General features: G+C 38.6%; 2 protein-coding genes across 2 annotated transcripts in view; both read left to right on the forward strand.

Annotated features, from left to right (window-relative positions):
- Positions 1-30,472: 30,472 nt before the first annotated feature.
- On the forward strand, positions 30,473-92,731 carry TRDN (triadin). The gene is made up of 8 exons (XM_042456999.1): positions 30,473-30,735; positions 55,989-56,195; positions 65,136-65,189; positions 69,084-69,221; positions 71,816-71,845; positions 73,510-73,539; positions 92,073-92,132; positions 92,721-92,731. Exons 1-8 carry the CDS (start codon positions 30,714-30,716, stop codon positions 92,729-92,731), a joined length of 552 nt encoding a protein of 183 aa, XP_042312933.1. The 5' UTR covers positions 30,473-30,713.
- Positions 92,732-104,275: 11,544 nt separating this feature from the next.
- The window catches only part of LOC121925175 (triadin-like), a 180,222-nt gene continuing 156,956 nt past the window's right edge, over positions 104,276-127,541 (forward strand). Inside the window, exons 1-6 of the mRNA XM_042457013.1 lie at positions 104,276-104,303; positions 104,583-104,690; positions 113,652-113,717; positions 115,466-115,525; positions 117,030-117,215; positions 124,269-124,328. Of these exons, the coding sequence (XP_042312947.1) occupies positions 104,276-104,303; positions 104,583-104,690; positions 113,652-113,717; positions 115,466-115,525; positions 117,030-117,215; positions 124,269-124,328 (508 nt within the window). The remainder of the gene's footprint in view (positions 104,304-104,582; positions 104,691-113,651; positions 113,718-115,465; positions 115,526-117,029; positions 117,216-124,268; positions 124,329-127,541) is intronic.

A 127,541-nucleotide genomic window follows, 5' to 3' on the forward strand; every position in this document is an offset into this window, starting at 1 on the left:
AAAGATCTACTTTATTCTACTATATACAGCTCCAAAACTATCCAACACAACTCCAATACAACAATACTATACTCCTCACTATCCACTACTACTACCCACACTACTCCTCCACAAAATACATTGGGATTCATAGCCATTATTATAGTCCTTGGAAAACAACACCCACTCTTGTCAGTTTCCACCCAGTGGGCGTGTACAACCATTTTCATTGGTTCTCTTGGTTCATCCCATAATTAATGATTTCATCATCTCAGCCTTGACCACTTAACAATTCTCAGGTGTGTTCAATTATCCACTTTGCATCTCTTGTCCTTGGCATTTAGGACTTGTTAATTATATTACCATTTTCACCTGTGTGGTTTCTAATTGCTTCTGCTGAGTCATCCTGTCTCTCACATACATGTTTTATTTCATTCACTGTATATCCCATGTTGCTTTTTCCTTAACATTCACAAGAGGCTGCCTCCTGTCACATTGGAAGGGGTTATCCCTCATGCTCAGGTTTTGGCCATAATAAATAGTGTAGGGTAGTAATTTGTATGTATCATTGTGAAAGCTGGACAGTGAAAGGTGTTGACAGAAGAAAGTCAACTTATTTGAAATGTGAAGATGGTAAAGGATTTTATAGATATGATGGACTGTTAAAAAGTCAAATGAATGAGTCTTGTTTTTGTTATGTGTCTTCAAGTTTTATTTATCTACTTACTTACTTATGACAAGGCTGAAGAAACCCTATCACAGGGTTTTCTTGGCAAAATTTGTTCAGATGGGGTTTGCTTTTGCCTTCCCCTGAGGCTAAGAGAGTATGTCATGCCCAAGATCAGTGAGTTTCCATGGCTGAGCAGCGATTCAAACCCTGATCTCCAAAGTTGTAACCCAACACTCAAAGCATTACACCACACTGGCTCTCTCAAGTGAGTCTTAGAGTAAATCAAGCCTGAATTCTTACTAAAACAGAAGATGACTTAAATGAGGCTGTTATATCATGAGACAACATGATTCACTAGAAGGCAGCAACAAAAGAGGAAGACCATACTACAGGTGGATTAACTGCCTCGAGAGATCAGCCATTAAGGCTGGCATCAGGGCGGAGTGGTATCAACACAACGCAGGCCCCGACTCTGCCCTCATACCGGCATGATGTTGTGTGCCCCATCACACAGCAGGCGGCATCACAGTGCTCCTCTGGTGTTCATCCTCCAGATCATGCAGTGCCAGAGGAGCGCTGAAAAGCTGTGGTGCAAGTGGCTATGGCGCCCTTTCTGTGGTGCAAAAATTGCTTTTTTGGCTCCTTTTTGCACATGGAAAGGCCAGATTGGGGCCGCAACATGTAGTTGCCATGGCCCCAATCTGGTGTTAAAAGGGGTGGCTGCAGTCCACCCCTTAAGGGTAGTCTGTTGAGCCCCATAGTCAATCAAGAAAGCTACAGCCCTTAGTCTGCAAAATCTCAGTACAGCAATTGACAACAAAGGATCTTGGAGGTCTCATGTTCATAGGTTTGCCATGAATCAAAACAACAACAAAAATTGTATGCAGGGTTTCTAGTCCTGGTATTCTAGTCTTGGTTTATGGTGACTACAACTACATAATTCTGTAAGATGCAGCCATGGCAGCTAAAATGATATTACAATATTATAGCAGTGTAGTATGAAAAGGTCCCTGTAACAAAGGCATGGTTTTTCCGCTCCTGTATCTCTTAGAAGATTAAGAGTTCTTTGCCTTATACCTGTTGATCTGGGTCTGTGTGGATTTTCTGGAATTTGTCATATTGGTATGTAGGCTCCCAATGTTGCAAAACCCAATCAAATTCATTAGTCAAATCAACATCTGGATTCCCCTTTTCTTAAATCTTTAAAAAATAACAGGAGAAAAAACTGCAGCTTTATACTAATACATTTTTCTTGTAACACAGATAATACAGATAAATGCACTGTTACATAGACCTTAAACAGTCTAGGCATACTTCTAATAACAAGATTTTCACCTGTTTTAGAACTATAGCAAAGCGTTACAATCCATCTCCTAGCATGTCTGTTTACAACCATTTCCAGACCAGAATTTTGGGGATATTAGATAACAAACTTCATCCAAACCAAAAAAAAAAAAAAAGGGGGGGGGTAAATACCATTTACCTTTCTAAGGAATTCAGATTATCAGCAGTCAAGAGGTGACCACCAGTCTCACAGAAAGCAAAATTGAGTACTTTTCTATTCTATACTCTTCCCAGCCTTTGTTTTGCCAACCAGCTAAAAGATCTCAGCTATACCTTTTTATGTAAACATGTATCTCATCCAATCAAAACACTAATCCAATCAAAGTATCAGGCAGTAACCCTATACAGTTGGATTCGTCATAAGCTAGTTGTCTATTTTCATTTTCTTTTCAGCATTCAAACTTATCTCTATATATAATTAGGCTGGCTATAGACCTGGAACCAACACACATTTATTCTCGTATTCTACTATCTAACACACAGGAATTTCAGCTTCAGGTACTTAAATCAGGCAAATATACTGTAATAGCAAAAATTAGTGCCGCCTGTAACATCAGATGCCATGATTTTACTAGCAGAAAAATCAGAGTATTCTCTGGAAGCAGCAGCAGCTGCTGCTTTTCCTCCTCATTGTCCATAGTGATTCTAAAATTAAAGTAGTTTTTGGTCTACCTCATGTTCTTTTGGGTATATGTATTTATGTTTTTGGCTTCATATACAATAATATAGGTAATGGCTAAATTTCTGAAAAGGAAAATGTGCTGCTTTCAACCGTAAAAGAGATGGATATTGTTAACTCAAGATGTTTTTGCATGCCCACGTTTTTAAAATGTACATACTATAAAGCTGAGACCTGGAAATCACATTTGGATAGGAAGATGAAGCATTGAAAACCCAAACTTATATCAAATTTACTGGTAGGTTTCAGGTCCAGGTTGTGGCATTGTGGTTTATGAGTTTAATACAATCCATAGCATCACTACAGGTAATATCTATAAAAAGGTACAATAGTATAAACTCTAAAGTGAAACTATGTACAGAATCTGTATGAAAAAGGAAAACAGGAGGAATAGTCAGAAAATGTATGACTACCACCTATTCCTTCAAGATATGGAGAATCTGCATAACAAGACTGGAAGTTGTATGTTAAAATACACTGCTCCCTCGGGTTACGAAATTAATTCGTTCCGCGGCCGCTTTCGTAACCCGAAAAGCCTTTGTAAGCCGAATTGCCATAGGCGCTAATGGGGAAAAGCCGCGTTTCGTGCGAAAAAGCGCCGAAAAGCACCAAAAAATTTTTTCGTAACCCGAAAAAAAATCGTAACCCGGAACAATTATTTCCAATGGGATTTTTTCGTATCCCGGAAATTTCGTAACCTGGGTATTTCGTATCCCGAGGTACCACTGCTAGAAGATGGTTAAAGATCTGATTATTTATAGTGAGTCCCGAAATGAAAGATTTTGTTTGTAATCCAGTGCAAAGTTAAGGAAAGGTGCTGGCAAAGGGAGCATGTAATTGCTTCCATCCACTGCTTGCCCTTCTCCATTAACTTCTACGTATGTTGATTTCTCTACAGGGACCAGAGGAGTTAAGTCATTTTATTTATATCACAAATTTCATTTTAGCGTGTTTAATAGCCATTTTCACCAGGGAAAACCAGGAATTGCTGGGGTCTGGGGTATCTAATAGAATTCACAGTATTGGTACAAAACTGCATTTGTAGTGAAAATGAAATATGCCCTTATATTTAGAAAGTTCACATAAGTATGTACAAATCATTTGAATATGTGAATTACTCCCATATATTGTGTCAATCAGAACAAATATGCTTTCACTGGGAGGAATTGAAAATATCTCAAGTTATATTAGTCAACTGCTAGAAATTAACTGTGATTCAAATATCCCTTTACAAGTCATAAAAGATAAACTGAGTATCTTTTTTATGGAGCTGAATACAAATGAAGTATTTCACCAATGTACTTTCAATGAAAGGGCAACATTATTGTATTGTAATATATTTGTCTATTCATACACTCTCTTTCTCCCTTGTGTGGGACTCAAGGTGATTTACATTATAAAATAAATATAGGTAAAAACACATTTCTAAACATTCCATCAGACATGCCATTAATATCCTCTTAAAATACATCCATTAAAAAGCAACAGATAATACCAATACTAATAAATCACACTAATAAAGACCTTTTATTATAAAACAATGAGTTATCAGTCCCCACATTTTCAATGAAATAATGAGTCTACAATTGAATGCTTCAGTACCACGACTAGAACATATATTATCATTGTTGGAGATGCTGTCAACACCTACTAGGTTTGATTTCCAACACATATTATAAATCTGCTGATGCAAACAAAGATCTTGGATCTTCTATATATCTGAATCAGAATGTGAAAACTCTTATGTATGCTGGTCACAGAGAAAGTGAAATACAGTTGGATGCAGAAATGGAAAAACCCATAATTTCCCCCCATTTCATAGAATCATAGAATCATAGAGTTGGAAGAGACCACTAGGGCCATCCAGTCCAACCCCCTGCCATGCAGGAAATCCAAATCAAAGCATCCCTGACAGATGGCCATCCAGCCTCTGTTTAAAGACCTCCAAGGAAGGAGACTCCACTACACTCCGAGGGAGTTTGTTCCACTGTCGAACAGCCCTTACTGTCAGGAAGTTTCCCCTAATGTTCAGGTGGAATCTCTTTTCCTGTAGCTTGCATCCATTGTTCCGGGTTCTGTTCTCTGGAGCAGAAGAAAACAAGCTTGTTCCCTCCTCAACATGACATCCCTTCAAATATTTAAACAGGGCTATCATATCACCTCTTAACCTTCTTTTCTCCAGACTAAACATCCCCAGCTCCCTAAGTCGTTCCTCATAGGGCATGGTTTCCAGACCCTTCACCATTTTTGTCGCCCTCCTTTGGACACGCTCCAGTTTCTCAATGTCCTTTCTGAATTGTGGTGCCCAGAACTGGACACAATATTCTAGGTGGGGCCTGACCAAAGCAGAATACAGTAGCACTATTACTTCTCTTGATCTAGACACTATACTTTTATTGATGCAGCCTAAAATTGCATTGGCCTTTTTAGCTGCCGCATCACACTGTTCACTCATGTTCAACTTGTGGTCTACTTGGACTCCTATATCCCTTTCACACGTAGTTTCATTCAGCCAGGTGTCACCCATCCTATATCTGTGCATTTTATTTTTCCGCCCTAAGTGCAATACCTTACATTTTTCTGTGTTGAATTTCATTTTGTTAGCTGTGGCCCAGCTTTCTAGTCTATTCAGGTCATTTTGAATCTTGGTCCTGTCCTCTGGGGTATTAGCTATTCCTCCTAATTTGGTGTCATCTGCAAATTTGATAAGTATGTTCCCAATTCTGTCATCCAGGTCATTGATTTCTCATTAGAAAATCTGGTGATGAAAACCAGTGTTTTTTAAGTAGCTGTGATGCAAAGGAATGTTGCAAGTAGTTGACAATTCATGTTCCTGATTAAGGCTCATATTGTCAACTGCACTAAAACCTATTTCCTACTGCATATTTCATTATTCTACTGCACAAAATGTGTCCAGCTACATATCTAGAAAAACAGTGGGAAGGGAATGTGGATAAAATCTGATAGCTCCAGTGATTTTGATGTACTTATTCAGCTTTAGAATCTAAGTTTAGTTTGTGCATTGGTTCACAAGTGCATAAGCAGGTATGTTCACATTAGAATTTGAAAAAAAAAGTTTTGTCCTGTTCCTAGTTAGAAATACAACACTTTGCACAAACCTGATGAATGGTGCACAGAGGCACAAAGAGCCCCAGGGAAAGTGTTGTTCTCACTCATCCATTGTCTACAGAAAAGTTCCTGGAACGAACCTAGTTGGTTGTCTGTTGTCACACTATGACAACCTGTTTGTCAGATTGCACTGTTAAGGGGCTTCTAGATTTACTGAAGCTTGGCAGTTTCACTCTTTCTTTTTTCAGCCTGTGCAGAGAGATTAGATCATGTTCAGTTATGACTGAAAATGTGAATCATGGTCCTGTTACAGACTGCCAAAATAAAGCTGCTTCGGGTCTCTTTGGAGGTATGCTATTTAAATGATGCATGGGTCCTAAGAGTCCGGAGGTCGCGCCAAAACCACACTCCATTCCTAAGCACTGGAGTGCAGCTTTGGTGCAGCTTCCGGATTCTTAGGATGCATGCATCATTTAAACAGCATACCTCCAAAGAGACCCGAAGCAGCTTTATTTTGGCAGTCTGTAACAGGCCATGGTATCCCAACAATGACTTATATTGCATGTGCATTTGCACATGTAAAATGCCAAGATGCATGATTGGTGAGTCACTGTATTATGCATCCATTTCTACAATTGCTCTTTGAGGGGCGAAAAAAAAAGAAGACAATTTCATAAAGAGAAATTGTTTAAACAAGCAAGCAAAAAACAAACAAACAAAAAACCAAAAAAACCAAAGCATGCACAGACATTGTGTGGATGTCAGAAAATATGGGGCAGAAATTCAGAAAACATGGTGGAATTAAAAGATTTGACTTAGCACTTGCCTAGTTATCGCCATTAGTCAGCTAGTAAGGATTGGACTTTAAAAGTCATTTACTGTTAAAATGCTGTATGATTAACAGGAGTAGGTTAATAGGTCCCTTTGGTGGGATGAAGTCAAATTACTATGCAAAAACTCTACTTATAGTAAAGGGAGAAGCATGGCCTCATGAAGAAATTTGAAGAATTAGGCTGGATAAGGAGCATTATGAAGTAAGAAGGCTTAGAGCTGGAATGTATTTTGAAAAAATTGAATGTAATTGTGTATTATTTGTATTAATACTGATTTGAAGCAGGCTATGATGCAGATAAGAAAGCCACACACAGTACATGGGGCTGTACCATGCAACACACCTCTTTCATGACAGCAGTTAAATGTTGTGGTCAGTTAGGCAACCCTTAAATTTTGAAGCAATTCTCAGAATAAGATTAAAATTATGAAGCACATTATCAGAACAAGATTGATTTTGAATAAAATAGATGAAAATCTCATTTAGAAATAGTTTTATATATTTTTTTTTTAAAGTATGTAAAGCTTTCAGACATTCTGTTACTCTATAGCTTTTTATGGGTTTTTCGGGCTATGTGGCCATGTTCTAAAAGAGTTTATTCCTGACAATTTGCCAGTATCTGTGGCTGGCATCTTCAGCCATGTTTCTTTGAAGATGCCAGCCACAGATGCTGGCAAAACTTCAGGAATAAACACTTCCAGAACATGGTCACATAGCCTGGAAAACCCACAAAAAACTATGGATGCAGCCATGAAAGCTTTCGACTTCACTTTCTGTTATTCTGTTCATCTCTAGCTTTGACAAACTACTTGAGAAGGCTGCATCTCTTTTCCTATAAAGCCTTTGCAGGGGATATATAGGTTTGAGTTCTCAAAGGTGGGTGGTTTTGTTTTGTTTTTGGAAAAGGAAATTGTTCTTTTATTCCCTTTCTTGTTCCCAGACAATAGAACCCGTCTGCATCCCAAATTAGACTTCAGTTCAGGAGAGGTAAGCCGGGTTTATTAGCGGTGTGATAAACTCGTATATGACTCTGAGTCTGAGTTATTTTTCCTCCTTCCCCAGCTGCTTTTCCTCCTCCCCTGATAAATGAAAACTGTATTTTTGAAGCTTTTCTCTACAATCTATGGAACTAATAATTTAGAATAACAAGAGAAATATCCCTCCAAACACAAATTTCTGGCCATTTCTCCTGCCATTTATTTGCCCCTCAGATATCTTCACAGAGTCTTTCCCATCAACCAGCATTTCAAAGGAAAGGATATTTTCAGTGGTGGGTGACATGAGACACCAGCATTAAATGCTGGCTTTTCATTCCAGTGTTGCCTTCACTCTTTCAGTGCTGTATCTCTAAAGGTGGAACAAAGACTGTAATCACACTGCAGAATAAATGCAGTTTGATACTGCTTTAATTGCCATGGCCTGTGGAATCTTGGGATTTGTATTTTGTTGTGGCATCAGAGCTCTCTGACAGAGAAAGCTAATTATCCCACAAAACTACAAATCCCAGATGTCCGTAGCATTGAGCCATGGCAGCTAATATGGTGTCAAATTGCATTAATTCTGCAATGTGAGAGCAGCCAAGGTTTCAGCCCCAGCATGGTGACTCCCTGGTGATCTGGGAATTGTGCCAATTAAAGGAAAGTCTCTCTCTCTCTCCTTTCTCTACTGGCTCTCATCTTAAGCCAGGAATGGAAGAGTTTATGCAGACCATGTGTGGCCCGTAAGCCTCATTCTTCCAAACTCCCATCCCCTAACACTCAGATACGATTGATCAAGGTCCTCAGAGGCTTGCAGAAGCAGCAGAACTATTTGAAACACCTCATCACCTAAACCAGTCAAACCTGTCCAAAACCTATTGTTAAAACCCCATAAAAGTGCAGCCATAAGTTACTTGGCTGAGAATTGTCCCTGACCTGGCTGAACAAGACTATGTGTGAAAGGGATCTGGGAGTCCAAGTAGACCACAAATTGAACATGAGTCAACAGTGCGATGCGGCAGCTAAAAAGGCCAATGCAATTTTAGGCTGCATCAATAGAAGTATAGTGTCTAGATCAAGAGAAGTAATAGTGCCACTCTATTCTGCTCTGGTCAGCCCCCACCTGGAATATTGTGTCCAGTTCTGGGCACCACAATTAAAAAAGGACATTGAGAAACTGGAGCGTGTCTAAAGGAGGGTGACCAAAATGGTGAGGGGTCTGGAAACCATGACCTATGAGGAATGACTTAGGGAGCTGGGGATGTTTATCCTGGAGAAGAGAAGGTTAAGAAGTGATACAATAGCCCTGTTTAAATACTTGAAGGGATGTCATATTAAGGAGGGAGCTAGCTTGTTTTCTGCTGTTCCAGAGACTAGGGCCTGGAACAATGGATGCAAACTGCAGGAAAAGAGATTCCACCTCAACATTAGGAGAAACTTCCTGACAGTAAGGGCTGTTTGACAGTGGAACACACTCCCTTGGAGTGTAGTGGTATCTCCTTCCTTAGAGGTGTTTAAACAGAGGCTGGATGGCCATCTGTCGGGGATGCTTTGACTGAAATTTCCTGCATGGCAGTGGGTTGGACTGGATAGCCCTTGCGGTCTCTTCTAACTCTATGATTCTATGATTCTATGAATTCTGTTTATTAGTTTTTTTTAAACTGAGCATCTCTCTCCCCCCGCCCCCTATAGACAGGGGATCTAAATAAACTCAGAAAATACAGTAAAATGATCCTCTGCTTCAGATTCCAGATGAAGATCAGCATAAGTCTGAACTGCACCCTGTTACCTATGGGCCACAGAGAATCACTTTTCCCCAGAATGTAATCATGATCATTACCCAGGATTTCCTTCAAATGGTCTTGACAGTCGCAAGCATCCTTAATATCCAAGACTCTAGCTGTGGTATAAGGCTTTCTTAAGGCCCTATTCAGACGTTGGGTTGTTTAAAGTGACTGTTCAAATAATCTCACTAAAACATTCTAGTTTTGTTTTTCACAGTATTTTTTTTAAATCAGAACTGCATCTATGTGTATCTCGGTGAGTTCTGTTGCTCACACATGTCAGCCCTTGTATAAAGATGAAGTCGCTAATGTGGATATATTTAAAGCACATTCAAGGCATGCAGAGTTTTACCCCTGTTTATCCCAGGTCTATTTTCTTTGGTTATTCACACAGCCAACAATGCAAATCTTTTAGGAAAACTCAGGTAAAAACCCCAAGATCAATTATCCTGGGTTAAGGGGGGGGGTGTCAGCCTCCCCCCCCCAACTTAATCAAGTGCATTCAAAATGCATGTGAACAACAAAGATGCAACCCACATTCTACCTGGATTGTTTTCACTGTCTGAATAAACCCATAATAACCTAAAAGCACCAGATCCCCTCTGATCTTGGAAGCTAAGCAGCCATGAACCATATGAAATGTGTGGGCTTACCTTTAACTGACAGGGGACTTGAAGGCAAGACACACAGACAAGCATGAAGAGCTCTGCTTCCTCTGTTAACATAGAACAAGGCTAGCTGTAGTTAGTTCATTTCCACTGAGGTCTGGGACAGTGCTAAAGACAGGGATTAATAGGCATGTAGTGTGCAGTTGCAAAGGACTAGTATCAAATTAGAAATCAAATACTTCTCACTCACTACTTAATGCAAAAGAGTGTGATGGCTATTTTAAGCCTCAAAACATCTGCACTTCAGTTGTTCTGGTTGGACAAGGACCAATCCCAGGCCCAACTGATCTTTTGTCATTCCACTTTTTAGCTTTTTTTAAAATGTCCCAGTTTCTCTCTACTCCCCCTACTTTCCTCTTTCATCCTTAGCTTGCTTCAGCTGCTGAAAACTGAATCTGCAAAAGCAGTTTGCACTCAGTCAACAGTGGGAGGGAGAAGAGAGGAGGGGGAAGAATCTCATCTTTCCTAGTAGGTTCAGACTAAAGCAAAATTCTACCACCTCTCCTAACTTGTGTGTTCTTCCTCATTAATAAGTTTACCATCTTGACCACGCTCTGCTGTTGCTTGGCCACATGTGTCCCAGTTTTCATATGTGAAATGTTGAAGAGTATGAAAACATCTATCCTGCTCTGTTGTGATGTAATATATTAGACAACAGATGTGTAGTGGAAAGACTATTTAATGTAAAATTGGTATATAAGTTGTATAGCAAATCTTGTCTAGCAGGGAGGGCTCACTCCGTGATACTATAAAAAGACAAAGTGGAATGTAAGGTCAAATTCTCTGGAATCAAACTTGTGCTGTAAAAACTCATGAGAATGTATAACTCGGGAAGAGAAAGCAAAAAATGATCAAATCTGAGACCAGTAGGTCTTTCAGAGGTTGTAAAGAGCGGTGACGTGCTGGTTTTTAAAAATAGATTTCTTTGGAAAGGTTTGGAATAAGAGATCTTTGAATTACAAACAGCCAATTATGGGAACCCCCTACTGGCAAACAAAAAGAGCAGTTATAAAAGAAGGGGAGACTGATCTTATAAGTTGCAAGGAAGATTTTAAACCCAAAAATGGGTTATATGGACCTGATTTTTAAATATATTATAAAGCAATTTGGAATCTGACCATGGGGAAAGTGGCCAAATCTAAAGTTCTGAGTATGTGAAGAAGCCAATGGCTTCCTTAGAATGGATGGACCTTGTGGGTTCCAGGAGCCGCAAGTCATTCTGAATGAGTACAGTCAGCCATTTGTATCTATGGATTATTTATCCATGGATTCAAGCATCTACAGCTTAAAAATATTTTTAAATATATAAACTCCAAAAAGCAAACATTGATTTTGACATTTTACATAAGGTATACTATATTACTGTGCTATTGTTTTTAATGGGACTTGAGTATCCATGGATTTTGATATCCACAGAGGGTGCTGGAACCAAACCCCAGTGGATACCAAGGGCCCACTGTATAATGTCCAGAATTCCATGTGGGTGGAGAGTATCAATAAAAAGGTTTCAGCCCCTCCTTGGAAGTAAATTGAAAATAAACTGGGTGCTCTTTATTTTAGGTTGTCCCTGGTTATCAATCAGGTCCCTTGGCATTTTGTAAACATAAGATCAGGCTGATGTTCTTTATACCAAGCAACTGATTTAGAGTTTAGAAATGAATTTAAAAGCATACACAAACAGTTGTTCAGCCTTGTGCTTCTCAGCTGGAACTTTGTCTTTAAGGAGTAAAATGTTTCCCAGAGGGAATGAGGGATGTTTGGTTCAATATTAATAGAAAGAGAATACATGTAAATTTCTGACTCTTTCAGGAACAAGCATCAGAAGCTAGTTTCCCCATGACTGATGTCAAAAGCAAGTCCCACACTGCTGTAATCATATATGCTCCCTGTGTTGGATTCTCTTGGCTCAGCTGACAGAATGGCCTGAGCTCAGAGAATTGTGCTTCTGATAGTCGCAAATAAAATAGTGGAGTAACTAAGTATAACTGTATGATTATCCTGGGAGAAAAGAATCTCCCTAGGCCATGTGTGGGCAATGGTGACTCACCAGATGTTGGTGCACTACAAGTCCCATCAGATTTTTTCTTCACCAAACCTACATCTACAGATTTTGCCTCCCCCCTTCCCAATGTAACCATAGTGTCAAACCCTTTACTACATTTTTGGTATAGGGCTATAGTATGCAATTTAGTTTTGCATTTTGTGCACAAGTACATAGTGAGAAATGGGGCAGACAAACGGGAAAGTGGGGCTTCCTCTTCAGAGGGTGGGCACTGCGTGGGCCGCTTTCCACCGGCCCGGGCCCTCTCTGCTGCATGGCCACGCTTGTTAACCAGAGGAGGGTTCTTCAAAGCATTGCTATAAAACACAACTAAGTACACACTTTCTTCTTTTTTGAGCCTTAAAACAATCCTGTGAGGCTGGTCAAGAGGAGAGAGGTTTGGTCTAGGATTGCCTGGTGAGCTTCATGGACAAATTGGTGGTTTGAACTCTGGTATAGTCCCAGCGTGGCATCATGGTTTTGAGTGTTGGATTGTGACTCTGGAGGTCAGAGTTGGATTCCCCATTCGTCCATGAAACCCAGTGGGTAGCCTTGTCCAAATCCCATGCTGTCAACCTCACAGGAAGGCAATGGCAAACCTGCTCTGAACAAATCTTGTCAAGAAAACCCCAGGATAGGGTCACCTTAGGGTCAGCATAAGTAGGAAACAAATTGAAGACTCACAACAACAACTCCTTGAACTGCCCTCCAAAGGGGCAAGCAGGAAAATGACCTATTCCTGGCAGTGCTGTGCCTTACATCTGAAGGTTCCTTAGACACTGATTTTTAAAAGATTTTTTAAAGACCTAGCTGTGACTGCATGACCACACTTTATTTGTTCCATGGGAAAATCCCAGACTTTACCAATTGACACTGTTAGTAGTGCTACTATTTTAACTCTCTCCAACACAGCAAGGAGAGGTTCCAGCCCAGTCTTGCTCTTTTTATTTTTGTTTTTCCAGTTGCTTCAAGCCTCGTTTGTTGGTTTGCCTGACAGAACAGTGATACATGTTGGGCTCCTGAACATGCCTTCCCACTAATCGAAGAAAACCAGTCCCTTGGCAAAGTTAGAACAAAAGGAATGGCAACAACAGAGATAGTGGTTAAAAGACAGAATAAATCCAACTAAACACAGGCCAGCTGGAAGTTTGCTCCATGGCATTGCTGGCAGCAAAGAAATTGTTTTTCTCTGACACAATTGTGTCTGTACAGAGTCTTCTGGCAGAACTTTTTAGGTGCTTCTCCATGGAGATAATCTCACCATGGTGATGGAGAGGCATAGTTCCAGAAGGCTGTAGTTGTACTATCATGTTAATAATTTCTGTACAGTCCCATTTATGAGCTGCAAAGCTGGATCTGCTTTGTTGCAGTGACAGGTCAAGGGGACAATGGAAATGAGAACATGTCTCTTCACAGCATTTTACTGAACCTTGTCACACATCACTGTCTGGAAGAGGGAAAACCACCGTAATTCTGTGTCTTTTCCAATACCAATCCTGGCTCAAAGATAGAGGGAGTCAAGAAAGAGACTTTTGAGACTCGTACTGTCCAGGAAGGTCACCAGTGGATAGCTGATAAGAGTGTGCCAGGCAAAGGTAAACAAAAGCAAGGCTTTAAAGAAACAGTTCCGAAACCACAATACCAGTGTAGTATCCGATAGAGCAAAACCAAAAGCCAGTCCAGGGTTCTGGAAGGTAGTTCCACAAGTCCAGTCCAGGGTCAGAGCCCTCCCTCCATGGCAACAATTGCCATCTTTCATCCTGGAGGGAGAAAGGGGGAGTGGGGATTGGAAAGGGGCTAATTTTGAATTTTTATTGTATTTTGTATATATTTTTATTGCTGTAACCCACCTGGATTCCTTGTGATTGCGCGGGCTATATATAAATAATTTATTATTAATTTAATTTATTAATAGTGCCAGAAAATAGATCAATGAGTCCAGTCCAAGGTCAAGAGGTCTAGGTCTATACGAGGTCTAGGAAGCAAGGAGTCCAGCAACAAAGTCCAAGGGAGTCAGAGAGAGCAGCTTTCACCAAAGGAATGCAGATAAACTCTGACAAAGAGGCTTGGCTTCTGCCAGGTATTTATATCAAGCCAACTCCTTATTGCAGCTGCTGGGTGATTAATGAGTGTTTTTCAGCTAACCTTTGGGAACGCCAAAGGCACGCCCTTTCAGTCCTTATTTGGCTGAAGGTAGGTACCTCAGTATCTTGCTCCTCTATGTTTCCCATGCCTGGAACCTCTGCTAGGGAAAGGCTGGGCTGCTGAGCCACAGGTCCACTGGAGGTGATCCAACAGGGCTAGGGCTGGGCTGAGCCAACTCTCCAGGAGCTGAGAGAGCAGAGCTGGGATCTGGCAGGGCAAAACTGGGGCCTGGCTCAGCCTCACGTTCCCCCTGCACCTGAAGGGCCAAGTCCTCCTTGTCATCCTCCGAATCCTCCTCGTGACTGGCCATGAAACCTACGCTTCCAGCCCTCAAGGTAGTATAGTTCCTTTCAGCACAGAGCTTTGTTTTTGTTGTTATGTACCTCCAAGTCATTTTTGACTTATGGCGACCCTAAGGTAAAGCTGTCATGGGGTTTTCTTGGTGAGTTTCTTCAGAGGGAGTTTGCCATTGCCATCCTTTGAAGTTGAGAGAATGTAACTCATCCAAGGTCACCCCTCTCTAAACTGCCTATCTCAGAATTCCATGGAATGCTGTGATGTCACTTAAACTGGAATCATAGTGTTATAATTTTGTAGTATGAATGGGTCCCTGGTTTATCACTGAGTCCTGACTTGCTTCTCAGCCCAGCCTCTTGGATGTTCTTTGATCCTGTCTGACACCTTGGGTCTGACTGCTGTCTTTCCCCCATAGCTTCTTATTTCTGGCTCATCCCTAACTGTTGACCTGAGATAAGCTCTGAGAAGTGGAGAGCTGACCTCTTGTCTGGCCAATGAAGTCTTTATCTCTTCCTGTCACGTGCTGTGAAAATTAGACAAAAAGCAAATCACAGTTGCATTTGAGATGGGTGGAGTCATTTTGCAAACCAATACCTTTACCCCATTTTTGCTCCAAATTTTTGCTAAGAACATATGTCAGCTCAGCAGCAGTAACATCATTGTCTAGGCAAAGTATCCTGCAGTAGGACTAGACTGTGAATTAAGCAAATTTGGTTGGTAATAACATCTAACTACTCTTTGCAGTTAATACATTTTTTCCTACTGTATGTATACAAAAAAACCCCTAACTTTATTTGAAAAAATATATTTTAAAAAGCTAATTTAAAGTAGAAGTGTTATACAAATTACTGGGTTAATTATACATTCAAAAAGGATAATATCATCATTTTAGCGGTAAAATCTTCAACATTAATAACCTGAACTGTAGTTTGGAAAGAGAGGTTATTTTGGTTTTTTTGCATTAATGTGTCAGAGCATTTAGAATCTCCAGAATATCCATCCACCTTCATTCATATGAATCATGTGTTTAGCGACTGTTGCTAAAATAACAAACAAACAAAAAGGGACTGAAAATCTCTAGAGACAGGAACATGAACCAGTAGAAACTATTGCATGAGAAAAGCAATTCTACCTAAAAAGATTCTTAACTGTAACAGCTGCTCAAGAGTGGAATAGTCTTCTGTACAGCATGGTGGACAATCTTTCTTTAGAGGTCTCTAAATAGAGGTTGGATGGCTATCTTGCAGGAGACAAAACAAACACACATGCAATTAAGCCAAAAATAAAGGCAAATGTATCATCTAGTTGAGGTTTTAGATTATCAAATGGTGACTTCTTCAGTGATGTACATGAAAATGTAAATCAGCCCATCTTTCCAAGTGCAAGAATTTGAGATCAAAATTATAATCCTAGGAGCCAGCATGGTGTGTGAGTTTAAGCATTGGACTGTGACACTGGAGACTTAGGGTCCATCCACACTGCATTTTAACCTGGGCTCCAATCCGATTTAAATGAGGGTCATTAATACTTGTGCTGGGGTTTCATGACCCAAACCGGTGGGTTGTTCATACTTGTGCTGGGGTTTTCTATCCCAAATTGGGGGGGGGGGGGAGGCAAGGTGTAAATTCCCCTTAACCAAGGTTTTTTTTGGCCATGGATTTTCTTGCGGTTCTTTTCAAAAGAACCGGTTTTTAGCCAATGGGAAATAGTTCCCATCCAATTTCTTCCTTCCTCTTCCTCTCTCTCAGCCACCCCTATTCTTGCCTCCCTCCAGTCACTTCCGATTGTCCCCTCTGTTTTTGTGCTTCCTCTTCCTCCTCCTTCCTCCTCCATCACGCCTCATCTTGCCTCCGATTGCCCCCTCAGTCTTTCTCCTTCCTCCCAGCCCCCTCCATTCTTGTCATTCCTCCTCTTTCTCTCCCTCAGCCACCTCCACTCTTCCTCACCTTCCTCCTCCCTCCCCTTCTGCCACGATTGTGGCATTTTACCCTGTTGCCAAATGTGAACAGAATCCTGGGGTAAAATGCCACAATCGTGGCAAATCAATGCCATGGATAGAATCGATTGTGGCATTTCAGGGAAATAACCTGGGTTTGAATCTTTGCTCTGCCATGGACTTTCTGCTCTGCAAGTTACACACTCTCAGCCTCTGAGGAAGGCCTCTGAACAAATCTTGCCAAGAAAACTCTATGATAGGTTTGCCATAGGGTCACCATAAGCTGGAAGCAACTTGAAGGCACACAACAACAACAGTTATATAAACCTATTTTTGCTTTTTGACAAACAGTTGTAGATTTCTGAAGAACTGTAATGATCGTGTGAGAGTGATTATTGGGGAATGAGTGTAAACGTTGTGTTTAACAATAGCTTTAACTAAAGTTGATGAAAAGCACCTGTTTGGAGTAAACATGTTGCCTTTCTTTATCTTGTCAGAATCCTCTATACTGTACTAGGAGTAGGCAAAGTGAAGCCCATGGTCCGCATGCAGTCCACAGGGCCATTTTTGTGGGGGTCCAGAATGACCCAGACTATACATTAGGTTATGTGAAGGGCATTTCCACCAAGTTTACATCCCACAGGAATAAAAAGAAAATTGCATTTTTAAAGCACCCTTTTTACCCTGCAGTGTTCTAAAGTGTCCACTGAGGGAGTGGGGTGCATTTTCACTATATTTTGTTAACCTTTGTAGCCAGGAAAGGCATTTAAAAAAAAAAAGCCAGAACATAGTGAAAATGCCCCCATACCACGACTAAGGCATTTGACAGCAAAATAAAAGGTTTGTGGGAGCAGGTACAGTCCTCCAAGGTCTTCTAGGGGGCTATTGCAGCCCCTTAGCCTTCCACAGCTGTCCAGCCCTGTTCTATGCACTATTTTGCTATGTAACCATAGAACCTGAAGAGACAGGCCAAAATAAAGCTGCGTTGGGTCACTTTGGAGGTATACTGTTTAAATGTTGCATACATCTGAAGACGCCAAAAGCTGTACCAACACTCCCTTGGGCCACTTAACACTGGAGTGTGGCTTTGGTGCAGCTTTTGGCCTCTTAAGACACATGCATCATGTCTGTTAAAGCCACATAGTTATGTAGCAATACAGTGAATACTGGCCTGATACTCCTCTCATCCCTTTTTCAGTCAGCAGAAGCTGCAATTGGTGAGGATAATTTCTGTCATACAAGAAGTAATTATGACTCGCATTCGCACCCTTTCTCATGAACAATCTCTTTTGTTGTGACAGGGAGAAACAGGTTCCAAGTTGCAATATTTTTGTAATCTATTTTGTAAAAATTTTAATGCACAGTTACACAACTGACCTTAAGTAATTGTGTATTTCAGATTTCCCATCATGCTTCAGAAACCCCATCTGCAGTGTGGAAAAGAAAGGCTGCACATGTGAAATCAGCTGGTGAAAGATAAAAGACCATTCATTACCCAACAATTTTTGTAGTAGGTCGGCTTTTCTCCTCCATCTGCCTATTTCAACCATGTAGCTTTTGAATTCCCAAATGTGAGGCAATGGCCAGATAGCCCAACATCCACCAAGGACTTTGGTGGCTTGAGAGTAGGAAAGCAAATCTTTGCTTATTTTGTTTGCAAACATGATACAAAACATCTACAAAGTTTTTCATCCATTAGTCAAGATTACTAGCTTTCTTGCATGTGCGTGCGTGTACGCGCGTGCACACACACTTTTTGCATTTAGGACATTTTTGCAAAAAGCAAACAAACAAAAAAACCAACAAGAAATCATTGCATTTTAGCACAATCTTATTTTTTGTAAAAGAGTTCCAAAATGTGAAAAATCATCCAAAATCTTGTAATATTGCAACACATATTGGGATGCCCATTCTTGTTCCTGGCAAGAGAATTTACTAATACGCTTGCATCCCTACTCAAGGATATTTATTGACGTGCAGCTTGATCTCTTCCAGAAGAAAGACGGCATCCACAAAACAAAAAAGAGCCTCCTTTGCTCCACCAGCTGGTTTCATGTTTGTATCCACTGTGCAGCCATAGTTATGGCTGCTCATTCTGTAACTCACCCATGTGTAGCAACATAGTCTTGATCTGCAAACCATCAAAAATTGCTTTCTTCATAAATGGAGTTGGTCCAAAAGAAAGACAGTTCAAACAAGGGGATCAATTTTTTTTTAAAAAAAACAACCTTCTGATCAGTTAATTGCAATCCTTTAATTTGTATTAAATCAGAAATAATTATGAATAACATTATGTTATTTATTCTTTGTAGATACCCGGCTTATAAATTAAAACAGTACAATCCCATATCCCAGTATTCCCCCCCCCCAAAAAAAAACAATTCAACAATTCACAGTTTAAAACATTTATTCTTTTTAGATTTCCAGAAGAAATAAAAATGCACATATCTTGTAAATTCCAGTGTTCACCACATGAGGGCATCTTCTAATGACATAACCATGGAGCATATTCAGGGGTGTTGGCCGTACAGTAAGATAAAACGAAATCCACAAGAAAGTGATAACCTTATTGGCCAGCCAAAATGCACAAAACACTTCATACACGTTTTCAAAACTCTACTGACATCTCCATCAGGCATAGGATGTTGGCCTTAGTAAAATCACATTGGCCTGATTTTATCAGGATTGAAAGTAAGATGATATTCACAGTGAATTTGGAGTCTCAAATATATTTACATTTATACATAAAGTAAAAACACATGTTGAAAATGTAAAAAGCATGAAGGCTTATTCTACCGTATGTGGTGGATGTGAGAAAGGTGAAGGCATACTGGGAAATGATAAAAAGTCAATACGAGATATTCTGAAAGTAAAATTACAATTAAAGACAAAACTCTTTCTGGGAAAAGATCTAAAAATTTTTTTTAAGGTATAGTTCATCCTCGCCTTACGCGGGGGATCCGTTCCGGATCCCTCCGCGTAAGGCAAATTCCGCCTATGCTCGAGCCCCATTGGAAACAATGGGGCTCGTGCGCGGGCGCGCGCACCCATTCAATTGAATGGGACGCGCCACCCCTTCCGCCCCGCGCGTGCCCCGCGGCTTGAGCGCGTATGCTCAAAGCCGCGTATGGCGCGGGCGTACTGTACTACATAATATATTTTCAGCAAGACAGCTATATGCCAGAAACTGGCATATAGTTACCAACAAAAGAAGAATGGATACTAAATGTTATCCAAATAGCAAAAATAAATAAATTGCCTACATTGATTAGAGAGAAGTTAATAGAAAAATTCCTAAAACATTGTGGATTTTTTATAGTCTGCATAAAGAAAAAAAGAGAAGGGAAGAAATTGGTAATAGGCTTTGAAGACTAACATATCTTCTTTTTACAGTTATTTTGTCAGAAATTAGACTAATGACTAAGTTATATTGGAAACATGTAGAAATGTATATACTGTCTTTGATTTGAAGAATGGGAAGTAAAATGCTTTTATATAAAAATGTCTTTTTGATTCTGTTATTTATTATGCTGTGCACTAAAATATATATGACTTTACTGTTATAGTATACAAACTGCTAAGGTGTATAATGTCATATTGTAAGTTTTATATATATATTAATACATATATTATTAAAAACAAAAAAGTTTTATATTTAAAAAGAACAACTATACAGTAATGGCATGTTGATGCCACCCATAACTCAACCAGTGGGACCGGTTGGGATTGCTAGTATCATCCTACCACTTCTCAGTCATAGATGACTTCAGCATGTCATTGCTGTAGTCCTTCCTTATCCAAATAAGATACTTTCAAAGTCCCCAGAGGATGCCTGTGGGTACTATAGAATCCTATACCAGTAATGTTTCAGATCAGTAACTGAAACTGTAGAGAGCAAAGCAGTGGAATGTGGAGGGGGGAACTATGTTATGTTTTCAGACCTGTGGTTGACTGCAGATAACTGAAACCATGGAAAGCAAAACCACAGATAAGGGTGGACTACTATATTGTCATTCTTCTTAAAGGCAGCTTTTAAACCTCTGTCTGTAATTTAACTCATAGCCTAAGTTATTCAGAAAGAATAAAGTCTAGACAGAACCATGAAGTTAATAATGAGGATGGTATGAGGGCAAAACATATACTGACCTGCTCAATAAAATAGAATTATTGTTTGATGTTTGGTAAGTCTTAGCTTTTTTTTTTTTGAAACAGCCAAAAAGTTTACTATAGTGGTTCATTATATACCTGAAGAAACAATGTTAGAAGTCCTGAGACAGAACTAATGTGAATTAGTCCTAATCTGAGTTCTAGTATTGACCCACCATTTCCCCCATTGAATCTGTCTTAAATTCTGGACCTTTACTCCGTCTGTTTCCCAAGAAACCTCCAGTGAGTGATTTGCCCTCCAAATATAATTCCCAGATCCTTGGTGCGTGCATGTGTGTGTGAATGAGTGAGTGTGAGAGAATGTAGAAAAGGTGTTTCTGAAATTATATTTAGTGTGCAAATCATGCCCTTCAGGGGATTCTGAGACCATGATTTACCCTTTAGGGTCTACATTTTTTTAGCTGGGGTGAGAAATGAAAAGGTTGTGGAGTCCCTGCATGCAGCCCATGTACCTGACTTTAACCACCCCTGTCCTAAATGATCATCATTAATGATGTTGTCCCCACTAGAGCTGCTCTTCCACTTTCCTTTAACCTGTATTTTCTCCTTGTAGAATATACTAATAGTCTAAATGAATGGCACAGACTGGATCTGCCCTACATTGGACCTTCAAACAGAGGACTGTACTTTGATGACTGTTCAGATAGAAGTCTCATATGTAAAGTAGGATATCTAATACTGTAAATGTAAATAAGACATGATATATTAAAGCAGTGTCCTGGAGTGTAACACATTTTGAGATCTATAGGTTTCTGGCTTAACTTTTTTTTTCTTTTTTTTAAAGTTTAAACCACTATTTTTTTTTAAAAAAAAGAGTAGTGGGTTCTGTTCCCAGCCTGTGACAGCTCTTGAAATTTCACTTCCAATTGGGATTTTACAGATGGAAAAATAAATGGTTTGTTCCTTTAGACTTCAGGATTATAAAATACCTTCTCAAGTACTTTAGAGAGCTGACTGTGGATGTACATTGGAGTGTGGTCAAGAATCTCATGACTGACAATCACAAGTGGTGACATATTGTTCAGGGAAATGAAATACACAAGCCAAGCTGAATGACAGGGCCATTAAGGAAGAGCCTGTTCTGCTTTTTTCCTTTCTCTTCCTCTCTTAAAATGTCCTTTATTCACTGTCCTTCTTCAGAACAGCTGCAACAGCCATAAGTAACCAAGGATCTGCTAAACTGCATCTCCTATTCTTCGTAAACAAAGACTAAAATTTGCCAGATTTTAAAGAGTCACTCAGGTTTTTCAATACAAATGTGAAAATGAATTCCTGACATGGACAGTTTCACCTCTGATCCTGAGCACCTGCATCCTGTCCAGAAAAATATTTTTTTAATGCATTCCTCCACCTGTTAAATCCTATTCTGCCAGAGCTGCATATGGTTCCATGGCAGGTATCCCCACTTAAACATGCTAAACTTCAACAGATTCATGTGCCTTCATAGTACTGCTTGTTAATTTCTAAATAGACTTTGATCTGGGGAATCATTTTTAAATTCTATGTTGTACACAGGAAGTGTGTACATAAATGGAACATAAACATATCTACCAATGTAAACTGACATGATACAAGTGCTATCAAAAATAACTTTGTGTACAGTCAAATATGGGTGTTTGTAACATTATCAGTGCACATATCTTGTATGACAGAGTGCAAAACTATTTGAATGCACCCAACCTTAACATATTTATGCCAACTAGGACTGCATAAGACTACAGTTCAATGTGAAGTCGAAGGCTTTCATGGCCGGCATCCATAGTTTTTTGTGGTTTTTTAGGGCTATGTAAACTATTCTAGAAGCCCACTACTGAGTAAATTCCCAGGCAAAACTGACTCCTTTTATTTACACCTCTCATTGGACAACAATGATTCTACAGTATCCCTTAAGGTGGCTAAATTTTGTTATATTCTTTGTAAACTGCACCCTCAACTGTCAAATGGTCATTTTATTAATGTGTAGAAATGTTTGATACTGTACACGTATAGTCTACCATCAGTTTATATTTTAATTTGTTATTGTTATATTGATATGTTGCTTGTGTGCTTTTTGTTTTTATGCTAGTCAATGACCAAATAAATGTTATTACTATTTTAAAAAAACTATTCTAGAACATGGCCACATAGCCCAAAAAACCCACAAAAAACTAGTTTCAGTGTGGAAAATTCAGGTCAAGAGTAGGGATGAGACAAGAAAGTGTAATCTCATAAGGTAAGAACAATTTCCCATGGAGATATCGTACAATGACCAAGCAGCTAAGCACTTTAACCAATTGTAATATCATAAGACAAGGCCTTATTATTATATGGGTATATGTCTCTTTCATAGGGGAGAGAAGCATCTCTGACACTGACCTAGAAAATATTGAAAAACCAAAATACAATACCCAGATCCATATAGCCCCAAGTAATTAAAGGTGCTGGGAGATTAGTATCTGTCCTGGACTGCAGCCAGCACACACAGACCCACACTGATAAGAATGGCTTAGCCCAGCAAGTGGAAGCAGGACACAGACCTTGCAAGGAGTAAGTGTGAGAGCAGTCCGAGAAGCCAAGCCGAAGTCAGGATACCAGAAGTCAAAGCAGTCCAAAAGCCAAGCCAAAGTCTAGATGCCAGGAGTCAGAGTAGTCAAAGCAGTCCTAGGTCAAAGCAGCCAGAAGATAACAAGGGTCCAGTCTGAGGTCAAAGCAACAAGGACTCAAGATACAAGGAGCCAGTGCCAGCAGCAATCACACCAAGGAATCATGCAATAAACTCTGGCACTGAGTGGAGGCCTCTCTACAGCTTAAGTAAGGGAAACTCTCCCCCATGCCACCTGAAGCTGGTTGGCTAATTGTCTCTCTGCAGTCCTCTTGGATCTGCACCTGCAAGCACTCTCAGCCATTCTCTGTTTGTAAGTAGGCACATCCAGGCAAGCTTCCTCCCCAGAGTCACCACTAGGCTGTTGCACCATAGAAGACCTCTCACTAGCACTAGGACCTGGTTGGGCCTCCTCCTCTGGGGCTGGGAGATCACAGCTGGGACCTGGCAGAGCAGGATTACCACCTGGTGTAGCCTCAATTAGCTCTTGCTCTGCAGGAGGCTCGTCCTCCTCCTCATCCTCCGAGAGCTGATCTTGGCTGGCCATGACAGTATCCCCCCCACCTATAAGGAGGCCTTTCAGCTCTAGCTACAAAATGCCTCATGCTGGTAGTATAAGCTTTAATTAAGCAGCTCAGAAATCAGTTAGATATTTGTTTTCAGCCTTGCACAGTCCACTGCCATCAGCCCTATAAAAAGTAGAAAAAAGTCTACAGATCTCAAAGCTAAGTCATGGTGCAATGCCTAACTAATATAGTGATGGCTAAAAATGTCCATACTTTCAGGGTATCAAAAATTCACTCGAGTGCTAAAATGCTGCTGCTGAAGTGATGAAATCTATGTACTGGCATCGCCCACAGTTTATGTTATCACCAACACTGAATTCTTTGTGTCAGTAGAAATTCTATTCCAGTAGCATACTTAAACTTGAAAGTCTAGTATTACATGTTCATGGATAGTTCTACTGTTGTACAGATTATCTTTAGAAGGGTATATAATTGGACTAGGACCTCCCATGATTTACACCTGCTCCTGCTCCCACACACCAGCTCAAGCCTCCTGGGCTGCAGCTAGGACATGGGATGGAGGTGGGAATTATTACATGCTAAATCATTGCCTACTTGCTGGCCACCATCACCCCAGATCCCAGATGCACTCTACCAGCACTTTTTAGAAGCCGGAAAGCTTCCAAATTTGAAAAAGTGCTGGCGGAGTCCAGCTGGGACCCGACTTGGACCTGGGCTGATGGCAGTTGGCAATTAGGCGATGATTTAGCATGTGATAATCCCTGTCTCCATCCCGTATCCCAGCTGCAGTGCAGGAGGCTTGAGCTGGTTTTAAAGTTCATGCGATAAGCTCCTTACACTGAGGTGAAGACTTCTTCTCTTTGCACTTAAAAGTAGCCAGCATGAAACTAGGAAAATGCTCATACACAATCAGTGACTAGGGAGGTGGGGCTGAATCTGGCAGCCCCCAGGTAATTGTTACATTCTGTGGGAAGCAGCCAGGCAGAGGAAACAGCTTCCCTTTTAGAGATACATTTCTTTGCTAACTTCTTCCTAAAAGAAACAAATAATTTGAGGAAATGTCTTCCAACTGTGAGTAAAGTTTCAAAAATTGTGCCATCTGCATACAATTGTTTTGCTCAGCACACAGCATTTTCTACAAAGGAAAGAATATTTTCTGTGTGAGAAATAGTTAATAATAATAATAATAATACAATTTATTTATATTCTGCTTTTTCACAAGTAATCAAAGTGGATTCTAGCAGTTTAATGATAAAACATGATACAGTTAAAATTACAATCAAAGGAAGAAACAACCCCATATCTCAACCCTTCCCCCAATGATAAAAACATAAACAATACATAAAAAGAGATTAAGCAATAAACTACATTAAAAAAACATTCCAAGTTCTATGCATTACTGTGCCAAATATCTATGTGTAAAATTTACACAGATGAAATTCCCAGCTATAGCATTTTCTGTGCACAAAACAGTATTTTTTGTGCAGAATATAATGTTTCTGCACAGAAAATGCTGCTATCTGAGCAAAATAACCATGTGCAAATGAATCTTGAATTGTGAAGATTCTCACCAGTCCAAGATTCTTCTCACCAGGATTTGTCAACACTGCAGATTGTTTTTCAGGTTTATTGGGGGAGGGGATATTTTAATTTTTTCCCCATCACTACTCTGCCACCTCCTGTAGGTATGCTGGTGAAGATTTATATCCTGAAGTATGATCTACTACATACACTTGCAAAAGGCATGTTGCCAGAGTAGAGGGGACATTAGGCAGGGCACTCTCTGCATGCCTTTCCAACATACTTGAGTGTCATATATCCCTCTTTTTCTACCTCATTCATCTTTTCTTTTTTTTAAAAAAAACAAAAAACAAAAAACCCTCCTTGGCATGTTCCCTCTCTTATCTCTTTCCAGAGAAGTAGCATAGCTGATTGGAAACAACAACAAGAGAGAAAGAGAGAACACATAGATGTGGTGGTGGTGGTGGTGAAATAAAGGGCAACAGCAAGAGTCTACATGTTGAATAAATGGAGGGAGAGGGGCTGGAAAGAGCAAGAGGATTTTGGGATAGACCTCCATCTGATGCCTCCATTTGGTTCCTGGTGGTACCTCCAGCTTGTATCACTGAATGGAATGATGATTGCTATAAGAAGTGAAAGAAAAAGTATAGAAAAAATGTTCTGGCTATAAAAGATGGCATCAAAACCCAAAGAGATATAGCTTTAAACCACCCTGTTTACTGTCAGTCAAAATATGTGTATACAGCATGAATTCACATGGCATCAAATCTTGTGTGAGAAGGAGTTAAAATTTACTTTTGCTAGACACTGGACAACCACAGTCTTAAGCAGAAACAAATCCTCACTCTGTAAAGTCGAACGCTTTCATAGCCGGCATCCATAGTTTTTTGTGGGTTTTTCAGGCTATGTGGCCATGTTCTAGAAGAGTTTATTCCTGATGTTTTGCCGCCATCTGTGGCTGGCATCTTCAGAGAAGAACTCTTCTAGAACATGGCCACATAGCCCGAAAAACCCACAAAAAACTAAATCCTCACTCTCACCAACATTTCTTCATCCATCTTTGTAAGCCAGAGGGATCAGCAGCCCCATAATCAATTCCTCATTCTCCAGACATATCTTTTAGGAATGTTGATCATGTGAATCTGGGAATCTGTGTAATGATTGTCCCACACTCACCAGCAGTATGAACCCAGGATTCTGGGTATGTGGACATTTTATCTCCTTCTGCCAGAGCACCCATTTCAGTGTTCACTCACTCAGAGAAATCTATATTGTCAATGAGGAAATCTAGCTTTTCTCAAATGCCAAAATTCTCCCATTAACATCTGCATTGTGATAACTGTTGCGTGGGGGCTTATTTGAGCAGCTTTCTTTCTTATCTGTTGAGCATGTGGCATGCACAAGATTATGAATGCAATTAATGTACTTTAATTACTGGCTTGGTACATTTTAAATCATCAATAACTGTCCTGTTAGCCTTGTCTAAAAGACACATGGAAGAGCTGCCTCACTGTTTATTTGAATGTAGTTGTTAACACTGCACAAAGGGGGGGAAAGGACCTGCCCTGCTTTGAAATTGTTTCTTTTAAATTCATTCTTTTTAATGGATCAATACACTAGGTATGTTTATTAGGCCTTTCTTCATCCCCAAATCCTTTTCTGTATACATGTTTATAAGGTACATGCAGTTGTCTGCAAAAAGAAACAGAGGCTGAATGCAATGTAAATATAATAATAATAATAATAATAATAATAATAATATGCTTTATTTATATACCGCTCTTCCGAAGCGATCAAAGCGGTTCACAGAATCATTTAAAACTTTTACATCATAAAAGCAGCATCTCAATGTATATATCAATAAAAACCAATAAAAACCAATAAAATTGAACATCGATAAAACATGCAAACAATAAAACTGGCAAAGAATCTATCAATTGTGGTTAATCATTCGCATCAGGGGAGACAGTCTCTATGAGGAGTCCGAAGGAAATGCTAATCGGAAGAGGTAGGTCTTTAAAGCCTTTTTGAAGGCGTCCAATGTAGGGATTGTACGAAGCTCTTCTGGAGGTTTATTCCAGTACATTGGTGCAGCTGATGAAAATGCTCTCTGGTGGGTTGCTGTTAGTCTCACCTTAGGCAGTACTAATAAATTTTTTCACGATGTTCTGAGAGCGCGGGGCAGACTATATGGGGAGAGGCGTTCCTTCAAGTAACTCGGGCCCAAGCCATATAGGGCTTTATAGGTAATAACCAACACTTTGTATTGAGCCCGGAAGCTAATAGGCAGCCATTGTAGAGATTTTAGTACCGGTATTATATGGTCTGACCTGGAAGTTCCAGCAACCAATCTGGCTGCAGCATTTTGTACTAGCTGAAGCTTCCAAACCTGGTACAAAGGTAGCCCCATGTAGAGCGCATTACTGAAGTCCAAATGAGAGGTTACCAGTGCATGTACTACAGTTTCAAGGTCCTTTTGGTCCAGACAGGGACACAGTTGGCGCATCAGCCGAAGCTGGTACCAGGCACTCCTAGCCATCGCATCCACTTGAGATGATAATTGCAGCGATGAATCCAGGAGTACCTCCAAACTGCGGACTTTGTCCTTTAGGGGAAGTGTGACCCCATCCAGGACTGGATGACAAATTTCCCTGCCTGGACCTGGGGTACCTATCACAAGTACCTCTGTTTTCTCCAGATTCAACTTGAGTTTGTTTTCCCTCATCCATCCCATTACTGACTCCAGGCAGGCATCCAAAGGAGATACGCCATCCTTAGTCACTGTATCAGTCGGAGACATGGAGAGATAGATCTGGGTGTCATCAGTGGTAAAGAGGAGCCCAGATACATTATGAAAACTGATATAAATGTATGCTGTTGTGACTCATAGGCAGATTATAAATCTGTAGAAAATTACAATGAAGAGATTATTAGATATATTTAGGTAGTCAGGTATTATAGATGAGGCTGAGGATTATGTACAAACCATGTGATCTGGTGGAATGTTGTGTCCTACCTTTTGGTTTTTATTATTATTATTATGTGGGTTCATGGTATCTGCTGAGGTTTGGTTTCAGGATTGTCTGGGGTACTGGAACCAAATTCCATGGATGATTAAGTCCTGTTAAATAAAATGGCGTAGTGAAATTGTGTTTCTTATATAAAGTAGAAAACTCAAGTTTCGCTTTTTGGAATACATACATATATATATTCAAGCTGTGGATTGTTGAATCTATGGATAAATAAGCCATGGATATGGAAGACTATACTATTGTACTGTACTATACTGTAACATTATTTTTTAATAATATTGTACTATTATTATAATTAAAATTGAATTGTATGTATATATTGTATTTTTTGCCACTTCATCATGTACATCGTATACCTTATGGTAAAAATCGTCTTGTTTTTTTTTAATGCTGGTCTATGACCATGATAAATTACAGTATGCCCATGCGGTATGCAGGCTCACCATATGTGGACTCAAGGTCACGCGAACAGCAAGCCCTAATACAATGAATGGGGTGTGTGCCCAGGGCACACACCGTGCTGTGTGCCAGGGGACCACACTCCATTCCAATAAATGGGGCTTGAGTATACATGCAATTTGCCTTTCACGCAGGTGTGTCTCTAGAATAGATCCTCCGCCTAAGGAAAGGGCAGACTACAGATGGATTGATACATTGGTATGAAGCAGCTTTATGTAGAATCAGAGCATATGTCCACATAGTCCAATATTGTCTAGGAAAGGTGGGTTTACAGTAGGGATAGCTGGGGGGATCAGTGAACATTTTCATGCAGTCATGCACACTGTACCTCCCAGATTTAGATGAGGAATGGAATATAATTTGTGACTGGGAATCCATAAATTTTGGAGTTTATTAATGTTTGGTAATATGCTTGAAAACATGAGCACATTTCAAAAAGGAACATGGAAAAATGCAGATATTTCTGTAATTTGTTGGGGGGTGGCTGGGCGTGAACCACCGAGGAAGATGGGAGGGGTGTGTGCATGCTAGTCCTCCTTCCCCGGTGCCTTGGCCAGCTTGGGCAAGTGAGCAAGCTTTGGCAAGTGAGCCAAGGCAACAGAGAAGGAAGGGAGAGCATGCACACACTCTTCCCTCCTTCCCCATTGCCTTGGTTCACTCAGCACAGAATGCCAGGGCAGTAGGGAAGGAGGGAGGGATATATTCTCATCCTTCCTTCTCTACCACATTGGCTCCCTTGAGAGCCACAGCAGCAGAGAAGTGGCGGCCCCTGAACCAGCACTGAACTGCCCCTGCAGTAGGAAGAGGGAGAAGTTGGATGTCACTCCTCCTCTGAGGTGTCACCCACATTCCGCACTCCTTACACCCCCTAGTTATGCCATTGACAAGGAGTGAACCTGGAACCAATAATTGGGAAGCATGCAGTGTTTGTTTGCTTCTTTCTGGTTGTCATTGTGTTTTTTATTGTGCTTTCAATTCTACTGTTTTTATATTACTGTTCAGTTGATTTGTGGATTTTGCACTCCATAACTTTTGTGACACTGTAAAGTATCCTTCAGATCTGTAGCCATTGCTCAGACACTTTGCTTTTTTTTAATTAAAAGCAAAATGAAACAAGAATACAAGTGCACTTGAAACCCAAAGAAGTGAATTATATTTTTCCCCTGTACCAGTAGAATTACTGTTTAAAAGCATGCTTATAGCTTATACTAACCAGCTTGCCAACATTGTTAATATGCAAGCTCACAGAATTAAGAAATAAGATGGCTGAGTAATATCCAGCCTCAGTTTGATCCACCAAGGACAGCCACTAAAAGAGAAGGAGAGGGTGAGATGATTTTAATAGGGTGTAATTTACCTAAGTTCATTTTCTTCTTTGGGCTTTGTAGCTGACTTCACAGAGCCCTCCCCAACCCAAATAAGGTCCGGAAAGAATGTGGTAAGAGTGTGCTAAGAATACATTTGAGCTCAGTTGGATAAGATTACCAAGTCTATATTCCATATTTTCTGACCTAGATCTCAAAAACTACACAAAACTGCAATCATATTAAAGACAATGCAAGAGCTCTAACAGTTCTTTTCAGTTCCTTTTGGGTTGCTATTCCTTTTACCTGCTGTACTGTTTCATTTGGAGCTTGACACTTTCTTATATATATAAAAAAATGTCCCTGAACATGCTGCCTGGGATGCCAAAAAAGCCATGCAAGAGATTTGCTGAGAGCCCTGGCTATTTTTGTTAGAAGCTGATACTTTAGTTTGAGCTGCTAGCATTGCCTTGGGAAAGGGGTTAGTATCTTGGGAGGTGGGGAGGGCAGGCAGGACAAGGCTTTGCAGAGAAGATATCTCAACAGAAGAAAAGGCAAAAAAGACCCCCAAAGAAAGTCACAACTGTAGAGGACTTCCCATCTTTTAATTTGCTGCCTCCTGTACAAGCCAACACTGACCCTGTTATAGTCTGCCAATATATTTTGACCTTTTCACCAGAGGATTTCTTACTGTCACCATTATGACTGAGATTGCAACAGAAGGTACTGTAACAATCTTGATGCTATAATTGTCTGGAAAAAGATTTCTGCCTTCACATTTCTAATAGTCTATGAATGTGATCTATGGATTGTAAAGGGAATTGCAGTTTTGCTATAGGGCAAGTTTTCAGGAAAGTAGCTGCCCTTGTGCCGCAGCTGGAATTTGTACTAGTTAGTAAAGCTTGATTATCGCACACCTCTAAAAATAGCTTTGGTCATTTAACCTCAGCAATGCTATCTTAGAGAGAAATGGGAGACAGTGAGAGTCTGAGGAGTCATGTAAAGAGAAATTATATATGTTTATAATATATATCCAAGGATGGAAAATTTTAAATATCAGTGCTGTTGTTAACTTGTTCAACATGTCTTCAAGAAAAATCCTTTTTAGGAGCAATGCTCATTCTTGTATAAGACTTTTCCCCCTTTTGAAACATCTACCACCTGTTGAAGAACTTTTTAGAACTCTCTTTACATTCCTATTCCCATTTGATAAATCTAACCTTGCACCTCTTATTTGACAACATGCCATTTTATATACTATGTAGCCTCAATTCAGGGTTTGTCACAGAATATGCACAGCTATGTTTTCATATGCAGTTTGCTATGTTCATACATTCTATTTTTGGTAAATTATGTTGTCATTTAAAAAAAACCTTCATACATATTTAAACACACACACACACACACACACACACACACACAGACAGAAAAACACAGACACAGAAGTTTATTACATGGGCCCTGAAACAGGCCCATTGCGTTCCAAAATGGGAGCATGCATGGGCGCACACGGAACAGGATGGGGCTAAGAATGGAGTTTACCGCACACTGGAATGCCACTGCTGCTGCTGGGCATTCCAGTTGCACCCAACATCTGTTCCAGAGGGCGCGATTTCTGAGAACTGTTCCAAAGCGTTCTCAGAAATCACGCCCTCTGGAACAGATGTAGGACATGATTGGAACACCTGGCAGCAGCGGCAGCATTCCAGTTTGTGTTAAACTCCGTTCTTAGCCCCATCCCATTCCATGCAACCCGTGCGCGCCCCCGTTTTGGAACGCAACGGGCCCATTTCAGGGCCCGTGTGATAAACTTCACTGACACAGACACAGAAATACACACACATACACATAAAGTTGTGGTTTTCTCCGTGAGAAACAGAATCTGAAACTTTTATGTGTGGTAGTGGTATGTGGTGCTGAATTCATCTAAGATACACAAGTCTTCAAATATCTGTCTCTTGAGACAAAATAGGAGAAGTGGACTGTGAAGACATTCAATTTACCTTATGTCAGCTGAAACTGTGATTTCAGATTCTTCCTGGAACTGTTTCTAGGACTGATGGAAATCATAAATTTCCTCTACTTGGTGAGAACCAGGGCTGTTCACAGGTCTGGTATTTTAAAGATGTATTTTAAGATGTGTTTGAATCACGGTAGATAAGCAGGGAATCAGGCCTGTCACATGAAAGAAGAATATCAAAGAAAGTGCAGGAAAATAAATGAACTTCAGAGAAAATATAACACAATGATTCAATGAGGGCTCAATACAGAAACTGAATTAAAACTAATTGGCTGCTCAGTACAAGACTGGAAAAATGCAAAATTAGCTATAGTTAATACTCCATAAAAATAATATTTGCTCCTTAATCTTTCATCAACTGTCTAATTAAATCTGACTACAGTTTCAGTAGCATTGTAGTTTGGCAAAAACAAAAATAAAAATAAGAAACAAAAACATGGAGAAAGGAAGATTTACTAGTTATTTCTCCAAATGATTAAGACATGCTTGTTGATTAAACTGAAGATTCCATTCCATTCCATTCCATAGCTCTGTTATCCTTCCTCCCAGTACTCAGCTATGACAGATACCCCATGCTGCTTTTTATTCCTTCCCCATAGCCTCTGTGTCATTTAAATTCTCCCACTGTGAGGTTTTCTCAAGAAAAATAAGCTGTCTACAAATACAGTAGTCCCTCCCAATTCATGGGGGATCTGTTCCGGACCATCCTGCGAAAATGGCGACTCACCAATATTCGAGTCCCATTGAAAATAATGGTGTGTGCATGTAAAGGGCACAGTCTGCCATTTTGTCCCTCTCTTTTTGTCCCTTCCACAAAGAATGAGACCGTGGATTCCAAGTCTGCAAAACCGGAGGGACAAGTGTGTACTGGCATGTGTGTTCTTGTATTCCTATAGACTGAGGGTCCTTCTCTTGCTGTGCTTATGGTCTATTTATATAGTACTGTACTTTTTAACATTTGTAATTCTGTAATACCTGTTGTCATATTTACTTTGAAATAAATAATATTTAACTTTGAAATAGCAATATCAATAGCACTTACATTTCTATGCTGCCTCATACTGAACTAAGTAGTCTCTAAGCACTTAACAATCTGTATGCCAATTGCCCCTAACAAGTTGAATACTCACTCATTTTAGTGACCTACGGAAGGATGCAAGGCTGAATCAACCCTGGAGTCATAGGATCAAATCACAAACTTGTGGCTGCAATACTGGCTGCAGTACTGGCATTTAACCATGGTGCCATCAGGACTCTGAAATAAATAGACACTCCACTATAGGGATGCCACATTCAGCTCCTCCATCTCTACCTATTATGTCTACTTCAAGACTTAGCCAAATGCTTAACATGATGTAACAGGTGGCGCAAAATGCAGGTATCCAGGCACAAAACGTCTGCAACTTGCAGCTATAACTGAAACTGTTAGCAGTGTCACAGGGGCCAGTTTATGCCTCTGTACATCACCAGCAGGTGGTATCTGCACCAACATTGTCTGCTAAATTAGTATGCCTAAACACAAAACTGCAAGTGAATTCTGGTTTTACTTTTGACAATTTTCAGCCATTTCTTTCTTTTGTGTTTGGGAGGGCATTAGTGGGAACTTGGCTTTCTGCTACCTTGAAAACATCCAAGAAAAAATTTGGCATTTGGGGAGCAATTATCACCCTAATTTGGGATGAGGTAATTTGGTTGAAGATTGCAGAGCTATAAAAATGCCCCCAAGGAATGTATGTGACACAATGGCCACATTTCCCCACCACTGATTTAAAGAGTGCATACACACCTTAGAGAAAATGAAACTGCAGGATGGATCAGTTGCCATTATATTAATCTCGGAAACCTTTAACAGCTAGTGCACTCTTGGGAGCCCATGAGAGCTTTGCCTAAGGAACAGCTACAAAGAATAGGATTTGATCCTATAAATAAAGAAATTGTTATCTGAAAAGTATGAATCATTCATGAACAAATTTAATATGTCCAGGTCATTAATATATACAAATAATATATTACCCAACACAATGAAAAAAGGATTTTTTTTTGTCAAATCAGACTTTTTTTTCTTACAAAAACCAAATGTTCAGTTCAACAATGGCATCCCAAACCAGCCTTTTCCAGTGTTGATTGTTCCATTTTCCTTCCCCAAGCTTATTACTGTCCTTTCTATAAAGGAAAGACTCTCAGATAATATTCTCTGCAGCTTTTATTCACCAAACCAAGACACTGTGCCCCAAGCCACTGCAGTTATTAATTAAATATGAAAGCAAAATATGTTTCATATAAGAGGATTTGCATTAAGTATTATTGGAGACTGAAATCAGCTGCTTTCTAAAGACTAAAATTAATGGAGCCCTGGAACATTTTGTATTCATATTCAATAGTACATTCACTAATAGCGTGTATAAATCTGATACAGTCATATGTTTAGAACAGAGTTCTGTGTGGTATTTATGGAAAAAAACACAAATAAAAATATGATGCATTAGGGTAGGGCATGGGAGGGGGGCAGGAGGAGACGAACAACTTCAACTTCAACAACTTCAGTACAATTATTTATTTTTGATTTATTGCTTTGTAAGTGTAGATCCAGTGACACAATTTGAGGGGGGGAAGATGTTCCAAATTTTATCCATAAACTCCATTATTCTTAAACTGCAGCCTCCTATGCACCCTAAAACTGGGAGGCAAGGAAGGGTCCCTTCTTGTTCTCCTTCTGTTGGCAGGCAAAGTCATTTTTATTTTAAGAAACTTTTGAGAAGTGAAGGTTTTTAAAAGAAGGGTGCTGTTTTAATTGTAGTTTTTTTGAAATGCTTTTAAACATTTTAATTGTTGTGTTTTAAATTGTTTGTAGTCTTCGTAATGGTTTAATTCTATTTTCCATGGTGACCTTTTGTTAAATTATGTTGCATTTGTTTTAATGTGTAAGTTTGGGGGGAAAGGGTGGTGTATAAGTACAGTAACAACAATAACAGCAGCAGAAACAACATCTGCACTCTCTAGGTCTGGGAAACTACTTGGAACCTGTTTTTGGATGGCATCAAGGGTTGTACTGGGGAGGAAGAGGTGGGGAAGCAAGTTCCTTTGCCTTAGCTAGGAACCTTCTACAGATCCATAGCTTGAATGTCAAAGCAAGTGTCATAGAGGTATGAAGAAACATTTCAGATAAACATTTCTTGGAGAATCCTGCCATGTATACCTTTTATAGCAGAGATGGGGAAAATGTTAGCCATGGGCTACATGCATGCCTGGAGTCCACTTTTCTGGCCCCTAAAGCCTACCACCAGTCCCTCAAAGTTGGTCAAATTCACCAAATGTATACATTTTTTAAAAAAATCTCAGTGCAATTTTTGAGCAGGCTTTGCCCCCAATGCACACAGAAAAGCCCCACAAATGTGTGAACATATGCAAATAATAATAATAATAATAATAATAATAATAATAATAATACCCAGAAACCCAGAAACAGCTCAGAAATTATGTTACTTCCTGTCATTATTTTGGGAGAGACTGCCAAAGAGAAATAAAATGGTATTCAGGCTTGGTATTGGTATTTGGTGTGATCCATGGTGAGGTTGGTGAAGATTTGCCCCCAGGGCCCCATACAGTTGTCGAACCCAATGATTGACATGGTTTTAATGGTCATGGCTCCATCCTATGAAATCCCGGGATTCGAAGTTTGTAGTGGCACCAGAGCTCTGTGACAGAGAAGGCTAAATGTCTCAGAAAACTACTGTTCCCAGAATTCCCTAGCACTGAGTCAGGGCAGTTAAAGTGATGTCAAACTGCATTTTTTCTGCAGTATGTTTTGGACCACAAACAAACAAACAAAAATCCTTGACATGTGGGACATTTCTGGTCCCAAGCATTTCAGGGATTCTCAACCTGTATATAGTTTTGTTTGTGGATGTAAATAATAAATTACAGTGGTGCCTCGGGTTACGAAATTAATTCGTTCCGCGGCCGCTTTCGTAACCCGAAAAGCCTTCGTAAGCCGAATTGCCATAGGCGCTAATGGGGAAAAGCCGCGTTTCGTGCGAAAAAGCCGAAAAAAACACCAAAAATTTTCTTCGTATCCCGAAAAAACATTCGTAACCCGGAACAATGATTTCCTATGGGATTTTTTCGTATCCCGAAAATTTCGTAACCTGGGTATTTCGTATCCCGAGGTACCACTGTATTGGTTTTATATCGTGGTTTGTATTTAGTTCTGGTGATTTTGTACTGTGGCTTTAAAGAGTATATAAATATTAACTTAATAAATATCCCAGTTTGTCATGGAATAAATGAGTGAATTTATATATTGTATCTGGAGAAAAAGAATCTTAACAAACTGGAGGGAATTATCTTTCATATGTTTATCAGTATTTATAAGATTTTTCAGTCTCCAAAGTGAACATCATTGTCTCCTTTTCCCCCCAGCTTTATTTTGTTATTGGAGAATTGCTGCTAGTGTTGATTATTGTTTCCTTTTTCTTGTACATAGCAATAAAGTATTATTTAATTTATTTTTAAAGGCTGTGCTGACAGCAGCACCAACAACAATTTTATCAACTAAAATTCTTTTGATGTTGAAAATTGCCTTTGGGGAAAATGCACCAACAAATGTATGAAGATATGAGTTCCTGGGGTTTAAAAATTATATTTAGTTAGCATACATTTATTTAAGAAAACTTAGTTCTGCAATTATTCAAGGCAGCGATGCTGTGGGGTTTCTTTCCCTCATTAAAGCTGATTATTTTTGCCACACTTTTGTTTGTCAATGAAGGCAGATCTAATGCATTTCACAGTGAGAGGTGCTGAAGGCATGTATATCTAAAGCTACAAACAAAAAAAGTGATGGGGTTAAATATTTTCTCTTCCTCCCTATTCAGTGAGAGCCAGCGAGGTGTAGTGGTATGAATGTTGCACTATGAAGTTTAAAAAAAAGTGTTTTTACAGCCACTTATGGGATGCAGCTGGGAATTATCACATGGAAAATGCCGCTGATGCCACCACCCAACTGCACCCCACCTAAATCCCAGCTCCCAGCTGCACTCAGCTGGCTGATTTGCAAAGTCAGGAGCTTCCCATTTTTGAAAAGCGGAGGACTAAGAATGGTTAGGAGCCAGGATTTAGGTGGGATGCAGCCGAGTGGTGGCATCAGCGCCATTTTCCATGTGATAAACTTCTATGACTCTGGATCCCAGGATTCAAATTCTGGCTCAGCCATGTCAGCCCACTGGTGACCCTGGGCAAGTCACATTCGCTTCAGGGGATGGCAATAGCAACCCCCCATCTGAGGAAACTTGCCATGAAAACCCAATGATAAGTCATAAGTCAGACATGACTTGAAAGCACACAATAGCAACAACAACAAATCTATTCAGCAGTGATTTAGGCCCGATTTACATGGGCCTTTGCACCACCCCCGTCATGTGCTAGGGATTGGCTGAGGACGCACTGTCCATATTGGCCTCACCCCTAGCACATGATGCGGGCGTCAAAATGGCGGCGCCCTCTACACACGGGGGGCACCATTTTGATGCGACGGATGCTTAGTGGCCGCATATCCTGGCGCCTTTGTGATGCCGCAAGTGCGCTATTGGCGCCTTGTGGCGTCACAAAGGCACCACAAGAAGAACCCACTTTTTGCGGGTTCTTTTTGTTCCGCGACGGAGCCGCGCGGTTTGTCCGCTGCGGCTCCCTCGCAGAGCAAACCAGGGCAGTGGGAGACTGCCCTTTTGGGGCAGTCTGTATCCCGCCTTAGTCCTCTTTATTTCCTTATTATTTAAAAGTTTACATGACACATTGCTGTCACTTGAGGTGGCAACTGCAAAAAAAATTCCAATAATAAACTTCAGTGTAATATATGGTTAATAAAAGTAAACACTGAACCAAACTAATTTAAAACCTCCATGCCAAAGTTCCTAAGACCAAGGAGATTACTATATGTGGCTTTTAAACTGTGATTAGACTCAGAAAACAGCAGCTTTGGTGTTATTTGATGCCACCTCCAACCCATAGTTGCTGTGTCTGTGAAGCACGATTAGGGTGTCCCATTTGACTGATGGTCCAGTCTTTCTCCATTTCTGAAAATAGGTGAGTCAATGGAAACAGTCTTGGCAGGCAGTGGAACAGTGAATCTATTATGAGTTTTGGTCTGAATTTGAAAAGAGCTGTTCGAGGAACTGAATCAACCAAAATAAACATGAGAGCAAAACTAGGAGCATATGACCATCCCACTGAAATGAAGGTCCCATCAACTACCACTGGGTGGCCAGGACACATGCATGGAGGTTGATGGAAAGGAAATAGTTTACAGCAGCCTAGAAACTCATATTTGAAATCTCTTGTCATGAGCAGGAGGAGAAGCTGAACTGTAGGTCATGTCTGAGGATATTTTTGGAATTTTTATCCTATGCATCAGGAGTCCTGATCATAGGAAAATGCTTTAAATAAATAAATATTCTCCATATTTTCTGAAAACAAACAGAAGCTGTGTGAAGTGTAGAATGAACAACATTGCAAACAATGAATTACTTGGGTTTTTGTTTCAGAGAGACAGGGCTGTGTACTTATTTCTACAAAATGTTCACTCAAGAACTACAGTATCAAGGAAACTGCATACAGGTCTGGAAGAAAATGGTATTACAGTCTAAGGAAGACACGAAGAAGACCGGACAAAAGATGTGAAAACATAAATAAGCCCCCTAATAAGCCTTACTCTCCAAAAGCTGTGGCAATATAAGTGTTATACAATTTTACATAATGGTCTAGTGCAGTCAAAACATTTCTATAAATACAAGGAAACACATACACAATTTGAAGTCAGCAATTCTTGTGTCCCTACAAAGAATGTAATTTTTCAAAAAAGCAAACAATATGTACTACCTGGACCTAGCTCCGATATACAAAAATCAAATGGACTAAACATTTCTCTTCAGTTACTTTTCAATGGATATTCTAAGTACAGAAGCTACTGATTTAAATTACTTAATTGCTTCCTCAGCATTTCCAAATCGCTCTTTTGTTGATTTATTCTTCAATACAGTTTTCCCAAAAGAAAGAAAACCTTTCAAAAATATTTACTAAAGTTAATATTTATGTATAAATCTTCTCCTTTTAGTTTATGCAAATTTAAACAGGCTAAACAAACCAACCCACAAAAACTAAAAGAAGGAAAGGATTCCAATCGGTCCTCAAATATTTCAAAGCAAACAAAGCCTTTCTACAATTTGGCTTGGGAAATAGGCAAATTAGGGAAACAGAGAGACAAAAAGAACTTGGAAATTAATAGCTACAGATGCATTCATTGCAGCTAAATTAGTTTTTATTTTAAAAAAATTAAAAATATCAACACAATAATAAGATTTTTATTTTTTAGGAACAACCAAGAAATAGTCAACACGCTTTGTAGGATAATTCTTTGTCAGAGAGAAATATGTTAAGAAAAACTAGCAAGAAGCCAGGCATACTGTAGTAGAAAAGTCCTGGACATGATTTAGTTTCAGAAATAAAGAAAATGTCACTGAAGAATTAAAACAGAAAATTTTCTTTTATGACTCATAAACTTTTATTCATGGCATGGTGGCATGTGTCTAGAATGAGGTCTGAGTTATTAGTTTATACTTAGCCACCATCACTGCTTCCCACTCTTTAATGCTTTAACTATACCACTGAGAAGGAATCCCCTTGTTCCTTACTTCTCGGCTGGGGAAGAGAAGCTGGTGGCTCTCCATTGACCGTGGGTAGAGCCAGTGTCAGTAGCATGGTAAATGTAGCTTAGATTTTAGTACATACATAAACAAGCTTTTCAAGGCACTGATCCCTGTGTCAAAAATGAGCCCAGGACCTTGGATATCCCTTTAAAGCTTGGAATACAAAATAGAGTGGATTTACCACTATTAGGCTCACCCCCCAACACTGTAGCATCCCAAATATTCTTGAACTGCAATCACTATCAGAACTAGCTAGGATAACAAGTAGAGGGCCAGACTTGCCCATTCGTGCTCCAAACCAGCTTTTCTGCTGCCCATAGGAGGGTCTAAACTAGATGTGAGCAACTGGTAGTTATTTTTTCCCAGTGTGCCAGGGGTTGGTACCATATTTCAGCCTGTTGACTACAACTGTTTCTTTCCTTCCTGGAAACTCTCCAGAGACTGACAGCTGATGATCTGTGGACCAAACATTTCCATGTACCGCCCTGTTGGATTAGTGATTCTGAGAGTATTAGTTCAATAGCAATGAAGCTGAGAAGGCTGGGTACAGGTCTAAATAAAATTCTCTTAAACCTTAACCACTCCTAGATATTGATCTCTACATGCATTGGCACAGAATCATAGAATTGGAAGAGGCCACAAGGGCCATCCAGTCCAACTCCCTTTGGCATCTTTGAGATCTGGAATCCTTTGCAATCAGGATTCAAATTCATATGGAAACCTGTACATAAGGTTTCCTCCTGTCCAGGTCAACAGATAACACATAGATTTTGAGGAAAGTTAACTAATCTTAAGGATAGAGATATTTTGTAGCACCTTTGAGACTAACTGAAAGAAAGAAGTTGACAGCATAGCTTTCGTAGACTTAAGTCTACTTCCTCAGATGCGTTGGCTCATAATTATGTAATCAAGTAAGTCATCCTTGTAGAGATTTCAATGGAAGTCTAACTCATAAAATTTGAACTGGATCCAATCCCATTTCTAAGCTGGTCCTCAACGCCTTGGATAAAAAGTATTGTAAAAATAAAATAAAGGCATCTTATCTTGCTCAGATTTAATTTTTACATATAATTTAATTTGAATATGGTTTTCTGCAGATTAAATTCATGGATACATTTTCAGTGGTCAAAATGAATAAGGATTACAACTTCTTCCCCACTATTTGAAGTCATTTCATCTGGATCCTAAAGACTGATGATCCATATATCCTTAAATCTGGTCTTATGCATGTGTCTCTTAGACTCTAATACCATCTTCTTCTTCCAGACCTGTGCACAATTTCCTTGAATTTTGTTATCAGCAAGTTGAATAGGTAATGAGTTGTTCATTATTATTTTGGTCTGCTGATTACACAGATTTACTTAAATTATCCAATCAAGGTATCATTCAATCAAGGAATAACTAAACAATAAGCTGTGAAATCCAGTTCATCATGAAGAGTTTTAAATTCTCATACATTTTTAAAGCAAGGAATACAGTTTCTGTGAGGATATTCAAACAGTTTTACAATTTGCCTCTCCCCAGTTGGTGAAAAGATAGAGGTAAGCTCTCTTGCATTGATTGATTTGCCCCACCAGCTATTTCATGCTCGTTAACTACAGCTATATGCCAGTTAACAAAACCTCTGACTGTGAAGATCCTTTTTACAAAAAAAATTTTAGGCTTGTCCAGCATCCCCCACCCCACTTTTTCCCTTCTTGTCCTCTTTCTAGCTGGAAGTGCTGTTTTTGTTTTATAAAGCAGCATTGACACTATGAGATGGTGAAGGAGAGCTGGAGAAATACAGACTTTTGGTGTGTTGCACTAGTCTGTCTGTGGTGAACAATGCAACAAAAGTTTGTGCTGGTAAAGAATGGAATTCTACTCCAGCTGATATTGTAATCAGGTGTGACTGTGTACAATAGGCAAGCAAGACAGCAGCTGTGTCCAGACTCCTTTGCTGAGCATATATGAACAGCAAAATAGAGAGAAAAGGAGAGAACAGATAAGCCTGCCTCACCACCTATCCACAGCATATTAAAAACATTCATCTATAAGTTTGGCCATGAAATGGAAAACATTAAAAAAAATTTGGAGGCTGGTGAAAGAAAACATTATTCCTGGATACATCTATGAAGAAGAAGTCTTCAAGTTTAGTCTAGAAGGTTTAGAATTTTTTGTTTTGTTTTGTTTACTTAGGCAAGATTCAACCTGGTTCTTTCATTTCGCATGTACATATTGCTACTTTTGAATAAACATTTGCTGAAACATTTTGAGCTGATCTTCTTTTTTGTAGTGTGAGAACTTGTTGCTCTTCTTTCAATATTATTTCTGCCTCTGATGCCAACTTTTCTGCTAAAGAGATAATGCGCAAGAACCATCTACTGTGTTAGCTACATCTCATCTCCCTTTTTTCATCTTAGAATATATGTGTGTGTGGTGTGTGTGTGTGTGTGTGTGTGTGTTTTCTGAAGACCTTTCACATCCTACATACCCTTAGTTATGAGAATTATTAGAGCCACTGCTGAACATGTAATCCAAATGGGACATCCTGCGTATGGCCTCCCATTCTTCCTTCCTCTTTCCTTCACTACTGAAGTTCTAGATGAGTCTGTATCCAGTCTCAGAAGTAACGTGGATGAAGGTGTGACTTTATTAGTACTGCATTTTGTATTGGATGCAGATTGCATATGTGAAGAATTTATAGATCTTACATGATTCTGTGTAGCTTCCACAATAATGCCAAACTAATGGCTCATTAATTTTATTTTAAAACAGGAGTGCTTTTATGAATCAAATTACTTAATATTTTATTTTGTAGGTATGATTAGCTCATTTACTAATAACTTAAGTGATGTCATCCATATAAAACCCTTTATTTTGCCAAGAACTAATCTGGGTTGGACTCTGACTATGTGGGTTTTTTTCATCTCATAATTATTTTACCTTTTGCTCTTCTAAGGAAATAATAAAGAGCAAAAGGGGGGGGATTATAAAGCTTGCAATATAACAAGAAGCAACAAGAAGCTGCAATGCTAACTGTATTGTAAATACTCAATTTCAGTAAAAATGGAAGTGCAATTTTTTATGATTATTGCTAATATAATTAATGTCGAAGTGCAGCACTATTTATATAGGAGGAAAGGAAATTAATAAAGAAAGGTGACATGATGAATGACTAAAATCCAGTAGGCTGTGAAAAACAGAGATGTAGGTGGAATAAATAAGTAGATGTTTTATTGTTATTACATATATCAAACAGGCTGATTAAGATCTGGATAACATTATTACAATGACAAAGTTATTATAATGAAAGCACTGTATTAATATCAAGGAAAAACTATCAAATTATATTGGGCTACAGAAGGTATTTTCAGTTCAAAATAGTGAAGTGCTAAGTCCAGTGTGGGATATCTGCTAATGTAAAACAGCAGAACAGTGATGGAACAATCTTTATTTGCCACTGAAGCACCCTCTGCATCCAGAAATCTGTACAAGACAACATGAAACCCTCCTGCATCAGTTTTCCATTACTGGTCAGCATCATGAGCACAAGAGGAGAGAGGAGGGAAAGGAAGGGAGGCATGTTAGTGCTGCAATGCCAATGTGACATAGACCAAAGATTGTTAATCATTTCATCATATAGTATTATGTCCACTTCAACTTATGGTGACTCTGTCTTAAGGTATTTCTCGACGAGATTTCTTCAGAGGAGGTCTGTCATTGTCTTCCTCTCAGGCTGAAAGAGTCTGACCTGACAAGGCCACCTAGTGGGTTTCCATGGCTGGGTGGGATTTTGAACCCTGGTCTCATGAAGTCCTAGTTCAACAGTCAGACCACTGTACCACACTATCTCTATAGTATCTCTATTAAGTAAAACTGTTTGGTTAGATTTGGGAACAAACTGTTCTATTTCAAGCTCATACGTGCATATGGCTAACTTAAAAGCAGACTCCTTATGACATGGGGTGAGAAAAGGGAGAAGACTGATGCCTAATGTCATATGGCACCACAAAGATATCTACTGCTATTGTAAAGCAAACTACTGGTATCTAAAGCAATTGGCATAGATTGGTAGCAAAAAAGTAGTAGAATATCAAATCAAGTGACACCTGTCATTTAACATGACAATGTTTGAATCCATGAGCCTCCGTTTATTCTTCCTCAGACTTCTGGATTTTTTATTCTACATGAAATTAGCTTCAGTGCAATAAAAAATTGTTTGCTCCCTGAGAGCCATGTAGCAGTAATTCATCGTACTGGAAAAACCATGAAGGACACTTAGCCCAACTACTGTTAATCCTGCTGATCTCATGGTCTTTTGTGGAGATTACTGCACAAAGGTGATGTAGCTGCAGATGACATCTACTGTACACAATGACAATATCCTACCAAAGTCAGCTGTGTTGTTCTCTTAAGTATTTGAAACCTGAGCTTTAGGACTTTCATCACTTCACATTCATTTAAAGCAGAAATGATTGTATAGGGCAATACAATACACTCAGAATTGTGTGAGAGTGTTTTGACAGATTCAGCAATACTTTCTGAAGACTTTTTGATGCTAATCCCCTTTCCCTTCTTGTACTGCTTGAATAAATTTGGAATTTGTAAAAGTGCTTTCACAAAACGTTACAGAATGAGGAATGGCATAAAAATAGGGCCACTAAATGTCTTATATGAAGATATGAACTCTTTTTCATATAGATTACAATAAACTCACAATGCTTTTAAATTTTTTAAATGCAAATTGGCCATGAAATTACCTAGTGAGGGAAGCTTCCTGCCACAAACCTCCTGTGGCAACACCTCTCCAAATGGAACATGAAAATATATGCAAATTGCAACTGGAAATCCACAAATTTAGACACTTCTAATATGTTCATAAAATTGTAAAAAGGTATTCACATATCCACATCCACTGTCACCCAGTGTTGTTTTGGAGTGAAGTTGGAATTAGAAAAATGAGCAACCCAATGAGTTTGAGTCTGACAGATTTTCTCAAAACCCCTTCCTGTATGCCTCTGATAGAAATCATTTGGGAAAGAAACTATTTTTGTATTATCTAGCTTTAGTTTTGTTTTAAAAGTTTGTGAGTGCTTTCACCTTTGAAAAACATTTTATTTAGAGGATTTCTTCAGATTTTCCTGCTGTTTCACTCTCAGTTAAAGTAATAATAATCCTCCCAACAGATTGATGTGGAAATTATTATAATATCACAAAGGCAGGATTACGGCTCCAGGTGGATGTAAGCAGTAGGAGATGATGAACTCTTTAAAGAGAGACCTTGCTTCCATGTTAAAATGCCTTTGCAAAATAAAGAAGACAGGAACAATAACAGGTCGCAAACTGTTTCTAAATATTGTTTTCTGTAATTTTCTTGTTCTTAAAGACTGAAATCCTGCAATTCCTTTTGTGCAGGTTTTTTTTCAATGCAAAGCTCTGCTATTTGGTCTTTATGTAAGGCAATATTTTGTATATAATTTTACATGGTTTCTATTACATCCAAGTTAAGCAGAAATTTAACATTTTTTCCTATCTTACTCAGAATTTTTCTTCATCCTTGAGACATAGGGCATAGCCCTGTACAAGCACTATTAGCTTATAGAGTTTATCCTTATCGAAAGCCAGCATGGACTAGGACTCTAGGAGACCAGGATTCAAACCCCCACTTGGGCATGGAAACCCATTGGGTGACCTTGGGCAAGTCACATTCTCTCAGCTTTAGAGGAAGACAATGTCAAACCCCTTCTCAACAAATTTTGTCCACCCCAAAAAGCATGTCCCCCCAGGTTACCAAAATGACTTGTCACCCCTGGCTTGGACCCCCAAAATCATCTCTCTCATATTTGATATCCTAACATTACACAGGACACTGAGGAGGGTGACCTGTGGGTGACCTGGGATTGCCCCCACATCTGGCCCAAACCAATTGGCTGCAACCAAGGGAGAAAACAAGGCACCCACTACAATGAGATTTGGCCATAGGAGATGGTGGTGCCTACTCAGACAGGGGATACTCTTGCAAGGTCTAGAGTTTGCCTTTTGTATGACGAAGTTATACCAATCTCTGAAGATTTACTACAGCTATCAACCTTTTAGCTAAGATATGCAAAACAATAATCAATACATCTATTGCAATTCCCATCTAACCTTATTTCCTGGAAAACCATTTGCCATAGATGTTAATCAATTCCCTGATCTGCCTTACGACTGACCAGGAGCATCTCTGTCTTGTCTGGATTAAGTTTCAATTTGTTTGCCTTCATCCAGTCCATTGCTGACAGCAGACACTGGTTCAGTACAGACACAGCTTCCTTTGAATCAGATGAGAAGGAGAGATAGATTTTAACCATTCACATTTACAATGTAATAAAAATAATAAATAATAAAACTTTTATTTGTATCCTGCTTTTCTGCTGCAGGGCAATCAAAGCAGCTTTATTGCAGAGGTATTTGGATAAAAGGCTCATGTTACAGTAGAAAGAGTCAATAAAGTAAAATTACAAAGAATAAGAAGAAACAGTCAGTTCATATCAGAATCTGCATAGTTCAAATTTCTGAAGCATGCCCAATAATTTTTTTTTTAAGGTAGGGGATTGCTCTTGCAAAAAATCACTGCCAGAAGCAAGACACAATTATTTAAACTTCAAAATTGGGAGAGAAGGTGAATTTCAGATTGGGAGAATTTCAGAAACAGATTTAAATTTTCCTTTTAGAAAAACTGACATGGGGCTTCAGATATGACTCATATAGATGGCAAAACCTCTGGATATGATGTACTTCAGTGGACAGGATGTACATCTGTGTAGTTTCAATGCTTCTTGTTATTATTTTCCACAAGTTAGCAATGACTGAGTGAGCTCTAAAACCTCATTCATTAACTCCTCTGTGTAGGTTTTCAAATCACAGTTATGGCTTCCTTGATTGAATCAATGCACATGTAGTTAGGTCTTCCTCTGTTGTTACTGTCTTCCATTTTATCAATCAGTTTGTCTTTTCCAATGAACCATGTTGTCGCCTGATATGTCCAAAATATGACAGCTTCAGTTTATTTATCTTCACTTCTAGTGAGAGTTCAGGCCTAATTTGCTCTAGGACCTATTCATTTGTCTTTTTGGCAGTCCATGGCATTGGTAGAAATATATAGTACTGTATTCTCATACTACTGGCACTGTGTCACAGTTATAGAGTAGTTGTAGTTACTGCAGAAATTTCACAAGGAAAAGAAGGGTTGGTGCATCACCTCTTGAAATAATAAATTATTGCCAGTGTTGCTGATTTGGAATTTGGCTTTTTGTAATAGAGCTTTGCAATTGTTTGTTACTTGGCAGATTATGTTTCCTGGGGTTATTTGACTGAATTAAATGTACTTGAGGAAATGGAAGAAGTATGTATGTATGTATGTATGTATATATATATTTATTTAAAGTGTACATCTTGCATCTAAGTATATCAGAGAGTATTCATGAGATGAATACATCACTAATAAATAAGACCACATTTCACAGAAGTGACAAGTATTACATAGTATGCCAATCTTACTCAGTTTACATGCAATTACAGTTAGAAATTGCCATTTTAAAAAATAATATTTTATATAATCCACTAGTATTTTTTCTTTTAATACAGAAACATGTTGGGCTATTACAACTCCCTGTTAAGTTGTAGCTGTAAAAACATTACTGAGCTCTGAGGACACCGATTACTAGGGAAGCATGAATTCCTCAGACTTTTGCAGCTTTGAAGGCAGTTTTTTGGTTGTTGAAACCACTATTTGTTTATTATTTGAGGATTACTAATTTTTCTCAGAACATTTTGGAGTGATGCAAATGTTCTCTAAGAGACATTTTAAGCTTGAAAACGAGGTGGGAGGTGGGCCTAGAATCTGAAATATTTTGAGAAAGACAATGAAAAGAAAAAGAAAAAAAGGATAGGAGGAAACATTTTCATATCTATTCATTGATTTTTGAAGTTACTGCTTTACAATGGATTGTGTTTGTTTGTTCAAAATTTGCCTTATTTTGTTCCAGTGACACGAACATTGTTGCAATAGCCAATCTCATTTAGCTGCATGATTTTGTCCCAGAGGATGAACCATTCAGAGACATGGCAGTACAACCAATGAGAAGCTTTGTCATCACCAGGCACATTGCCATATAGACAGTTTGTTTGTTTGTTTTTATTGTTATTTTTAACTTTTCCACACAAAACAAAACATTGCACACATTACAAATTTGACAATAGATCACCCCCACACCCAGACTGCATTATTAAAACTACATATAACATAAATTGAGCTTCCTAATACTACTTGAGGCTTGATCTGATGTTTTCTTCCATTTTGTTTTATCTTGAAGTGTTCTCCTTCTTAGTTCCTTCACCTGGATCTGTCCTTATGTTATATAGATTCCCAAAAAAAACATTGTTGATCTTCTTCGCTTTACCTAGAAATATACATCTTTAGAGTAGCTCTATACCGTATACTATCCTTCTTATACATAACATTCTGCCAACAAGAACTTTAAATATTTAGGAAAGAGAGAGTGTTTTGTAACCAAGATTAAGTGCTGTTATATATTTCAAATCCCTATCTTTTTGGTTATCAATACCTTATTCCATCTTATCTCTAAAAACTTATAAAATTCTTCCCATTCTTGATATACACAGTCCTCAGTTTTATCTCTCATCCAACATGTTAACTTATTCATCTCTGCCATTTCATACAGTTTACAAAGCCATTTATCTATAGATGGAGCTTGTGGTTTTTTCCAAAATTTTGCATAAATTATTCTAGCACAAGAGAAACAATAAAAGAGAAATTTACTATGTTGCTTTTCTAGAATATCATCTAACATACCCAAAAGAAAGATTTCTGGTGAAAAGGGCACTTTTATATTCATATTTACATTTAAGATTTTGTGAATTTCTAACCAAAATTTTTTCGCAATATCACATGTCCACCATATATGAAAATAAGAACCCACATTGTCCAAGCATTTCCAACATTGGGGATTGCTATTCTTGTACATGAAAGACAATTTTTGTGGTGACAAATGCCACCTGTAAATCATCTTATATACATTTTCTTTGAGCTCCTGGCTAACTGTATGCTTTATACTTCTTGTCCAAATATTTTCCCATTTTTTATATTCCAAATTATGCCCTATATTTTGAGACCATTTCACCATTGAATGTCTATTTCTTCTTCCGTTTCCCAATCCATTATCATCTTGTAATATCTTGAGGTTAGTTTCTTTTTCCCTTTTAAAGTGTTTTCTTTCCAATCTGATCGTTTCTTTTGAATTCCGACCAGTTTCTTATCCATTCTCCACCTTTCCCTCAATTGTCTAAATAAATACCAATGACAAAAGATTCCTGAGTCCTTAAGTTCTTCCTGAGACTTCATTTCTATGTCATCCTGTATTTCCTTTGTTAAATCCGAATATCGTAACCAATTTTGTTTGGGGATTTTTTCTTTTCCAAAAAATGCTTCGTGTGGGGAACACCATAAGGGTATTTTCATGCATAGTCTAGGTTTAAGTTTGTTCCATACATTCATCAAAGCTTTTTTAATAACATGATTCTTAAAGTCTCTATGTATTTTATCTTTCTTGTAGAATACATAGCCATGCCAGCCATACCTCATGTTCCCTCCCTCCAAATTCAACAGCCTTTCATCTTTTAACAGAATCCAATCAGAGATACAATTCAAAGCAGAAGCAAAATAATATACTTTTAAGTTCGGTAAACCTAGACCCCTTGTTTTGCTATCACACATTATTTTCATATTAATTCGAGCCTTTTTGTTATTCCACACAAATCTTGAGATTTCTGTTTGCCAAATTTTTAGGGGTTTGAAAGAATGTAGGATCGGAATAGTTTGAAATAAAAATAAGAGCTTAGGGAGAACGTTCATCTGGATCACTGAAATTTTGCCTAACAAAGACAATTGTAACTTCTCCCATCTAGCTAGATCTTTCTTTACAGTATTCCACACTTTTTTATAGTTGTTATGATACAGATCTGTACTTTTGTTTGTCAAAGTTATCCCCAAATACTTTACTTTCTTATCTGCTTTATAGCCACTTATTTGTTCCAGAACTTGTTCTTCCCTTCTCGACATATTTTTCGTTATCATTGTCGTTTTGTCTTTGTTTACCTTTAACCCTGAAATCAATTCAAAATCTAAAAGTGTATCTATCAATGCTTTCATGCTATAGCTTGGATCCTCCAAAATAAATACCAAGTCGTCTGCAAAAGATCTTAACTTATACTCATATTTCTTAATTCTTACTCCCCTTATATTTTCATCGATTCTAACTCTGTTATTTAAAGTTTCTAAAACAAAAATGAATAATAAGGGTGACAGTGGGCAACCTTGTCGGGTGCCTTTTGATATTTTAAATTCTTCCGTTCTCTCATAGTTCACTATCAGCCTCGCCTTTTGATCTGTATAAATTTCTCTGACCCAACCACAATATTTTTGACCTGCTTCCATCATTTCTAGCATGTTGTGTAATATGTCCCAGCTTACATTGTCAAATGCTTTCTCTAGGTCCATGAATACAAGAGCCAGTTTCTTTTCATTGTGATACTCAAAATATTCCAGCACGTTAATAATGTTATGGATGTTGTCTTTCAAGTGTCTATGTGGGAGAAAACCCACTTGATCTTCCTGTATCCAATCCTTGAGAATCTTTTTAAGCCTGTCGGCCAGTATATTAGAAAATATTTTATAATCTGCGTTCAGCAGTGATATAGGACGGTAATTTCTAGTGTCTGTTGGATCTTTATCTTCTTTTAACAAAAGGGCTATATTGGCCTGCTTCCATGTATCTCGGAACTTGCAAATTCCAATAGCATTAAAGGTTGATTTAAGATGGGGAGTTAGTTGATCTTCAAATTTTTGGTAATATTCCATAGGGAGACCATCTGGCCCGGGTGATTTTCCTTTTTTGCTTCTTTTTATTATTTCTGTTATTTCTGATGTTGTTATCGGTGCATTAAGCAGGTTCCTTTGTTGTTCAGTGAATGGTTTTAAATTTGTTTTTTTGATAAAGTTTGCAATCTTTTGTTTTGATATTCGTTGGCCTTTATATAATTTAGTATAAAACTTTTGAAACTCTTCTTTAATTTTAGTTTGGTCCATTGTTAGTTTTGCATCTTTCGTTCTTATTTCCGTGATGATATTACGTTCTTCATGTTTTTTAATCTTGTGGGCTAACCACCTTCCAGGCTTGTTTGCTTGCTCGAAAAACCTTTGTTTCATAAACTTCAATTTGCTTTGTAGTTCTTCATTTTCTTCAAATTCAATTTGCTTTTTCAGTGTTTTAATTTCTTTTTTGATTGTTTTACTCTTATTTAATTTGCTTAATTCTTTTTCTTTTTGTCGTAGCTCTTTATACAGTTTCTCTATCCTTGCTCTTTTTTTCTTCCTCAAAATAATGCTTTGTTGTATGAAGAAACCTCTAATAACAGCTTTGGATGCTTCCCATACAGTAGTTATTTCAGTTTCTTCTTTGAAATTTTCTTTAAAATAAAATTTCAATATTTCTTTTCCTTTATCCAGTATTTCTTCTTTCTGAAGTATTGATGTATTAAGTCTCCAAGCAAATTCTTTCTGTTTTTTCTTTAATGTTATCTCTATAGGATTGTGGTCGGATATTGCCCTAGGATGGCAATCCATTTTCAAAATGTCTTTACAGAGAGGTTTTGTAGCCATAAACATATCTATTCTTGACAAACTTTGATGTCTTTCGGAAAAATAAGTAAATTCTTTTGCTTTTTTATATTTAAATCTCCATACATCCATAAGTACTTGTTCTTCCATTAAGTTCTCAAAAGATTTTGGCAATCTTCCTTGTGATTTCTTTATCTTTTTTTCAGATTTTCTATCTAATTCTGGACAGATTACCCCATTCCAGTCCCCCATTATCAATGTTTTTTCATAATTATATGCACTTAGTTCTTTATTTAGTTTTACAAAGAAAGGATCTTTTTTCTCTATCGGTGCATATAATCCTACAATCATATATTTATCTTCTAAGAAATTTACTTCTATTCCGATATATCTTCCATCTTTATCAACAAATAAAGTCTTTACTTTATATTTGTCATTCACATAGATGGCTACACCTCTCTTTCTTTGTGAGCTAGCCGATATAAATTCATTACCCAATTTTTTATTTTTTCAAAAATCGAATGTCTTTTTCGTTTATATGGGTTTCTTGAATACATACTATATCTGGTCTGTATTTGCCCAGATACTGGAAAATCTTTCTTCGTTTTTGGGGAGAGTTCATTCCCCTCACATTCCAAGATAATATTTTTATTTTTTGCATTATTTTCATTTATTAGTCTATTACTTTTAATTTGTTTTTTCTTCTGAGTTTGCTTTCTATACTTTATTATTATTCTTCCTCCTGGTGTTTTCCTTCTTCCTCTGTTCTGGGATCGTTTACTTCTGGTTCAGATGTATTCTCAGGATCTTCAGATTCTTCTTCCTCTTTTTGCAGTGTATCTGTTTCTGTCTCTAGGTTCTTCTTGTGCTTTTTGATGAAGTCTTTCATTTTCATGACTGAAGTAATCCTGAAGATTTCTGAATTATATCTAAATGTCACTCCCTCTAATCGTTCCCATTAATAATTGATGTTGTTTCTCTTTAGTAGATTAACTAAGGGTCTATAATCCGTTCTTTTTTTCAAAATTCTAATTGGGATATCTTTATATATAATTAATTCCTCTCCGTCTGCTTCTAGTTTATGTTCGTAATTTAATTGTATGATCTCGTCCCTAATTTTTTTTCCTAGTAAAGTAGATTACCACGTCCCTTGGCAATTTCCTTTGTTGTGCAATTTTGGAGTTAATCCTGAAAATTTTACTGATTTCCCATTTAAATTGATCTAAGTCTGCATTCATGTAGTCAGCCAACAATGGTGTTAAATATTCGTATAGATCCTCATTCTCTTTTTCTCTTAATCCTCTGATTTTGATGCAATTTTCACGTTTTTTCAGATCTTGTAACGCTCTTTCATCTGTATCTTTTTCATAATTTTTCTCTATGTCTAATACTTTTTTATTAATTTTATTTGTTTTGTCATCAATTTTTTCTATTTTCACCTCCATTTGTCTTATGTCTTCTGTTGCCTTACCTAATGCTTCCTTTATGTCCTTTAATTCTGACCTTATTTCTTGACGAATTTCTTGTTTTATCTCCTTCCGCATAGCAGTCATATCTTTTTTAAGTGCTTTTATATCCTCTTTCATGTCATAGTACATTGCCTTTAATTCTTCTAATATAGATGCTTGATCTGTTTTGGGGTTCGCTTCCAGTGATGTCTCCTTTGTTGGGTCGAATCTAATTTAGTTTTTCTTGTATTCATTTTTGAGAATTTTATTTCTCACTCTATTGCTCCGCCTCTTATGGTAGCCTCCTAAATTTATTTTCTAGAAATCTCCTCTTTTCCCAATATCTTACTTGCTATACAGTGACTTCTTTCTTTTTATTTGTCTTTTTCAGTTTATCTCTTGTCTTTCTCAATTTATTTTGTAAAAGGTGCCTCTTAAATCTATTTCCTCCCCTCTCCCCCCTCTGTAGACCACCTCTTGACTCAAAATCTTCCAATCAATGGGTTGTTTTCTAGCTTTTTTTTTTCTTATCAACTTGAAATTTATTGTTCCTTCACAATCTTTCCTATAGGTCTTCTCCTATTTCCCTATCCTTCTTTTTCTGCCTTGGCTTCTCTTTCTCTATAGGCTCCTCTGATCTCAATGTCCTCCTTTTTCTGCCTTATCTTCTCTTTCTCTATGGATGCCTCCTCTCAGTGTCCTCCTTTTTCTGCCTTGGCTTCTCTTTCTCTATGAATGCCTCTTCTATCAACGTCCTCCTTTTTCTGCTTTGGCTTCTCTTGCTCTATAGATGTCTCCTCTCAATGTCCTCCTTTTTCTACCCTGGCTTCTCTTTTTTTCTATAGATACCTCTTCTCTCAACGTCCTCCTTTTGTTGCCTAGGCTTCTCTTTCTCTTTAGGCTCCTCTGATCTCAGTGTCCTCCTTTTTCTGCCTTGGCTTCTCTGCCATATAGACAGTTTGGACTGACAAACTTTGGTGATAACTTGGCCTTCAAATTCGCTGTCTTTTTCTTTCCAGTTGTGACACCTTGTATCCAGTCAGGGCTGTACTGAGGCTCAAAATGGAGCACTGAGATTGACAGCTGAATGCCCTGTTCTAGGGAGCACTGACACAGACTTTTTGATTGTTTGTCAGAGAGCTTTTTCAAAATTGCACGTCTCTGTGAAAAGATATGTGTCTGGAAAAACACCCTCTCTCAAAATTACAAAAAAAGACCAAAGAGCTGTTTCTGGTAGAGAAGAAAATGTGAAAAGTGCCCTCTTGCTTCAGGGAGGCTTTAATTTTAATTTTTAGTAGCATGCAATACTAGAAAATGAAAATAGGTAATGCTATGTCTCCTTTATAAACTGCATAAAGACTACAATGTTCTTAATTGCTGAAATGGAAGTATATTAAAATGCCTGTGGTAAAGGAAATGTAGCTATCACTTAGCCAGTGGGCAGATGGCAACGACTTGTTTGAAACTGGCATATGGGAGCACCTTATTATAAATATTTGGTTAAAATCTAGCGTTTTGTAGCTTCTTTAGCTCTTCAGGTCTTGGCAGATGCTTAAATAGTTGCAATGTGAATATATGTTTTGGGAGTGTGAATTTTTACTCCAAGTGGCTGGATGGCCATACAGTAGTAGATGGTAGCTTCCATATCTGCAAGAGAGTAAATCCACCCCAGGTTTTAATTTGAGTTGTACAAGAACTATCAAAAGTGCTGAACATATTTTGAGGATCAAGTTTAGCATTGTGGATGCCCCTTTAAAATTCACATTAAAATCTGGAGTGGATTCACTGTCCCAATGGTATGGACCCACCAGCTGCCAGATGCTTCCTATGCATTCATACATTGAGATTTACAATTACAAAAGTTTCTTACTTTGGGTATTTGACCAATGAGGCCTAGTACACATTTATATTGTGATATTCTTTGTTTAGAGGTGAAAGTGAGACATATTACTGCCTCTCATCCTAATCTACCTCAAAGTGTTGCTGTCAGGATAACTCAGAATTCATTGGAAAAAAGAAAACACAAATGTAACAGAATAAAGTTAAAGCAAATATGCAGTGTTACTAGTTAAACAAGTACATAAGATTGATTTCACTATCATCATCATTTTTTTTTAAAGGAACAAGTTGAAAAGTGTTAGAGGTTGTCATTTTGAGAATGGGAACATTTAATATCAACTGCAGACATTAAAGGCTTTAAAAACAAATATAAACTCCATCTGGCTTCCTTTGGTCAGATGGCAGAATCTGATAATTAAATAAAGCTCAAGGGTTGATACCCATGAAGACTTAGTTGTGGTAGCTGTTTTTCTTTTTTAAACTACTCTGGCCTCTTGGATAGGTGTGTGTCTTTGGCTAACGGGTTGCCAAAGAGAACCCCAACATTCAAAGAAAACAGATGAAATTTGTTAGCTGATTTAGATGATTCATGTCTCCATAGGTAATAAACTATCAGAATAAAGGGGGGGAAAGCTGCCTCCAACAGGGCTGCTATATCCACAATTGATTTAAATGTGAAAGGCTGGCTAAATTAAAAAACAAACAAAGAAAAAAAATACAAAACCAAGCTTTAGACCAGTAGTCTCATAGATCACATAGGTCCTCAGATGTTATGGACGAACACCTGCTGTCAGGGCAATGATTTTTCTGCAGTCCTGGGACTTTGGAAATAAGATTCTGGATTTTCACTAAGCATAGGGGATGCAGAGTTTATTTGATAGTTCTCTGTCAGCACAAGCAGACCACCTTTACCTTGCTAGTCCAATATGAGTCCTAGACTCGGTTATCAGAGCTTAGCCCAGGACATTCTGACAACTTGATCTGGATCAAGGAATGGTTCTACAACAAGGATTAGAGACATCAGCCCGTTCCTGCTGTTATTTTTGAGAGGCAGATCATCAGAGATATGTTGCGTTGATCCTGGAGACAATCATAAGCCATGGCTTTAGTTAAGTCCTAATATATCAGTTTTTCTGATAGTAAGGTTTACCTAATTAAGCTACAGCTTGGTTGTCCTTAAGTTCTAAGGTAAAATAATATTCTTTCTCACAGTTTTAAGAAATGTTATAGTTGTATCAAATGATCTCTACTCTAATTCTGGGAGCTACAAAGCCAATTTGATACACTGACTTCATTTCTTTTACCTTTTTTAGGACCTGCATCCACCACTACAGTGATAGACAACAAAAATGGAGCGGTCCCCATCCCACACATGAAGTTATCCAAAAAGTCAGTATCAGAAGACTTTGCAACGACATTCAGCTCACCAGCAGCCTGGCTCCTTGTTGCTGCACTTATTGTTACCTGGTCAGCTGTGGCTATTGTCATGTTTGACTTGGTGGATTACAAAACCCTTGCAGGTGAGATTCAGTTATATGGTACAAAAGGTACAAATCATTATCACAGTGGATGCTGTTGGGAGGTTCCTTCCTCAAACCACTAAATGACTGTTCTTTCCAAACTAGCAGAGTAAAACCCTGAAATTGTATATTCATATTTCTAATTTTAAAATATTTGCTCCATCTAGTTATCAATTATGCCAATTGCTTACGATTATAATAGTCAGCTATTTCCTTTCCATGTGTGGTCATGGGCAGTGGCATCACTAAAGTTGGTGTAACCCAGTCCAGTAACTCATGGTGTCACCCCTCCCATTGATCTCCTTCTCCAGCAATTACTATGGAGAGTCTTTGCTCCCCCCATAAGTGAGTGGAAGGTGGACACTGGAATGCTTTGTGAAGCACTGACATCATTACATAATGGCAGGGCACAAACACTCTTATAAGGGTTGGCACAAGTATGCTGTGATCTCTTTCACTCAAGTGCACCTCTCTGTCTCTTCAAGTTGTAGCCTGGGTTTATCCAGTCACTGGTTAAGAGGGTGAGTAGGAATTCTGTTTGTGTATCTAAATTGGTTCTAGACACCATTTTTTCCTAATCCATGCTATATATTTACCCTTTGGCTCATTGCTTTTCTGATTTATGGGTATCTATCTGATGCACTGATAAGGGGTGATATTGATCCATGGTTTGTACAGGCAGCTGTCAAGGGAGGTTATATTTGGAGACCATCCCTTGCCCTGGCTGGGGTGCTCCTTTCAAGAGTACTCAAGAAGACTTTCACCTATGAATCAATATTCTAGTGGAGTTCCATGTTTGCCTTCATGGCAAAGAGGTAATGGCAAAGTGGGTTGGCCAGGAGCCTGTCTCCGAGCTAAGTGGTATTTACCCTGTGGAGCATGAGACAAACAAACAAGCTTCATTTATATACCGCTTCATACTGCCTAAGCAGTGTCTAAGCGGTTTACAACTGTAAGCTAATTTGCCCCCAACAATCTGGGTACTCATTTTAGCAACCTCGGAAGGATGCAAGCCTGAGTCAAGCCTGAGCCCTTTTGCTGGTCTTGAACTCGCAACCTTGTGGTTTTGAGTGAGTGGCTGAAGTACAGGCATTTAACCACTGCGCCACCACGTGTCTCAAGTTTGTTGCTCCATTGGAGAAATTGTACTTTTAATACACCAACATAATCCTTTGGTATATTCCTTAGCAGGAGGGCAATCCATTCCTCACTGAGGATGATAACAATTGCGAAAATACTTCCAAGTCTTGGCTTACAAATCTGTTGCATAGAATTTACCATCTTCTGCTTCATGATAATGCAATGCAATGCTACTCATATATACCATATGAAAAGGGATCTTGTACCACCTTTGAGACTTACCAGGTGAAAGATATAGCTTAAACTTTTGTAGACTTGGGCACTGAACAGACTGGTGATAAATGGCGCACCAGGGCAGTGTGTGGGGGAGGCGACTGCATGCCGCATGCCCCTGACTCTGCCCCCATGCCAGCGTGATGCTCTGTGCTCCACCACATGGTGAGAGGTAGCATGGTGCTCCCTTGGTGCAGCATGTACACATGCTGTGCCAAAGGAGCACCAAAAAGCCATGGCGCTGGCAGCTATGGCACACTTTCTGAGGCACAAAAAGGAGCCACCTTTTATGGCTCATTTTTGTGCAGCAGAAAGCCCAGATCAGGGCCATGGCGTGCAGTTGCCATGGGCCCAATCCAGCAAGGAAAGGGGCAGCATCCCCCTACCCCTTAGAGGCCATCTGGACAGCCCCTTTGTCTATTTCCTCAGATGCATGTAGGAAATAGACCAAGTCTACAAAAATTTATGCCACAATATCTTTCACTCAGGGGCTAAACAGACCATTCGAGCAGCCTCCTGCCATCCCTTTCAGCACTGGATTGGGGCCATGGTAACTACATGCCATGGCCTGATCCAGCCTTTCCCCAGCTAGATTAAATGACTATGTGCCCAGTTCTGAGCTGCAATGTTAACCCGAGAACAAGGAAAGTTTGTCTCTGGCTCTGTCAACCAGTTTGGTGGAATTGCTCATCCAATGTATATATAGATTCTTGTGAGATCACCGCACTGCACTGTTATAGTACTGCTGTTCTACTTTTACTGCACTTGCTGCCTCCTGTTGCATTCTGGGACTTGCAGTTTAAGGAGGGGCATTTAGAATTCTCAGCCAGAAAGCAATTAGGCCTCACTGAACTACAAATCTCAGGATGCAACAGGAGGCAGCCAGAGCAGTAAAAGTGGAATAGCAGCATTATAAGAGTGTAGTGCAGTAATCTACAAACGCCCACAGGCTATTTCATCTGTATTTGAAGCTTTGACTTAATAATCTTATCACAAAACAGAGGGGAAAAGGGGGGGGGGAATCATAAATAACTTGGAACACAAACACTGTACATATTTGCTATACATTACTTACATGTATGTGTACATATGAAAAAAGCAGTGTTTAGGCACACTGATTTCTTCTCCCCATACCTTTTAGTTTAATATAAGCAGAATATAGCAATCTTTGCCCATGAACATTTCCACCTCAATTCAATTAATCAAGTAAAGGGAAGAGCTTCAGAGGATTGTCTCTCTAAACTTCGTTCATGTTTGCTAACTGCAAAGTGGTCTGATTCTTTGGATTTTTCATGTCAAAAAAATACATCTTTATATAAGTACATGGTATTCAACTAGTTTCGGTGTCATTAATGATTGTGTCTAATGAGCTGCCTAATTTAAGAACCTCATATAAGAAATATGTGTTTTACTTTAAATACCATTAATGATGCCATGTAATGCTTATAATGACACAAAGTAATCAAATAAATGCCTATTCTGTTCAGGTAAGCAGATGTGCTCTACTAAAATGCTTTTTGAGTAAAAATATCATTAATGTACCAAAATTGGTATGAAAGTGTTCTCAGACATTCAATAGCTTGCCATTATTTAAAAAATACTGTATTATCTATTAATATCTAATATCTAACACTAGCTAATAAATAACCCTGAATATATTACTTACCCTCATTTGCACATTTATTTTTAATTGCACTGAGTATACTCCTATCTTCATATAAAATTAGGGAGGGGGGAATCAATTATGAAACAAATCTTGTGATCCATACAAAGCCAGTTAAAATATGATTCCCATAATTTGACAAGGGCAGAGATGAACTGGAGTCCAAAGTTTAATCCTCAGTCTTCTCATTAAGATGGGAAAGCTAAACGAAATAATTTGCACAGATGAATCTGTTAGTCTCTTCCATGCAAAACAATGATAATTAATTAGGGCTGATAATTAATTAGAGGTGGCCTGAATTTTTGTGAATTTAAAAATTTGTAGTAAAATGGACATATTCAGCAAGCTTTCCCGAGAGAGAGCTTTTCATCAAATAGCTTAATAAATAACACTAAACTGAAAGTATTTTTTTCAAACCACTGGATGCCCATGAGAGCTCAGAGGGCCTTCAGTAATGTCATCTGAAGGCTATTCCAGGCCCTAAATAGTGCCTCCCTGAAAAAGTATTTTAAATGAATAAACTGCATATCTCAGAGGTTTCTGGGGGCACAATTGTTTATAGATGTTGAAGATCACATGGAGGAACCTGCTGGGCTTCATGCAGCCTTGAGTCACATTAATCCCACAATGGCTTTATAGGCTGTGTGCAAGTCCTCTAACTGTTCATCTGACTGTAGGCAGAGATAGCATGAGATTGTTACTATTGTCACATGAGAGTTTTTAGGAGGAAGATTCTGTCTCATCTTTATCTCAGCATTCTATGTAATCAAACAAGGATTATCCCTTCTTCATAAAGTTTGGGAAATTTCTTGGCATATACTCTGTAATCCAGGATGGGCTGTTGCTAATTCTGTGTGTGTGCCTTCAGGTTGTCTGTCGACTTATGGTGACCCCATGGATGTTATAAGGTTTTCTTAGGCAAGGAATACAGAGAGGTGGTTTTTTGTGGGGGGTTTTTTTGGGCCATGTGGCCATGTTCTAGAAGAGTTTCTTCCTGATATGTCGCCAGCATCTGTGGCTGGCATCTTCAGAGAATGCTTCGCCTGTAAAAGTTGTGTGTGTGTGTGTGTGTGTATATACACACACACATAAAATGTGTGAGCCTGGGAATGCAGGAGTGATTTGCATGTGTATTGTTCTGTGCTGTTGGCAGGCCTCAGGCTGGGAGGCTAATGCAAAAGAGGATTAGTGTCTGCTAATTGGTGATCATTATCTGCTGGGATAGCCCCTGACTCTGAGTGGTTTCCCATTTGCATTTGCTGAGTCCTCATTTTGCTATTCTTCAGGACTGGTAGCCAAATTTTGTTCACTTTAAGTTTATTAACCCAGTGAATCTCTCTTGATATGTTTTATAATCTCTTTGAGGATGGGAATCTAGTCATCTTCTTCTCTACTCTATGGGTGACAGTGACTTCCATGCTGTCTTTCAGAGTCACATATGTGCCCATATTGATATATAAAAGAAGGTCTCTGTATGTTGTGTCTGTGGATCTGCTTTACACCGCCTTTTCTGTATGGCCAGTGTAGATCACAAATGGGATATCTGAAAAACTGATGACAAGCCCAGAGTATTGTGCAATCTTTCTAATATGGAATGAGTGAGAATACAGAATGTCATTATCCATGCTCATCCTGGATGAAGAGAAACAGTTTTTCATGTCTGAATGACATTTTGACTGGAGACAAAATGGAAAACAACAACAGCATAGTGTTTGTATTAAAATCTTCTGGTAATGTTTTTAGCAGTGCATATATTTTCATCCCAAAATATGAAATCCTGCTGTGTCATTCTATACTTTTGTGCTATTCCACCTAAAATGTTTAAGATTCCATAGCTTTACCTGCAATTCTGAAACACAGTTATTAGGGAATAGGTCCCAGGAAGCACAGTTAGAATTTATTTTCAGTACATGCTTAGAATTGCGTTGCATGAAAAGAAAGTGGGCATGAACCAAAGATAATTTGCAATTAAAGAAGTGTACTCCATGTGGCCACTTCCTTTGGGTATATATAATTTTTATTTTTATTTATTTATTTTGCTTGTGCATTTTGGACTAAGCTGCAGTTTTTACAGCACTTGTGCTTGAAAGCTAAGGACAAAGAATTAGATTAATCCAATTTGGATATAATAAGCATGAGAATGAGTTTTGAAATCCATGTGGGGCTTCTTGAGATTTAACATTGTTTAATCCTCACAGCAATTCTGAGAAGATAAAGAAAACTGGTTGCCATGTTGAATGTGATTATCAAAGAAAATCCAAGTAGACACCCAACTTTCTTGCCGGAAATGGGCACTGTAAAAACTCTAGAGGAATAATTTTTCATTTGGTTAGGAAATGATTCCAAATATTGGATAACATTTCTATTTTACTTGAATCGTCTGCAGTTCACTTGATGGCTTCCAATATTAAATGTTTACAGACTTTAAAAGCACACACAGTGTTGTTGTTAATGGCTGTCAAGTCAACTTCAATTTAAGTAGCTTGGTTTAAAAATGAGCTTTAAAATATAGATAAAAACACAAAAGCAGTTGTCCTTGTTTTAAAAGATTTGGGAAGATCTTTGACTATAAATAGATGTGGTATATAGGGGGATATAATCAAATGGCATATTTTAGGTAGCTGCAATGTTCCATTCTAAAATAATGGATCAAATCCAAAATTGCATTTTCTATCAGCAGAATGTTGCCGCCTGAGAACAGAAGAGCATCTTTGGAGCTAATCCTCTCCTTTTGAGCCAACCTTGAAACTTAATACACCAAAAGTCCAATACTGGGCTGTTTGACCAGAATATGGATCTGTCTAATAATCTTTAAAAGCTCCAGTTTTAGAATTCTAATCATAGAATTCACACTCTCCTCAAAGGACTGTGTTCACAGTCTGGAGGTGCTCCTGAATCCGTCGCTCCAAATGATGAATCAAGTAAATGCAACGGTCAGGAGTGCCTGTTATCAGCTTCAGCTCATACGCCAACTACACCCTTTCCTGGAAGTTAGGGACCTTGAAACTGTGGCACATGTGCTGGAAACCTCCTGTCTCAATTTCTGTAATGCACTCTACATGGGGCTACCCTTGTGCTCGGTCCAGAAACTTCAATTAGTACAGAATATGGCAGCCAGATTGGTCTCAGGTACATCTAGGCGGGACCATATAACACCGATCCTAAGATCACTTCCCTGGCTGCTCATTAGTTTCCGGGCCCAGAACAAAGTGTTGATTATCACTTTTAAGGCCCTAAATGGCTTGGGCCCAACCTATCTCCGAGACTGCCTCCTTCTGTATAATCCACCCCACACACTTAGGTCCTCTGGGATGAATTTTCTGCAGCCTATAAAAACTAGGCTGTCTGCGACTGCCCCGAGAACCTTTTCGGCTACCACTCCCAGATTATGGAATGGCCTGCCATATAACCACCTTAAGCAGCTTTAAAAAGGCTGTTAAGACAGATCTCTTCTGGCAGGCATTTCCTGAATAGATGCCTGGCCACCAGAAGAAAACTTAACTTGTTGAACCCTTCTTTTGCTGCAGTCACTGTTTGTTTGTATACTGTTTAATTTGAAGTTATGTTTTATACTGTAAATTGTTTAATTGCATTTTAAGGGGGGAGGGATTGAGGGATATAATAATAATAATAATAATAATAATAATAATAATAATAAATTTTATTGTTATCCCGCTTTTCCACGATGATCAAAACGGCTTACAGATTAAAATCCAACATAATGTATGTAATGTATGTAATGCTTATTTTAATGTTGTAAGCTGCCCTGGTTGCGTTGTGCAGAGGGGCTGGATAAAATATATTATTATTATTATTATTATTATTATTATTATTATTATTATTATTATTGGATTCAAGTGACAGCATACAAAACCCAGGTCTTACAGTTCAAAATCTGGGTACAACAGTCTTGTACGAATTTTGAACTTTGTTGTGTGACTTTCAAATGCAATTTCAGGTATGAATGTAGGTACTTAAGATTCTTAGGTAGTTCAAGGTAGTGATGTCACGGCACTTTTCTTGTATATATGATGTGATGTTTTCTTCCATGGGAAAAGATTGAATCAGTTCTCTACTGCAAAGCCTGTGGAAAATTAAACCTGCCTTGCCTCTCAGTTTCACACTAGGTTAGTGTACCAAACTTTCAAAACTGGCCAAGAATCCTCTGTGTCCTTTCCATCCAAAGTGAAGCACCTTCGTGAAGTCGAAGTCTTTCATGGCTGGTATCCATAATTTTTTGTGGGTTTTTCAGGCTATGTGGCCATGTTCTGGAATAATTTATTCCTGACGTTTCATCTGCATCTGTTGCTGGCATCTTCAGAGAATGGTGGCATGGAAATGACCCTTGGTTGAGAGGAAGTGATTTACATATTAATCTGTGTGTTGGTCTGTTGGTAAATGGCAAGGCCATGGGGTGGGAGGATATGAAGGAGGATTTGTGTCTAATGGATCACTAGTTAAATAGACACAAGCCTTCTTGCATATTCTCCCTCCTAGGGTCTTGCCCTTCACCAACAGACCAAATCACAGATTAACATGTAAATCACTTTTTCTCAACCGAGGTTCACACAGTATATATACCCCACTCATCTCCATGACACCATCCTCTGAAGATGCAGGTGAAACGTCAGAAATAAATTCTTCTAGAACATAGTCATATAGCCCCAAAGCCCCACAAAAAACTATGAAGCGTCTTTATTTCCCCTTGTTTTCAACAAGAAAGTTAAATACCTATTCAGATTTCTTGCCTGAAATCAATTGGTACTTTTAATGTTTTCCACTTTGATAGAAACACATCATTTATTACTCAAGAAGAGACATTAACTCAAGCTAGTTTTGTGATGTAACAAAAGAATCCTTAGAGAGAGAGAGAGCATCTTTGAGACTAACTGAAATAAAGAAGTCGAATCCTTATATATGAAAGAAGAAGGTGTAAGGGTGCATCTACACTATAGAAATAATGCAGTTTGACACAACATTAACTTGGAACCATTCTGTGGAACCCTGGAATTTGTAGTTTTACAAGGTCTTCAGCCCTCTCTGCAAAAGTGTCCTAGTGCTTCATAAAACTACAACTCTCGGGATTCTGTATGAACCATGATAGTTAAAATGGTATCAAACTGTATTGCTTCTACAGTGTAGATGCACCTCAAATAAAAGCTACAGCAGAGAAATGAGAGGGCAATATAACCTATTCTTTAAAAGTGAATTAGACTGACTGACTGATTGATTGATTGATTGATTGATTGATTGATTGATTGATTTAGGGTCACTTAAGTTATAAGAGAAATGGGTGTATGTCAGACTTCTGTAACATATGAAGAACACTTAATTTTTGGCACTAAAGGCCTTCAATGTAAAGAGGTTATTAGTACAGTCAGACCTCAACATTCACTGGGGTTAAGGACGCACCCTATGAAAATAGAAAAACACAATTAACTCTAACCTCCCCACAACCAAATTTAACGCAGAGAAAAGTATGATCCACAGATTCAACTGACCATGGATGCCTTCAAGGTATTTGGGTTCCTTCATAAGAAAAAAGCAGGCAGCTACTGGGGCTTTTAATGGGGACTTACAAGCCTAGCCACATGTTCACCGTCTCTCAGTCTCACAAGGCTTCTGGTGCCTATTAAAACTGACATAGGGCAGCAGTGGTGGCAGCAGCAAATAATCCATGAATACTAGCAAATGCAAGAGTCAAACCTGAAAATGTGTGTGTGTGTGGGGGGGGCTGAATGTATAATGAATATTTGAGCAGCAGCTGTGAAGGCTCTGTAAATCAGAACTATTGTCTTCACAAAGAAAATGTAAAAAGCCTCTTAGAATTTAAGAAACAGGTATGGACAGTGACATTTATGAAATATGTGTAGCTTAACCTTTCCTCTTCTCTTTCTCACTTCATGTATATTTTGTTCTCATAGGAGTACATCAACTTGATATTGACAAAGATGTGGGGAAAAGAGAGATCCATGGAGGCAAGGAACCCATTTTATAATTTTTTTAAAAAAAACATTTGAAACATGTCTGGCATGCTTTCTGGTTATATTAAGTTGCACAGCTCCTGCACAGTAATTGGGGGAGTTAACGTTATTCATCAGTTTAGAAGTTTTCAGCAACTTTACAAACTGACATAAGTGCTGATTTCCAAATCAAGAGGTGTTTTTTTAAAAGAAAGATTTAAACATTTTGAGTTCAATCAAAATGAATTTAATTAGCACAGCTGGGTCACACATGTTTATGTTTGTTAACTGTAAAACTAAGTAATAGCTTGCACGTGCAAATGAGCCATAACAAGCCAAAAACACAGACCAACTTCCATATCACTTCAAACAGAATGTGTTCTTTCCCACAACATGTTATAATCAAAAGAAATCTTTTGTGTGAACACAGTTACTTAAGCTACATCTACACTGCAGAATGAGTGCAATTTGGCACCAATTTAACTGCCATAGCTCAATGCTATCGAATACTGAGATTTGTAGATTTGTGAGTTTTTAGCCTTCCCTGTCTGAGAGCTCTGGTGCCACAACAAACTAAAATCTTATGATTCCATATCATTGAGCCATGACCATTAAAGCTAAGTCAAACTGCATTAATTCTGCAATATGGCAGCAACCTGGGACTTTGGCTTCACAAAGAAATTGTGGTATGAATACTGAAGAGAACGAATACTTGGGAACTGTATATAAACTACTCTGAGTTATTTGAGAGCAAAATTTTGTTCTAAGTGTAGGGTGGTGACTACTGAACTTACAGAAAGCATCCACTGGCACTATTTTTTTTAATGCAACCAATATTTTAATTGCTAGCACTCTTCGTAGAAAATAGGTACAAACATGATTTGTTACGGATGATTGTCCCAGTCCTCTGGAACCAATCCAGAATTTTGCTTGTTTCTTTCCTTGCTGGCTCACACATCATTTACTGTGCTTCACTTCATATCTTCCAAAAGGTTGGACAGCACATCATAAAAGTATAGAGATGGGAAGAATGTTTTAAAAAATATTGGAAAATTTCATCCTCACCAGTCAGGAAATGCTAATGAGGATACTCCTCAGCTGAAAAGAATCATCATAACCCATAGCGTAGTCTCTGAAAAGTCTGCATGTGGTTTTTCTAGACAAAAATAGAATTTTCTGTGTAGAAATAATATTTTATGTGCAGAAAATGGTGTTTCCTGCACAGGAAATGTTTTCCATGCAAATAACACACACATACACACACACACACACACACACACACACACACAGTGGCAGAATAAATGCTAACCTGCAAGTAGTCCTTGAAAGGTTTGCAGTTTTTGAAAACTTTGTTATATCAGGGAAAAGTAGATAAAATTACTTGTTGCTTCCTTTGAGAATCAAATTATTAAAGAATTACAGAATACAGAAATTGAAGCTATGCACTTGGTTTCTAAACGTAAACCTCAGCTGTCCCTCATTTTGTGTATGAAAAATGCTTGATACTGGATAGAATATAACAGTATTAATACTTGTCACAGCACCAACCAACATTCAAGAAAACGATGGGACTCTCATGTCTTTCCAAGATGACTGGCTCTATCAAAATGCTACCCAATGTCCTTAGCTCATGCTGATCCCACCCCCTTAGGGGATGAGTAGTATCTGGTGAAGGAATTGCATTAATTGGTCCATATGAATAACCCATTGGAATACTAGAAATCTCTTTCAAGGCTTTTGGAGCATTCACTATGAACACCTAAAAGGTTTTGGATTGGAGCAAGCAATGCAAACCACATTACTGAGTGGCATAAATTAATGTTTCCATGTGCATATTGATTTGCCACTTGTAGTAGAAGAAGATTGTTGGACATGTTTGTTGGATGAGTACCATTACTCTTTAGTTTTTGCTGTTGCACCTTCTGCAGATTCCTCCTTTCTCAGGTTGGATCAGAATTTTTTATATTTCATCTTTTATTTTTTAATCCGTATCTTTTCATATGGTATTTCACAAACAGCTAAAACTTAACAAGCACAGGGCTCCTCCAAATGAGGCAAATGTGTCAAGAGGCTGAAATATTTGTTGTCAAAGTTCTTGAGATTTTATTTCTAAAAATATATTCAAGCAATGTGTGTAGATTATCTTATTGCAGTTCCCAGCAACCTTTCATTTCCATTTCCACGTGGGTTTGTTTCTTATTGCAAAACTTATCAGAAAAAACGTTCCCTTCTTTTTTTTTCTTTACTTTTTCACATTTTAGTGTGGTGTCAATGAAATGGCAGTTTTGTATTTAACTCTTAATTTTTTTTTAACATATGAGAGAGAAGAAAATTTGCTCTTTAGACCATAGGACTATCTCAGCAAACCATGCCCTTTTGGGGGGTGAGGGGGGAGGTTGCTTTGTTTGTTTGTTTGTTTGTTTGTTTGTTTAAAAACACCTTTAGAAGAGTCCCAGTGCAAAACCATTGGTACAAATAGCCTCTCCCAAAAACAATGAAAGGAATGGATGTTGAAGCAATAACAACTGACAAAACCTGGCAGAACCCAATGAGCTATACTGTGAGAACTCGCTTCTTTCTGGAAGAGTCCATCATTAACTCAGTTCTATTAGAAATATATGCATGCTGTCTAGGCCAAGATCTTGCCTTTATGGAGCAAAGAGAATTCATCTGCTATTGGCAGGTCATATTTCATTAAACAACAGATTGATTTGGTTTGTACTGAGCTGTGTACTGGTAAGTCAGAGAATTGCTTTCCTGAAACACTGATGAAAAATAAATACAACAGAAAATGGTTTGAGTGTGTGTGTTAAAAGTGCCAATCTATCAATAAGTGTTTACAAAGGTTCACTTCTCATCTTAACTACTGCCAGATGAGAGAGAGGTGAAACAGACTGCCCAAAAATGCTGGATTGACGCTGCCGGATTGAGGCCGCAGCAGCCACATGCCACCATCCTGATCTGGCTATTTACCTATGCAAAAAGAGGTGGCAGAAAGCTGCTCCTTTTTGAGCCAGCAAAGAGCCAACTTTTCTGCTGTCACGGTGGCTTTCCAGCACTCCTGCAGTGTGCAGCATCTAAACGCCATGCTGCCAGAGAGCCATAAAGCAGCTGCCGTGTAAATGGCCAAGTAGCACAATGCAGGCTTCCTACTGGCTTGGAGGCATGTGTCATGTGTATGCCATACTCCCAAGCCACTGAGAAGCAGGCTTTTTTTGCTGGTCTGTTCTGGATTTCTGATGATGCTTTATGAGCTTTCATATGGACTATGGCCCAATACAAACTGGCGCTATGTTCTGGCCTGGGACCGATTTAGGGCTCAGGAGAGCGGAGCGTCCTCATTCTCCTGAGCCCTCTCATGTTCTCTCGGCACCATTGTGGTGCATGTGCCTCCAGATGGTGCTTGCACCGAGGATGTGCATTGTGTGTCGCATCCAAACTGTGTGGCACATAACGAACATCACCATGCCGCTGCAGGGCTGTATTGGTGCCTTGGTAGCAGCCGAGAAAGGAGCCGCATTTCACGGCTCCTTTTTCCAGGTGCATCATTGCCGCAGCATCTATATCCCCCCTTAATCAGTAGTTCATATTACTTGTTAGGGCCCTCCAGTTTTAAAGCACTCTAGGGCTTTAAAGCACTCTAGCTTTCTTGTTCAGAAATAGGTTTTATTGTGTGGTTCTGCTGTCTGTATATCCAAACCATCTCCCTAGAGTCAAAGTGTTGGTATCTTTCTATGTGCATACATCTCTCTGTATCAGGACCTTTGTTTGGAGAGAACTATTTAGAATTGCTCTAAGAAAACCAACAAAATTTATATTTTATATTAATATCATTATACATCCATTATTCAGCTAAAAGTTCACAAGTTTTATATCCAAAATCTCTTTATCTTTATATTTTACATTCAGGTCAATCTGTAAACAAGCTCACTACTGATCCACTGAGACTCGTGCACGGTGCTGTGGAAGACACTACCAGTTGGGTTTATGGTTTCCTTTCATTAATGTCAGACCTCATATTTGAAGATGAAGAAGAGAGTGAAAAAGGTATTCTCAAGCTCTGTGCATGCTCTGATGCTTTCCAGTGATCATAATTGCATTGCTGAATTCTTGTCTTGTAATTCAGCAAGACAAATAAGAAATGACCTTCTTTACTTTTTAGACAGTAGAATTCATCAAATGGCCACTACAACATGAAAATTCTTGTTGAATAGGTTTCATATTGTATTTAATCTATTATTATGGAGCAGATACTGGAATTAAAATGTTAACACCATTACTTTTACTTAAACTGTAGAGATATTAAGGTATGGAACTGGAGAACCACAATATAGACAATTTGCTAATTGTATTTGACAGATTTTTAGTCTATTTAGATTATTTCTATTGTTTTATTTATTGCATTCATTTCACTTTTTCACTGCCCTGATATCTTTTGACATAGGTTTTGTTGTGAAGTGTCTTCAAGTTATTACCAATTTACAGTGACCCTAAGTAGAAACTTTCACAGGATGTTCTTGGCAAGATATATTAAGAGCAGGTTTTGCTTTGGCCTTCCTCTGAGGCTCAGAAATTGTGACTTGCCCATGGTCACCGAGTGTGTTTCCATGGCTGAGCAAGGATTCGAACCCTAGTCTCCAGAGGTGTAGTCCAACACTCAAATCACTATAGCCTACCTAAAATGTTTTTTATGATTAAATAAAATAAATAAATGTTGCTAAGTAATTAATTTCAGGGGAGAATAGCTGCTATTGATAAGGGAAAGAGCAGAAACATTTGAAAATAAAATCCACAGCAAATGGACATCAGATGTATTAAAAATGTCAGACCCTGGCCCTCCTCAAATTTAACAACGAACAGTTGATGGATGTGTTGTTGGAATCAAGAATAATAATCAAGGCTGACTCCAAGCATGTTTCAAAACCCACAATTGTTCACCACTGGGCTAGCCCTTGTGAACTCACATCGTATTTCCTAACACATAACCAGATTTTTGCTCCTTGCCCTTTAACATAATTCTGTGCATGCGCACACACAATGCTAGTAGCATGGATTCTTGTTTAGACAAAACAATAAAAAATGTAATTGGGCTTGTGCTTCCATGGTTTTAGAATTGTAATTAAAACACATCCCCTGAGTGCAGTTAATTGTAGCTGTGGCCTCTGCTAATGAAGCATCAAAAGATAATCAGTTTTGTAGTGGATAGTTACTTGAGTGACAATAGGTGTGAGATGACATGCATGATTCCTGTTCTTCTGCCTGTTGCTTATCTGATGTTTGGTTTGATATACTCCACTGTGAAGTCTCTATTCTATCTTTGTTGTTGCTTTGTCATTTCACAGAGCACTCCTTAACAAATATAATTAAAACCCAGCTGGAACCAACTTATTGTTCCTTTCAAATGCAACTGTCAGTTTGAAGCAGCACCTAATTTCCACCACCGTGGGGGTTCTCAGATTAGTACTGCATGTGTGAATACTAACCAGTCTATATCATTGTAACACTGGGTCCTGTTTTCTGGTACATGCCAGATCATTCACTCCAGCCACTGAACAAGATACAAAATGAAATGAATTTTCCTAGCCTAATTCTCTTTACAATGGAGCTATAATTTAGAATGGGATGGTAAGCCGGTGTGGTGTAGTGATCTGAGTGTTGGAGTAGGAAGCTGGAAGACCAGGGTTCCAATGGAAAGCTACTGAGCGACCTTGGGCACGTCACAGTTTCTTAACCTCACAAGAAGGTAAAAGAAACTCTTTGAACAAATCTGGCCAAGAAAAACCCATTATAATTTCACCTTAGTGTCCCCGTAAGTAAGAAATTACTTGAAGGCACACATCATCATCATCATCATCAACAACAACAACAACAACAACAACAGCAACAACATTTTTTTGTAATTATGCAGAACATATGTTAAAGTGTGGGCAGGTAGTGTTGTGATTTCTTTTGAAAGGCAAGAATAATAATATGATCTTCCAAATGCTGTTGGCCTGCTACTCCCATCAGCATGTTCACTTGTTCCAGTTATAAACAATGGTAGATATATTCTTTAGAATCCAAAGATAAAGGGTGTATTGATGACCATTCATTCAACTGCAGTCTTTAACACTACCTGTAGATTTGCTCCTTTAGACTCAGAAAGATAACAGAGTAGTATATGACTAAATGCAAGCAATGGAACTAGAACAGGAAATCATAGATGTCACAGTGCATGAGCAGAAGAGCTTGGATATGTGCATATACCTTGAAAAGTTCTTTTGGATTACAGCTCCCAGAATCCAGTGAGCAGCATGAATACTGGCCATTCTGGCTGGGGGGATTCTGGCAGCTACAGTTCCAAAATGTAACATTCCCAAACTGTCCTTGACACAAATGAATGGACTGTGTTGACTCACAGCAAACCTCACATTCTGTGTGGACCAAATCAGCTATGACAAACAGTCTGATCTGTTTCTAAAAACAGAAATGTGTATAACTAAAATATCTTAGAATACAGTATCTTCTTTTAATTGTTAAGCCAATCTGCTTGAATACATTTAAACATAAAAATTAACCAGCAGCAAGAAAACAACAACTGTATAGTCAATATGTTATTAAGCTGTTTTCTGTTCTGATTTTTATTTTTGTTCTTGGCCTAGGTGAAGCAGAGCCTCCCTTGAAAGTAAAAGGTTGGTTTTTCTCATCTTTATATCTAAAAATGTCACCTGCTTTGTTTGTTTGATTAAGCAAGAATTAAGCAGAAAAAGATACATTTTTCTGCTGCCAGTGGTACTGTATTGCTAATTATATTCATTTCTACTAATTTTACATCTTGGCATAGAAATAATTTGCAAGCCATATAAAAGGTTTATTCCTAATCACTACATTGTGTATTAAGTTGTACTGCTCAGTGATTATTTTACTGTACAATACATTTGATATGTAAGGCAGACAACAGACAAAATCCAATTTTAGTCCCAATCACAGTAAATTCGTTGAATCAATGAAGGCCTCACTCACATTATGATTTAACCTAGTTTGCAAACTAGGTTATAGGTGCCTCATTCACACTAGAGGTCAAGGAAGTTGGGGTGGTGGTTCCTTGGGGGGATCATGGTGCAGCATATTTTTTTAAAAAAAACTTTGACAGCTTCTGTGGACTGTTGCATTTGCATGGGTTCACAGCAGGGAGGTCATGGGTGCTGTGGGGAGATTCTTCCCTGGCATACATGGGTCTTTGGATGCCATGGCAGATTCTTCTCTGGCATGCATGAATCCATGAGTGTTGTGGGGTGATTCTTCCCTGGCATGCATGGATCTAACAAACAAGCTTCATTTATATACCACTTCATACCGCCTAAGCAGTGTCTAAGTGGTTTACAACTGTAAGCTAATTTACCCCTAACAGTCTGGGTACTCATTTTAGCCACCTCGGAAGGATGCAAGCCTGAGTAGAGCTTGGGCCATTTTGCTGGTCTTGAACTCAAAACCTTATGGTTTTGAATGAATGGCTGCAGTACAGGCATTTAACCAATGCACCACCAGAGCTCCTCAGTAGATTTCCATGGGTGAGCAGGGATTCAAATCCTGTTCTCCCAGTGTCCTAACCCAACACTCAGCCCACTACACCAAGCTGGATCTTTCTAGGTACTCTATTTATTCAGTCACCCAGGAGATAATATTATTGGTTTTTTTTAATATGAATATGGTATATAATGACAGTGTCCACTATTATTCTATTTTAACTGCTATTGCTGCTACCTTTGGAATTCTGGGGTTGGTAGTTTAGTGAGACCTAAGGCTGAGAATTCTAGATGCCATTCTCTCAACTTCCAGTCTCAGGATTACTACTAGTGTAAAATGCCTACACCACTTTACCACTTTGACTTAACAACAACAACAACAACAACAACATCAATGAAAGCTCAATGGAAATTTGTGAAAATCAAATATTGCATGAGCCTAGATGTGACAGGTGATCAGTGGGGCAAGCGGGAATAAGAACACAAGAGAGAAAGGAATGAGAAAAATTTGGGATATTTCAATTAAGAGTTAAGATGTGAACATGGAAATATGTATGCAAAATCAAAACAAAAAGAAACAGAAACTCTCAATAATTTCAGAGACCTTTATTCTTTTCTGGATGGGCCCTTCACTGTCACTTTATTACTAAAAAGAGGATAACTAATTACAGATAGGAACATCATATTATTTGCAACATTATAATCCTTTTCTTCCAAGCTCTGCTTTTATTGAAACTGGGTAGTATTGGACCACATAAGAAATGTCATTCTTATGTGGAAAATACCCAAATTACAAAGTAACTTTATGTATGTTTTTATTTCTGGTTTAGAAGAAGTCCAACCACCGGTCAAAAAGAAAGGTAAGCAATTTCAAAGCAATATTGTTTTTTCATCTCCTATCATATTACTCTCAATTTCTCTTTGTGTGAGGATCTTTCTGGACAGCTTCATTGCCATGGGGCATAAGAAAGGGATTGGCTCTCCTCCTCCTCCTTGAGTGAATACCCAAATTTTGACAAACAAAAGATCCTCGCACTCTCCAACTTGCTAGGAACACCAGGAATTGAAAGAATGATGGGCAGTTGTGTGACATCACCAGCCACTATGATATGCCTCTCCTTCTGTCCTTTTTGCACCAACTGCTAAATTGACTTATGCCGCAGATTCCACAGTAGCTACAGCAATTGCTAAGCAGCCTGTCAGGAAGCTTTAATAGGCCTAGGACTCTGGCCAGAAAAACAGAAGATGGTGACAACAAGCTACATGACACAAGCCCCCCCCCCCCAAAGTAAGAGGATGGGAAATTAACTTTCCCAACTTGGATGAGAAATTAAAGCTGCCACTCACCCAGCTATAGCTTATTTCTTTCTGCAGTTTTGTAATACACGTTTCAAATGTGCAGTGGCTCACATACCATAGTTACAGGAATGACAACAGCTGAAGAGAACTGAAAAGGAAAGAAGAGAAGGAAGACATGATCTCTCTCTCTCTCTCTCTCTCTCTCTCTCTCTCTCTCTCTCTCTCTGTGTGTGTGTGTGTGTGTGTGTGTGTGTGTAAAAAGAATGTAAACATCTGAAGACAGAGAGAGATGAAAAGAGAAGGAGAGATGGACAGGGAGACAAGGATCAAGGGAAATGAAACTGAGGGAACTGCTGGGTGCAGCTCAAAGTCCATCTCCCACACCACTGATTGACTGAAGATCTGTCCTAGGCTCATTTGAGTATGGAGGGAAGGAGACGTAGCCTCTGCCCCAACCATTAAGCTGTTCTTTCCTTCTTTGGTGCTCAAGGACAGCCAGAATAATCCTGGGTACAATGCTGCAGAGATGGATCTCTACCCAGTGTCCCCATGATGTTGTGGCGTGCCCCCTAGACAGAGGGAGAATCCTCCATAGACACCAGTAAATTTATTTATACCTCACCAACATAGTGTAGGACCTTGACCTCACTTTTTGGAAACTGGTAATTTCCATGTATAGTCCTAATTGTAATTTGTTGATCTTTTGACTCATCAGTAATAGTGCTAGAGTTTACAGCATTGGAATATTGTTATTCTGGAGCTGTATGATTTGGAAGGTGTGTGTATGTGTGTACTATACTGTACTGTACTGTGTGGTGAGTTCAGAGGCCCTTTCATAATTCACAATTATAGCACTATGATTCCACTTTAACTGCCCTGGTTCCATCCTATGGAATCATAGGATCTGAAGTTTCAGGAAAGGTATATAAAATTCTCAGTCAGAGAGCTCTACTGCCTCAATAGCAGACAAAACAAAAACAAAAATGCCCTGAATTCCATATGATGGAACTAGAGCAGTTAAAGTGGAACTATAGAGCTATAACTGCATAATGTGAAAGGGTCCCTGGCAATGGCAAGGGAAGGAAAGCAAATGGGAGGAAACTGAAAACACATATATTGCCAAAATTCTTAGCCTTATGGGAATCTGAATTAGTTTCAGAAGTCTTTAAAGCTTAGGATAATATTGTTAAACCCAATACTGGGGGGGGGGGAATACTGTGTATGTAGAACTTGAAATGTTATTTTCAGAAACAATACTTTGGATTCCAAGGCATCAGAAGTACAGTAGTTAGTTACTGTTATTGTTACACTTAACACTTTGCTCCCCCTTTCCCCAAAACTGTTAGTTACTTTTTAAAAATCTGAATGCTACAAGCTGTGGGCCTTTCCCCTTAGCAATCTCATTGTTACTTCAACACCCAGAACTCAGCACCAGCCAGCAGCATGAGATGCAGTGCAAGCCAGCACTTGAAATGGTCTGATAAGGTCTGATAAGTAAGGAGGGGCCAGTCCATGAAGGGCTTTAAGTATAAGCTCCTGCTGTCGACATTTAAAGCCCTTCATGGACTGGCCCCTCCTTACTTATCAGACCTTCTTTCTCCTCACCTTCCCACCAGGGCCCTCCATTCTGGTAGTCAAGGTCTGCTGTCTCAGCCCAGGATTTCCTCTGCCCCATCCCGGATTCGCCCCTTTTCTCTTGCTGCCCCTCACTCCTGGAACCTTCTTCCCCCACAAGCAAGAGCCATCACTTCTTTAACCAGCTTCAAAATGGAGTTGAAAACCATCCTGTTCAGAGAAGCCTTCCCAGGCATTGCATAATTGTCGCTTACTATTTGATGTTCTTTTGATGCCTGTTTATCGAACCACTTCCTGTATTGCTATGTACTGTATATGCATTATCCTACTTGAGAGTATGTATTTTCTGTGGAAAATGATTAACCATCCATTATGAAGCCAAGCCCTCCCTCCAGTCCATCTGCCTTGGTCCAGGCCTCGGAGGTAGAGAGGAACTGCTGGACCTCTTACCCTTTCCTTCCACCACTCCCTTCTCCTTCTGTGTCATGTCTTTTTAGATTGTAAGCCCGAGGGCAGGGAATCGTCTAGCTAAAAAGATTGTATGTACAGCGCTGTGTAAATTTACAGCGCTTCATAAATAAAGGTTAATAATAATAATAATAATAATAATAATAATAATAATAATAATAATAATAGAACCATCTGATGGTCCTTCTCAGTCTTTTAGTAAGGCCACACTCTCATAACTATAAAAGTAGCTGCAATGTCTCAGTTACAGTGTGTAAAGTGTTAAGCTCTGGCTGGTAATGATGCCTTTGTAAGTTAATATGCATAAATTATTGGGGAAAGTAAATAATTACAAATAATTACAAGTAACTAGTTATTTGTAAACTAGTTAATTCCAAGGTAGAGCTCTCTCTCTCTCTCTCTCTCTCTCTCTCTCTCTCTCTCTCTCTCTCTGTGTGTGTGTGTGTGTGTGTGTATTTGTGGGGTTATCACCATGTAAAGAGAAAGTAAAATCACAATGTAAAGTAAAATCACCATGCCCTTAACATTACTAAGATTCCTGTGTATACATCACAAAACTGAACACGTGACACTTACTATAAATGTTATGACTTTGTGGACATTGTCCTTTTCTTTCCCTGCTCTTGGAAATTGTTATTCTCTTTTGCTACCATAAACTTTAAATAAAACTGAGAGTGACAACAGTCAGATTTCATTTTGGTAATATTCATATTTTAGGAAATGGTTAAACCAGCCAATTTTTTTTATTTTTTAAAAAAACTCTTTCAAGCTGACGAACTATTTAAAATACAAGCACTAGAATAATTCTCTCCTGAAAACCTGTGGGGCTTTATGGAGTTTGCCAGTATGGCTGATCTTGGCACCATTTGGGTAATTAGTTATTCCATTCAGTTCCCTCTGAAGGATATCCCTATTTGCATATTTAGTGCTTTCAGAGTTTAGCTGATTTTCTCTTTATATCTCCATATGGCAGTGTGCTTTTTTTTTTTTTTTTAAATGTGAATTGCTTTTACCATGGTTTGTAACAGGGGCTTTGCTGTCTTTCTTAACCACTTCTCACTGGAAGGTATTTTGTGAATCTTTATAGAAAGTACTTTATGCTAAAACAGGCACAATTTTGTTTTGGAAGATTCCTGAAGTGCATAACTATTCCCCTGTGCTCTTTTATAATGTTGGTCATTTTGTAATAATTTTCTTTTGTTATGGGTAATCATTAGGATCCATGGATCTTTAGATTAGTCTCTAAAACATAACTGGGACAATGCATAATGAACTGTCTCCACTAGTGGTCTGTCTTTGTGGTAAGCATGTCTCTTCTCAGAAGTCAGAGTGCCCAAGTTTTGACAGTCTATTTCTACTGCAACATACCTCACCCAACTCACAGTGTACCACACAGTCCAAGGAGCATCTTTGGGGTGGTGAGTTCAAAGTGGGTGGAAAGCAATTCTAGAAAACTAATTCTAGATCTAGACTACACTGCAGTTTATATAATATGTCTCTGCTGAGAACCAAAATTTTAGTAAAACTTACACCACAATGCAAAACCATCCATCTGCCACTTGCCTCCACTGAGTCATCTCTATAAACAAGACTACTGTGTGCTTCAGACAGTGAGCAGATGGGATGTGGAAACTGCAAATACCTCACACAGACTGATGGCCATGAATTGTAAGGAAAGAGAAAATTTAAATTTAAAATATCACCAGGATTGTTGGCCTGGAGGAGAATATATTTTTTTCTCCCTGGAAACCCAGCAATAGGTATGATCTAGAGCATGAGCAAACTCCATCCATCAAGTCACCAAGAGGGAGATGTGACAAGACTCATCTCCCTGCCATTATTCAATATCCTGCCTTGGCAGTTGTTGCTGATATTCAAGAGAATACTGAGGAATAAAACCCGTGTGTGTGTGTGTGTGTGTGTGTGTGTGTGTGTGTGTGTGTGTGTAAGAGAGAAAGGGGGGAGAGATAGTTTTTTCAAACTTTTCCCCCAGACATATTTATGATTTTTTTCCAAAGTTATCATAAGGGAAGGTTCCATATGGGAAACTAGAAATTGGGTTACTAGAAATTATTTCAGAGTCATAGCCATTGGAAGAGATTATCACACTGCTAAAAAACATGTTTTACCACTGCCGAATTGAAGTTTCATTTAGGCTGTACCCTGATGTTATTGCATGGCTTTTCTTCCTAAAACCGCCATCCAGGTACAGCCTGGCTCCAATGCAGGTCCCTGAACTCGCTTCAGCAGCCATTTTTCAAAGTGAGATACAGCCTTCAATTCGGCAGCAGTAAGATGCATTTTTCAGCAGTGCGATAATCCCCTAAATCTGGAATATCAGTACTCAAAAGGAATCTTGCAGCGCCTTTGAGACAAACTGTGAAACAAGTTGTAGTATGAGCTTTCATAGACCTAGTCCACTTCCCTTCAAAGACTGATTTGCATAGAAATTACTTGTATTCCTGATTGCATCCACGTTCTCATGAACTCTGTTTCACATTTGGAATCTATGGTTTTACACATGATATTCCATGAATGCTGTAATCTGAAGTCAATTTACTGAGAAGTCTAATAGATTTCTTAGTAAACCTTCTTCAGATGGCAGTTCTCACTATATTAATGAGTAACAGCAGATAAGATAAGGGAAGCATGTCCCTGGAAACCTATTGTATTAGCTATCTTCTCAGCATACCTCTTGGGAAGTGCATTTCATGTACTTTACATTTCTCCCTGTTGAAATTAATTTGTAATATTTTTGAATGTTTCTAAATGTTCAGTTTCAAGTTTTAACTTTCTGCAATGCTAGACATTTGGAGACTGAAAAATAATTTCATTGGGCATTAGAATTCATATCTGGGGGCAATACCCTTTGCTACAATTGGGAGGGGTATGGTAACTAAAGTAAGAATAAGCAACCAGCTAGCTAACCAAGAAATTGTTTCCTGTCATTTTACAGCAAGGCCAAACTGAATTTAGGCCTATATAGACTGGTAGTTCTTAACCTTTTCAGGGCCAAAGGCCCCTCTGAGAATCTGGTTACAATTATGGACCCTCCCACACACAACCCCCCCCCCTCTCAAACATATAATTTAAACAAATTTTTCCACACAATTTGTTTTATTGAATTTGGAGATTAATTTCCTGCACAATAGACTATGAAGACCTGAAAATGTTAACCTTAAAATTTGCGAAATAGTAGAAAGGAAGCTGGGGGGTGGGGGTGGGGGGTGTCGTTGTGTACAGTGGTCCATTATATGCATGCAGATATTTTTGAATTGCCATATTCCCTTCCACTGCTGTTATCATCATTATCCGAATTTGCTGTAAATTGTCACTGTTGAACAAACAGTGGACCCTTGTTATATGCTGGGGTTTGATTCCAAGATCCCCCGTGGATAACAAAATCCGTGGATGCTCAAGTCCCATTAAATATAATGACATAGCAAAATGGTGTCCCTTTTAAAAATGGAAAATCAAGGTTTGATATTTGAAATTTATACTTTTTTGAACATTTTCAAACCGTGGATGCTTGAATCCGTGTATAAAAAATCCGTGTATAAGAAGGGCCAACTGTGTAAGCCGCCCGAATTCCCAGTGATTGGGCGACATATAAATAAATCCTATTATTATTATTATAGTTTTTAAAATGACATGCGCCTTTTGCTGTGTGCGGAAAAAATTAGCTCTTGCTGCACTTATTGTTCTCTTCCTCTCTACCAGAGCTAAGGATACAGCTTTCCAGATATTGGACTAAAACTCTCAGCAGCCAATGGTGATGGATGTTGGGAATTGTAGTCCAAAAACATTTATAGGATTGCATCATTCCAGTTTCTGGCCTATACAAATTTGACATCAGCAGTTGACTAGATCAGGATTTTAATCATCTTTGCTATTGGTAGATGGTTCAGCTGATCAGGAAAACAGAGGTCCTGTGATCACAGAATCATAGAGTTGGAAGAGACCGTAATCACCATCAAATCTAATCTCCTGCCATGCAGGAATAAACGGTCAAAGCACTCTTGACAGATGGTCATCCAGTCTCTGTTAAAAGCATGCAAAGAAGGAGACTCTACACACAATTTCTTGGTGGCAAACAATACCTTTTAACAATGGAATCTGTTAGTTCAGGAACAAACCCTTTTGGATAGAAGTAACCTGACACCAATGTCCATGCCTTGGCAATCTTGAGATAGGACTATATCTATATCTATATCTATAGTCTCTATCTATCTATCTATCTATCTATCTATCTATCTATCTATCTTTGCTCTTGGGGATATGTATACCTTTTGAGATATCTATGACGGGATACAGACCGCCCAAAGCAGGTGGTCTCCTGCCGCCCTAGTTTGCTCCACAGGGAAGCCGCAGCCTCCAGACCGCGGGGCTTCCCTGCGGAGCAAAAAGAGACCACCCTTAAAAATAACGTTCTTTATGCGGCACCATTGTGATGCTGCAATGCGCCAATGGCCCACTTGTGGTGTCACAATGGCGCCAGGATGTGTGAACGCTAAGCGTCTGCCACGTCAAAATGACAGCACCCATATGTACTGGGCGCTGCCATTTTCACGTACAGATTATGTACTAGGGTTGCGGGGCATATATAAGCAGCATCCCGAGGTAACCCTAGCATGTATGCAGCCTGGCGCTTTCGCCGGTCTGTACAGCTCCCATGAAGACTATCTGGAAATATGTATTGTGTACAAAATCATGTGGCTAGATTACTAATTGGGTCTGTCTATAAAGAACATTCTGACAACAACCACACCAGAAGATGATCTGTTTCAGGGCATTACTCAAAGTGGAGTTACTGATAACATCAAAAATGGAATGGGTTATAGCTACCTGAAGTACTCCTTTATGCCACATGAGCTAGACCGGGGTAGGCAACCTGCGGCCCGTGGGCCGGATGCGGCCCGGCGAGGCCTTGGGACCGGCCCCCCGCCCAGTCCTGTCGCCGATTGCCGCCGGGACCTTTGGCCTCTCGCGCGCAGGGGCAAGGGGGGCAATTGTCTATAGATGCCTCAGAAACTTGCATTTATATTAACATTTTTTAAAAAATCAGCAAATTTTTTTGCGTGTCCTCCACTTTTTTAAAAAAAGTGTCCACCATTTGAAAATGTTGTCCAACATTTGTCCCAGTTTATTTATTTATTTAATTTTTAAAAAAAATTATTTAATTATTTATTTTTTGGCTTCGGCCCCCCAGTTGTCTGAGGGACAGCAACCCGGCCCCCGGCTCAAAAAGGTTGCCTACCCCTGAGCTAGACTTTACTTTGTTATCTACATAAAATAACCATTTTTGATTATGACTGAAAGGAAGTTTGTGTACAATTGCTAAATATAGACATATTTGAAATGTACATGTGGTTTTGTGCACATTGTCCCTCTGAAAAGCATTGCAAATCTCACTGATGTTTGGATTTTCAAGGCAATGCTTTCTATCCTTGTGGTAGTCTCAGGAGGTGCAGAACACATATTTTCATGAGAGAATATACATCTAAAGCCAAAGCACAGCAGCCTTTCAGATTTGGAATGCATCGGAAATAAAAAGAAGGGGGAAATACATTTCTGCCTCTGTATCATTTGCTGAATGCTGCTGCTACCATTCCAATTCCTTTCTGCAACTAGGTAAAGGGGGAAATGATATAGGATAATTTGTATGGTGGGGCTGGAGAAGGGAGGAAGGAAGGAAGGAACCACCAGTCATCTGGATATTCTGAAGCTGGGGAAAGATTCAAGATGATCTTTCTAGATAAGATGCTATATATGCAAAGATGTTGCAGGCCAGTGTTTGCTGTTGGGTTGAAACCATATGGGACCCATTCAATAGATGGTTATGGTGCTTTCATATCTAACAGGGCTGGTCTACTGTTCGTGTATATGGATATGCCAGAAAAACACATTCCAGAACACCTCTTGTAGGGGCTGTGAAACTCAAAGTGTTCAGTGGGGATATCTTGAGGCAGAGCAGCATATGTGCAGATAGTGTGATAAACATGTGGGTCTTGGGATAAGAATGTAAATACCTGGCTGGATCAGAACAAATTGCAATTCATCCCTATCTTCAGTTTTCAGCAATACCCAGCTGCCGTACCCAGTGGAGCCTCTGTGCATGTTTTTCTGGATGCCAAGGGAGCCACACGGCAAGAGACTGCCCCCCCTTTTTTGAAAGAACCTTCCATTGTCTGGAAAAATGATCAAGGTTTTCCCTCAACATATACTGCAAGGAGCTATAATGTTTGCTGTTTGCCAACAACATATAATGGGAAATGATATTTAAAGTACTCTCATGCAGTGCTCCCATTTTTACTTTATTGCCCAACAAAGAAATAATAAAAATAATATCTTCCAAATCAAAACACCTGCAGATATGGGGAAGAAAGGATGTGTTTGCTTAGCCAAGGCTAATATTTTCATCACTGAGGGCTTCAATAGAGCTACACCCCAGTGGGAAAATTACTTAACATTCTCAGTAGTAAAACCTTAATCCATGCTAAGTCTGTATTGCTCTCTTCCTGCAAACAAAATAGACTTGTATTTGAATGCATTATAAAATCAACCTATTTCCATTCCTGTCTTGGTAAACACAGAACTACTGGAACTCCCCCCCCCTCCCCCCAGTTCTTAGTGCATCTAAATAAGTCATTCTGGGTTGCAGGGGTGGGGGAAATATAACTGATTTCTGAACTGCTGCAAAAACATTTTACAACAGTTAAGACTCCTAGATGTAGTGTTTTTGTTTAGTATGGAACACAAAATAAATGACATGAAATTAGCATCATAAGACAGAGCCATAATCAGGAATCCACTGAGAACAATTTCCAGTCACCTGTATGTAGTTTCATTATGTTGGGTCTTGTTCAAAGCCAAATAGCAAGAAAATGAATGCAGTCAGTCAATTATACTGAGGCAAACAGAGAATTGCACCGTGTAGAGAAGATTCTAGATCAGCTGAAAAGCAAGGCTACTTCCATTCATTTTATCTACTTTTCTGCTTCTTTGTTGATTTACTTTATTGAAATGTATATCCTTAGGGATCCTGGATAATCATTTGTGATTTAAGCTGATCTTCTGCTAGTGGTATAAAATGTACTTATTAAATCTTCTGTGAATCTACTGATTACATGCCAGGTCAATATGCATGTTTGGTATAGCTGTAAATGCAGTGGTTAGCAAACAGTGCACTGACATTTCCCCAAAGAAGATCAGACCACATGCACACAGGTGTGTTTGCACATACATTTCTCTTGTTCTTCCTGTTTCTCAGTTTGTTTCTTGAAGGTACTTCCCACTCTTCCACACATCAGTTTATCTTTACACATCTCTTTTTCTTTACTTCAGCCTGCCAAAGAAGTGAAATTAAAATGTCATGTCCTCAGTCAGAATTCATGCCACTGCTTCCTTCTTTGCCTTTATGTCTTAAATCTACACAGTGCACTGGCTGATTGCTAATGACTCTAATACATGACTTGTCATTGCAATGTGAGTTCATACATGAGCCATTTGGTTGGCTTGTCATTGCAGTGTGTGTTCATACACTAGTCATTTATTTGTGCTTGTTGTTTACTGCCCTTGAGTTGATCCCGACTCATGGTAGCCATGTTGATGAGATATCTCCAAGCCCCCCTATCCTCCACTTCTCCACTTAGGTCATATACAGTAGATTCAGACCTGTGGCCTCCCTGAAAGTCCAGCCATCTGGCATGCAGTCTTCCCTCTACCTTTCCTAGCATTATTGTCTTTTCTAATGAGCCATGCCTTTGAACATCTTGGTTTCCAAGGAGATTTCAGGCTTGATCTGTTCAAGGACCCATTTTTTTGTCCTTTTGATTGTCCAATATGCTCAACATTCTTGTACATTACCACATCTCAAATGAGTTAATAATCTTCTTATCTGCTTTCTTCACAGTCCAGCTTTTGCATCCATACATGGTGATAAGGAATATGATGGCTTGGACGATTATAATTTTAGTATTCATTTGCATATCATTACACTTTATGATCTTGTCTAGTTTGTTAATAGCTACCCCTTCCATTCCTAGTCTTCTGTTTTCTTGACTGCAGTCTCCAATCTAATCAATGTTTGATCCTAGGTACAAGAACTCGTTTACTGTTTCAATTTCCTTATTGTATAGGTTGAATTTATTTGTTTCTTCCATGGTAATTACTTTTGGTTTCTTAATGTACAACAGTAAGTCTTCCTTTACACTCTCATCTTTGACTTTCCTTAGTAATTGTCCCAAGTCTGTGATGTTTTCTATTTATTTAGGCTACCTACTAATATTGAATAATCCAGATCATAAGACTGCAGAAAGAAACCACTGATGGCAACAAATGGGAGGTGTTGAAAGGCAGCAGAATGCCAAAAAGGTAGCTGATTTTGGTCTTGGAAGGGGGCAGGGTCTGTATTTAGTCTGAATGCTTGGTAGATGTGAATATAGGGTAGTTTGTGTCTGAATTGAGAAACGACAAGACTTCAAAGCAGCAAGTGAGCAAAGAGATGAACTCTTGTTAATCTGTAGTTAAAACTACCAAAGATTCTTGCTAATTAGGCTACAAAGATGTCATCACACACTCACTGATCCCAATACTTTTGTAAGAGAGGAGTAGGACAATAGTTAGCTAAAAATGATTCCAATCACTGCTTGCTAAATACATGGGCTTCATGTTTTTTCTCATTCTGTTTCTTCTTCTCTTTCCTGGATGCAATTTTGTTTGCAGCAAATGTTAAGGCATAAAGATGTCAGCATTTAAATCAGATATAGTGTCTAACTGTAATTTAAAGTTTAACAATGAGAATTTGAATTGTAATTGACATATTTTAATCCCCACAAATAATTTCAAAAAGACCCTCAGCACTCCTTTTCCTTGGCCTGTGAACGCTTCCAACTGAATGAATTTCTCACAGTAGAAACAGAAGGCACTGTATAGCTATTCTATCCATCTGTTATTTAATGGCTTTACTGCTTTGAGAAAAAAAGAAAGAAAGAAAGAAAGAAAGAAAGAAAGGAAAAGGAAAAGGAAAGAAAGGGAAAAACAAAGGGAAGATGATGACTGAAAGACTGTGTCATCTTGTGTGTGGATGTGTTTATGTGCCTTCAAGTCACCTGGTGTCTTATGGTGGCCCAATGACTTTCAGAGGGTTTTCTTAGACAAGGGATATCAGAGGTGGTTTTGCCAGTTCCTTCTTCTGAAATATAGCCTACAGCACCTGGTATTCATTGGCACTCTTCCACCAATGTACTAATCAGGGCTGACCCTGCTTAGCTTTCAAGATCAGATGGAATCTGATGCCTTTATTTAGACCCTGGACAGTGTCATCTTAAGCTCCTATACATTTCTGTTCTTACAGCAGAGCAGTAGCATGATAACAACCACACTTGGAACTACTCTGAATTTAGGATTTGGTGAACTCAAAATGCAAAAACATTTTAGGATAGTTTGGTGAACAGTTTAAAGATGCACTGCTCATATGGAAAGAGTAGTCCAACAAGTGTAGGTCCTTTAAAAGATATGAGTACTGCTAGCAATGCGTGTTTCTTATACTGGCGGCATCTGTTTTTTTTTTTTTTGCTCCCAGCAATACACAATCAAAGAAGATTTTCATACCTTCCATCTCTATGATTCTATGATTCTAAAGATTCACTGTTGGGGAATATTCTGGGTTGTCTTTGAAAATTTTCATACCTGGCTGCGTCGCTGCTAAAACGTCCTCCAAACATCCCTAAAAGGGGAAGGAAGCACCTGTGTCTGAAAGCCAGGCACGCTTCCTGAATCGCCATGAAAACGTGGCTCCCTCTTAGCATCCCTAAATCGCTCCTGGGGAACGATAAGTTTGCATTCATAGGAAATCTGTTCCCTGTGAGACAATTCAAGGCCACTAGAGGCAGAATCTTTGGAATCACAGAATCATAGAGATGGAAGAAACCACAAGGGCTAGTCAGTCTAACCTCCCTGCCATGCAGGAACTCTCAATCAAAACACCCCTGACAACTAGCCATCCAGCTTTTTTTTAAAGACCTCCAAAGAAGGAGACTCCACCACTCTCCAAGGGAATGTATCCCACTGTCAAACAGCTCTTACTGTCAGGAAATTCCTCCTAATGTTTAGGTGGAATCTCTTTTCCTGTGGATTGCTTACAACTACTTCTATGAGTAAAATGACTAAATTGACTAAACAGAAAGTGAGGGTCAGTGAAGATGTATCCAAAAACAAATTTAAAAAGCCCAATGTGTGATCTGGTCCTACTGGAAAAGGTGGATTTAATGAAGGTGATCCAAATATTATCTAGATTGCTCAGTAATTGTCTTCACTGACTTTCACTTTCTGTAGAAAACCACATCTTAAATCCTATATGTCAATCAGCAACTAGAGCAAACCCATTTCACCAGTTGTTGAATAGCAATTCAACAGATAGCTAAATACACTTGATTTAATGAAGATTTTCATACCTGGCTCAAATGTTGTTCAAACGTGTCTGGAACGTCCTTAACCTCAACATTAGGTGTAGAAGGAGAAAGAAAATATTGGAGAGTAGGATTGTATTTAATAACAGCAGCTAGAATGTTAGTAGCAAAAAATTTGAAATCCACATGTGTACCATCTATAGAGGATTGGAAATATAAAATATTTGATATGAAAGAACTTGACAGATTAACAGCAATCTTAAATAAAAAAGATATGGATAAATGGGACGAAGAATGGTCAGGAGTGACAAACAATGTTAAAATCGACAAATGTTTTTAAAAAATTTATGAAAAAACTAAGTCAAGATTTTTTATTTGTAATTATAAGTTAAAAATATATAGTTTCTTGTCGAAAGTCTTCAGTTGTAAGCCTAAAATATAACAGATTTATAGCTTGTTGATATAGGTTGATATGTTTTTATATATCCTGTTGTATAAATGTCTTGTTGTAAAAATTTATCTTGTAAAAACGCAAGCTTTGTAAAATAAAGATATATTAATAAAAAAAAGGCTCAGGAAGAGGGCATGAGCAACATTTGAGCCAGTTATGAAAATCTTCAAGGTCTCTACTCTATTTGGGACTGACAATAGGATTTAAAAAGATTCTGTGGTCAAAGATCCAGTAATTTTCCACTCTATGTCCCTAATCTTCATGACTCTCTTCAGTCAGTCCTAAGATTTGTGTTTCTAAATGAAAGTGTTTTGTACTCTTGTTCCATTAATGGACTCCCATCTAAGGACTTTATCACACAAGCCTGCTGTCCCATCATAATCACACTTGTTTAAGAAAGAAAACATACTGGTTTGGCATTATATCTCATCATACATTTTCCTACAAAACTGTTTTGGTGGTCAGTGGTTGTGTGATTTGTTTTCTGCATTGTCAAACATTGCCTTCCAGGTGGAAGGCTAGGAATTAACAACCACAGCTGCCAACCACCTTTGGAAGCTGGCTGTTGTGTGAATGTGCACAGAGAAGCCACCCTCAGGAAAGTATTGGCTTCTGTGATCATGCGAGGGGGAGAGGAGCAGAATGAGACCCACTCACAGGATGTGACTGCCTGAGAAGCAGAGCTGCAGCAGAAGGGGTATAGTGCATGAAGGCAGTAATGGAATAACAGTGAGACTGAGAGCCCATTGATGGAGTTTGCTCATCAGTGAAATGGTGTACTACAGTAAAGAATTGGATGCATGGCAACAGCATGATGTTACGTGGTATGTACCAGCCAAAGACTTTAAATCTATTAAAATTCTGCTTATCTAGCTGGTATGTGATAAAGTCCTAAGTCACAAGACTAACACATTTCTTATAGCTGTCTGCCTCCTTATACAGAACCATCCCAGTTTCTTGATGACTAGGGCCTGGTACACATGGGTGCCTTGCACCAACCTGGAGCTGAAATTAGGGTTAGGTAGGGCTGGGAGTCCACAAGTGCCCAGCCCTACTATCGGCACCCATGCAGCATCTTGCCATGCCCCTGTCCATGCAGCGTGTGTGATGATGTCATCCATGTGGCGTAGCACACAAACAATGCCACACCAACATCATAATTGCATGTGAGCGTGCCAATGGCACCCCGCATACAACCCAAAAAGAACTTGTCAGAAGAGGGTTCTTTTTAGGTCTCCCGGAGGCTGCACTGTTTGGTTGGCGCAGTCTCTATCTGGGGCAGAAAGGGCCGGCGTCTCACCACCCCTTTCTGCCAATCTGTACAGCCCCTGAGTTTTTATTCATCTCTGCTTTAGTTATAGTTCCCTTTTCACTCTGACTTTAGTCTTAGGGTTATTAGTTCTTCCATTTTGAGTGCAATTTTATTTTTAGACATTCAGGATGTCACCTAGTGTCTAGGCTCAACAGATTGCTCAGAAATACACCCTTTTATCCACGCTTAATATTATCTTTATTCCTACATATGTTAGGATTTCCACTTCCCTCTGTTCAAATATGAGCTTTAATATTAAATTACTTTTCTGGCAACAATGCAGGTACTGATCAACACAAAATCACGTTTAGCTCTTTGAATTCATACTCTTCTCTTTCCTATTTTTGTACAGAAAAATAGGAATCCACACATAATTTACTTTCTCAGTTCCATTAAATTTACTGGCAAATTTATACCAATTAATTATATCCAATTGTGGATGTCTAACAATGGAATAGACTCTGTAGTGGAACAGATTGCCCTACCCCTGTGGCTTCATAAAACTTCACTAAATGTCCCAATGGTTGGTAGATCCTCCAGAGTGAGCAAGAGTTAGGGAACACAGGAAAAGGTTATGTTATGTAGTCCAGTGAGGACAGGTGGGACTCAAAATGTTTTTAATTCAACTCTATTTGATAACTGTATTCATAACTTTAATTTTACTTCAAATTCTATTGAAGCCAAAGGGAATTTACAGTACCTAACTTGTACTTACATTGTGATGACCGTATATACAACTTAATATTGCATCATTCACTCTTAGGCTTTCCTTGCTATTGTGTTTTAAGTCTTGACAATAATTCAAAGAAAGGCATCAGTCAAAATCTATAGTAGATTTTAGTGTCAACAACATTTTGATAATTTGCAAATTCATTGCCTTGTAATTTGGGGATTCCAAATCAACAAAAGTCTCTGATGACCTAGCAAATTATAGAGGAACATATCTTATGAAATTTGAACTACCAGTTGGACTTTTTAAAAAAAATCTTCAGTGATATAAAAGAATTGTTCAATCACCATTAAAAAGTACACTGATAATTTTGAGAAAAGGTGATCTCTGGAGTAAAGGGAATAAAATTTTAAACTGTTGTATAAACACAAATCTAGAAAGCTATGGAGTTTTTGCCCTGTTTCTTTGGTAGCTAATGAAATACATTTTTAAAAAACACATACTCTCTTGCAATAATTTAATAAATTCTGCTGTCATCACATGAAGAATCAGGATGGTTGCCTTGGTGACAGAGATTATCTGTGTGACTGCTGGATTCTGTCAGTTTCCTAAAGATGAATTCATAATATTTTGGATTTATTAACAATATGCCTCTCTGATGAAGATAAATTGCATCCTTTCAACTGGCCATGTAAGTCTTCTATGAAAATACAACTTCTTTGGCAACTCAGCAAAAAGATCTTATATGATTATCTGAAAATTAAATCTATTTGTCATAAATTGCTAAGGCAATGCTATTTTTAAAAAAAAAAAGAAAGAAAAGAATGACAAACAAACAAATCTGAAATGTCAAGGAATGTGAATCTTTTCACTGCCTTTTAAATGATACAAGTTCTTTGCAACATATTGTTTGAATCATAAAACTCAAATAGCATCTATACCTTAATGGAATGGGGGACTTAAATCTCTGATTTTATACCCCAGTGATCTTGAAGATTTTGGAACTGGAACAAAATTATTACGTCCCCAAAAGTGTCTGTTTACCTTTCCTCCTAGAACTCAGTAGGACTGAAGTCTATTACTGTCTGTATTGTCATGGATATGAAATCAACTGGAAAATAAAATGTGGCTACAGCTGCCCCTAAAGATGAAGAACAAAAAGCAATTCACTGTAAAATCCTGATCTCAATGAGGTTGATATGTTTTTCATAGCCACCACTGAATTGTTAGTCACGCTGGGATGTGTGAAAAAGAGAAGGAAAAAAAAAACATTGAGAACTGGATATTTTGCAGGAAGAGAGGGTTTTCTAATTAGTAATGCACCTGGTCTTTTAGTTCTGCTGTATTAATATTAATAGTGTGCTGTTGGACTGAGTTGAAATTAATGCAAATTCAAGTCAGATTGTAAAATGTACAGACTTTCCATTGATTTTAGTTGTACTGGATCAGTTTGTTTTGACAAGATGAATATAGATGGACTTGTGATAGGCTTCATCGGGGGATGTGGTCTTTTTTTTTACTAATTTAGGAACTTTAATAAGCTTCTAAGACTATCTCTATAATAAGTCTTGTTAAATGCCATCAGCATTTGAAAGGAATTTTTTGCTTTTGAATTTGTTTTTTGGAACAATGAAATATGTGTATGTAATATATCTTTGAGTATTTGATGACCAGTTCAGCAGTTCTGTGGTTGTTTCTTTGTTAAATCATTGGAATAAACTTGCTATGCCCTATGAAGAGTAGTTCAGGAAGCTCGATATGTTTAACTTGGACAATAATTATCTTTAAATGTTTGTAGGGATGGGAAGTAGAAGATGGAGCAAGCTTGTTTTCTTCTGGTCCTGAAACATAAATATGAACCAATGGATTCAAATTAGAAGGAAAGAGATTCTACCTAAATATTATGTAGTACTACACAATGGAATAGATTGCATGAATGGTGGCTACTCCTTTGGAAATCTTTAAAATAGAGTTTAGGTGACCATCTCTCAGGAGTGCTTTACCTATGCATTCATGTTTGTGTTGGACCAGATGACCCATGTAGTCTCTTCTAACTCTATGATTATATGTGAGAGAATTTAAACTGTATAATAATGACGGACTAGCAGGAGTTTAGCTGCCTTGCAAGTTTAGCTGCTTTGCAAGTGGCGTGAAGTGGCCAGAGGTGTAGGACCATGGGAACTGGATGGCCCACTCTGACCGCTTTTTCCGCACCTTTTTCTGGTGGCCCAGGAATGGCTTCCAGCCAAACTGGGGGCATGTGTTATCTGCACGCCAAATCCCCAAAGCAGCTGGAAGCCACTCTATTTTGCCTGTGTGTTTCAGGTCTATAGGCTGGTTATTGGTCTTAATCTGCTTTGTTGCATTTCTGCTACTATAACTGTGCTTGAAAAAATGTGGGTACTTCCAATAAGATGAGGAAATAGAATAAAAATGAAATGTAATTACTGCATGATACAAGGAATTGCCCAAGGTATCATTAACTACAGAATTGTATTCAGACTTTTTTTCTGCTGATGTGGTTGACCTGGACCAGAACTCCACTGGAAACTTTGCTTGTGCTATTAAAAAGGGAGTTTGTTTTTTTTCCTTTCAACAGCCCACCAAGACCACTTCCTACACTGTTCCAGAGGTCCATCAGTGCTCTAGAGCAGACTTTCAGAGGCTTTAAGTGGAGTGGAAAAGGGGTAAATCAGCACAGCTTGCTCCCTTTCCCACTCAACCAGCAGACCAAATGTCTCCCACTGATAGAAGGCAGATGAGTCCTTGGCTGGACCCAAATTAACTGCACACACAATGTAGAATAAAAATGCCACTAAAAATTTCATTTTAAGCACAATTCTTCTGAAATGAAAGACTCAGTTTCAGTCTGAACATTTAAGGAATTTTGAGGGAAACCTAGACAGTATCTGCCAAAACTGTGAAATTACTCAGGATGGTTCAACTGGGTTTCACTCAAATTGACCTCTGATGTGAATTTGGAAGTTTCTTCTTAGATGAAAAATCTGAAGATTTTTTTAAAAAGTGCAATGAATATTGAATTCTGAAAACAAAAAGACTGTCAAATCAATGACCTATGGGCCATATTCTTTTCCAATCCCAATTTCAGATATTCTAGTATCAAGGTGTAGTAAATACTGGTGTGTTTGTAGCATACCTTTTCGCTCTTTGTCTTTTAATCATTGTTTGCTATTTTCTTTTTTCCCCAGAGATCCAGATAGACAAGATAGAAAAAGAAGAGAAAATTGAAAAGAAGCCACCACCCAAAGGTAATTTTAAATTAGATAAAGATTTTCCTTTGACAAAATTGTCCAGTCATGTCCAATTGTAAGGGGTGATGCTCATCTCTGTTACTAAGCTGAGGGAGCCAACATTGTCATGTGCCCAGCATGATTGCATGGAACACTGTTACCTTCCCACCAAAGTGGTACCTAATTATCTACTTGTAATTTTACATGCTTTCGAACTCCTGGGTTGGCAGAACCTGGAACCAATGACATCTCATCATGCAGCGCTTGGATCTCGACCTGCCAGGCTGCCAATCTTGCAATCATAGAGTCAGTGTCTTAACCGCTGAGCCACCACATCCCTCCCCAATGTTAAATTATGCATTACAAATTAATTACAAAAAAATCATGTGAGAATGCATGAAAACATATAGGCCTGAATTCCACTGATACCTTCAGTTAGAATAGGGTCATTGAATCAATTATTGGACGACAAGTGAACATATAAGTAATTGAATGGATAAATCTGTTTGTTTTACTTTCTACAACTTTCTGATTTTATTGAAATAGTTGAATCTTTTGCATTTTAAAGTGTAAATCAGCTCAAAATTTTATAAATATTTTCTACAGCATTTACTTGAAAGACTTAGGCCCTGAACAAATGGGCACCCAAGTACTAAGGTTGCCTGGGGCATCTCTTTTAGATGCCTGCAACCCTAGTATGTACAGAGTACATACAAAATGGTGGCACCCTGTTCACATAGGTGCTGCCATTTTGACATAATGGACGCCTAGCATCCACACACCATGGCGCCCAGGTAATGTCGCAAGTGCACCAATGACGCACTGCGGCGTCACTTGCATGCTGCAAAAAGAAGCCGCTTTTTGTGGCTTCTTTTTCTGTCACCAGGAAGCCTCGCCGTTTGGAGGCTGAGGCTTTCCGCCGGCAGAAATAGTGGTGGCGGCAGACTGCCCTTTTTGGGCGGTCTGTATCTCGCCATAGTTTTGTATTTTAGCTTACATTTTAATTATGTCATTGTTTATAAAATTTTGTGATCCAAATAGATTGCTTCCTGATACTTAGCTATCTAACTGTCCAGCTAACATTGCTATGGTCATCCATTTTCATTAAAAATATTTCCCAGCACCACATATTCAAATGATTAATGAATTATAACAGCAAACAGTATCTACCAAAACTGCAGAATCACACATTGAAGGCAATGACTTACATATGAACAAAACTGTTTGCATTCATACTTTCAGATACTGTATTCTGTTTGCAAGTCATTGCTGATAGGATCACAGCAAACTTTCTTTCAGTGTTTTCCCTTTGATAACATTGATTCTCTCCAATAACAAATTGTTTTAGGGTTTGTTTTTTGTTTTTGTTTTGTTTATTATTTGCTTCCTTCCAGAAATCAAGATAGAAAAATCTGAGAAGCAAGAGAAAATTGAAAAGAAGCCACCATCCAAAGGTGATTATTTCTAATTATTTTAGTTTGGTTCTGTTCTGTATATAAGTAGGAATGTGTAGAGCTGTGCAGAAACCTTTGCACACATACACAAATGTCTGAAATTGGATAGTACAACTTTACCCATCTGTCAAAAGATAATCTAGCAGTCAGAAGCAACTATCAAGATATGTAGCTATCTAGATACACATGGGGAAAATGCCAATTTCTTTTCACAGAACTCTAGTAGAGAAGATTGTATAATGAGTAGGCTTCATCATCAGGCACTGTTTAAACATAATCTATAGCTCATCTTACTTGGGAAAGATTGTACATGGAAGTTGCCATTATCACCCATAAATAATCCTAATAATTTCAGCTGCTCAAACAGATGGTATTCATAATCTTCTCACTAAAATACTGGCTCTTGATAATGTTACTGTCTTGGTTGTTGCTAACATTGTGTGTGGATGTTTTTTGTCAAGTCACCTGTCAACTTATGGTGACTCTATGAATTTTGTAGGGTTTTCAAAGTTAAGGAATGTTCAGAGGTGATTTTGCCAGTTCCCTCCTATGAAATATAGCCTACAGAACCTGTATTCATTGGTCTCCCATCCAAGTACTGTCCAGGGTTGACTCTGCTTAGCTTCTAAGATCACATGGAATCTGGTGCTTTTAGGGTATTTAGGCCCACTGCTAACATTACCTTTACTATTAGTAATAATGAAATAATACACTGACAGTACCATTTAAACCTGCAGTAGCTGCACTTTTTACTCTGCCATTCCCTTGCATTGCTACAGGCTGACCCATTTGCCAATGGCACCTGCTACTGTCTGCCACTTAGTGACTTGAGCCTCAACGAATTTTTGGCACTTGGTTTCAGAAGGTCAGAAAGCTGCAGCGATTGCAATTAATTTCCTTAACACTCATTTAAATGTGTTGGGGACAGTAGCATGCAGGAGGCAAACAACTGTTAATATACTCCCTAACAACAACAACAACAACAACACAACAAAGTGATTGCCTGAGGCGCATATGTTAAATTTTTAATTTTTAATCACTGCTATAGATAATGTGGAATGTTGGCATCCATTTAAAAAAAAAATCAAAGCTTGCATCCTAACCTAGGTTACCTGGGAGTTAGTGCCATGACATGCCCAACATTATACCTTAGGTAGTTTAGCTTTTCGACTATTTGTATTTATGATGCTAATTTACATGGGTTCACCCCAAGTAATAGAAAACAGAATACTAAAATAGGAAGTTAAAAAGAACAACAATGTGTTATTAACACTATAATTTAAGTATGCTGCCATCTTCATTTATACATTACCTACATTATACATTCATTTATTCATTACCTATATTAGCTACTTTAAAAAGAATTGATGTACTGTTGCATGTAAATGCAATGTGTATGCCTTCAGGTTGTCTGTTGATTTAAAACAACCTCATGGATTTCATAGAATTTTCTTAGGCAAGGAGTACTCAAAGGTGGTTTACCATTGCTTTCCTCTGAAATATAGCCTACAGCCTCTGGTACTCGATGGCAGTCTCTTCTCTAAGTACTATCCATTATGTAGCTTTCAATATCAGATGGAAGTTGGTGGCTTCTTGGTATTTAGGTTGCCCGTTTTCCAACAGAAACATGAAGATCTTTGGCTAAATGTGTCTGTGAAAATAATATTTCCAATTAACATTGTGCAATCAGTAATACTGCTCATTAAGGACAAAACTTCAAAATAGCTTGTTGTTTCTTCTACAGTTTTTTCTAGAAACGTTTTAGCAGTTATTAGCAGATTACCTACCAATGTCTTGTTGAGAAGCTCTATTAACAACTTAGTGTCAGCATAGCCATATGTAAAAACATCAAGACATACACACCAATGATTTGGTAGTGTCCTGTTCCATCTGGGACTCTGTTGTTGTCTGGGCCACAGCTCAGGCAAAATGACCTGCCATGTTTGACAGGAGGACCTGAGTACCATGGCCAGCTCTTTAATTACCAGCCCAGTACTTGGAGTTGATGTCAAGTTTACAGACAGTAATCCTACATGTACTATACTAGTATGTTGTTGCTGTGTACCTTCAAGTCATTTCCAACTTATGTAAACCCTAAGGTGAAAGTATCATGGAGCTTTCTTGGCAAGATTTGTTCAGAAGAGGTTTTCCATTGCCTTCCTCTGTGGCTGAGAGTATGTGACTTGCCCAAGGTCACCCAGGTGGTTTTTATGGCAAACTGGCAGCGATTTTTTTGTCAGGCCAGAAAAGCCTTTATCCACACACATTCTGCATTTGTCTGGTAATGAGCTTTTAAAATGTAGTGTTGGCTTCTCCTGGGGACCTTTCACACTATGCAATTATAGCACTCTGATTCCACTTTAACTGCCTTGGTTCCATCTTATGGCACCCTGGGTTGTGATGTTTGGTAAGGCACTGCAGCTCTCTGAATGAGAATTCTAAATATCCCCCAAACTACAAATCCCAGGATTCCATATGATGGAACCATGGCAGTTAAAGTGAATCAGAGAGCTATATTATGTAGTATGAAAGAGTCACTGCAGATCAAAGTTGGGTGGAATGAGGAGCCAGGGAATATCTCCTCAAGGTCAGTCTGTTAGCTAAAGATCTGCTCCTCAGAGGAAGGGAGCAATGGCATCACCAGGACGGCATATGGATGAGATGTAAGATCTAAGGCAGCAAGCTTCAGTTAAGAAGGATCAAGAGCTGGTTTTGGAACCTCCTTGATGTCATTGCTGCTGAAGGCTTTAGTTTCTGACAGCTTCTGGTCCTAACTCCTGGTCCTAGGCCATAACAAGGAGAAGAGGGCTAATGAGAATAACTAAGTATGGGTGCAGTGCTTCAAAGCATAAGCAGTAATTTTAGGAAAGTGAAGACTGATGAAAAGCCACTTGAAAAAATTTATCTAGAATGAAGCCAGTTAGGTCATAGGGGGGTGGCATCCCACAACTGGAGTGTCATAGCAGAGAAGGCCCTCATCCATGTTCTCACACAGTGTATTGCCCCCATCCCAGGTGGGACACAGAGGACCTTCCCTGAGCAGACCTCTGTCTTTGGGCAGGGTTACATGGAGAGAAGTGCTTCTTCAAGTATCAGAGTCTCAAGCAGTTTCAGGGCTTTAAATGTCACCAGTAGCACTTTGAATTCAGACTAGAAGCAATTCTTTTTAAACCAGTGTCAAGTGACTTCTATAAGATGTCTGTCAGCAATCTACTGCTGGGTACTGCAAATAGCTGCAATATCTGAGTCATCTTCAAGGGCCACATAAAACACATTCTACTGTTCCAGGGGATAGGGTGGGGTAGTACCAGTGCATGAACCCTCCCAATATTTCCTAGGGAGTTGACTTAATACACTAACTGCCAAAGTATTTATTTTACATGTGTATTTTACAATACCATTTCCAAGTCATATAATTCATTTTTAAAGGTGCCTATGTTTAGTCCAAGAGGTAACAATATGTAGCACGGAATCTCTTGAGTGCACTAAATCAGGTGGCTAACCAGATGGGATAAGTTTACACTGTATTGGCTTGATGAACTAATATCTTTTTCTACCACTAAAGATAGGAGGATTGAATGTGCTAATTAGTTTTCCAGATTTGCTCTGTGTGTCTTGGCAGCCCACTCACAGCAAAATATGCTAACCTCAAACTTTAGGACAAAGTGACCACCACTTCCTCATAAGGGCACGAAAGAGTTGTGGCTTACAGCTATATGCTTATCGGAGAATGGCAGGTGCTTGCAAAATATGCTGAATAAAATTTTGAATCTCTTTTTTGGTCACAATGAATATTTACAAGCCACGGAAATATGTTGGGGTATAGGCATAACTGTTAGATCATTAAGGCATTACTTGGTTTGATTGTCTCCATATATGTGTTGCTAGTCTTGGTATTTTAAACTAGATCATTACATTTGGATTTTATTGCACTTTTATAGATGTCTCAACTGTGTAAGCAACTTTGAGGACTTCATTTTAAAAAGCAAACTAGAGCACATGAAACAAGCTCACCAAGAAAGCACTCTAAAATGCCAGGTGCCATCTCAAATGCTAGCCCATTTATTATAGCATGAGCTTTCATTGGAATGGTCCATGGGGTCAAAAGCTTGCATGAAATGATTTTCTAAGTAACCAGGTGTATGGCTGAACCAAAATGACCTGACCCTGAAATTTTGCCACCCAGTTTGCAGAATGTAATGTGGGAAGGCACTTTACTGAGCATCAGCAAGGAAGGTATAAAAATATTCAAAGTGTTTGGCAATAGCAGAGGGGTGTGTCTGTGAGATTCTGATACCATCAGCTTTTTTTAAAAATCTAAAGAAAAATATCTATATTCTTCTGCTTCTGTTGCAATCTACCTCTCTTCCTGAGATATTACCTCCTCCTCCTCCTCCTCCTCCTCCTCCTCCTCCCTGCTTCTCAATTCAATTGATCTACACCCATCCCAAATTTGTAAACACATGTATTTTTTTTTTTGGGGGGGGGGGCGTTAAATTTAGTAATGCTAGCCTAACCTTTCAGAATTTTCTGCCCCGGATGGAGGCCACAGCAGACAAACAGTGCGGCTCCTGGTGGGTTCTTTTTACACCATGTGCAGGGTGGCATTGGCACCCTCGTGCATGATCATGATGTCCATGCGGCACAGCACTGTTTGGGTGCTGTGCCACATGGACGTCATCTTGTTTGCCCTGTATGGATGGGGGTGCGGCAAGATGGTGCTCACATGCCAATAGTAGGGCTGGGCATGTGTGGACACCCAGCCCTACCTAACCCTAATTTCGGCCCCAGGCCAGCACAAAGTGCCACTCTATCCTAGGCTTAACTTTACAATATGTATGACAATTGTTATTGTAAAAGTGAATAATGATAAACTCTGAAGAACATCTATTACATTTATCCTGAAATCATACATGATGGCCTTTCTGTACCATCTACTGTAGTGAGCAATTTCTCATAATAGTTTCTGAGGATTTTATGAACCTTTTAAGCAAACACATGATTAGCAGCAGTCAGAGCTAGCAGCTGTCTGTGGGTGTTAATTCTGTACACAGAAATCAGGCCATGAGCTAGCAGTGTTTAAAAATGTAGTCCCCCTGAATATACATGCTTACTAAAGAAACACACCATTGCTAATTCATCTTCTTGCAGCTGAACTAACTTCCAAAAATAAAATTTAAAAGCCTCACTTGGCAGGCAATGTATTTTTGTTAAGAATAGAAAGTTACTCTGTTAAGGTCTGAAAGTAGTTTCCCACATTGGGTAAGGAAAACAGTTTACTTATGTAATATGAAAAATTAGATGATGCAAAGTAGGTCAGTCTTATAGAATAAACAACTGCTGAGTAGAAACCTGATTCTCTTTCCTGTATCAATCGCAGAATGTTCCCATGGGGTGAGGCAGAAACAAGTCCTGCCATGTTTTCTCCAGCCCCAAAGTTTAAAGTTTGAATGTGATGTGTTAAAACGAGTGCTTACATGTCTACATGCTCAATCATTTCTGCACTGATTTGATGAAGTACCCATATGCATATACATGGACACCTGAGGCCAAGTGAAGACCAGTTTATAGAAGTGTACTTATCTCCATGATAAATAATAATAATAAAATTTTTATTTATACCCCGCCCTTCCAGGGATCAGGGCGGCTTACATAACAATTAAAAATGTCTGGAGTATAAGTTATTTTGACCCTCAGTAGCTCCTGTAGGGTCAGGAATCAAATGTAGTGTAGTGGTTTGAGCATTGGGTTATGATTGCAGACCACGGTTTGATTCATACTCTCTGCCCCAGAAAACCCCATAATAGGGTCACCTTAGGGTTATCATCAGTTGAAAATGACCTGAAGGCACACAGCAACAACAAACACCCATAGGAGCTTTTGATGAGCTTTTAATGAGTCGCTGTTGAAGGATATGTAGAAGGTTAGTAGATTATTGTTCATGAAAAGCTGCAGGAGAAGCCCAGGTTGGATACGGGCTACCTACTGCCCAGGCACAGGGCAAAGCGATAATAGTAGTAGTAATAATAATAACAATAATAATAATTTATATCCTGTTTCTCTGAACAATTGAAGCAGCTTACATTTAAAAAAACAAAAAAAATACAATATCAATACAATGTCATAAAATAGCATTATAACCCTACCCCTCCCTACCTCTCCCATCATTAAAAAATAAAATACAATTAAATTATCAATCATTTAAACAACCATGAATAATTAAATAATTAACAATTATTAACAATAACTAGAGCAGAGGCAACTAGGTGTTCATCATCGATCAGTTAGGGATCATCAGTAGGGTGATGATCTTACTCTGGAAAATTTGATGGTTACAACCTGCGTGTAACCCAGCATGGATTTTGCATGTGATAATCTCCTTAGACACACAAAAGAGACATGAGATACTACAGGCCAGAGAGAGAAGTACAGCTCCATCACATCTTATTAACCCAATCCATGTGGTAACTTATTGATCGCACAGCACAGCATATCCACTGAATCAATCACTGTATGGTGAATTGACACTTATGTAAAACCCATTGATTCAATAGATCTATGCTGGTAAAGCCTACCAATAGGTTTTAGGTTGTTCCTGACTTTGTGAGGTCATGTTCCATAACTGAAAGAGTAGATGTGAACAAAGAGTATGCTCAGTTTCCCCTGAAAACACTGGAGTAGTGTCAACATTCTAGCTTCAGAATGAAAGTGAGCTTGTGCAACATAATTTTGCCAGCAATTCCTACCATGGTTTTAGTGGGAAAGGAAATATTTAATCACTTCTGAATTGCCATTCAGAACTTTTCCAAACCAATGGAAGACAATCTTCCACTATAAACCTGATTATAACACCTCAGTAGTTTTCACCAAAATTTGACAAAAAATATATGATATATCTTTTCTAAATATTGGAACTAAAAGATAACTGTGCCAATTCAAGTACTTTTTCACTTGCTGTCTGTATGACAATTGTAACTGCCTTCATATGAAATTGGCCCCAATTCATAATTCATAGACTAAATGGAATAGATAATTGATGCCAAGTTTCATGATGTTAACCTAACATTTGTATCATTCATTAGTGTTTCAATGGTGGCATGAATAACTTGCTGTTCTTGTTTGTAGTGATTCACAAAGAGAAACCAGAGAAACCTGAAAAACCAGAGAAAACTAAGAAACCTGAAAAACCAGAGAAAAGAGAGAAACCAGAAAAAAAGGAACTCACTAAAGGTATATGATAATGGGTTGGTGGAGTATAGCTTTGGTAAGCAGATTGTCGCTGTTATTCACCTCTCAAAACTGTCAGCTTTTTTATATATTCACAGAATTTTAGCACTGTTAGAGTTCCACCAGGCCTTTTTTGAACCCAAATATATGATTTTATTTACTAACCAAAAGTCAAAGGAGACATTAAAAACAACTAGTGGCCAGATCTCCTTTTTTCCTGTTTTACTTTCAAGTAAATGCTGGAGGGGCCAATCCAAATTAGGAAAATGGAGGTGATCCACATCAGAAGTGCCATCACCTCCATAGTAAGAAGCAGAATGAGAAGTGGGTATATGGCTCTGTCCTTAATGTTACTCATGTTTCTAATTGCTTGTTTACACATCTGACACACATAGGTCTCCACAATGTCTAGAAGCCTGAACTCACAGCATTCCACATCATGTAAATCTCTATGGCAGAGCTGAGCCATCCCACTCCTGCATATGCCCAGCAAGCTGTAGCACACTACTTTGCTGCAACCAGATGTGACATCATGTATATTCCAATTTCATTTCCAGCCATTGTGAGGAATGGAGTAGGGGAACAATGAGAAAAATTAAACAATTTGTGGTGATGTGGGTGCTTGCATAAGTATCCCGAGGGACACTTTTGACCAAAGAGGGGGTAGGGTGTGTGGCCTGCAGACCTCACATCTCACAAAGTCTACATTTCATACATAGCTAGAGAAACATGCAACTTCAAGAATTAGAAGAGAAGTGTCTTTTGCTTCCCCTTCTACTATCAGTGCCTTCCTCATATATATATATATATATATATATATATATATATATGAGATTTTGGGCAACACATTCTATACAACAGTGAGAAAGTCATAGCAAGGGAAATTGTTTTTAAAAAATTACATTCTTACACTGATAATTTTTGTTGTAAGATGAATATCACTGTATGAAGACTGAGAAATTTCCATTTTCTAACAATACTGCCTTAAGGAAACACTAGTTGGTTTCAATTTTCAGTCTAGCAAATACATCAATGTGAACGGAGAAAAACAATAAGCAGAATAGATTGAGAGGGTAAATAGCTTCCCCAATAAGTGTTTGCCACTTGGTTGGATAGAACAAGACAGAATTTACACTCTGGCATATTTTGACAGTCAACATATTATTAAGCAAAGACGGACATTGAACAGTCATTCCTCCTATGCTTTTCCTTACCAGGGAGGACAATACACCTCGAAAAGACCTATTTTCTTTGGCAGAGTTTCACTTAAAATCCTGGACATCAGAAAACCCTACCTACTGAGAATCATTTCCATAGAAAACAGCATGGTACTTTCCACCACAATAATGCTACAGTGCAGAGGATCGTTCATTAAGGAAAACACTTATTGACATTTTAAGCTGCTTTTCTGAATCAAGATCTGATTGAAATTGATTGAAGTCATCTGAGAATGAGGTGACCACTGTGCTGTCTTTTATCCTCAATGCATTTGCCTCACAGGCATAGAAGGCATTTATCTTCTGTCTTAAACATGTAGCCTTTCCCAGCAAGCATAAATCCTTCATTTCAAGGCAAAGTACTGAAACATAAAAAAGCAGTCATTGGAGATTATCACACCAGCCCCTTTCTTGGTGCAGTCGTGGAAGTAAAATAAAATGGTAAAATATCATTTGTAGAGCAAATTGCACAACCGGGGCTGCTGCCCTCATTGTGCTCTCTTCCTGCCCTCTCCCTTTAGCCTACCCAGCATGCCTTTTGGTGGGTTTATTTTTTTAAACCCATTTTTGTGCAATTCTGGAGCTCTTCAGCCAAAATTTAAGCTTTAAAAAGTTTTTTGAAACTTAAGTTGAAGCTGCAGAGCTGCATTGCTCTGGACTTGCATGAAAAACTAGGGAACCTGGTATTTCCAAGTGAGCAGGAATCCAAGTACACTTCCCTCTGGGAGTAATACTCCTTTGTCTATGGACATTTGCACTGATTGTCTGGCCATTCACAATTTCTCTTCCCATTCTTCTCCCCTGGAAACTCCATTTTAATCCCAAATTCTGCCCTGGGATATGTTTTGCCCTACAAATATATCTGTTTAGGCACTAACAGTTTGGTATTGCTTGAAGTCATATGTACACTCTGTCTGTCTCTTGCTTGAGGGGAGGCTGGCCACACCATGATCCTCAGGCAACATACTGAGCCACTTCTCTTATATTTTCATGAGTGAGGGTCCTTGTGTGAATGATGATTCCCTTATTCATAAATGAAACTATTTTAGAACTTTCACTCTCGCATTCTGTTTCTTGGAACAAGTATACACAGGCTTAATACCCACGTTGAGTTGCCAAAGCCCTTTTGACTTTAATTGAACTATTGAAATTCCCCCATTTGAATATGAATTCACTTCTGTGAATGAAAGGCACATCTTGGAGTCCAGTCCATTGGCTTCAATGGCTTAAGTATATCTATTTAAATCCTACAGATATCAGTGTTTTTCCATGGTAATTTCTTAAAGTCCTAGGCAAAAAAAACCTTTCAGCTTTTGCACATAAGCTTAAAAAAGGACCAACTCTTTTGCAGTTTAGAAACGTTTCCATCTCTGACAGGGATATGAAGAATGTTCATGTATTTTTCCATCCTTGATATGTTGAAATATCCTATCCAATCCCACACCACACCTTTTCCACCAGTAGATGAGTATTTTTACTCAAAAACATTTTTTAAAAATTGGCCCAATTTGGAACTTATTTATTTATTCATGCATGCATTCATAAGTGGTGGTTCTTGTTTTTTCAAAATTCCCAAATTAAAAAGCCCATAAAAATGAGCAAAATCTGTGGTAATTTTGCCCAGTGGGGAGAAAACCTTTGAGAATTTTAATTTTTGCCATGTTTTTAAAATATCTGGCATTCTTATTCAATAGTGGAGTGTAGCTATCCACTAAGAGCACGACGTTTGTTGTTGAACTAGTGGCTACACTTAATAGGCATGCTTCTGCCTCTGCCCTGCTTTCAAGACAACTCTTGCAAAGTTTAGAAGGCAAAATATCAGTACACTGTAGTCTCAACAAGAATGGCTTGTGACCAGAGCTGTTATTAGCCATGTGGCTTGGATCCATTCATGCCAATGGAAGTGTTTCTCTTATACTCAGCAGCAGCTTCTCTCTCTCTCTCTCTCTCTCTCTCTCTCTGATTTTATAAAGACCATAGTGTTACATCTGTTCTGGCTCTTAGCCAGTTTCTGCTGGAACTTTTAACTCGCACATCTGCCATGGATGTTTTGTGGTTCTGTGGTTCTAATTTTGAAATTAAATTTGCTATGGTTATAATTCTTAAATTAAAATGGGCTGTTGACAGCTACTTTTTGTCAGTAAAATGGTTACTCCAAGCCCTTACATTGTCAAAACAAATTTTACTAAATGGCAAACAGTGATAATTAAATTTCCATTCATCTGTATTTTAAAAAAAATCCAGCAGGTCGGCATAAAAAAAGATGGGGCATAAGGAGGACATTCAATCAGGTAAACTCTGTTGCTGCACATTTTAAAAAAAATTAATGGGATTTGCACAAGACTCATATATAAGTTCCATGGAAACTAATAGGTTACCTGCAGAGATGCCTGATAAACTTGGATAGAGTCTAGAATTCTCGGAATGTGATGGATATAGTGGCAGGGGATTGTAGGAGCTAGTCTGAAATAGTCTAAAAAGGCAACATTCCCGAGTTAACGTTGTGTTGGTACCATGTTACCAAAACACAATTTTTAGTGTCATACATCAATCTGTCTATTTTCTTGTAGTGGTACACAAAGAAAAGCCTGAAAGACATGAAAAACCTGAAAAGAGAGAGAAGCCTGAAAAGAAAAGCAAGCCTGAATACACTGAAAAATTAGAAAAGAAAGAAAAAGGTAATTGTAATGTTTCAAGAGGTTCTGACTTGTGGTAAAAGCCACAGGAGAAGTGGAAAAACAATTCTTTCCCCAACATTTTTTTTTGGCTGAAAGATATTGTGCTATTTACATTAGCTTCTCATTTCTGACACCATTCTGTAAGAGAACAGGGAGAAGATCTATCAGCCTTTAGGGGAGGGTTTCACCTTGGTATCGGGGTGGAAGCCAAACAACCCATTATCTACATGTACTCCGAGCTTGTTTTTTACAGTCCCCATATTTTTGAGAAGATCACACACCCTATAAGCCTTCACAAGACACAGTCCTCCTCTAAAACAAGCCCTCTTGTTTTTAGCAAAAACTCTGTTTCATTAAGAAATTGAGAGGGAAATAGAGAGAGAGAATAATATTGGCCTTCCAATCCCTTTCAGTTTTGCTGAATGGAGTTGCTGTGGCCTGTGGAGACCCTAGGGTAGAAACTACCCCCTACCTTTTGTTGCCATGCCCAAACTTATGGGTTCATTTCTTTCCTGGCAATTTGTAAGAAAATCTTATAGAAATGTTCATAGGCAGAGGAGAAAGACAAACATCCAGTGAAGGATGAACATTCAACTTTTTCTGTTACATGAATGTAAATACATTTTGGGACACTGTGATATAGGTCTTCATCATACAAAGCCATGGGTTGCAATAACTACATGTTACATCCAAACCATGGCTTTGTAAGCTTTTAAATTATGCAGCAATCAAACCCATAGTTTACAGCTGTTTCTCCAATTTTGTATTGCATTGCTCATAAGTTCACTCTAAGTTCTCATGGTTTAACATTGGGGCTTTCTTCACCGGCATTTGGGACGTCCGGAGGACGTCCCATTTTAAAAAAGGGGCGTCTCTTTTAGACGCCCCATGGCCTAGTACGGACTCCGTCCGTACAAGATGGCGCCGGCCCTTCTACATGGCCGGCGCCATCTTTGCGTATCGGACGCTTAGCGTCCGTACGCGTCGCGCCGCTGCTGACGTAGCGAGCGCGCCCCTGGCGCCTCACTACGTCGCAAACGCGACGAAAAAAGAAGCTCCATTTTGGAGCTTCTTTTTTCGGTCCGCGCGGGAGTCGGGCCGTCTGAAGGCTCCGGCTCCCCCGCGGACCTACTGGCAGCGGCAGCAGACCGCCGCAAAGCGGCGGTCTGTACCCCGCCATTCTTTACAAAACCTTTGCTATCAATATGATTTTTCAGTTGTACAAAATGCAATTAACAGAAACCATTGTTTGCAAAAACACTTCAAACAACTGATTTTTTTTTAATTATGGTTTACCAGTTAATAGCAAACCATGTTACTAGAAAAGAAAAAGAAGATCCAGTGTGGTGTCATGGTACAAACCAGCTTCAATGTCCAGTCAGGTTCAAATCCCCATTCGGCTACCAAGTCCACTGGGTTGCCTTAAACTAATCACTCTGTCTCATTCCAACCTATGCATTGAGTTGTTGTGAAAATGAAAAAAAAAAACCATGTGCTTGAGGGCGGGAGAACTAAGTATGATAGTGTGGATGTGATTCAGAGCCTATATCAAATATCAATTAAGACTTCCATTCTCATGCATTAAAGACAAACCAAGATCTTGTATCAAACACAAAACCATGATGTCATAGTTGTACTTTAAGCCCACCTCCAACCCATGAAACCTACTTTAAAAGCCAGAGCCTGGCTTTGAAAGTCAAAGCTGTCCAGAGGAATATAAATTTGTACTGCTGATAAGCAAGGCACTCCAATATCAGAAGACCAGTCCCTCCACAGTGTGACAGTGATACTGTGATGAAGAGTGTGAGGATCCTTGCATCTGCTCCTTGTTGTGTTGCTAGCTGGTGAGGAGGCTTGTGAACATACCCTACAGTGCCCTGCTTTGCAGCAGAGCAGATTTCTGTTGCTTTGGACAGTTGCTTTGGTCTTTCAGGTGGGTTTCATGGACATTTGTGGTCATAGGAATAGTGCCACTATTGGAAACGAGAATACAAAGCAGGCATGATGGCCTAGGTGTAACTTTCAACACCATAACTAACTAGCAAGATGCCAGCCAAATTAGTTTAATTTTTTTCTGTTTGTCAGAACTGGATGCAGTTAGTAGGCATAGTCCTTCCCTTCTTATGGTGTCATTATAACTGTTGTATTTCAGACAAATAGAAACATGGATTATTAATTTTTTGGTACATACGTTGAAGTGCCTTTTAAAAAATAAACAAGGAATTGCCAATAACTTATTTAATTCTAGGTAGGACTAAATGAAATTTTCAGAGATAGTTGCTATTTCTTGGACTGAGAAGATATCCTTATAATAGAATTGGTGCAAGGATTTTAGTGAAAAAGCAACCCCATGTTTTCTAAAACACAACCCACTTATCACTTAAATTTTCGGTGAGACATTATTGTGACAGTTACATAAATAATAGCGATGCATGTAATTAAGAAACCTGAAGAATTTCTGAGGGAAAGGTGCAGAGCTTTGGATAAAAGACAAATATTCCATTTCTCCTTCTTTTCTTTTCTTTCTTTCTTTCTTTCCTTTTTTAAAAAGACATTTATTTTCTTCCACACCTCAGCCCAACTTCATAGGGTTTTCATAGGGGGAGCACAGAGAGGGCATCAATACATCATAGGGCTGTTGATAGGCAAGGGAAAAGTGAAAACATCAAACTTTCTTTCCAAACATCCAGTGCTATACAGATATCACAGATGTTTCCAAACAGCTTCTTTTTTTAGTTATTCTAAAATAATTCACTGCAATTAAAAGGTAGAACTACCATGCATAAAATTACACTTTCCCTCCTTCCCTTCTCCCCTTCTTATTATTTTCTTTGTATGGAGAGCATGAGGTAAAAAATGTCACTTTTGTGAATTACACTATTCACATCTCTGTCTCCTTCTGGATCCAAATTGCTACCAAATCTTTAGGAGCATTCAAATTCAGATTCAGACAACTATGCTAGAACCAATCCTGCTCATTTTGGGATTTGGAACTTGAATCTGAGCAATCTTCCCATCCTAGTGCCATAGTATCAGCAAGAGTTTGGCTGAGAGACTGAATTGAGCGAATATACATGATTTAGAGTATGTGAGAAAGCTAGCAGAGGGGATAAGACAGCCTTAGCTCCTGGGGGAGATGTTAGATGATGGAGGTAGTGCTGGTTGAATGATGAATGTCAGGAGGTTGGAAATGACATATGTAGGTTTTTCTCCAACCTTTATTACATTTTCCTGGCACTATAATGTGAGAAAATTGAGTGAAAAATATACAGCCATATGAACCCTGACAGCTAGCCAATTATATATAGATTTTTCACTTCATTACCTTTATGCAAACCTATAAGCTTGAGTATATTTTCAAACAATAAAACACCAGATTTTTATTAAAAGTGTAATTGGAAGACAGTAGTCTTGGTTCTCTTTCCTGTTTGTTTGATGTGTTAGTTTCCCTTGCAGGTCAACACTTTAGTTCATCTCTTGCGTACCAGATTCAAACAAAACAAAATAATGGAGATAGAATGAAGATATTTCCCTTAAATGGTGCATCTGTGCATGTTCCTCCAAGCATTGATGAGATTATAGTGCACCATTTCCTTTCTCTATGAAATTTGGGACAAGCCACAGCATGATGAACTGAATCCTGTGAGGTTCTCACAGAGCATCATTTCCTTCTCGAGTGACCCTGTACCTACCCAATTGGGAGAAAGACAGGATCAACAACAACAAAATGTAAAGAAACATTCCATGACAATCATATAATATCCCTGAGTACACAGAAGAATATCCGTTCATAAAGTAAAAGCACACACACACACACTTGCTAAATGGCCTGATAAGTACCTGTGAACCTCTAGGGCCTATGCGATAAGGAAGGTGTTATGTAAGAAAAAAAATCCGTTCTGTGTTATATGTAAGATTCCATAAAGAACGTAAAGAAAACACAAACAGTTTCATTTCCACTTTCTAGCCAATAGTATCCTCTATCATGATATAAACAGGGAGGTGCTTAGTTCTGGGTCTGTTCTGGGCTTTGTTCTGGGTCCCCTTCTGTTTTCTCTCTACACACTGTCCTTAGGTAAACTCAATAGCTCTTTTGGTTTTTCCTACTATCTGTATGCCGATGATACCCAGTTGTATCTTTCCACCCCTGTCTCACGGCTGTCTTGCAGTGGATGCGCCACCGGCGTTTGAAGCTCAACATGTCCAAGACAGAGCTTCTTGTCTTTTCTCCTAAGTCCACCCTTCAACACTCCTTTTCTGTCTCTGTGGACAGCATTTCTATTCAACCAGTCCAGCAAGCCCGCAGTCTTGGTTTTATCTTTGATTCTTCTCTGTCATGTATCCCTCAGATCCAGACCACAGCCAAGGCTTCTAGATTCTTTTTGTACAATATTGCCAAAATCCGACCATATCTTTCCACCTCTACTGCCAAGATCCTGGTCCATGCCGTAGTGGTCTCACGACTTGATTACTGTAACATCCTCCTGGCTGGGCTTCCTCTTTCTCACCTCCGCCCTTTAATTTCTGTGCAGCATTCAGCTGCACGCATTATCACTTCCACCCACCGTTCTGACCACATCTCTCCTGTGTTGGCTTCCCTTCACTGGCTCCCCCTTCCTTTCCGCATTCAGTACAAGCTCCTGCTGTCGACGTTTAAAGCCCCTCCTTACTTATCAGACCTTATTTCTCCTCACCTTCCCACTAGGGCCCTCCATTCTGGTAGTCAAGATCAGCTGTCCCACCCCAGGATTTCTTCTGCCCCATCTTGGATTCGCCCCTTTTCACTCACTGCCTCTCACTCCTGGAACGTTCTTCCCCCCGCGAGCAAGAGCCATCACTTCTTTAACCAGCTTCAAAACGGAGTTGAAGACCATCCAGGGCAGCGTTCCCAGGCATTGCATAATTGTCACTTGCTATTTGATGTTCTTTTGTTGTCTGTTTTATTGAATCATTTCCTGTATTGCTATGTATTTTATATGTATTATCCTACTAGAGAGGCCCCTTCCCCACCACTAATCCCTTCTCCTTCTGTGTTGTGTCTTTTTAGATTGTAAGCCTGAGGGCAGGGAACCGTCCAGTTAAAAAGATTGTCTGTACAGTGCTGTGTAAATTTACAGCGCTTAATAAATAAAGGTTAATAATAATAATAATAATAATAATAATAATAGTTTCAGCTGACAGAATGCCCTGAACATGAGCCCATAACACTATATAGCGCAATATCAAAAGGATGGCTAAGGATGTGTGTGTCCTTTTTTTCTTTCTTTCTCTGCATTTCCATGCAACTTGCAAGTTTCATAGAATTAGGCTGGATATTTGTTGTAACATTTTCTTTGGGTGCCATTTGTATGGATGACTGTTTTTATGTGTGTTTCAATGGTAGTGTCAGTGTTCTAGAGATCTAAGCTCAGACCACAATGCAGCTTGTATCAGAGCTATTTCAAAGAGCTACTTATTAGTGGCCCCGGCCCTCCCAATGTTTTGCACTACATGTTCCACAATCCCCTATTATTGACTGTGCTGGTTGGGGTTTCTGGGAGTTGAAGTCCACAGCAAATCACCTTGCAGCAATTGCAGTAAGCTGAGGGGAATGGGGAACATTGGAAAGAGAAGAGAGAAACTGGGACATTTTAAAACAGCTGAAGAAGTGGAATGCCAGAACATTAATCAAGACTGTCTCTGCATAATCAGGAAAGTACACAAATGCTGATTAGCTCAGAAGCATTGTTTTCAGCTGCAAAGAAATAGAGGGTGATCTCGACTGTTTTCAGATTTTAAAATGCATATGTGCAAAACCTAAATTTTTATCTGCATAGTCTCAAGCTTCTGAAATTTGGGAGGGCAGTGAGGTGGGGAAAAAAGGAACATTAGTTTTAATTAACTAAGATAATGAGCCAGCATGGCTGCAGCAGAGGCAATAGATAGAAAAAGACCAATTAATTTAGTGATTACCTAATTGTTTGTAGATAGTCTTGTGCTAAATGTTAACTATATTATTCTTCAGGGATCTGAATAGCAAACGACAGGTTTTTCAAGGCATTAGCATACTGTCAGTCATTTTTAGGCACATGGCAATACTTGTATAAACTAAACCTGTTCAGGAAGGAGAAATATTTTGCTTTCATGTAGGAAATATGAAAATGCATTTTAAAAATATATTGCTGGCCAAAGGTCTAACACATTGAAAATGTTCTCTGCATACATCATATTAGAATGAATGGGAAATGGGGCAGAACATGAAGCAAGCTGATTTCTGGGCTTTGGTTCATGTTTGGCAAATGGAAATCAAAGTGATTTCTTCCCATGATTCTTGTAAAGACTTGCAAACACAGCTGGGAAAAGAAATTTTTGCCTATCCCAAAACTCTAGCAGGACAAATAAAATTCTACATTCGTTTAATAGTTGACAGTATTTGGGGACTATAAATCAAGAAATACAGTAATAAACAGTCTTCCACAGTATATTCACATTAATTTATATATTCACAGTATATTTATGTTATTTTCAAAAGTATTCAATGGTAATAATAGGTTGTGCATCCAAATTTGCATGAGCCATCTTCAGCATATGTAAGAAACATTTTCCATCTCCCCTCCTTTCTTCTGCAGCCATCAACATGCCCCCAAATGTGTCCTGGAGGTCCCTCAACCAAATCTGATCTGGAGAATTCCCCCCCAAGGGGTTTGTAGAAGGAGAGAATGAATCCTTACCACTGGTGGATGCCATTCTGCTAGTAGACAGGCACAATTGGATTTCACCCATTATGATTATTCTATGAAATTGCCATGAAATCAAAGCTACTCTCCCAGGCACAAAATCCACTTGCGCTCTGTTTCCAAGGTTGATGGATGATAATAAAAGAACTAATTATATTGTACTTGCCTGCAAAGAAAATGACTCGCTTAAGGCAAGTGGACATATGGTATTTGCAGGAGCACTTACAGTCATTTTTCATTTTAGTGTATTGAATTTAAAGTTTCCTTGGGGCATAATCATGTTTCAGTATTTGCAGCGGCCACTTGAGGTTAAGGGTCGCACCCTGCAAGGAAAGGAACAATCGATTGATAAAGCTACTGTTGTTTGGAATAACTTCAGCTAATACATCAGGCTTTAAAGAAATTGCCAATTGTCTGGGTGTATATGTGATGCAGTAATGTGATAATCTATATTTATTTTGTGTTGATCCTTGAAAGTATAAATAATTCTAATTAATTTCTGTTTGTTTTGAATCCTTTCAAATCTTATCCCAAACCTCTGGCTGCAACTGAACGTGAAGGAACTGCAACTGTACTTGAAGGAACTCTGGCTGAATATAGGAAGCTATTAATAGTGATGCATTGCTAACTACTTGGTAGTGAGAAAGAAGCAGTCTAGACTGAATTCATGTCTTCTACCTCCTCCTGAATAGCTGACTTGCTGAGCAGTTGTTGCATTGCTATGGAATCCTATCTGGAGCAGTGGTGTGCATGCATGATTCCTATCTAGCTTGGATAGGCATGGAGAATCCTGGCACAAATACCAATGGATCCCGATGTATGAGTTTAGTGCATGTTTTTAAAAATAAATGTACAGAAAGACCTGTTTCTGAATGATAGGTCTGTGATACAAGAAAGAGATCATTTCACCTTAATAGCTGTTCACACAGGAATTAGAACATATGCATATGTCATAAGAAATATGTGTTCATTTCAGAATAAGACTCCTTCCTTCCTTTCATTTTTATACTGCTCTGCAGTATATAATTATAAAGGTATTTTACAAAAAGCCAAATTCAGTACAGTAATATGCAAAAGTGTAATAATTACAACAGGATTTGAAAGTAATTATATTGAAATAAAGTGCTACTTTATTCCTGAAAAATAATTATATTTATTTTGGTGTGTTGGCAAATACTGTATTTTTCTGAAAAAGAACAACCAAAATGATTTTGTGCTTCCAAGTGGCTGGTAATTTGAGAGACAAAGGGCATCATTTATCACCCATATTTAGCAATATAAGCTCTTCAGAACCAAAAGTAAAGCACGCGTTTTGGAGAAATGGCAGTATTATTCCAAGACGTGAGTCTTGGAATAGAGAGAAGTTGGGATTTTTACTGCAACTTCAAAATCTCCAGTATGGCACTTTCCATGCTATGTGAGAGATTTGGGTTACTGTGACTGTTTTAAAAAATCTAAAAATCAGGGATAATACTTGGGAAGAGAATTCATGTCCTTGAAATATTTTAGAAATATAGGAGGAGAACATTCCAAAGGTAAATGTAGTCCTGTTAGCAAGTTGCACATGACCCCATATGTAAAAGAGAGCAAGAAAGGAAAAACTTCAGGGACCTGAGAAAGGGAGGTGTTGCTGGAAAGGCAAACTGGTGAGAAAAAACAAATGATTTGTTTTTTAGTGGCTAACCTGTGACAGATGACGGATTCAGGTGCCTGTACTGGTTGTTGTGACTGGTGGCTACTACAGATGCATGGCCATTACTGTATTGGGGAGTCTTCACTGGGTGAATCAGCCACAGGTTTCATATACGATGTAGTTCAAGTGCTGAAAGAGAACATCTCACACGTACTAGAAGTTGATATCTGAAAGAAGCAATGTAACTACAAGCTGAAACATATACTGCTTGTTTGTCATATACTTAAAATCTGCAGTGGAGTAACTGTGGTTCTTGAATGTGCCCTAAATACCTAGTTTCTTTGTTGTCATCTTTGATCGAAGAAGCTCTAAGTAAAATATAAAGTTTCTTGATGCTCACAACAAAGTTGGTGAGCTTTCACCCTATATCTCTTCCGTCTTCATCTGAAACTCTAATTGCAAAATCCATTAGAATATTCATTGTTATTCTGTGGTTCATGATGTTTCCCAAGTCATCCCATGGCCCAATAAACTAATTTCTTTTCCCTTCCTTCCTTCCTTTTGCAATACTCTTTATTATATATAATTATCATGTCATTTGTTTGTTTTTAGTGCCTCCCAAAGAAAAACCTACAAAGGAAGAAAAGCCTAAAAAGAAAGTGCCTCCTTCCCCAAAAGGTAATTTGACTTTTTGGAATTAATGCAGAAACAGCCTTAGCATGACACATAACAGAGGTGGCCCACATCAGGCAGTAGTTTTGGATACTGTTTTGTGCAGTAGAATGGAAGACAAGGAAACCTGGTTCATGCGACAGATGTCCTTCTGCTTAATCTATTTATTTTGATGTTTATTGAAGGTGCCAATACTACACATGTGGGAGCACATCCTATTCTGAGGATTGTGATTTTTTCCCCCATATTTGTTCTGCTCTGAAATCATCTGCAAACTACTAAGAAACCAGGAGACATATTAATTATGAAATGCTAGCTGTTCTGAAAAGTCTTAAAGCTTTAAACTCTTCTTACTTGGAGATATCCTATAGCTTCAAGACCTCATGAATCAAAAGTTCTGCTCCAGGAGGCTGATGATTTAGCCCTGAAAAGGAAAGTATTGTAGAGTAGGATCCAGAGGTGACACTATTATCCAAACAGATTATCCATAAAATATGTTTGTTCCAGACCACAAAACCTGAAAATAAAGCATCCTGAGCTGGGTTTATTCATACAATTTCTGCTTTTAAAGGAAATTAGACAGATGCATGGATGCCAGAGCTACCAAGAGCTACTAATCATCCTGTATTAAAAATGCCTCTATCTATCAGTTCATGGGGGATACAAGTGGCAGATAGCTATTATTCTCATGACCTCCTTATAAGCTGCTCAAATCAGTTGGAGAGGATGCCATATGCCTTTTTAACTTTCTCAAGAGATTGGATTGGACTGTCCCCCCCCCAAAAAAAAACACCTTCCCATGATTTTTCAGTTTATGTTGAGGGCTAAGCTGTCTCCCTATTGGCACTAGCGTTGAACAGTTTAATATGTGCTCAACTTGCAGTTAAGGATGAGGAGAAAGTGCTTGCCTTTCCCCATGTGATCAAATTACCATTTTATTTCATGTTTTGTGTAATTGTGCTGAACCTATAATGTGTTCTGAGCTATCATTCCACAGCTGAATATGTGATAGAAGAGACATGGATCAAAACTGTACATGCAGTTAAAGTTCAGAAGAACTTTTCCCTCTGTAATGCTATCTAGTATTGCTATGTGGAAGAAGGATCAGGGAATATTGCTGGGATTGCTGAAATCATTCCATCTGATTCTTCTGCAATTAGATTAGTTCTTCACTTATGCCATTGCAAAAAGTATTTTTTTAGTAATGAGTCACAATACTCATTACTAAAACTATTGCAAATGAAAAGAATGTATCCTACAATCTGAACAAAAATCCATTCAAAATGTCCACTGAAAGCATTTTAGTGCCATGAAGTAATTAAAAAGTAACCTGTAACTGCTACTCATTTCATTGAAAAATTAGGAATATTACCAATAATTAATTTCTGTGAGAAGTGACTATTGTTATGCCTTTGTTGCAACAAAAAGTTACAGGTAACACTGTTACTGATAATGTGTTTCAGTAATTGATACTTGTAGCCTCTTACATCCAACTTCTGTGTGTCATTCATTTGCAGTTTTGTATGTTGTGTAAGTTCTCTCAGTTCTGTTAATTGTGTAAAGACCTTCTATAAGTGCTAAAGACTTTGTTGAACCTTACATAAACTAACATCTGTAGAAACTCTTTTTAAAAAAACAATTAACATTCTACATGAGACACCCACTTTATGTCAATTTATTTTTTCTTTTATACATAATATGCATTTTTACAGTACATTGGTAGTAAAATAACGGTCTTTTAAAAAATATTTCAGTAACAGAAAAGGTGAAAGCTGAACAGCAAGAAAAAATTGAAAAAAAGGTTGCTCCAAAAGGTATTTCATCTATTTATTTATTTATTTATTGGAACTATCAAAATAGATTTAGGAATTACTGCTCTTGCTAATCTGTATCGTTTTCATGGAGCAAGAAGCACTGTGGGTTAACAGCTATAAAAAAAGTCAGTCATCTAAAGATCAAATTCTATTTCAATATAGTTTTGATCTTATATGCTGTCAAGTTGACTTTACCTTATGGTGACCCTATGAATGAGAGAACTCCAAGAGTCCTGTTCACCAGCTGCCTCGCTCAAGTTTTGCAAATTCAGGATGTGACTTCCTTGATATACTGTACATATAGTCTGGTCCAAAACACACTGTAGAAATAATCCAGTCTGAGACCGCTTTAACTGCCCTGACTCAATACTAGGGAATTATGAGAACTGTAGTTTTGTGAGACATATAATTTTCTCTGTCAGAGAGAGCTCTGGTGCCACAACAAACTTGAGATCCCAGGATTCCCTAGCACTGAGCTAAGGCAGTTGAAGTGGTCTTGAGCTGGATTATTTCTGCGGTGTGTTTTGGACTTCTGACTCTGACACCATCCATAGGATTTACTTGTTCCAGATATATTGCCACAATGTTTTAATGGTCTTATTTGGATTTATTGGAATCTAGCTGATATAGTGGTTTCAGTGTTGGATTAAGGCTCTGAGAGACCAGGGTTGATAGAATCATAGAGTTGGAAGAGACCACAAGGACCATCCACCCCAACTCCCTCTCATGCAGGAACACACACTCAAAACACCCCTGACAGATGGCTATCCAACCTCTGTTCAAAAACCTCCAGGAAGAAGGAAACTAGACCACACTTTGAGGAAGCATATTCCACTGCCAAATAAGAAAGTTCAGGTGAAATCTCTTTTCCTGTAGTTTGAATCCTTTGCTCAACATGCTAGTCTCTGGATCAGAAGAAAAGAAGCTTGCTCCATCTTCAGTATGACATCCTTTCATATTTTTAAACATGGCTATCCTGTCACCTCTTAACTTTTTCTTCTTCGGGCTAAACTTACCCAGATCCCTAAGCTGATTCTCATAGGGCATGGTTTCCAGACCTGTCACCATTTTGGTCACCCTTCTTTGGATACGTTTCTCATTGTTATTATTCTTCTTGAATTGTGGTGTCCAGAACTGGACACAGTATTCCAAATGATGTCTGACCAAAGGTCCAAAGCTTTGCTCAGCCAGAGGAACCCACTGGGTGATCTTGGGCAAGTCATACTCTCTCAACCTCAGAAGAAAGCAATAGCAAACCTTCTCTGAATACATTATGCCAAGAAAACAATTAGAAGGTCATCATAAGTTCAAGTTGACTTAATGGCACATAAAAACAACATATTTATTTATTTATTTATTTGAATTTATTAGAAAATTGTTCTTATTATTATTGGTGACTGTGTAATATTTGCAGTTGTGTTGACTTCCTTGATGACTTTTTAAAGCCATGTGGCACAGTATAAATCGAAAATACAAATTCTTTTTTTTTAAAAAAAATTAACAGACAAGAAGAGCATACAAGTTGAAGAAAAGGCTAAAAAGGATGTGAAAGAAAGAAAACCAGAAACCAAGGCACCTGCAAGTGTAAAGCATAAGGAAACCAAAGCAGAAGCAGCAGCATCAGAGAAAGCCAAAGTGAAAATGAAAGAAGAAACATCTTTGATGCTTACAGAAAAGTCAGAAACAAAAGGTAAAAAATACCAGAAGGCAACAGCTAAAGAGCTTTGATGTACAAGAAAAGAGATTCAGACACTCTCTCCTCTTATTCCAAAGAATTAAACCTTAGAGGAGAATAAAAAAGCACTGAGAATATGCAATATATCCCAGTTTGATTTTAAAGTATTAAAATGCAACTGAAGCAAAAATTACTGGAAAGATTGGTGGGTTTCTTTTCTGACTAATTTTTCATTTTGCAATCCAATTTTTTTTAAAGGAACTGGTTCTGTTATAAAGGATTTTCCAGTAATAAGAAAATGAAGTGAAAGGCTTTAACTTTAGCATCATTTGAGAGAAGGATCAGTGACTGTCAATCTATATAATATTCCAAAGTTTTAAGTCTTTTGGGCTACATCAGTAATGGAAGCAGCACAGCTATTGGTTGCCTGTGACCCCCAAAGCTGTTTGTGGGGCTTTTGAGAGCCCTCAAAATGACAAAAGGTTGACAATTTATAATTTAAAAAAATACAAAAGGGGGCAGTTTTGCTCTGTTTCTCTCTTGGTTATTTCAGGCCAAGAAGAGGTGTTTTTCAATCAGAAGAAAACTGGGAATTGACTTCCAGTTTTATTTTCTGTTTGAAACAAAAGGCATCTCCTTAGCTTAATGGAAAAACATGGATAAATGTCCCCCCATGATCCCTAGAGGATCAGCAGAGGCATGGCCCTCTAATGTCCCATGGCAACTCAGTGGGTCAACGTGGTTCCTTCTGCAGCTGGCCATCCCTGGTCTACATGCCTGTGTGCTCCTCCTGGATTCATTTGTCAGTGTAGAGCAGCAGAGATGTTGTCAGAATTTGGAGAGAGAAGGAACTGCCATAGGTAGGACCATGTCACTTTTCACTGAACAGAGAGCCCCCCTCCCCTGCAACTCATCTTTCTCTTGACCCTATGAATGAACTCCAAGATGGCTTCCTGACTGAGCAGCTGTGACACCATCAGCTTAAAAGACAACCACCCCACATTTTGTTTATTATAATGTGTCCCTTACTTGTGTGTTTATCCAAGCAGGCAGTAGATTGGGGTTCTCTCTTCAACTGGGTTCTTTTTAAACCAACTCACCTCCTGGGGAGTAACCACACTATGCAATTATATCACTTTTATACCACTATAAATGCCATGGCTTCATTTCATGGAATCTGAGGATTCATAGTTTGGCCATACATGTAAAATTCTCTGCTATGAGTGCTAGTGCAGAAGTTTGAGAAAGTGCTTTAGATTCTCTGATAGAAAATTTGGAGGACTTCACCAAACTATACATTAAGTAACTCTCAGAAAGATGGAGTGATGGCAATTAAAATAGTATTAAAGAATTATAATTGTGTAGTATGGATATACTCCTGTTCAGGAGTCTACTTTGCCAACCAGCCAGTTGTGCCTTTTTAAAGAGAGTCCACTGCAAGTGCATCTTCCATGGTATTCCCTTTCCCACAATCAGTCAGCATTCTTTTCCTCCTCAATACTGAACTGTTTGTAATCCTCATAGAATAGTTTTCCATCCCTTCTTTAAGCTTTTAAATTAAAAAAAATCTGCTATAGTTGTGGGAAAACATCAATGTTCTGTGTTTACTGATACCTTTCTCTTGTGCATGAAGGGTGTCATTTTAGCTACATCAGGAATTATGTCAAAAGAATGAATTTGCCATCTGTATATAGGATGAATATCTTTTCTATAACTCCCAGAGATTCTCAAGTCCTGTGCTAGTCTCGCATCTGTGGTGGCTGACTTTTTCAAATGTATGACTATGCTGTGTGTATAATCTGTTCAGAGTTTTCATGTTATGATGGACTGAAGAATGATTGCTAATAACAATTGTAATAGTAATAAATCGAATCCTGCATTTCTGAGTTGCCTCTTGCTTAGAAATTTAACAGCATGGCTATTTAACAACATGGAGGAAGATAGCAAATGTGCATGTGAATGAAATTTGCACAGCCCAAAGTACAATTGCTTTGAGTCTTGTTTCTGTTGGCCAAATTAGGTTTGGGCACTAGTGGGACCAGAATCCAATTTTTCTGTTTCAGTTTCCTTCAAATGGAACTTCATAATTGTACCTATCTCACTATTGCAGAAAGTCTGTTACATATGACAGTATTCTTACAGTCTCCCTGCAGCTTGCCCTCCTCCAAATTATTATACTATATATGAATTTCAGTTAAATATGTCTGTTAGATTCTTCAAGTTTAGGCACAAGTACTGAGTTCACACATTGAAAGATCACTAGAACCTATAAAGTTGCTTTAAAAAAAAAACAACAACAACTATAGTTCCCAGAATGCCTTTGTGACCATGCTGGCTGAAGGTTTTTAGAAGCTGTTGTTCCCAAAAGTAATAATATGATCTGAGCTAGATGTGGTCATCCTGGCTGATTATATGACTCCAACATAGAAAAAATAATTTAGTGTATAAACAGAGGAGTCCAATGGCACCCCTCCATCTGCAAGGACTACCACTGCCACCTGCCCTTTAATGGTTCACAAGACATCATCAAATTAACCCTGAGTAAAACCTACTTACAGATCTACCCACTTTCCCTCCCTCTCTAAATATTTACGTTCCAACTTTAAATATATAACTCACATAAATATGTGCCTATATGTTGAGAAGTAAAATCAACATATATTAACTAAATCAAATCAAAATAGTATCAAAAACAAAAGCCACTAGGAATCTTCCTACACTTGATATATAAATCATGGGATGAGTATCAACAGGCCATTTCATAAAAGTGAATTATATAAATCTCTACAGTAAATAAGGAATAATACATGTGTATTTGCTATGTGAGACCCCGTATGGTATAGTGGTTTGGTCTGGAGGCCAGGATTTGATCCCCCGGTTGATCTTGAAACCTGCTAAGTAACCTTGGGAAAGTCACATTCCCTCAGCCTCAGGGGAAGGCAACGATAAACCACCTCTGAACAAAACTTGCAAAGAAAACCCTGTGATAGGATTGTCTGAAGTCAGAAATGACTTGAATGCACACAACAAAATTTGCTATGTAAGCTTCCAACATGCATATAATGACCCTATGGTGTACATCTTTTTATTAAACTGTGTGTGTGTGTGTGTGTGTGTGTGCATAGAATTTATTTGGAAAAGTAAGATTATCCAATATAATCTGTGGACTTTCCATAGATATCCAAAAACATTGGGTGGAAACTAAAGCTGATGGCTATACACATTTCTTTTCCAGATTACAAGAAGAAATTATAAAGCATTGCTCATACTGAATGAGGCCAGTTCTTTTCAGTGAGATTGGTGCAAAAGCAATGCTTAATACAAATTACATGTGGAAACTGGGGATAGTGCAGAAAGGCAAATGGGACCAATATTCTCCAATAAACATATAGCAGCATGAGATGTATATACTGTATATATTTGCATATGTACACATATGCACATACCATAGGTTTCATTAAATTAAATATTAACCTGAATTAAAAGTCAGGAATATTTTTTTTCTGTTACCTAAACTTACCATATCATTAATTATGAGCTGCCTCCAAACGTTTAATTTTCAAAAGTCTGTCATCTTCTAAAATATATATGTGGATCACAAATTCTGCCCGAAGGAATCTGAGTACAAACTAAAAAACGATGCTGAAATGACCAGTTGCAAATCTTGCCAATTCCAAAATTATCACCAATCTCTGCTAGAAAAATTAGGCTACATCTACACTGTAAAAATAATGTAGTTTGACATGACCATAAGTGCTGTAACTCCATCTTATGGAATCCTGGTATTTGTAGCTTTACAGGGTCTTTAGCTTCCTCTGCCAAAGCGTGCTGGTTCCTCATGAAACTACAAATTCCGGGATTCTGTAAGATGGTTCCATGGCAGTTAAAGTGGTGTCAAATTGCATTATTTTTACAGTATAGATGCATCTTTCATCAGACCAATGGTAGGAGCTGCAAGATGACTCATGAAGAAAAATAAATCCAGCACTTTAGAGAACTCCTTTAATGTTCAGATTCAAACCCAGACCAATGTCACTCTTCCAGTGATGTGAGAGCCACAGACACACCTACACTACTTTAATGTTTTCCTGGGAGTAAGTCCCTTTGAGATACATGGGACTTACTTCTGAATAAATCTGACTAAGATTGTGGTGTATGTTTTTTTCTGATGTTTCCATGTAAACATGTGGAGACATAATCCTTTCTGAATACATAGGATATCTGTACTAGTTTGCTCATTTATTTACCTGACACATTCATAGGCCCAACATGTTGTTCAGTTAAACCTCCCCCAATATGAGTATCAAAATATAGTGACATTTAATATTTTTTTTGCATTTGACCATACATTGGGTTATAGGAAATCATATAGGAAACATCAAAAGCAGTCTCAAAATGTCACTGTCAAGTTCATAATCTGAGCAAATGCCAGCAAACATTTGCCAGAACTTTCTATACTGAGTCTCCTATTTATTTATTTAAAACTACCTTTCACTGCTTTTCTATTTATTCAGTGATCCAAACTGGTTTATAACAACATAAAACAACTTGAAAATACTGTCATCATTTAAGAACTAGCCCTTGAATATTTTACAAAGGCTTTTTCTAAGGGCTATCTTGCACATTCATTATTTACACATCAAATATGTGTGTATACTGTGCATCTCTATATATTTAATATATTTTTTTAGAATAGGGTGTGTTAACCACTGAGTAGTTTTACTATATTAAGTGGTATATAAGTAGAATGAATGAGTAAATACAAAATATGGAATATACAGAACAATAAATATGTAGTATGCAATTTTAATTTTCTTTTCTGCTTAGACGTTAATGGTGGGGTGGGGCCCTAGTCCTGCCTGCAAGCAATATATGAATGGAGGCAAAGTTTACACTCCCTCTGCTGCTACTTGTTGTGTGTCCTGAGGGCTGCATCTCCACTGCAGAACTAATGCAGTTTGATACCTGTTAGACTGTCACGGCTCAGTGCTATGGAATTCTGATATTGTAGTTTTGCAAGCTATTTTGGAAACTCTGTCAAAGAGCTCTGGTGTCACAACAAAATGCAAATCCCAGGATTCCATAGGATGGAACTATGATAGTTAAAGTGGTGTCAAAACAAATTATTTGTATAGTGTAGCAGCACCCTTTAAAGTCATTTTTGTCATATGGTGACCCTAAGGCAAACCTATCACAGGGGTTCCTTGGCAAGATTTGTTCAGAAGGGTTTTTTCCTTTACCTTCCTCTAAGGCTGAGAGAATTATTATTGTTGTTGTTATTGTTATTATTTTTGTTATTATTATTATACTTCATTTATATAGTGCTGCAGATTTACACAGCGCTGTACATACAGACAATAAAATCGATAAAAATGAAATCTGTCAATGACGTACATTCTACAAAATACATATAAAACAATAGATAGTAATACAAGATAGAATTAGATAAAATAAGGAGGCAACAGATTGAGAACATCAGAGATAAAATAAAATAAAATATCAGATAACAATCAGATAAACAGTCCACAATGCCTGGGAACGTTTCCCTGAAAAATATAGTCTTCAACTCAGTTTTGAAACTGCTTAAAGAAGTGATGACCCTTGCTTGTGGGGGAAGGAGGTTCCAGGAATGAGGGGCAGCAAGTAAAAAGGGATGAATCCAGGAAGGGGCAGTGGTGAGCCTGGGCTGGGACAGCAGACCTTGACTACCAGAATGGAGGGAAGGAGTGGGAATGTGGGGAGAAAGAAGTTCAGATAAATAAGGAGGAGCCAGCCCATGCAGAGCTTTAAAAATTAACTACAGAAGCTTATACTGAATACGGAAGGGGAAGGGGAGCCATTGAAGGAATGATAGAGGAGAAACATGGTCAGAGCAGCGAGCAAATGTAATAATGTGACTTGCCCAATGTGACCCAGTGCTTTTCCATGGCTGAGAATTTGAACCATGGTCTCCAAAGTCACGGTCCAATGCTCAAAACATTACACTGCATTGGCTCCCATGCCCAGCTTCCATGTAAGTGGGTGACTCCATTAACAAATGGGGGAGGGAGTGACTGTGAGAAATCTTTAACCCTTCCCTTTTCACATGCAGTTGTTTTGTTTTAAACCTCTTTCCTTCACAATTAAATATAAAGGAGGCTTTGCTCCACACTATCTATCTATTATTCTCTTTATTTACAGTAAACAAATGTACACCATATATTTAGGACTGTATGTAGTTTAGTCTCTCTTAGAGCAGGGCTGGAGGACCCCTGGTGAGCCCTCCATATTTGTGGTTAGGGGTACAGGACACCCGTGAAAATGGAAAAAAACGTAAATAAAAAAACACAATTTTCTTAAACTGAGAGAGCACAACTCTAGGAATCTCTAAGTCCTCCAGGTCAACATCTGCCAGACATTGACCATAGAATTGCACTGAATGACCTACAAATGCCTATAGTATTCTCTCTACAAATCTCTAGGTTCTCCAATGTGACCTTTAGTGGAAGTTGACCATAGACTTGCACTGGAAGACCTAGAGATATCTAGATATAATATATTAATTAAATCGATGAATAATCAAATTCACCAAAGTAAAATCTGCAAATGTGGAGGTCCAACTGTACTCCCCTGCCCTAGAATACCCAAATCCACTAACTAAAACTAGAGATGGAAAGACCATTTTCCTGTTCCTACTTTGGACTTTATTACCTGTTTTGGGAAGTTTAATATACCTATTGTAGGACACTGTGTGGAGTGAGAAAACTTGCCCTGAATATTATAATCTGTGGCTGTATTTGAGATATGCATTATGTCATTTGATTAGACACCACTAGCCATCAGAAAATCCTATCATTGTTTAGACATCCAGAAACTGGTTCCTATGGCAGCGCCTTTAAAGAGAAAGAAGAACAGAAACATGAATTTCACAACTTGTTTGGTTATTGATTACTTTAAGCAAGAGATGAAAAATTGTCAAAGGATTCATTTTAGTGTTAAGCACTCTCTGTCTCTTCCTCCCTAGTGTTTGATGTTAGAAAGATCTCTAATTGTGTTTTATTACTGTTTCCCCCCTTTCTGTTCTGCTAGATCAATATGCATTCTGTCGCTATATGATTGACATGTTTGCTCACGGGGATTTGTATACAGGTACTTGAACTGAATTCCATTGCTGGACTTTTCTGACTGTCTGAGAGTTTTCTGCTTTGTTGAGATCCTGGAATGGGCATGCTCTTTTTGTATGTTAAACACGGAAATGAAGAGTGCAAATAAGAGTTTAAATAAACCATATCAACTAATGGCTGTACCATTAAAGCTTTTAATAATTTTTTCTGTCATTGCATGCATTTAAATTAATAACAATATTATTATTTTTTAAAGATGATACTGGTTGGAAACCTTAAGAAGAACTTTCCTGCCAATCAGTTGGCATATACTTTGCATGCATTTATATCATGGGAAGGAAGAAAAACTATTTATTTAAAATAAGAGGTGCTATAAACTTTTTTATGGGGCTGTTGCACACTGGTGATTAAGGACAGCCTGGGGAGCAGAGCCTGGGTATGGCATCCATATGATGCATGCCCCTATTCTGCCCCCAGGGTGACATGATGCCGCATGCCTCCCCACACAACGTGCAGCATCACAGTGCTCTTCTGGTCCTTAAAGCTGTGGCACTGTGGCTATCTCGCCCTTTCTAGGGCGCAAAAAGGATCAGCTTTTTGTGGCTCCTTTTGCACACTTTAATGGCCAGAACGGGGGTGCGGCATGCGGTTGCTACGGCCCCGATGCAGCACAGCTGAAGGTGCCTGCAGGCTGCCCCTTAGGGGCAGTCTGCACAGCCTCTATATTATCTTCAAATTGTACAGAAAATGAAAAAAGTAATCAAAATAATCTAAGGTGGCATTAGGGGAGGTGGACAGGTTGCCATGTATGGGGCATGTTTTTGCTTTGGGAAAAAGGTAAGTAAGGGAAGCACATGATTAGGAGCCCTGGTGGCACAGTGGTTAAATGCCAGTAATGCAGCCATTCACAGCAACAAAGTTGTGAGTTCAATCTCAGGCAGGGCTCCAGGGTCCACTCGCCCTTCCATCCTTCCATAGGTCGCTAAAATTAATACCCAGCTTGTTGGGGGCAATTAGCTTACACATTGTAAACTGCTTAGGGAGTGCTTAAGTGCACCGATAAGTGGTATAGACATGTACTATTGCTATTTGTTTGTGTGTGTGCCTTCAAGTTGCCTGTTGACTCTTGATGACCCCATGAATTTTCATAGAGTTTTCCTAGACAAGGAATACTTGGAGGTGGTTTTGCCAGTTCCTTCCTATGAAATATAGCCTACAGCACCTGGTATTCATTGGCAGTCTCCCATCCAAGTTCTAATCAGGGCTGACACAGCTTACCTTCCAAGATCAGACAAGATCTAATGATCTTAGATTTAGGTCACATGGGACACTTGATACAGCTGTATAAAATTATGAATGGTATGAGGACACAGAGGATTTCTCTCATGACCATCCAATGATGTAAAATATAATCAGACATTCGTATCCATGAGAGATCTGTTCCAGATATACACCCACAAAAATATTTGGGATCCAGTGTCTCTAATGGCACCACAATGTGTGTGCCACTGCCATTGGCAACAGTGGGCTTGCCATCCACAGATGCTCAGATCTGCAGATGACAACCCCATGGCCGGTGAGGTCCCACTGTATTGAGACATTCAGGTCAGATAAAAGGAATTCTTTTCTTATATAGTACAAAGCTAAAGCATACTATTCATTAAATGTACAAATGGCACCCACTTTGGATGGGTTTAAAGGAAATTAATCAAATTAATGGATGCTAGAGCTACCAAGAGCTAAGAATCATCCTGTTTCAAAGTCATGTCTCTATCTATCAGTTCCTGTACCACCAGCATGTAGCTATTGTTCTTATGACCCCCTTATGTGCTTTCCATAGGCATTTGATTGGCTATTTGGACTGAGCCATAAGGGTTCTGCTTATTCTTTTTAAAAAGAATACCATATTTAAATTTACTTATTTTATTCCATGAAGATAATAAAATTCCATATATAACACGTCTGTAAAAATACAGAATAAGCTCTTTAGCACAATAGATAGATTCCTGCTCTTTTTACAGTCACTTTTTGATGTCCACTGCTTGAAATGTTTTTTTGATGCTAGAACTTTGAATGTAGATGACAGATGATGGCAACTAAGTTTCTTAAGTGAAAACCCAAGTCTTAGAGCCAAATTGGACATGGTGCTTGGAATTTTAGTTTGCATAGTTTTCATTTAATAGTAAAATAATTGATCTGTATAGGGGTTTGGGAATCTAAATGGGGACCACAATGTCCATTTGCCCAGCACTGTCAAATGGGAATCACCTAGTTTGCAATTACTGTAAATAGCACTGTGATTATAAAGCAGGGTGGCATGCATCATAGCAGGGGGGAAAGATTTAATGCTTCCATACTTCCACACTTCCCTATAAAGGTTTTGGTTATCACCTTTAAAGCCCTAAATGGCTTGGGTCCAAGCTATCTCAGGGACCGCCTCCTCCCGTACAATCCTCCCCGCGCTCTCCGGTCCTCTGGGAAGAACTTACTGCAGCCTTTAAAATCTAGGCTTGCGGCGACCTCCCAGAGGGCGTTCTCTGCTGTTGCCCCCAAACTCTGGAACGACCTGCCAGATGAGATCCGTCAGATAACATCATTAGACAGCTTTAAAAAAGCGGTCAAGACGGATCTCTTCCGGCAGGCCTTTCCAGACTAACCATCCCAGCCCAGGTTCCCTGATTCCCTCATTCCTCCTGTGGCCCCATCTCAGTGATGGTCGAGGATCAACAGAGGGATATCAGGGTTTTAATTGCTGTTTTTATGCTTGATGTTGTGTTTTTAATATGTTATACTGTTTAATATTGTCTTAAGGGGGGGAGGGATAAAGTGTTTTTAATTGTTATATTTTATATTTTACTGTTGTCAACCGCCTGGATTGGTTTGCCATAGGGCGGTATATAAATAATAATAATAATAATAATAATAATAATAATAATTATTATTATTATTATTATTATTATTATTATTATTATTATATAAAACATCACATAGGCTTTGGTGCTTAGAAACCTCAGTCAACTGTTGGGTTTCAACATATGCACAAGGTTGCTGTCAATGAACTACTATAAGATGATTATAGTCAGCCCTCCATATCCATGGATTCAACTATCCACAGCTTCAATTATCCATGGCTTAAAAATAATTATTTAAAAAATCCTAAAGTATACCTTGACTATAAAATAAGGGACATTATTATTATTATTATTATTATTATTATTATTATTATTATTATTATTAT

This window comes from Sceloporus undulatus, chromosome 1 (assembly GCF_019175285.1).
Source record: "Sceloporus undulatus isolate JIND9_A2432 ecotype Alabama chromosome 1, SceUnd_v1.1, whole genome shotgun sequence".
Taxonomy (NCBI): Eukaryota; Metazoa; Chordata; class Lepidosauria; order Squamata; family Phrynosomatidae; genus Sceloporus; species Sceloporus undulatus.

Bases quoted from the DNA above. Each gene is read 5' to 3' on its own strand.
- TRDN (XM_042456999.1), top strand. From the start codon at position 30,714: ATGACTGAGATTGCAACAGAAG. The intron at 56,196-65,135 runs GTGAGATTCAGT...TTGTTCTCATAG, and splicing joins GGATTACAAAACCCTTGCAG to GAGTACATCAACTTGATATT. The intron at 73,540-92,072 runs GTAAGCAATTTC...TTTTTTCCCCAG, and splicing joins ACCACCGGTCAAAAAGAAAG to AGATCCAGATAGACAAGATA.